Source organism: Chiroxiphia lanceolata, chromosome 23 (genome assembly GCF_009829145.1).
Source record: "Chiroxiphia lanceolata isolate bChiLan1 chromosome 23, bChiLan1.pri, whole genome shotgun sequence".
Classification (NCBI taxonomy): Eukaryota; Metazoa; Chordata; class Aves; order Passeriformes; family Pipridae; genus Chiroxiphia; species Chiroxiphia lanceolata.
The window spans coordinates 6,934,407-7,059,267 of NC_045659.1; the positions used below are offsets into that span (position 1 = coordinate 6,934,407).

Sequence of the window (124,861 nt, forward strand, 5' to 3'; positions counted from 1 at the left end):
GGGGCAAATCTATGATAGATCAATAAGCCCAGTTTTAATTAAAACAGCTGACCAGTCCACTGGTCATTTATTATAGTCTCTTTCTCACACAATTTGAAAACTGTTATATCTCTTTTACTGCAGTCCTCTGGCATATTTAATTTCCTTTTCCACTTGGCCAAATTCAGTTGAAAAATTAAGTAACAAGTTGTTTTTGAAAACTGACACATTTAATGTAAATATTTTATTGTGTAAAATAAATACATGAGTAAATAACAAGACATTCTGAGTAAGGCTTTTCCCTTGTTTGAGAAAAGGAGGGATTTTTCTTCCTTCCCAGGTAAAAATGTACAAGTTCTTTATAAATCTTTGGAAAGCAGCTTTCATTGGAGGTTGAATTTATATAGTATTTAAAGTGCTATATAAATTAATATACTTTTAATATTTACACAGTGCTTGGTGAGTATTAATTCACGTTCACAACCCTGAGTGAGACAGCCCTGATTCCAAATGTTATCCTATAACACATTCCCCGTCATACAGAGATCAGTCCTCCCAGGACTAAAAGGCCCCAGAAGAAAAAAGGTTTAAGCCACCAGATCTTGTTCATTCCTTGGTGATGCAACTAAATTCATACGACTGCAGGAGGGGAGGGAGGGAGATGGAGATACAGCAAGATACAAATGGCATTCCAGCAGCTGGGAAAAAATACCCAACGGCCTTCAGCATGGAAAGGCTTTAGAAAAGACTGTTTTCAGATGACTGCTGTCAACATGGGAGAAGGGGTTACTGCAGGTGTGCTGGCACTCTCAGTGGTTGTGGTTAATTCAGTGTACAGATCTCTTCCAGGTGAGCACTGGTACTTGTCTGTTGCCTGTGACAACAGCACCAGTTTGAATCAATGCTGCAGCATTCCCTAGAACACCCTTCCTGCTGTTAACTTTCCAAGAATCCCATTTTACACACTTGTTCCCGTTAGCACTTGCAAGACCACGACTGTGTAAACAGAAAGAGCATATTTATGACTGCAAAAATGTGCTCTGAGAGGGTAATGTTAAACTCTAGATAAAAGGAGCAAACAGAAGTCATAGAGAATTGTATTTGGTATACCATTAAAGTCTCTGGGAGCAGCAACTTTAGCAAACTGATGAGATCCTGCCAGTACCTGGGGAACGAGTTCAGAGAAGTAAGAAAGTTTTCAAATAGTCTCACCATTCTCTTAAACTCCACAAAAAAAAAATCATAAAATCAATCTAGCCTGTGAATTGTAATATTATACAGCTCCTTTAATTAAAAATCTTCACTGAAGATTTAAATGGAAGATCCTATCATTCGCATTAGCTCTGTGTGCCAGTATGTGCAAGGAAGAGCTGGCAGAGGTAGGGTTCAGTCAGTCTGGGTTTAAGGAGGTAGAATGCAAACTAAAGTTAGAAAACTACTACAGCATGTGATGGGATTTAGTAAAGAACTCCTTTTTACTTATTATTGGAGTATTGCAATCATACAATATTATTACTGCTGAACATAATTCAGCAATATAAGAAATACTAAACAGTGCTTCTAGAAAAAATACAGTATACAGCTTGCACAAATTATACACAATTAACTGCCCCAACTCTTGGAAAAAAACCTCTGCCTGTCACCAGGGCTGTGTGAGGGGCACAAAGCAGTGCAAAACTGTTATTAGCCAACTAAAACGTGATCAACATCCAGCTATGTAAGTGCCTGTGAGAAATAATATTTCTCCAAATCCAGAAATAACATCAGAAGGTTGCCAACGTGCTCTGGAATCGGACATCTATATTTGGCTGCAACATTTCTGTGTGGAAGTCCAGGGTGCCTGCAGTTTTGCAGCCCAGCCTTCCATCTGTGACTCAAAGGACAACACGCTGGGGACAAGACGTAGGAAGTTCAGCAGCAGTGAGATGGAGGCAACTGCAGGAGAAATTGGCTTTAAGATATACAGAGAGGAGGAAGATGTTCCACAGAAAGAGGGCAACAAAAAAGGCACAGAGAGCTTCCAGGCCCTGAGAGATAACACAAGGCAGACAGGAGCTTAGAAAGAGAAAGGTGATTTCTATGGGAATACAGTGAAGTTTAGGAAACTGAAAGGCTGGAAAATAAATAAGAACAGATGCATTGCAAGTGGAGTCATACTATAAAAACAGCGATAAATAATAATTGCAGGAATAATTGCAGGTGTGAGGAGAAGCAGCACAAGAATCTGTAAAAAGGAAGTGACACAGTAAATCGTGGTGGACAACAAGCCTTTCTATTTCTGCTCAAAAACATCTTCAAAAAGGCTTGGCAGGGAAGGGAGAAAATCTGCCCTTCATTGTATCTATGAACCCTTAACTCTATGGCCATTTTCCCACTGCTCTGTTCCATGCCTGAAACAGTGCCATTAATTTGGCTTCCACACAGGTGGGCTGAGATGTTTCAAGTGGGTAGACGTGAAGAGCAGTTTGTGCTGTGTTCACCTCTAGCAGCACAATCCTTGTCTACAACATGTAACGCACTGCTAAGGAAACAATCTTGGCATAAATCCCCACTCCCCTGGAACTACAAACTTCAAAATAACCCTTCAGTTAGGTTTGGAGATATTACTGCTTTGCTGAAGCACCAGCACAGGAAAAAGGTGGAATTGCATTGGGAAATGAAAAATACATTAATCCAGGATGCTTAAGGCCAGCACAACAAGAGCATGGCTGCTAAAGGAAGCTGCTGCTCCTTCAACACCCTGCACATGAATCTCAGCGTCCAGAAAATGTGCCAAAGTCTATGATTTCCTCACATTTCTAGATGGAGGGCAAAACCAGTGATCATGGTGAATTTAACTGTTTTTCTGAAGACTACCCAAGGCAAAAGCAGTGTCTGAGAGACATAAGGAATCCATTTTGGGATAGAGTTGCACATCTGTAGGATTCACTATCCAGGAAATGAAATTACCTGTGATATATAATTCAATAGAGTAATGAGCCTACACTCAGACTGAGGATCCCAAATGCAGAAATAGCAGCCTAACCTCCTTTTTAGCTAATACACAAACTGGGAATTTATGCTGCTCGTTATCTCTCTCCAGATGGATCTGAGGCTTTGGGCACTGGCAGGATCTCAAGGCAGAGCAAAGCCTGATGCTTCTTCAAGGAGCTGAACACAAACACTGACCCTGACACAGGGAACTCAAAAAACCGAGGGTCTAAAGGTCTACAAATAAAGGCACAGTGAAGACACTGAGGGCAGAGAGGAAGGAGAGGCTGCATTGCAGAAGACATGCAGTAAACTCTCAGCCTCTTGCATTGTAATATCTTCCTGCAATGGCATCCTGTCTTCTTTATTTCTTCTAGTCCACCTGTGAAGACGAAGTGACATTTAATCTCTGAAGATTGCGGGATCAGTCGTTCATCTATCAAGGCAACCAAACCACTCCCGGTTAAATAAGCTGAGCACCACAGTTGTGGTAGGAAAGCCATCTGAAAACTTAAAGAGAAAAAAAAAAATCCCACAATTAAAAAGAATCCACCACCAACTGAGCATATTTTCCACAGATATTGGCTCATTATGGTGCTGAGATTCCTTTTGTTGTCCTTGGATGTTCCTTCCCTCTCCCCTCATCTGCTTGCCTGTCTCAGTCTCATTTCAGCAGTCTGAAAGGTGGTTTATTTTATAGAGGTCTTCTATGAAAGATGAAAATTCAAATATGTTATAATTAGCTGCAGTTCCACATAAGTCAGTATTATTGCACCTTTTATATTAGATCTTAATTTGTCCCACAAAGGTGTGTGTCAAATATTACAGCAGAATGATTAATGATATCAGACATAATGGAAGGATTAAGTGTTGATGCAGAAGAGTTGCTCAAGAGGAAAAATTTTAACTTCTTTTCACTCATAATTTATTTTTGTCCTCTACTGTAAAAGAAACCTGAAATTGGAAATAAAAATGGCTTGTGTTACTGGCAAGCACAAGAAGAGATCTGATTCATGATTGAACTCTTCATTTAGTATTCATTGGTAGATTAAAAGCCAAATCATCTTAACAAATGGCACGGCAACGAAAAACATGGAATACAAAAACCTCAGGACTTCTGCTGAATAAACGTGGAATCATTTGCAGCAGCTTTGAAGATAAGTGCAATTCAACAGTAAAAAAATCTACCCCTCCCTCCACAATCAGGTCTGATTCAGTGCCTGCTCCATCAGGCATCATGGAGTAACCTGTGCTAACAAGCTCTTTCATGGCACACCAAAGTCACCTTTTATTTCTCCCCATCACTTGTTTGAGTAGTTACTCAGTTTGCAACCAACAGGGTGTGTGAGGAAGGAACTGATGACACAGGAACAGGCAAAAAGGAATTTAAAATGTCTAGCAGACACATCATGCCTGATGATGCAAATTACTGGGAACTGTAGATTTCCATCAGCTGCACGATATCTTTAAGTGTTTATTTTTCTGGTCCACTTAGAAGCAAAATAACTCCAAAAATCCCCTCCTTACTCACTTTAATCCAGTATCAGCACAGAAAGCTGCAGTTTGCATCATTCTATTTAAACAAATATTAAGACATTTCCTGTTACAATCACCCTTAGGAGCCTCACAGCTCCCAACCACCCAGTCATTCTTCTTATTTCAACACAGGAATATTTACTTTAGGTGCTGGAAATGCACACCCTGGAGACGCAGGAGTTGTGCTCCAGGAGCCACAGGGACCTGCAGCTTTGCCCTCCAGCACTGTCAACTTTGGGAAGCAACCGAGGGGCCTTGTCTAATCAGCAGCCTGGTCCTCAACGGAGAGTTGGAGGGGGAGGAAATACAAAAATAAAAATCAGTGGGATACTCAAATTTACAGTCACAGGAACTCATACCTCTAAACTCACTCTACAAGTTTTTTATTCCAATGCCCCAAACACAGACAGGGCTCTCCAGCACTATTGATTTATAAACTCATTCAAGAGAGAGGCTTCGTATTGTGCTCCAGGGTTTTTCTAACCTTTGAAACAGAGTTCTTTGGAGGGGCCACAAGAAAATGAGACTTAGCAGTGCTTTGGCAGTTTTAAACTCCTACAGCAGCAAGAAGTTGGGATAGAGGTTCTGTGGTTATAAGAAATAGAGAAATACATGTGTTTGAAGTCAGTGTCAGGTGAATAAAGGCAAAGAGCAGAACACAGCTGAAAAGAACTGGGCCATGTGAGGAGAAGATGAATCCCAGTGTCTCCAAGGGAAGGAGTAGGCTGCCTACAACTTCCACCCCAGACCTATGGCCCGAGGCAGAGCACAGCCCCCTCAGTTCTTCTCCTCAATCATATTTTCTCAGAAGGTGAGTCAGCTCCTGAGAGATCTTTAAAAAAAAAAAAAAAAAAAAAAAAATCCCCATCCTGTAACTTTCCAACAGTCTTTTCTCATGTCTTGCAAAGGGCTAAATTCAAAGTTACTCCCTTTATTTTACAACTTTATTTTACAACATTAAAGACATTTTGACCTACAATAATGAAAAACACCATTTTGCAGGATATCAGCATATTCAGCATTTTCTGAAGCAAATTACAAGGATTCCTTCAAGTCTAGGCTTTTCCTTGTCCTAGTCACTTGGTTGACTCCCCAAGGTCTCCACCAAGATGCAGCTCATTGGTTCAGTTATATAAAAGGAGCCTTAAGTAGAGCACTCTATTGAGGTTTGAGTTTTCCCTTTAAAATGCAAATGGCTGGTAGTTAATTCCCTTTTGGGATTTAAGAGCTGAATTTAAAATGGGAAATGATGATACAAAAATATACTTCAGAAAGCATTGCAGTGTGAGTAATGAAACCTTCGCCACGTGACTGCAGATTCTTGGGGTCAGCAGACATCTTCATTTATCTGCATTTTAATAGTTTCCCTCAAAACTGCTTTTGGCTAAGTTTTTCCTCAACATATTACCTGGTGCAGTCTCAGTGGACTACAAAGAAGGCAAAATTTGACTGCATTTTCTATTTTTTAAAATCTCCTAGATCAGCACATTTAAATACATCAATATTCCATTGTGTATGATAAATATCTCCCTCTTGTCTCTTCAGAAGTCTAATGAGACCTTTTCCATACTTCCTGAAAATACAGCTGGACCACAGACCCATTTGCCAGCTCCTTTTTTTGACGGGGAAGGCTCAAAAGCAATCCAAAAGAAGTGTCTGCTTAGCAAAGATGTTAAATCAATATTCTCTTCCCGACTGCCAAAGGAATGTCTTCCATCTCCCTTTCTTTTTCATAATTACGAGTTTACTTCTAAGGGGGGGAATAAGCATATATAATTATGTCCTTAGCTCAATTTATGCTTAAACACATGCATAGACACAGAGACACACCCTGCAACCTTAGAGGGACCTGTGGGATGCAAGTGCTCTAATCTGCATTTAAAATTCAGAGTGCTCCTCTCCATGCATGATCAGGCCTTAAGTAACTCAACTGGATTCCTTCTATTTGTTCTGTCTTCTGGAAAATATATCTTTACATAACCCTTCAAAAGAATCATTTCTGTGCACACGGACACTGGCACAAACACATACACCAGTTTTCATAAACCTTATCCCAGCAAAGGATGGAACTGTGCTGGCACGAGAGGAAAACTACAGTTCACAACAGGGAACTGCAAGGTTCCTGGCCTGTGTTTAGAAGGGCCTAAACCTGGGTCTGGATGAAAAACTAGAAATTATTTGTATTTGGTGCACTTCCTTTAGCACATGGGTGCAGAGCTGAAGCTGTGGCCAGAGGGTGAAATGAGAGCAGCCCTGAGCCAGGTGTCTCCCCTGGCCAATACCACGTGCTGATCCAGCATCATCTGGATCATCCAACATGAGCACAGGGTAGATCCCTTGGCAGTGTCAGTAATTAAATACCTGCACCACCTCAAAACCTAAAAAACAAGGACTTAACACAAGTCTTATTTCAAGCTTTCCCTCCACCTATACAAGAATATATCAAATAGTCAAATTTTTCCTTTTTGCCCTTCTTTGGTTTCCATGTTTTTCTGCACATTGCAAACTGTCCAAGTTCTCCAGGCTCTGTTCTCTCTTTTTTTTTTCTTGTAGGCTGACTTCAATCAAACCCTAGATCTGAAACTCCCCACACAACCAACAAAGAGCATAATTCAGAACGTTAAATTTGAGAAGTCACAATAAGAGCTGTGCAATGATACTGTGATATCACTCCCAGAGCACTGTTACTCCATTGTGAATGAAAACAGCATCTGGCATAGGGCAGGAAATCAGTTACCAAAGGAGTATCCAAGAGGTACAGCAATGAAAAATAAGATTTAAATGAGTTTATGGCTATGTAAGTTGTTCTATTTGTTGGGAAGATGTTTCTTTAAAATCAGAGAAGGAAAAATATTGCACTTGTTAAGTCTTTTTTCCACCTTTAACTCCAGTGTTTGCTAATAGCTTTTCAACAATTGCATAATTCACTATTGAGCATTTCATGGTGAGAGAAGCCAGCAGTCTGTACAGCTCAGGGCTCTTTCATTCCTCTTTATTTCCTATTTCTGTTATCAACCAACATGTCAGCTGTGAAAGAAAACCTGGTGAAAGACTGTGAAAACAGATAAACTCCCAGCAGGTGTCACAGAAATACTGGATTGGCTTTTAGTCTTAATTGTACCTTCAGTGTGGTTTCCTGTGTTGCAGTTGCTCTATACTAAACAAAAGAGTATTATTTTAACAATTTTTTTTCTACAGTTTCTGCAATCACTATAAAGAGAAAGTGAACAGGTGAAAATAAAACTAGGTAAGACATGGAAAAAGGGCAAACAGGCATTATCAGCATGTGTCCTGGAAGTTCTGCAGGAAATTAATGAGGAAAAGGAAGAGAAGAGGTGCTAGAATGTGGAATTCAGTATAAAGATGAACACAGAAGATCACAGAGTGGCTTGGGTTGGAAGAGACCTCAAAGATCATCTCGCTCCACCCCCTGCCATGGGCAGGGACACCTCCCACTAGCCCAAGTTACTCCAGGCCCCATCCACCTGGCCTTGGACACTTCCAGGGATGGGGCAGCCACAGCTTCTCTGGGCATTTATAGCCTTTTGCAGCTGAGGAGAACCATGATGATGTGAAGCTGCTCAGCCAACTTTTAGGCTATTTTTGGGTGAAACGGAACTCACCAGGGAGATGAATTCAACCTTATCAAGCTCATCTGAGGAGTGAAAAATGACCTTGTCATCTTAGGCCTGTTCCTGGCCTTTGCCTTCCTAAATACCTCAGCCTTAAGAGGTACTTTAATAAGAATAACTTTCAAGAGAATCTTACCACAGTGGTGAAAAGGTATTTCAGTGTAAAAAGTGGCTACTGAGGGGCTGGGCCTGCAGCTGGCAAATCTCTTAATCAGAATTATTCAAAATTGGCTTTAAGAAATGCCCTTGTTATTACTGTGCTCCTCTATTATTCAGGCAAATTCACCGAGCAGCAAATTTTTCAGTATTTTGAAAATCAGGGGTCAAAATCTGGGATGCTTTGATAAAACTGAAGAGCCCAGATCCAACCTAAGCTCCCACTGGAGTGTATTGGCTTTAAAGACAGTCTTCCCAAGCAAAGGGAGTGTAGAGCCCTGGGAAATACCAATTCTACTCTTATCAGCAAAACCCTTGAAACAAATCTCCAGAGGGATCCCTGCAAAAGGAAGGCAGAAAACCTGCCATGATGCAGGAGACAGGAACACTCAGCTGGAACTGCAGCAATCCCTTTATTGTGAGCTGTAACCTCATGCTCAGGCCATCAAACCCGGAATTTTTCCACTGTGTGCAGGCTGGGGTTACAGGAGTTCAAAGCAACAGTTGAACAATTCCATAATAACAGAAATGCAAAGTGGTGGCATAACTTTACCGTGTAAATCCACTGCTTTGAAGAAACCACCTTTGTTTTGGGTCAGGCTGGCCAGGTGCCTGGGCACACCTGGAATATAGAACGTTTGGGTGCACCTGGATAACATCACATGAGCTGTAAGAATGAGGATTATTTCCTGCATGAAAAAAAAAAGAAAGAAATAAAATGAGACTAGCTTGAAATAATTGGGTTAAGTTCTGTTCACTGAAAGGTTTGGGGGAAGCAGACATGGTTTTTCATCACAGCCTCCGGGATCCACAGCCTCCGGCATCCACATCCTTCCTCTGGTGCCGTTTGCCTGAAGCACAGCAGAGGGTCTGCCAGAATTCCCTGCTCTGGGCAGCTCTTTTCCCCTGAGCAGCACATTTTTCTGTTTTTCCTGTGCGTGTGGCAGCAGGAGTTTCTCATCTGGAGCCATCTCTGCACCACGGCAGAAGCTGTGGCTTCACTCAATGGCTGTGCGAGGTGACATCCTTGGGGGTTGTCAGCTGCACAGATAAGGCAGCACCAACTCCCTGGCAAATCCTGGCACTTACTCCATTTAATTCCTTCTCTTCTCCTCAAATACTTGTTTTCCAAGGCATTCAGGTATCTGTCTCCAGCGTGGGTGGAATACACTTACCTTCCAACTCAGTTAATTTTGAAAACATTCCCTCCCTTAAACTAATCATCCCCTGAAACAAACATTTCTTTTCTACCCAGACAACTCCCCCCTGGAAGGACACATCCAACTGCAAAAATATTTTGAATGCAATCCAAAATGACATCTAACTCAATCCAGCCCCAGTGCCTGCTCACCCAGGAGACCCCAGACCCTGAGGTGGTGGCAGCGGTGCAACACCACCCACCTGGCAAATGGTGGTTTTCTTCCACTTAAACTCCAAATCCCAGAATGCTGTGGAAAAATTTCACCTGTGCTTTTCTTTTTAAAAATCTAACTTTCAACATGCTATGATAAAAAATTAAGGGAAGACTTGAAAACACAGTAAATAAAGGTTTAAAATTAAGAAAAAAATAAAGAATGCAACTATAATTCTACTTTTTTTAAAGTCTTTTTTTGCACCAGTCCTATAAGCCATTAATAAATAGGGTAGCAATACAAATACTAAACTTAGGACAAACTCGAATTGTAAGTTTACAAAGAAAGCAAAGCAAAACAACTTTGACAAGAACCCAAGGCTGCAAGCAAAGCTCTCCCTGCAGCACTTGGGAGCACTGCAGGACCTGCCAGAGCCCTGGGACCACTAATAAATCCTGAGCAGCTTCACCTGGGCTCTCCAGCCACAGGCCCAGCAGTCGTATTTAAGCCCAGCTCAGGTACCTCATGCCTCATCTGAGCAATACTAGTGGAGTGCTTGATTTCAGCCTGGGGTCGATTCTAATTGGTTACAGCCCTTGACTTTGTCCTGTTGCTCTGGCATTGGAAAGTTACTGTTGGATTTTGTCTAATTTTTATCGCTAAATTGTAGACTGATGCTAGTTCTGACCTCAGCCCTGCCTCATTCTCTTGAACGTGCCTCAGAACCTGGATTTCTAAACGTCCCTGCTGCCATCTCCAGATGAGTCTTAGTCATCTCCTTTAGGTACTGAAGGATGAGACTGTGATTGGTGAATATTTCCACGAGCTTAGAGATGCAGGTTTTTGGGTAAGAGCTGAAGACATCCCAGGGGACATATTTTACACTTAAAAATTTGTAAGAGCTTCTAAAACTGCATCACCTAAAATGAAATGTTCCCTGTAAAAGCCCTGTTGTCCATGTGGAGCAGAGGAGCTGGTCAGACAGCTGAGAATGAGGAATTTTTGGACAGGAGAAGATGAAAGAAATGTGGTTTGTTTCTGACAAAACAAATGACGGGAGGATGTACCTGTCTATGAACGCATCAGGAGAGTAAACACTGGGGCAAGGATAGAGACCCTCTTTAAACTGCATGCAAATGTTGGCACAAGAACAAGCAAGTAGAATAAGCTTTGGAAAAAACCCAACCTTGTCTTCAGTGATGTTTTTAGTCTCTTGTTCAAGGCTGCAAGAATAAAAGCCTCAGATTCTCTCAAGAGAAATCCTGCTCAGGTTATTCACTGTGGTGTCTGTGATGGAGAGGAGGTGGTGGCTTGGAAACTCCTCCATCCATGAGAAGGTCAGACTTCTAATTTCTAACTCCTGGGGAAGAAGGAAGACTGAGCATCTGACAGATAAGTATTTTTATCCCTATACATACTGAAAAAGGATACAGAGTTTTCCCAGCTAGGCAACTTACTTTTGGCTGCTCTATAAAAAGGCAAGATAAACACAGTATGGGGTTGGTACGTGTACTAAATTACATCATAAAGTAGGATTTTTTTTCTTTTAAAGAAAACATGGTAGATGTTTAGACAGCAGCCACAAGTTATCACTAAACTTGTTTCTATGTTGCTTCCTTTATTTATCTACCAAATTCAGAAGCAGGAGGACTATCTCTGAAGATCCCTTCTTTCCCAACAAAGGCAGGGTAAGGCTGATTCTGTCACATAATCATCACTTTTTTTTTTTGAGAAATGCAATTGAAGGGATACGTTTCAAGTTCCTTCCCAGTGCTGGAGACAGGGAAACCTAGAAAAATCAAAAATACTTTTAAATCCTGTAAATTTTAAAGCCAGCCTATTAAATTTTAAGCCAGTTTCCTGGCTTAATTTTGTGCCTCTTTATATTTCCCATTAAATATTAGGGGGTAAATGCTACTTGGGTGGGTACAGATCAGGCAAAGAGCAAATAGTGAATGTATGGGATGAAATGCCTTAGCTAATGGTATGTTTTTCATTCAAAATAAAGTCCTTACACTGATTTTTCTCTTTTTAAAGATATCAATATAATGTAATACAGGAGTAATTTTAGTGGAGAATATCCAACCTTTATATAAGTTTCTGGCAAACTCTGAAATATCTGAGTTGCCTGAGTCATTCCAGCCTATTTAATGGAGAGGAAACCCAAACAGGCTCTGTGTTTATTTTGCAGTTAATTTCCTATTAACGGCAGTTCTACACAACCAGAGCTGGGCAGTGAATTCACTTGAACTCAAGAGGGAAATCCCCTTTCCAGCCTCAGCAGCTCCCTGTGATCCCATGTAAAACCTCAAGAATTTCCAAAAGAATTTATTCCTGGGTATAGCAGACCAAGGGCAAGCAGTTCAAATAAATCCACCCTGGATTTTGTGCCAAACCAACCATTATAGCTAATCTTGCAGAATAATTATATCTGGACAATCATATTCAACACTACAAGAGGTTTGTGGGGAAGTTACAAAATAAAATTAAAAGTTCCCATGTTGACCCTAACTTCAGTATGTCACTGTGCCACCTCAGATACCCAACTATAGCAGCATAATTTAAATATGTGGGACAAGGACTAAAGGGATTCCTTTAGAGTGGTGCTGGAAGGGTTTTAAGGCTGATGGTGGTTGAAGTCCTTTCCCAGAGAAACGTGTGCACTAAATCACCAGGAATCCCAATGAAGAGAAGCTGACCTGGATTTGAAGTTGAACTACATCTGTCCAGTGAGATTTCTGGGAAGTGCTTCAAGAAATAACAAGTCTGGCAATGCAGAGGAGAACTGGGCTGCACTGGAATTCTGAACTGGGTTGACTAGGGCCACAACCTGCTGCCTGTGGAAGGGCTGGGGCTGCACAGGAGCAGCTAGGACAAGAAGGAAAAATCTCGTTCTCATCTAGCAGAAGCTTGTGAAGAGGCAGTTTTTACATCCAAACCTGTGAAATGCTCAACTCCTGGTTGATTTTTATCTTCCCTAAACACTGAGATTTCGAGGCCCCATCATGAGCAGCAGCAGCCTCCGTAAATATTGTTAGAATGGAGTCAAAGAGATATTGGAGTGCGAGTGGCAAAGTATTTTCCCTGTAGGCATTTTGGCAGCCAGAACTCACTTTTCCCATCCCTACACCCCAACAGGGCTTTGCTAAATAGATTTTCAGTGAACTGAAAAGCTCTCTTTTCCTGAAACTTGCTGCATCTTTTACCCAGTGAAGATTAAGAGGGGTGATGAGAGTTGTTTCCTGGCTTATTTCTGTGTTGCTTTATATTTAATAATAAACATTGCGGGATGTGACTACAGAGAGCCGATAGTGAATGTGTGGGATGAGATGGTATGCTTTTCATTTAAAATAAAATCACTTAAAATGTTGATCATTAGGTGTTAAAACACTGACCCCAAACTTCCCTTAGTCAAACCTTTTCTTGCAGTTAAAGGGCTTAATTCAGCATGTTAAAAAACAAAATACTAATTTTTTAGGGGCAAAATGATCCTGAGAACCAAACTAAGATAACTTTGCTGTACTTGCATGTGTTTTACATGAGGACACTTTAATTAAATTTATTGTGGCTTGCTCTAAACTAGTGAATTCACATCATTCCCTTAATGTTTTGTATTCTCTGTGCAGGATGAAAAGTAATTCCATTTCAGTTGCATTATAATTTAGCAGGTTTTAACAGACACAGGGAGAAAGCTGAAGTTTTTCCATCTCCTAGATTGGGGTTTTAAATCACAGCCAGCTGCTGACTCGCACAAGGGGAGGGAGGTGGGTGCCACAATCCATAGCCCAGTTCTGTGTGCAGTTTAATTTGGGAATCTGGGCCTAAGTGCCTACTTGTCATGCACAGGTGGAGGCTGGGAGGTCACCAGGGCCAGCGAGGCAGTGGCTGCTTCTATAACTCAAGTGAATTTATAGCACTCGAGCATTTTTCTTTGTCATGTTTTAATCTATGCGCTCCTCAAAATGAGATTATGTCATGGAGAAAAATCCAATAACCCCGACAAAACCTGAAACAAAGGGGGATAGATGGGACAAGAAAAATATTTCTAGAGGGTTTAGGGAGTTTAGGGTTTAGAGCTTTAGGGAGTGTGGTCAAGGTGTGGGAGGCTTGTTTTTAAGGCAGAGACTTGAGAGTGGTTTTAGTGGGTGAAGGGAAAGGGTGAGGAGGTCCAAGTGAAAGAGGGCAAATTGATATTAATGAATAAATTAAATGGGGTGGGGTTGCAATGTGCTTTTCTATCCGGAATGAGGAAGAAAACAGTCAGTGGGAAACAGTGGAAAATGAGCCTAGGAGTGGCCAGAGGGGAGACACAGAACAGGCAGGATGGGAGGAGGTGCTGAAGCACCAAATGAGGTGGTGCAGGGATGGAGATGTGGATCTGCTGAGCCAGGAGATGAGGGGGAGAAGGAGAATTTGGTGGTGGGTCCCAGCACTGCTCCAGACCAGGGGTGGTTTCATGTATTTCATGAAGATTAGAAATAAATAAATAAACCTCCTGTGAGGGCTCCTCTCTCTGCCAGCAAAGAAAACAAAGCCTTTGCTGGAGCACCAGCAACAACACATGGAACGTGGGAATTAGAATGGGCATTACATCAGAGCCCAGAGACTGCAGGGGATGAATCAGAGCAGCATCTGCAGCCACTGGAAACTTGCACTGATTTGGCTCAGAGGGGAAAACAACCTGTGGGATAGCATTCAGTATGAGCCAGCAAATCTTCAAAATGTTAGGGAGGCTCTTGGAAACCCCAAATAAAAATATAACACTGAAAACACTGACTTGTTAAAAAAGTAATACATGTACCTGTTAAGACTGATGAAAAATAAAGCAGTTTTGTTTGGTCTTATGTATTACTATTAGCTCTCCTAATGTTTCAATGTGGTAAAATGAAATTGAAACTGATTTTATAGGACAGAGGAATAAATCGACTCCATAACTGCCATAATTCAAATTAAGGCAACTGCCCAGAGGCATAAAAAGGTATTGTGAAAGGGGGAAAAGCCCCCCGAAACTTCTAAATTAAGCTAATTCTGCTCACTTCAGGTTTGAGACCTGTATCTAACATTTTAAGGTCAAGTTCCTAAGCGCAGGTTAGAAAATTTGCATCTCTGGGGTGTTTTCTTTAAATTTTGATTGCTCATGGAAGGGCTGGGTCAGTACAACAGAGGATGATTTCAATATGCACCTGCAACTCTTAATTTAAAATACTAGTCCAGGCTTTAAAAAGACAGACCTAATGGAAAATTAGACTTAATTGCACCAAGATCAGACTTTCTTGCTTTTCTCCCAGGGCAGAGAATGAGCAGAACCAGTTCTGTAAAAGCAGTGACTCATTTCTAACCCAAATTTCCCCTTTCCGTGCTCCTGGGTTTGGGTCAGTTGCCCGCAGTGGGCCATTGCAGGATCTGTGGCTGCCCATGCTGCAGAGAACAGTGGTTTTGTGCACACAAAGTTCATGGAGCCATTTGGAATAAACTTAAAAGGTCCTAAACACAGAGATTGTCTTGTTTAAGAACTATCTACTCAGCTACCAGATCAAAAAGCTTCCCAAGTGTGTGAAAAAATTTAAATTATTGCGCCAGTTAGGGCCCTGTGAGGCAGAAGAAGCCCTTTTTGGGGGCATTTCCTCATCCTCGACAGATATTAATAGCTCGTGCCTCAGCTTTTAAGTGAAATTCTGGTGAAACCTGCTGGGTTTGACACTATTTTAGGTAATTGTAGTACCAGGGGCTGCCAGATGGGGCTGACGGGGTGTGGAGCATCGCGGCCTGGAGCCCAGGAGAGCTGTGGGGGGGTCACCTCATTATCCAGAGGGGAGAGGGGATGGACGTCCTGTTCTGGAAAATTTGGGAATGGGGGATGGGTTGTGGGGGAATCGCCCCTCGGCCCTCCCCGCCGCCAGGGAGCGCCCCGCGCTGCCCCGCCCCGCCAGCAGGGGGCGCTGCCCGCGGCCCCCACATCGCCTCCACAGCAGGGGGCGGAGCACCGCAATGAAAGACGAGTCCTGATTGGCGGAGATATCTCCGGCGGGGATGAGAGCGGCGCCCTGATTGGCCGTGCGCAGCCGCAGGGGGGAGCGAAAGCCCCGTCCTGTCCCCTCCCCGCGGGCCCCGGTCCTCTACTCCCCTGTACCTGTACCTGTACCCCCACCCCTCCACCCCCACCCCCAGCCCCCTGACCTGGGTACTCCGAGCCCTCCCTGGAGCAGTTTTGTGCCCCATCGTGGCGGGCGGAGACGCTTCAGCCAATCAGCGCGCGGCGCCACGGCCTGTTGCCAGGCAGATTATGCTAATGAGGCCCGGGCGGCCGCCCCCCCTCCCGCTCTGCAGCTACCATTGTGAGGTGAGGACAGGTGGGGGGGTTCGGGGCCGCCGCGGGGCCGGCGGCGGCGGCCGGGGCACGGCGCCCGCACGGGACCCCCTCAGGTAACGCGATGGGACGGTCCGGGAGGGCAGCGCGGCCCGGGGACGCCGCGGGGACTCGCCGGGGGTTTTGGACTTGTTGTTTTAGTCGCACCCAAGATGGCGCCCGGAGCTGGCGGTGCGGGACCGGGATAAACCGTTGGCTCCCGCCAGTGGGGGGGGGGGAGCACGGCGCACTCATTCCCCTTCCCCCCCCCCCCCCCGCGGGAGAGGTACAGTCCGCTCTCCCCCCCACCTCGGCCCAGCCGGGATCCCCCACCCGCCCCGGGCGCGAAGAGAAGGGGCTGCCCCCACCCCTGCTCCCCCCCTCCCTGCGTGGTACAGTCCGGACCCCGGCACCTCAGCAGCGGGGGGGGGCTGCTGCAGCCATCTTTTTGCCCCCCCGGCACTGCGGGGGTCTCATCCCTCCACCACTGCTCTGGGCCGCTCGCCCTGCGGTTAGCACGGCTCCCCTGCCCTGCGCTGCCGGCCCGTGCTCCCCGCGCTGCCCGTGCTCAGGCCAGCGGCCCGCGTCCCCCCCGGGCTCGCAGTGGTCGGGGCCGGCTGACCGCCGGGCGCCCTCCCGGGGGGCCGATGGCGGAGGCCCTCAGGCGGGGCCGGGGGGGGGCGACGGAGAGCGGGCGGTCTGGCGGGGGGGAAGGGGGGGCACGCGCGCCTGCTGATTGGCCGCTGGCCTCGCGCCCCTGCCTCCTATTGGCCTAGTTAGGGGAGGGGGCGTCGCTCCCCGTCTTCGGATTGGCTGTGTGAGGCGGCGGGGGGCCGCGGAGGGTATATAAGGGGGTGTGCAGGTGGGGGAGGCGGAGCTGGCAGTTCGCCCCCTGAGGGGCCGGGGCTTGTCTGTCGTGGGGTCCCAACTTCATGGGGTCCTGCCCCAGGGGGGTGTCAGGGGACCCTTTGGGCACCGATGTGGACCCAGCAGGGAAAGGCTCCCAGCTGGGCAGCCCTAAGGCTTGGTGTGGAGGGAAGGCAGCCCCTTCCCCACTGCCCTGAGGTGGTTCTGTCCACGAGGGTCCCGGTGTGAGCAAGAGCAGCTGCTGCAGGTGGGAGCTGTGGGTTCACTGCTCTCCTGATGCTGGTCTTGGTGCCACCGTGTTTGTCTTTGCCAAAACCCCTGTTCCTGTGGTCTGCGATGTGGTTATAGAATGTAGCTTTTTGTGCATCTTTTGCTCCCCGGGTTTTGGTTGTGGCTTGTCCTCTTCCTTCTCCTGAACCTCCATGGTTCCATTAAAAATTTGTAGGAGCTTGTTAAATGATTAAGTTGGAATGGATAAATGAGGTTCTGGTGCTGTGCCTTTCAGAATTGCTCATCCTAAAGAGAAAACTCACCTTTATAGGGTTATTTCGCTGTACAAGATCTTCCAAGCTATGTGTGGTCACCTCTTGTTTACTGTTCGTTGCAAAGCCTCAGGAGGACTCTTGCAGGGGCCCTAAATCAGAATTTAAACCTAGTTTAAGATACTGACCTCCATAGCCTTGACAAATGAAGGGTCAGTATTTGCAATGCATTTTTTGGTACCTGTGGACCAACCTGTCTGTTCTATTATGATATATTTGTGATTCTTACAGGCCCTTAAAAAATGAACAAGCACAAAAATGGGTGTGTAAAATGCCTGTCAAGATTTCTCTTTGAGTTTCAGTGGGAATAGAGACCATACTGAACTTAAGCTTTCCTCTGTATATTTTTAATAATTCAGTTATTTTTTTTCTTTTAGTTCAGTTAGAAGATGAGATGCTAATGAATCACCAACTGATTTTACAAGAGGATTCTTTGCTGCTTTTGTGGCCACAATAAAATAATTGGCAGACTCGAGCTTTCTAATGCCTTCATTTCTAGGAAAAATAATACAAGAGGGTGTATTGCTGTAGTCAGTCCTTAAATGGAAAACTTATCTCCTGAATTGAGATGGGTTTTGGCACTTTGCTACATGTGTGAAACCAGACAGCTTTATTACCTTGGCTAGAGAACGAGATATCAATGTCATTGTTATTAATATTACCTGATGGAATAATCAGCAATTTGCTTTTAGAGAGAAACCGGTCTGTGGTGTGTCTTCTTACTCCTACCCTGCACAGAAAATCTCTGGATGAGCATTGCCAGGGTAATTTTCTTTGCAGTCAGTAGCCACTCCGAGTGTGTTCCTGACCACCTGCAGCTGCTTAATAGCTGGGTAAACTGAATTCTAATGGCCTTTTAAGTGTAGCTAATTACAGGGGCTGCTTTTGTATGGTGAATTTTGTTTGGACTTAAACACGAGGTGGGGCCTATTTGTCACTTTTATTTCCTGCTAGTAAAACACACAGAAGTTATGGTGTAGCCCTGAGATGTCTCTCTGTCTCAGTCCTCACTTCTTTTAAGGTGCAGATAGTCCCATTTGTTCTCTGGGGTAATTCAGAGAAGCAGCTATTCTGCAGGAGCCAGCTTAGGTGTGGTTTTCATAGGCAGAAACAAGGTAGTTTTTTGTCTTTTGAATTTTAAGAGTGATTTAATTCAGAGGAGAGATGCAGGGGGATGGGAAAGGGAGCAGCACCATCCACTTGTAGGAAGAGGAACAGCCCCTTCCAATTGACAGTTCCTTTGGGAAGAGCTGCTGGAGTAGGAAAGGATGAGAGACTAAGTGGCAGGAGGAAGCTGGAGGGGAACAGTTTGTTTTCTTACAGTAAACCCTGAGTGTGCCTTCTTGAAGGCTGTGTAGGCAGCACTGTAGCACACATTGATACAGACACTTTTCCTTTTTTTGTCATCTTGTACTTTGAAATACACGTGTTCCCTATTTTCTTGTTTTATCAACTTCTCCCTCTGTCATTTATAAACCAAATTTAGGAAGGCAGGCTCACTGCCTCAAGCAGTGATACAATACACCATGATATCACAGAGGATGAAAGATTGGGAAAAAAAGTGACGTGGAGAACGTGGTCACGGATTCAGGAAGCTGAGGGCGGGAGAAAGGAGTCAGTTGGAGTGGATATGTAGATGTTGAGCAAATGGGAGGAGAGGTGACTAACGAAGAGCACGTGCATATGTAGAAAGTCATGAACTTGTCTCTGCCCACTCCGAGGGAGAAGATATTGTGGGAAACTTGGTTATACAAGAGTTGGGACTCAACATCCTTAGAGCGGCTCTGAGTAGGTGTCTAAGCCAAGCCCGAGTAGTCCCGAGGAATGTTAACCCGTCCCTGTGGAGCTGGGTTATCTCCTGGATTCTGTGGTAGAAATGGACTTTCACCTCACAGGTTGTGAGAATAGTTCCATCAGGTGGTCGTGCTGTCACCTCTAGTGCCTGGGCACTGTCCCTGGAGGAAAAGGACTGTGATATATTGGACACAGTAAGAAAGGACTGGCCTTGACAAGGCCTCTTCCAGCTCATTGTTGTTCTTATGATGGATATGCCATAAGGATATGGATATAGATAGATCCATTATGCACAATTGGAATAAAGACTTGAGTTGGTGTTTGGCTGAGCTCTTCTCTTTATTACATGACTAAATAAATTGAAGCCATTTTTCCTTTTGTGGAAATAAATAATCCTTGCTGTCCCAGCCCTATGTATAATTTCCATTTTTAACCTGCCAGTAAAACATAAATATTGTGGTTATATATTACCCGATTGTTACCATTCAGGCAAAATGCACCAGAGCCAGAGTTCCTTGAAACAATGTATGCGTGTGATGGATGGTGCTGCAGAGAAGGTGACGCAGTCGTGACTCAGTCCTGAGTGAGGTTCAAACCCTTCCTGCTGCACTGAAAGCCTGTTCCTGCCAAGGCAGCTCAGGAAATGCACCCACTCTGCCTTCTAGGAAAGCTGGGGTAATTAACTTAAGTGTGGGATAAAGCTTTTTGGAGACACATGTGATGTTCCTTTGGAACACAATAAATCAGTTTCATATTAAAAGCTGGAGGAAGACCCAGAGTCATAAACCCCCTTTTGTACCAATTTTGCTGCCTTTGCACAAGGCTGGGTGGTCAGTGAGCTCAGTCCTGGGAGGATTAAACTAATAGTCCCTGCTGTTATTGCTGCAGGGAATCCCAGGTGATGGCAAACCTCCCTTACGCCGGGGAGTAAATCACATTATCTGCTTTATGCACCATTATTGTAAAGTGGGTTCTCATTTGAGACACTGCAGTGGCTTTATGGCTCCCCGAGCAGGGAGGGGGACTTTGCCCCTCGCTCAGCTTTAATATTCCCCCATTCTTCTCTTTCCAGAGAAGGGACAAAAACGAGTGTTTGGCAGCTACTGGCTTGGGTTTTTCAGTAGAATGTCCTTAGTGAGATTTGCAGAGGTTGCTGCAGATGAATTCCCCAGAGATTTTGTCTCTGTATCTTCTTGTGTAGTTGCAGTGTTGAGAGAAATTGCCATTCCTAATAGCCAAGAAAATATGGTTACTGTTGATTTTTGGGGGTTTTTGGTGGTGTTTTTCTCTGAATTTCTGAGCTTTCCTTCGAAGCACTGAGTTCACTGGGTTCAACTTGTGTCCAAAACACTCAGACACTGAGCACAAAACGGCAGTGACTTTGCTGCTAGTGTTTTTCTCTTAGAGCACCATTCACTGCCACTCCCTGAGTGTTCGAGGAGTCACGGGGGCACGTGTGGGGTATCACACATGGGTGTTGTGATGGCTCAGGGGGTCTGATGCTGAGGGCAGGAAGGACATTTCTGCTGGATTGGAAATGAGACACTTTGCCTCCTAGAGCAGTGCTTTCCCATCCTCTGCAGCTGAATGCAGTACATGGGGAAGTTGCTGATTTAATAACACAGCTCCAGAGGAAACACCATCCCACAGGAACAGGAGAGAGGAGCTGGAGAGTGTCCTGGAGGACGAAAGGAGTTTTCAAGCGAGATTTCCAAAAGAGATGAAGAACTCTTCAGACAATGACACAAAGGTGCTTTCCAGGCATCAGGAGCTGCAGAGAAGCTTTGCTATTAATGAGATGTTCTGGATTGGATGTAAAAAGCAAAAACTAAGAGAAAAATTGGAGGTCTGTGACACCAGCAGGTCCCAGAGGGTGTTGAAAAAAGGAAGGTAAATGTGAATGGTGTAGAGACCAACCTGTTTTGTCTTGAAGGGGTGGTTGATTTACTTGCACAGCTCAGAATGAGCTAATCTTCCACTGGAGGAGATATTTCAAAGTCATGGGAGCTGAGCTGGCTCTTGGTTCACATTGTATTTGATTCACACCAGTGACACACAGGACTGTCACTGCCTCGCCACTCTGACGTACTGGAGTGATACTGGGAGATATTTATACCTGCTACCATTTCAGCTTGTGCCATCACCCAGCGTTGACTGGGAGAGGCATGCCTGCTGTTTTGGGGAGGTAGATGCTGTCTTTGCAGTTGTTGTAAATGGTTTACCATCTCACATTGGCATTGCTTTCGCTCATGTGCATGATGCTTATGAGGTTGGATGAAAACATTGGGGTGCTGATAGATTTGTTGAAGATTATTGGGTGATGTGCCTCATAATATGACTAATCTTTCAAATTCTATCATCTCCAAGTTATTGAAATACTTGTTACAACAAAAAATGATGGACTATTAAATAATATTTGAGCCAGGCCTCTTAAATTTTATAGTGTCATTACCAGTGGATCAGAACTGAGGAGAGACAATATAGTTGTGACATACATAACACATAAATTTAACATTAGTTTAGGCAAGCTGTTTAGGTTATTGTTTGACTAATCTCTACATGGATTATCATTACAAAATGTAGCCTAATTTCTCCATATTGCGAAAAAGCTGAGTATATCCTATCACAGCTCCTTTTATCTTTAATTATCTTTTTTTCTTGTAGGATTTCTGCAATTCAGTTTCAAATTGCTGTACAAATTCATATGGTAATCCTTTGGACATAGCAGAGCTTCACACTGAGGTGCTCGTCCCAGTGTTTGTTTAGCTTGTCTGAAAATGTCTCATGTGTGTGAGATATGGTGAGAAAAATCAATAATTGCAAAGGATAATCCGTGGGCAAACAGTGCAGAGAGTGCTCCCTGCATGCCAACGGTTTGGCAATGCTTATGCCCAAAGTTCCATGTTTATTTCTGCTGAAAAACCACCAAAACTGAGAGGAACTCACAGGGAAGTGGTTAAAGTCTCAAGGTGCTGTGGTTGTCGGTGTCAGAGCTGTAATGGGTATTGAAAGGAGGTTTTAGAGGAAGAAATTAGATCCTGCAGGATTAACAGGAGGAGTTAGTTACTCCTATGGAGGAGTAGTGAGCAAAGTTAGTTTGGTCTTTGTCATCAGTGTTAGAAAACTCCCTCAGGTGTTGGTGTTTCCAGGCAGTTCTGTGGCAGTGACTTGGGGCCACATCATGTTTTCCAGCTCCTGCCCTTGGGCTTGTTTCACAGCTAAATATCAACACTTGCTCCTGCCTCCTGTGCTCTTTGTTGCCAGTCCTTGGGACCTCTCTGGGACACAGCCTGTGTCCTGCACTCCTCTCTCAACACATCTGTGTTTCCAGGGAAATGTGCTTCTCAGTGTATCTTGGTGATTATAGAAATGCTGATAGAATTCATGGAGATCCAAGCTTTGGTAGGAATGCACACCAGAGGCAGATCTAGGATGTATTTGGAAGTACAGAAGTTGAAAGTATCAGCAAATCCTGCAGCTCCTGATATTGTCCCTTATTGGTGCACAATTGGCTGAGCTGTTTATTATTTTCATTTCTGTGAAGAACAGCAATTACAGGACCGTTTATAGAAACTGCACCACCAAGCCCCTGAAGTTGGCTCAGCCTTGCTTTTTTTCCCCCCAAGATTTGACATGAGTGCTAACTTCAGAACCACGAAATGACTGTCTTCTGCTTTCCTTTGCAACTCTTTGGTACTATTTTTTTCCGGAGATGAATCTTAATGCCCCGTTTTGTCTATTAAAGGCCCTGCCTAAACTCTTTGGTCTCCTTTGCACTAAAGTTGTAAGGTATTTGTGCCAAAATGAGTCTGCAGGAGTGAGTCAGCATCTTCCCTCAGCCCTTCAGTGTCTGCTGGTGGGGAAGGTCAGCCAAAAATTCCGCTACTTGTTGCACCATGTGGAATTAGCTAGAACTGTGCCTCTCCCTTAATTCAATCACTGGTTAATTTAATTATATTCTTTTTAACAGGTTAATTCTATTTTTTTTTAAAATCAAGCCACCCAAAATTGAAACTTAGTGTTTATTTTTCGAAGCAATTAGGTAATTGATTAAACTACTGGCTATTGTTAGTGCAATTATCTGGACTGGCTCTTGATTAATACTGACAGTTAAGGGAAAGAGCTGTTCGGGATAAACCAACCAAAGAATATCAACAGGATGGGTGTTAAATTTAACATAAAAATTTCTCAGAGTGTGTTAGTGACATAAATGCTGTCACGTGTCACACAGTGGTGATCAAATGAGCGCTGGAGGTAGGATTAGGTATGAGAAAATCCCTGATTTAATCCTTAATAGCATAAAAGGTGCTGTGTAGGGATGGATGATATTTATTTATAGATCAGAGCTTGTGTGTTCTGGGACATATAAAGACATGATATTTATCTAATAATATTTATCTGAAAGACATGATATTTATCTAATAATATTTATCTGTGAATGATCCTGGCTTTCACACTTGCAGAGCAAGGCTGGTGTTTATCACTCCTAATTGTTTGCTGCAGTTAATTTGCTGGTACTAATGAGATCCTGAGCTCAAGCGTTGCACTCAGGTACATGGATTTGTTTTTAATTTTTCTCCTCAGTGCTTTTTGGGGATGTTTTGTATTGAGCAATGTTGATGGAGATAAGATTTCTGTCCCTTTATTCCCATTTTTTCCCCTCTACCACGCAGTTCAGTGGCGTTACTGTGAGACTTCCCTCTCCTGTTGATTTCTCCCTGGCCAGGACTGGTGGGAACAGTCAGTGCTCGGGTCTGCATAGCTCAGTCCTTGCTGGCAAAATTAGCAGGAGGCAGAAAGTGCCTGCTGCTTTTTCTACCCCTCCTTATCTATTTTTCAGTTTGTCAATGACAAGCCAAATGCTAACATTTATAGGGATAAATTATGACTAAAATAATTTGCATTTAAAATGCAAATGAATGAAAGCATCAGCAAGGAGCCTTCTGCTTCCCTCTTGGAGCACAGGCTGATGCTGGCATTGGATCAGTCCAGAGAGGCACTGGGTATAAAATAAACTTCACTGGAGGAGCTGAGAAATTAAATGGGCTCAGCCTCATGCTAATTCCTGTGATTTAATATGACATTAGAGGGGAAGGATTGGGAGGGTGCTGAACCACTGACTAAACCAATCACCAGGGCTGTAAATTACCCTGCTGGGATCCCAACGGCAGATTGAGAGGCCCCAATAAAACTGTGAGAGGTGAATAAAATCAAGCTTGGAAGCAGTTTGTCAGGATCTTGGGGCTCATGTGAATTAGAGCTTGAGTTTCATTGTTCTTTTTTAGAAGTTGGCTGTTGTAACACTGCCTTGTACTACCCAGGACTGTGGTTTTGTCCAAGGTGAAAGCTGCCTGTTCATGGAAAGCCCTTTTGTGCTCCCCCAAAACCTCTTTCAGGCAAACTGGTCATGCATCTCTGAATGTAGTGTTTTCCTGTTGGAAGCCTAGGGTCCGTTTTTTGCATTATTTATTGATTTCTAGGCCTATAGGTGCCAGAAGGACAATGTGGAGAATGTGTTGTGGTCTGCCTGTGGCCAAGGAAAGATGTGCAGGAAGAATTCAGTGTAATGTTTCAGTGCTGCTGTAGCAATGGTTAACTTGTTTCCTCAATGGGACATGGAAAGTGTTGTGCAGCATGACTTGACCATGGTAAATGAAATAACATTTCTCTTCCTTTATTCCCCTAACTAAGGCGTTTGGGTCTAAAAGGAAGTGTTTGTAAAGCCAGGCCTGCTTTACTCTGTGTGGTACAGAAGTGTGGTAGCCGATGATAGTAATTACCTCACACTGGTTTTAACATTTCTGCCCTCTGCGTTTTTACAGCCATGTTGCTGAAGATCACCTTATCTTCTGGAAGCAGAAATACAGTGAACAGATGAATCCCTCCAGCCAGACATTCCTCCAGTAGATCCCTCTCCTCATGGAACACCCCAGCAGGGAGGAGATGGACTTGAAAGAGGAAGGTTCCCAGGTGTGGGCTGAGTCTGCAGCACAGGAACAGAGCACTGCTCAGGTGATTAGTGCTTTTCAGAGCTCATTCTGCTCAGGATGGATTGGGATTGATGTGCATGTTTAGTTCCCATCCAACCCTGGCTTAGAGTCTGGAAGCTCAGCTTTTATTTGAGGAGAAATACAAACATGTTTGTGGTGATTTCGGATTAAAGCTTCAGAAACTGAGCTGTGCAAACCACAGCAGTGAAGACACAAAGCTCTAAAACCAAGCTGAATAAAACCAGCCAGTGGCTCTAGAAGTTTCGATGTCCAAATATATATATATAACCATGTGGGAAAGTAAAAGGGTGCTCAGAGTAATGAACATTAACAAAATCTTTGGTCTGTGGCAGCCTGTTTGATGGCATCAGTCGAATCAGTTGGAACTGTGGGTGGACCTTGGGGAAAGTAATGAATAATTTTTTCCTGTCAGACATCTGGGTACTGAGGAAGGGAGAAATGTTAATTGTAGGCGACTAATGCAGTCAGATTCCGATGTGTGCAGCTCGTCCCTCTGACTCTGAGACAACGCAGCTGGGAATTTCTAAAAGGCTGTAAATTGATTTATTCTTTTAAGTATGTAATGAAGAGGGTGCTGCCTGGCATTTGACACACAAGCTGAGAAATTCTGCCTCTCCTGGTAATTTCCAGCTTTGAAATTAGGCAGTTTTCAATGCTCCTGTTCCGTTCTCTCTGCAAGGGGATAACTATGCTGCTGTTTGCACACAGCAGTTTTAAGGCTTAATTAGTATTTGCAGAGTGCTCTCCAAATGTGAAACTGTAGTGTTTGTTTGAGGATTTATTGTACAGAATCAGCACTGAGCAGCCACGGGGGAGTACCAGGTGTCTCCTGCAGCATAAGCTGAAAGCTGAAACAAAATAAACAAAACATGTAACTGTGGCATCATTTTATGTGAAAGTGTTTGATGTGAATATGAATACAGATACTCAAACTAGGTTTCCTGCTAACTGTCCTATTTTCCTATACACTGGAAAAGGTTTTCAGCATATAAAGGATGTCAAAAGCTAAATATGTTCCTATTTCCACTGGAATTCAGTATTCTGACTTGTCTAATGTAGGCCACTAATCATCATTTATGATCATAATGTTCTGTCAAAATCAACTTGTTTGGATTTAAACTGCTGCCCTAGACATAACTTGTTCCAGTAGTCCTTGGAATCGTTGCTTAATGCTTTCAGTTACGTTTGTCTGTTTAAATAGCTGAATTTTCTCCTGATACTGCATGTACATACTAGAGAGAAGCAATCTCACATGCCCTACTGCTGCCTCTGAGAGGTGCAGTACTATTAACTTGAAGTAATATCAGAGTTAATAAGTTCTGTTAGCCCTTCATAAGATAAAAGAAATTATCTGCAACTACAGAACTAGCTGAATGAAGTCATTATCATAAATCCAGAAAGGAACATGAGCATAAAGGGAAACAACGTACCAATAAATTCCATACATACACCAGTTCAAATATGAACTTCTTCTCTTAAGCTTCTCTTTTCTTCTCTTCTTCTTAGTGCAAGAACTGAGTATGGGTGGGTGCCGTTTATACCAGTTGAGTTACAATGCAGAGTAAAACCAGGAACTGATGGGAGTTGGTGTCCAGGTTTCCATATTGCCACCATAATTCAATGAGATTTTAAATGTGTGTTACACAGTGACAATTTCAAACTGAGGTTCTCCCTGCTTCCCAAGGGAGCCTGTGTTGTCCCCCAGGCCTGCTGTGGTGTCACTCCAGAACGTGTTTTCCCCCCAGGTGCACTTTGTCCCCGAGGGGGGGGCGGTGGCGCAGATCGTGTACAGCGACGAGCAGGAGCGGGGCCCATCCCAGCAGGTGGTTTACACGGCCGATGGCACCTCCTACACCTCGGTGGACACTTCGGAGCACACCCTCGTTTACATCCACCCCGTGGAGGCTACGCAGGCACGTGTGGTTCCCAGCCCAGCCCGGGTTTGGCACCTAGAAAACAAACCAGTCTTGTTTGGGATGAAAGCCAGTCACCAGCCAAGTGGTACGACTGGAAAATAGCAGTTTTTCCTGCCCACTGCTGAGCAGGGACTTCGTGCTGTTCATTTGTCTGATGTGCAAATGTGCTCATCAAAGGATGTGAAGGCTATGAATTGTGAAATGCTGGTTATTTCACTGAAGGTGGACGAGATTATAATTAACTCAAAGGTGTTTTCCAAAACATGGATAATCTTTCCAGAAATTCTGCCTCTGTTGTATTCAGTAAAAAGCTAAAAGCCATCTATGTGCCTTCTGGAAGAGTCCTTGTTTTGTGTAACACTTTTGTCCTAATTGATAGTTACAATAACACTTGTGTCTCTTTGCAGAGGATCTCAGTGTATTCAACCTAATTTTGTAGTCTCTCTGCAAAGTTGTTGATTTTATAGACCTTTTATATTCTTTTGCTTTTGCATAATCATATCAAATAGCTTTTATTCCCTGACAGCACGTTTGGATGGGGTTAATGTGCTGTGCATCTGTGGCTCTGTGTGGACAGATTCAAAAGGACCAGGCTGGCTTTGTGGAGGGTGTTTTATAATGTTTTTGCTGACAGGACAGATTAGCAGAGCTGCAAAGTGCACATATCTGACACCCCCAGCCACGCTGGCAGGACCTCATGGCACGGTCTGTCCTGTGCAGCCCTCAGCTGTTACATAAAAACAGCTCTTACGTGGTGGGATGTCCTGAGAGGCTATTTTGGGAGGATATCTCCCAGGAAGTTACTGACAACTAACTCCAAAACTCTGAATACTATCATTTTGTCAAAAGATACTGTCATGCAACTGAGATTAAATTATCACAGTGCCAAAGAAAATTGTATTATGCCTTATTTTGTTGAGCCAGGCTGCTCCAAGCTCAGGTTTTGGCAAAGTAGGCCAGGCTGACCTCAGTCAGTTCTTAGTTTTCATCTGAGTCTTGCTTTTCCAGGCTCCCATCAGGGCTGTTCTTGCAGAATATTGGAGTTGGCGTATCTTCTATGAAATTAAACAGCGTGTTGCCCTTACTAAATTTACATGTGGGATGTGCCTGATAGCTCCTCAAAAGAAAGTGTGCAGAAGTCTTGTGAATTTGCAGGAAGAAAAAGCTCACAGTTATCTTCTATCCTGCCCTTAAGTAGTTTTGGTAGAGCTTTTGAATTGAATTAGAATCCTGTAGATTCTATCAAATCAACAATTGACAAATTATTTCTGTAATTAAAAAAGATAAACCAGGTGAAACACTTTAGTTATACAGATGAAAAGTGCCACATAATTATGATATTAAATTTTTATGGAGTACTACCCAATTTTAATTTCTATCTGTGTAGATCCACTTAGGTAAGTTGAAGTAAAGTTCTGTGATAAGTCATGGTAGAAGTTGGCAGAGGCTTAAATGTGGGTCATTTCTTGGTGGCAGGGTAATTTTTGTGTGACTTGGGAGTAAACAACACCAGGGCTGGTTTGATAAGCCTTTTTCACTTTGTCTAGACTCTGTTTACAGATCCATCCCAAGTGGCTTATGTCCAACAGGATGCCACCACCCAGCAGGTAAGGAAGAGACACTGCTTATCTTGGACCTGAAACTGTAAGGGGAGAATTAGGGAAGGTAAAGGGACATTGTTGTGGTGCTAGAGGGTAACGACTGTCCTTGCAATTGTCCAAAACCAGTCTTCAGTTATGTCCTGTCATCCTGATCAAGGGCAAAAAGCCACTATTGCTATGGTCAGCTTGTGCATGAATGATAATGAAAGTTAAGACTGACTTTGAGTTTATTGACTTCAATTCATGCTCAACAAAAATTCTAATTTACTGCCCTAGATATAATGAAAAATCTTTCAACAGTGTCCCTTTAAATGAGTCAGCAGCAGATGTGGCTGACTTTATCTCAACGTGCCATTCTGAAAAGGCTGGGTTTGCAGTTGTCCTCATACAGATTCTGATCCAAATGCCTTTTAAGTCCACAAAAGGCTCTTGAGGGATAGAAAAATTGGATCAAATGCTACTTTTACTAGAAGCTTCACAGGAAATGAAGTGTAAAACCTGAGGAAGTTCAGTGAGTGGCTCCCTTACCTTACCAGGGTGTGCTGGGCTTGCCAGTGTGAGGTAGACTGGGAATAGAATAAAATGGAGCCTGTGCTTATAAAGTTTTGATGATTTTCACTTTTTTGTAGTGCCTCATGGATGCAAAGGTTTTATTGTTAACTCTTACTTATCTTTGGGGACTGTATTGTGGTAACCAGGTATAGACAGCTACTTTCAGGTCTCTCTAGTTGAAATTCTCTGCTGTCATGGACTTTAAATCATTACTGCTTTAATGGCATGTGTGAATGGACGTGTTGGATCTGAATCATCACTCAAGTCATCATTAAAATGGGTGTTTACTGACAGTCCTGGGGCAGAGGGAAGGGTTGAATGTGTGCTGAAAACAAATTTTATTGCTCAAAGACTTTATAAACTGTTGAGGCACAGACAGGAAACAATGACTGACACAGTAAAGGTGTTACCTGTCTTCTGGTTCTCTGGAATATTTTGCTACATCAATTTCCCTGCATTAAGAGGCCAAAAATTCCTATTTAATTGTCTTAAAGCTTATTTAACACACATGATTAATTAAAAGTAGAGATTACTTGTGTGCAGTGCAGATGAGACTAACAGGAGATGTGCTGTTACCATCCCAGGTACAAGGGCGGGAGCACTTGCGTGTGTCCTCAGCCTCTCTTCCCTTCCAGCACTTTCTGACATCAGTCCTGGCAGATATATTAATTTTTTGGTGGCTAGTTAATCCCTTATTATGGCAACTCCTGCCTCTGCAGGTGTTTTTACATCAGCATGTCACGTGGGACGTCCCTGAACTGACAACAAATGATAACAATGAAAGCTCCCCTTGTCTTTTAAAAGAAACTTTATCTTAAAAAGAAATTGAAAAGTTGTTAAAAATAATGCCTATACTCTGTGCAGTGCCTGACATGGAAATGGAAGTAAGGGTATGTTTGAAGTGTGATTAGGAGTAGGCAATGCTAATAGTAGGTACAAGCTCGTGTGACCCTCTGCTCGCTGGCAGACTGGAGCTGTGCCATGGAATAATAATGCCTTTCCTGCTGCCACTTGGCATCAGAAATGAAAATACTAGACAGCTTAGTTCAGCTGTCATCCTGGTGTCCTCTTTACCATCGCACTGCTCCCTGAAGTCTTTTTGCTGTAGTTTTTAAGCAGTTTCATAAATTACTCTTAATACCTCTTAAAGCAATTAGATTTGGAGTTTTAAGATTGTCTCCTTGTGTTATGGATTTTCTTGTCTGCTCCTTCACTGCTGGCACAATTCACTGCACTCAGTTTTATCTGATATTTATTAAGCACTCTGCAGAGAGGCAGGGGCTTGGATTTTAGCATAAAAGCTACTTAACAGTCAGAGGCACAAACTAGAAACCACATGATGTCAACTGTAGAGAAGGATGAAACATCATGTGGGATTCCTGTGCAAATTCCTGTACAGATAAGCAGAAAACAAAAGATAGGAAAGGTGATTCCTGGGATCTTATTTCTGCTTAATTTTATTGCGGAATGTGTGAGAACAGTGTGGTAATAGGCATTAATTTGGTTGTTACTGCACCAAAAAAGTATGTAAACAGAAATGTATTGTGTGACCAAATAATGTAGAGGAAAATAATGGTTGGAATCCTCTAGTTTGAGAGTTTGATCTTCCGGTGAGGTCAATACACTGTCTTGGATTCATTTTTAATGGATCCTGGATCATAAAATCACAGAATAGTTTGGATTGGAAGGGACCTTAAAGCTCATCTAATTCCAACACCCTGCCATGAGCAGGGTTTGCTTGAGAAAAAGAAAGATAGGCAAAAAAGAGGAGATGTCTCTTTTCCCTCCTTTACCTTTTCCCTTAAAAAAAAAAAAAAAAGTAAATTTGTGCATAGAAGAGAAAAAGACCCCAAATCACTGGTTTTACCAGGAGCTAAAGAACTCCTCACATCTTTTAGTGCCGTTTGAACCCAGGCTGGGTAGGACCTTGATTTAAAAATGGGTGATAGGTAATTCAGAAGTTGCAAAGTCTAGACTGAGGTTTGAAGCCTTTCCCTTTGTCCCTGGAGCTGCAGGTTCTTTCCAAGCCCATCACCCCTCTCTAAAACCCTTGAGATCATTGCAGTGCTGTAGTTTCCAGTGAGTCCAGGGCTCGAGGGAGCTGTGCATGGTGGGCAGGGCCCATGTGGAAGTGCCTGATGGAACTGTGCAGTGCTAAAATGAGTGCCTGTGATTTTAGGTAACGGTGCTCTTGCCTGCTGCTGCTCAGAGCATGAACCCCACCAACCTGTCCGTGCTCGGCAGCGTTGCCGACCCCCCCCAGCCAGTGGCTCTGGAGCAGGGGCCACAAGCAGATAGAGTAAGTGCCAGGCACCCTTTCCTTTTCCATGTCCTGATTCCATTGCTCCATCATCTCAGGGGATGGCACGTGGCTGAGTGTGAGAAACTGTAGCACAGATTTGTACTGTCTTCCATAGTCTCACCATGAAATGTGTGGGGTTTTTTTAGGAGAGACCATGTGTTTAATATACAGAGAAACTTGTTGTACAGATGGTTCTGTCTTGAGCAGCCACCTTAAAATTCTCCTCTCAGCATTGGAAAGTGAAGATAACAGAAGGTGTAACGCTGACTGTCACAGCAACATCCACTTGCCAGTGGTCTCCTTGCCAGTGTTTTCAGGCAGCTTTACTGGGGGTAGGATTTTTTGTTCTCCACCTGAGAAACCTGTGTGGATGATGAAATATGCACTGCACTTAAAATACTTAATTGTTTTTTAGGGAAATAAAGGGATAAACTTGAAAATTAGTGGAAGAATGCAATGGTCTCAACTGTCCTTCATGGCCCATATCTAGGCCCCGTGTTACCTCATCCCTTATTATCTCTGCCTGTATGCTTTGGGGATTGGTTTTAAAAGATCATCTACCAAAGTGCAGGATTTTCTCACTTGTACAAAAGAAGTTAAAATACAGCTTTAGGCTCTAGATAATTTCCACAGAGCCTGGACTTTGTTTCAACAGTTCTGTGAGGGTGCAGAGCTTCCCTGATTTCAGTTTCTTCTCCTGGGAAGTGAGATCTTGGCAGGGTGGAGGCAGGGAGTGACACAGAGGTGTCCTGGGTGAGGCCTCAGCAACAGCAACACAAAACATCCCTCAGCAGTTGTTTATCAGCAGCTTCACTTCCCCTTGTCCTTCTCTCCATTACCAAAGGAAGCAGGAAGGGTAGACTAGCAAGGACCTTCATTGCTCATCTTATAAGTGTAGTTTTCTTCCTGAATCAGTTTTAATGGTTTGTGAATTCTTTCCCCAGGCATCGTTACCGGTGCATAACCAGGTGTTCCTCCCATGGAGGCAGTGGATGGTTCTGACCCTTTAGCACCTCTGCAGAATCAAATGGAAAGGATAGAAACAAAAGAGGAGGATGATGAGGATGAAGATGAGGATGAAGATGGGGAAGACTCTGACATGGATGAATGGGATCCGGATCCACCTCGACCCTTTGATCCCAATGATTTGTGTAAGCATTTGAAGTAGTATTTCGTGTATTGCCTGCCCTCCCCTTTTTTCTTTCTCCTCCATCAATAAATGGAGTTGAGAACAATTCCAATTTTAGCAGTAATGAGTAAACACCTTTATGCCCAGAAATGTGGACTCACATTGGGCTGCTGTATTGACAAGACAAGATTCTGTCTCGGGTAAAGTCTCTGAACTGCTTTGTTCTTCATTTTGCAGGAGGCTGCCCTCTCTAATGTTGTAAAATCTAGACAGACTGTTGGCATAATGTTCCCACAGCTGAGCCAAAGATGTTTAGAGAGAGATAAGGCTGTCTGTGATCTGCATCTGAGTGTGTGCCTGACAGTGTCCTCTCTGCCTTTGTGTGCAGGGTGTGAGGAGTGCAATAATGCACACCCCTCAGTGTGCCCCAAACACGGCCCTCTGCACCCCATCCCCAACCGGCCCGTGCTGACCCGGGCGAGGGCCAGCCTGCCCCTGGTGCTCTACATTGACAGGTTTTTGGGAGGAGTGTTCTCCAAACGGCGCATCCCGAAGCGAACACAGTTTGGGCCTGTGGAAGGGCCCCTGGTCAGACAAACCGAGCTCAAAGATTGCTACATCCATTTGAAGGTAAGGGGAGGGGGTGAGAGAAGAAGGGATCAGTTTGTGCCTGAGCTTTGATTTTCATGAGTTTGTCACTTTATCTTGATCAATAGACATGTTCTTTTGTTACCTCCATCAGACATGGTCATTTGTTACCTTAGTGTAACTCAGAAACACTCAAATTGCTTTGGCTCCAAATCTGCTCCCTTATTCAGGGAGACGCACTGATCCTAGAGAATGTTCTGGCTCTGTAGTGTTACGATATATAGGGTGCATAACATGGAAGGCTGTGAGTCACTCTCACATGAGCTGAAACAGCATCTGAACATAAAAACAGCAGACCCATCTGAGAATATTTTGCAGCCATTCTTTTGTCATGCTGTAACTTCAGTTCAAAATACTTTTCGTCCCTTTCCTTTCTCTCCCCCATAAGATGGAGGGGAAAGGAGAGATTTTTCTCCCCTTTCTTATACCAAGTCCCTGATGTAGGGTAAAATGGATTTGACTGACTGTTATCTATTCATTTACTGGTTTCATTATAGAAATTGGTCCTTTATTTACTGGTGTTCAGGCCCACAGTTTAGGAGTACTCTGATGGGCAGTGACTATAGGCAGATTCAGCAACCAAGAGAAGTTCAGCTAAAGAAGTACTGCTTCCAGCTTGAGGCAATGTTATGAGTCAAGAAATGAAAGGAGAAGTGGGTCTGCCAGTAAGAAACATCTGACTGATGTTTCTGTATCCTACTAAAGCTACAGCTCATTTATAGCCACAGGGACATACTGTGCCTGACCCTTTTAATGAATGATTCTTGTCCTTGAAACTCTTGGAAGGGTCCATCATGTCTCCCTGCTTAAATCTCTGCCCATTTTAAGTACTTCTCTGCCTGTTTCAGGATCCCTGTTAGTAAAGAGAAAAAATGAGCTATGCCTTCATTGCCCCCCTAATGTAACAGTTGCATGGGCACAGTTGTTAGTAACTCAAATTCTTTTGAACCAGGCAGTTAATTACAGTCACATGTAATTGGATTTTGCTACAGGTTTCTCTTGATAAGGGTGACAGAAAAGACAGAGACTTGCAAGAGGACCTGTGGTTTGAACTTTCCAGTGAGGCTCTGTGTAACTGGATGATGTTTGTGCGTCCAGCCCAGAACCACCTGGAGCAGAACCTGGTGGCTTATCAGTATGGCCACCACATCTACTACACCACCATCAAAAACGTGGAGCCCAAGCAGGAACTCAAGGTATGACATTGCTCCTGTCTCTAGGTTCTTGTTTTCTACTGATTAAATAATCTCGTAAGAGTTGCTGCCTAATAACTGCATGTCCAAGTGCCAGAAAATATTGCTCTAAATAGTTTTAGGGCTTTTTTTTCTCTGATGGTCTGAGTCAAATGCCACTAAAGTCAGTAACCAACTTAGGAATTTTAATAAGCTTTGACTCAGATAGAAAATCAGGAAATTCAATAAAACTATGTAAATTATTTGTCTCTCACTGTCATGCTTTACACTGCATATATTTTGCTGCTGCAGTCTAATTTTTATTGCAGCAATCTTACTCTTTTTAGTTCTGAATGCCCCTTCCAGTTAGTCCTGTGTGCCCTTGACTTGTTTTTTGATGCCTTAAGTGAATATGGTCTCTCCCTTTACCTGACTTTCCTGGAACTTTTGAAACTTTGCATGTGGAAAATTATAAAGAATATTGTGACTTCCCTGTGAGTTAGGTTTTGTTCCCTCTCAAAACGTATTCATTACTTGGAGCTCAAAGCTGCAAGGCTGACTGAGATGGCCTTCAGTTTCAACATCTATTGGAGCACTGGGGGAAACTAAAAATTTTTGATATCAGGAAATTGTTTATTGTTCTTCAAATCTCTTCTAGCGCGTAGCTGTCAACAGTTTATCTGGAAGAACAGTTGTTTTAAGCACACCCACTGAACCAGGGCTAAAGACTGTTTATACACTCTAAAAGTAGGAGTCTCTGAAGCCGAATCACTAGAAATCTTATTAATCCATTGTAAGTGTATCCAAGCATCGTTTTCTCATCAGTTTTTAAAGCAATTTGAAATCAGACTCTAAATCTGTACGGACCTGCCTGTAGAAGCATAATTTTTCTTACTCTATGTGTTAGCAGTATCTTTTGGGGTAAAATTGATTTGCTAATTGAAAGCCAATTGCCTGAGCTCAGTAATGGGGTTTCCTCTCCAAGTGGATGTAGAGGATTCATATGAATTTTGTCCAGAGATTGGACTGTGAGGATCAGTGAGTTAAAGCTGGGAAGTTCTGTATTACATGTCAGGTGAGTATTCCAGGAGCTCCAGGCTTTCCTTTTTGCCCAACCAGTGAGATTCCTACAGAGTAACACACACCTTGAAATGCCACCCACCACTACTGTGGAAATGCCTGTGGCCCAGTGCAAGTTAAAACCTGCCTGGATTTTTCATGCTGAAAATCTGTTCATGCCTTCTCCAAGAAATTCTCTTCTAAAACTGTCCTTTTTTAATCAAACAGATGAAATGATGCAAGGATGCAAGAATTCTCAGCTAGATGTGAGCATCTGCTTTCAGGCTTTAATAAACTTTGTCTTCCTGCCTCCTGTGGTTCTAAGGCTTCCTAAAAGCCCTCCTATAACAAAAGTGGGTCCATCGTGCTGCCGCCTGGCAGACCTTTGTTTTGCGAAGCAGGACTGTATTGCTGTAATCCTTTGGAAGCTGAGAAACATTTTAAATGAGTCTCTGTGGATGGTGCTGCCTACTGTCTATGTAAAGAGAGCAAGAAAGAAATGTGAAATCCCCCCAGTTAAAAGTTTTTCCATTCCTCTTGGTACCACAACTAACAGGACTCTGCTGTTACACAGTTGGGTTTGAAGAAATTAATCTTATTTCCTTTAGAGCTACTGGTAGTCTTGTGCTAGATTAACATTCATATTGGGAGGCTAGACCTTAAAATTAAATGGAAATGCTTTCTGAGCAAAGCTCTTCTATTCCTCAGCGGGACCATATTGATCTCACCAGGCTTTACTATTGAGTATGAAAGGAGCAGTAAGTGAGTGGTTGAGGCAGGTGAAGTAAATGTGTTGTTTAAAACCCATTTTCAAATGAATTCTCTTTAGTTCTGGCTTTAAGTGCTCTGTTACCTTTATTCCTGCTGCAGGTGTGGTATGCTGCCTCTTATGCTGAGTTTGTGAACCAGAAGATCCATGACATAACTGAGGAGGAAAGGAAGGGTAACTTGGGCTCTTCTGTTCTCTGCGTGATGGTCATTGGGTGTTGCACTTCTTATTCTAGGGTATATGGCCTGTATAGTGCTCCCAGATTTCTGCTAGGTTGGGAAAAGTTAAACCAGATCTAGATTGGGTTATTGGAACTTACTTCCACTAACTCTTTTCATGCTAATATTACACTAATTTAACCTTTTGCCTCAGTTTCTGGAAAGCATTAGGTTGCTGCTGGGAGAGGTGTGTTTCTGTACTCAAGGTCTAATGTTGTGTCTGTGTCATAAATTGATGTGCAGCTGCTTTAGACTGATCTCCCCTAATTTGTGCCAGAGACACCATCCTGTGCTCTTCCATACAGGGTGAATTTCAGAATCACCCTGAATTTTAAGCATTTGATAGTTCATATGAATTGTCCAAGGACATTTTTGTCTCTCTGTGATGGGCTGTGGTCATGGCACACTGCAGAGGGGATAAAAGCAAAGCCAAATGGAGCAGTGCTGGGTATTCTGCAGCCTGTCCAACCTTCAGGGGAGAGATATGGCCCACAGAGGCTTGGGGAAAAAGATGAGGTGTCTAATTGGTGAGGCTGAAATGCTGTTACTGACATTTCAAATTGAACACAGTTCTCAGGGAGCAGGAGAAGAACTGGCCCTGTTACGAGTGCAATCGGCGTTTCATGAGCTCGGAGCAGCTCCAGCAGCACCTCAACTCCCATGACGAGAAGCTAGACTTCTTCAGCAGGTACTGACAGTTTTGGCTTTGTTGCATATCACTGTGGTACTTCCCCAAACTTGCAGAAAAGGGGCTTTGCCCTACAGATCTTAGGGACCAACTCAAGAGAGAACAGCTCGGCACCAGAAGGAAAGAAGGTGGCACCAGAATCTGCCTGGTTAAGAGAATTTGTGAAAGAAATAGCTTGAAGGAAATAAATACTCTATTGAAACCAGTGGGATTTTTTTTTCTTATTTGGCTTTTGGGATTTTTTTTGCCAATGACTTAAAAATTGTAATATTTCAATACTACAATATTGAAATACTGATATTTCACAGATGAATGGAGATACAGGGCTTTGAGGACAAGGCTTCTAGTGCCTTGGCTCCTTGTTGGGCTGGTTAGACAATTGATCCTATTAAAAACTGAATCTATAAACATCCATCACAGAGCATTGGTGCCTTTTTTTCCCTGAAATACAGTGAGTGGCTCTCGCTTTGTTTTGCTTTTTCGTCACAAAATTGTTCCCTTCTAATTAGGACCTGACATCAATGGCTAAGTGCTTTTTGGGGAGGGATGTTGTGGCTCTAGGTTTTAGATTGATTTCCTTGTGCACTTGTTCCATGTTGCTGAAAATGCTTCCAACACACTGTATGCTGGGGTGTTGGAAGTGGGAGAGTTGCCGTGGCAGAGAACTTGCTAGAAGCCAGTCGTCCTCTCAGTCCCGTGATTACTGAAATAAATTTAGTGTCTTCTGGACTTTGGTTTCTCATAAAGCACAGAATAAATAGATATCAGCCAGAAAATATTGTTTCTGCTGCCAGAATTTCTTCAGGTTTTATTATTTACTGGAGGCCATTGTTGCAGAGACGAGTGGGTGAACAGTGATGCTGAGAAAGAATGCATAAAATCAGTAGAGAATCCAAATCCATCTCTTTTTTGTCTCTAACCTGTGGCACTGTGTGTTCTGCAGAGCCAGAGGCCGAGGTCGTGGGCGAGGGAAGAGGAGGTTTGGACCAGGCAGACGCCCCGGGCGCCCTCCCAAATTCATGCGCATGGAAGTAACCAGTGAAAATGGGGAAAAGTGTGAAGAAGGGACACAGGTATATTTTTGGAGATGGAGAGGAGGAAAAAATATCCTGTGGGATGTAAACTCTTGACTAAAAAAAGAATTTGGGGCATTAGTGCAAACTGAGGGTGTGCTTTGGACTTAAACCTGAGTAATTCTTGTTTTCTAACTGCGATTCTCTGCAGGAGAGCAAACCACTTCCCTTCCACTGTAAAATCACTTGCATTTCTACAGCAAGTTTCATCCCAGAACACTTAGCAGTGAGGTGGGTTATTGCAGCACTTTAGCAGCATCACAGAAGTAATTTAGACAGTAAAACTGTAATGGGAATTTAGGTTCCTATTTGTCCTTTCTGGAATGTGAGATCAGCCTGCTCTTATAACTGCTGCTGGTGGAATTAAATCAGTTTGAGCTATGGTTCTCTGTGATGTTTTAATATTAACAGAAGGGCCTCCTGTAGGCAGGCTTATTGCAAAATGTTCTTTTGCTTGTGGCTGTTGGTTATATTCTGTAGGGACCCAATACGATGCATTCAAGTAAAATGCTAAATTCTCTGATGCTGCCCATGCTTAGGTTACCACTAAGTCCTTTTCTGAGTGGTGTCAAAAGAGATCAGTGCTCTGTTTTATGATTTAGCTGAAAGCTGATATCTGGAGTGGTAATTTTCCTCTGGCATCTCACTGGGTCATGGCTCTGTGCTGACTCAGAGGGAGGAACGTGTTCTCTGCCTATGGATTCCTGCTGCAGTGCCCTAAATGCTGCATTAAGTGCAGGCTGACCCTCTCCCCAGGCTGACGTGACACCCACCAGCCCTCTTTAGACAAATACACATACTGCTGCTCCCAAACCCTTCACTCTGGGGAGACAGGGCTTGCTGGGCACAATCCCATGTTAATGGGTGTGAGTGGCCTCTGGACTGGAGGTGGCTCATGTCCTACCAGCTTGGAGCGTGGCCAGGCCTGGAGTGTCTGTGCAGTGGAGCAGGGCCACAGTGGTGTCCTAAGCCTTTGGAGGTCTGCCCACTTCCCTAAAGACCAGGCACAAGTTCTGCCTGAGAACTTGAGAGTCAGGATGTGAGCACAGTCTAATGTCAGTCAGGGTGGAAACTTGGCACCTAAACCTGGGCTGGACACTTGGCTGGTGTATTGTTCTACCAAGTGTCTCTCTGGTGAGCAGTCCTGGTTTGTAAGGGCCTCACTCCTCCTGGCACCCTGGTTTTCTTCTCCCACACCCACTTTTGTGCTTTGACAGCACCAGCCTTGAGCTGACATAATTCTGGTGCTCTGCTTCCTAGCTTGTGCTTTTAAGTTTCCTTAGTTGCATTAAGTGGTGTCAAGTAAGGATCTATGTGTGATTTTTTTTCATGTAATACAGGAGAATTCCATGCCAGAGAAGTTACTGGAACTTACAGGAAAAGAATGTAGATTTTTGGCATGTGCTTCCCACTCACAACACCCTCCCTTTTTATGGTAATTCAAAAAAGGAGGAAAACAGCTTTGTGTGATAAGTGTTAGTGATGTGTGCAGCTGGGTGGACAAGAGTGTGCAGAGCTGGAAACTGGATAGAAAAACACAGTGCACAGTTGTAATCACCTCGTTTGTCACTCTCTAGCACTCCAGAGAGTTTGTCAGAAAGAAGACACTACTAACGACACACAATAATGCTTGAACAGTTTCAACAAGACAGGAATCCTCTCCTTTCCCTGGTCTGCACTAGTCACTTTGGTTGTAAGATTTCTCCCAGGTCAGCCTACATCATCTTTGGTTAAAGCAGAAATAGCCCTGAGTGCAGAAGATTGGATAATGTTGATTTTCTGTGGCTGGTCAGCGGAGTCACCCACCTGCAGCGTTCCTTCCCTGGCTCTGAGCAATGTTGCTGTAGATGAAGGTGATGTGGGAAAGCATCAGTGGACATGGCAGGAGAACTGTAGGAGTTGGGGTATACATGTTTTGTTCATAGCTTGTGATGAAAAATGTAGAAATCCTGTTGTCTGCTGAGTGTTGTCAAAGCGTTTCTCAGTGGGTGGGGGGAATAATCACCAGTTGTATGATTTGCGGTTTCAGGACTTGCTGCATTTTTCCAGCAAGGGGCAGTTTGATGAGGCCGGACAAGCCGCCCTGAACGGGCTGGAGCAGCAGGAGCAGACTCCGGTGCCGCCGGAGCCGCAGCCGGCCCTGGAGCAGCAGGAACCCTCCGCGCTCCAGGTGCAGCCGCAGCACGAGGGCAGCGCGGGGCCCACGCAGAGCACCATGACAGCAGATGACATGAGGAGAGCCAAGCGCATCAGGGTAAGCACTGAGGGATGGCAGAGCACAGCCCCCCCCCCCTCCATCCGCTGTAAGCCAGGGAATGCCAGACCCACCTGCCAGGAGCAGCTGCTCTGCCTCTCACTGTCGTATCCACCTCCAAATCTAAAGCATCTCATTCCTAGCAGGTTTCTTAGCACTGAGGATGGCAAGTCTCACGTTAAGAACCAATATCTCAAGTGTTAGTGAGAACTGGTCAGCAGTTGGAGCTGATTGAATTGCAGCACAGTAATTCTCTCAGGGAATGCAGTCCATCCGAGCTGGCGAGCAGGGGAGCTGCAAACAGCCGGTGGAATTGTGGTGCTGTGGCACAGACTAATGACTTGCTCACAGCACCATCTGTGTCTCTCAGAACGCTACTGCAAAGTTGTCAAAGAGGAACCACAACTACAGTTTAGATCCACTTAAATGGTGATATTTAGTGATTAAAATTCTTTTTTGGGGTAGAAAAACGTGCTTTTGAGATCAAAACCTGCGCTAAGAGCTTTGTGTACCAACACCAAACGCTTTGAGCCTGAGCTCTGTGTCAGCTGGGTGAGCTGTTTTTTTCTCTACTATGTGTGGGAGGGAAATGATTCGAGCAAATAATCCTTGAAGTTGTGTAACTGGGAGATGGGTTTATTTAGCTTAAAATCTTTTCCTTTTTCTTCCATGTATAAAATTTGGATTAAAGAAAGGAACAGCTGCAATGGGGGTAAGTTCATTTTTAGGGGATGAGAAAGGATTAGGAAAGAGTTCAGTTGTTCTGTGTAGGAAGATGTTGAGACAAATTTTGCTTGCAGTTTATAGCAATACACGTGCAAGGCCAGTGGTGGTGTTACCCCAAAAACGCACATCTTGAAGGAAGGATTTGGCTTGAGCACATTAAGACTGAACATTTTTAACCATCTAAAATGCTTGCAGTCTCCGAATGACAAGGTTCTACCAGTAATTTCATTTTCATAGATTAAAATCTTAAGAGATTTTTACTGAATGTATTGAAGGGAAGATAACAGAGTACAAAGAGAGATGCTGAGTTTTTGTCAGTAAAGAGCATGGGGAATGGACTGCTTACAGTGTGCTACAGCTTCCTCAGTAAGAAGAGAAAGTCTTGGCCATTTCCCTGAACTTTGAAACCCAAGATACGAACTTCAAATCTTCTGAAACAGTGAATATGGGAAGAAAGGTACAAAAATTCTGAAGTTACTTGTCTTGTGACTTAGCTTGGAAATTCATCACAGATGACAGCTAAGAGGGTGCAGTGGTGGTTTAGTGACACGTTTGTCCCTCAAATCTTCCTAACTTCCCATGCATCTGGCGGCTCGTGTTCAGCAGAGTTCTGGAGGTGTTTCAAGCCAGAAGCACTGGCAGAATGGCAAACGGATGGTTGCACAGACCCTTCCTTATTGCATCAGACTGTGAGCAATGAGCACTCAGTTAAGGCTAAACCAGCAAGTATTATTTTCTAAGCACTGAAAAATCACCCTCTGAACGCTCACTCAGCTCAGCTATTCACAGCACCTGCTTATACTAATGTGTACTTAATAACATAAACAAGCAAACATTTGGATTTTAGATGTGTAGTATACATTATTCACTTCCAAAGAAAAGGTAGAAAGTCCTGACTGCTATAATCCAGAGACTTGTGTAGCTCTACTTCTTTATTACTCATATAGGATTTAATTATCAAAAACAGTCATTCTTTGGGAATTGCTTCAGCTTTTCTAAGGTTTAAGGCAGAGGGTTTTCATTCTAGCTGGAAGCAGTTATCTGTGGTGCCCCAGGATTCAAGTCCTGATAGGATCAGTTAATTTTTCAGCCTCTGCTTTATAGCCTGTGGAGTTTCCTTGGAGATCAGACCTTAACTATGGCAGTTGTGTCCCCAGCATTGCAAAGAGATACACCCACCCTTCGAGATACTCTTGTAACACATTAGAGGAACATTGTGGTGCACAGCCAAAATGAATGTTTGTTTTTAATTCAGTTGTGGGCAGTATCTAAAGTGTCTGTGTGCTGATGCCAGAACCTGGCAGGGATAGAGATATGATTTAGAAAGCACAATCACTTCCTTCGTGCTGAAAGAAATGCAACCAGTTGTGTAACAGGGAGTACAGCCAGTAAGATGAGGTTAGAAAAAGTCCTTTCTCCTTAACTTTTTCACTCTTCTAATCCCTGCCCTGTTGTCATCCTGCCCTAATTATTCCCTTCTGCTGAAAGTATTTCGTTCTCACAGTGGCTCTGCCGTGCACTGCATCATTGTTAATCCGCCCCAGAGAACAGGAAAGGTCACAAAACACCTTCAAGATTATCTGTGGGTTTTATCTTTGCCCTTTAACTCCCCTTGGGCAGTTACTAACTACAGAGTAAACCTCCAAGGTCTGTTTAGTGTTTCCTGAGGCAAAAACCTCAAAGGAGTAAACTCCAGTTAGAAGAGCTGGCCCTTCTGCTGATCTGCAGAAGTCAAGGCTTCTGTTTTCAAGTCCATTGCATAACATAAGTATTTTTCTCTCCCTCAATGCTGCCTGTTCAGCTGGAGCTGCAGGTAGGTTTGGGTTTTTGCTTCATTGGGTTTTTGCTGTATCTAATCCAATGGGACATACCAACATCGCCTTCCATTGTTGTTTTGTCCAGCTCCTGTTTAGTGTTTCCTGATTGAACCCACACTGTAAATTGTCACATTTGTTCTTGAAGCAACCACTGTCCAGAACTAAGTGTTACCTGAAAAACTATTTTGCAGAACTCTAGTTCTTTTCATGCCAATTAATTATAAATTTAAGGTGGATATTATAGGAGTAAACTGCTTGGGTGAAGAGCTGTAATATCCATCTTAAAGTTTGGGAGGATTTGTTTGCACAATTGTTTGTGCTGGATTAATATTATGAGTTAATGAGACAACACTTAGTTCTCTTTTTCTGTTTTTATAGTTGATAGCTTATCTAGCCAAAGAGCAGTAAAACGATTCACCCTTCTGTGGCCCTTGGATAGCAGTGGGACTGTGTTGAGTTATCCTGCTGTCTTCCCACTCAGCTCCCGGGTAAGGTACCAGTGATCAAATAGCAAATTAATAGTGCAGTTCAGGACTTGAAGTGCATTTCTTCAACTATATGTGTTTTATTAGCATATCCCTGTGGTTCAGGGGAACTTATGTACTCGTGACTCCATACAGCATATTAGTTTTTACACAGCACATGTCTGTGTTTCCAGTTTCTGGGGTGACTTACAGCAGATCTCTGTATTTCCCATTGTCTCACTTGTAAAATGGAGAATGGAGATGATGACAGTTCATTTGGAGCTCCTGTATGAAACTCATAGGTTTTTGAGTAATTCTCCCGTTCCTTTCCTGGAATGGAAGTCTAGGTTCGCCTCTGCAGTTCAGATGGTGAAAAGGACCTTTCAGGCTCACAAATTTAATCCTTAACACAGCATTTGACAGTATTCCCAAGCTGTTCCCTCATTGCAGCAGAAGAGCTCCTAACTTCACTTATTCAATGTCAGCTGTTGGCAGGCACTTAAGGGACACAGCAAATGTCAGCTGTGTCAGCTGTCACATTCCCGCAAGGAAAGGAGAGAGGAAACCAGGGGAATCTTTTTTCAGAAGTCTCGAATGTAGCTCAGGGAAAAGTGGGTCATATGGAACATGTGTGAGCAGGGGTATCAGCAATGTCTAGTGCTATTTAGAATCATGGAATGGTTTGGGTTGAAAGAGACCTTAAAGCTCATCTTGTTCCATCCCCTGCCATGGGCAGGGACACCTTCCACTAGAGCAGGTTGCTCCAAGCCCCGTCCAACCTGGCCGTGGGCACTTCCAGGGATGGGGCAGCCAGCCACAGCTTCTCTGGGCAACCTGTGCCAGGGCCTCACCATCCTCCTAGCCAAGAATTCCTTCCTAATATCCCATCTTACCATGCCCTCCAGGTTATTTCTCTAGCTTCTGTGTGTAACATGTGAAAAGAGAAGACATCAATAAATCACCATTTATGGATCTTAATTTGGAGAAGAGAAGATAATGCTTAGACTTAATGCTTAGAGCATTGCACTGTACTTTGAGTGCTGTGTGCTGTGAGATTTTATACATGCAGAGGTAGCACCTAATTCCAGCTTTCCAATTATCCAACATGAAATTTTAATCCAGTATTGAAATGCAGATGCAGGACACACTTCCCTCTTTCTACAGGCAACATGTACAGCAGCATCTCTTCCTCCAGCAGACACTGCTGGATCAGGACTGGGATGGCTCTATAATATTTATCTGAAAGGGAGAAGGGGAAGAGAGAATAATCAGGAAATGTCACAGAAAAGGTAGAGTGAAGGAAAACACACCAAAACAAAATAGAGGCCGAGAAGAGATGTTGTGCACAGTAGGAGTGGAGAACTGCTCACAAGTTGTTACCTGCTGCTCCTAAACCTGCCATTCTGCCCCTGCTGTCATGTTTTGAAACGCTATTCTTCTTTTTCATAACAGCAGAAAGGCTTACAGTAGCACCTCTTGAATGTATGCTCCAGCAGAAGTTTTCCAGGCAATGCTAAACCCCAGCTGCACGTCTCTGTGGTGATCTTTGGTGAGAAGGTGATGTAAAGGGCTGTGGAATTTCATAAGCCCTGCTCCTGAGGGAAACAGGGCGCTGGCTCACCGTCCCTTTTTATGGTGGCTGAACTTGTGACCTGATCCCCCAAAACCAGTGGGAATTGCAGCTTTTCTCAGGCCCAGGTCTGTACTGCAGAGAGGACTTGTCTTTAGCATGGCATTTTTCTGGAAAATAAGCTAAATAGAAGAAATCAGGGATGGAGAGGAAACTCTGCACTGTGTTCTGCTAACTCAAGGTGTAACTGCAGGTATGTCCCCTGACTCCTGCCTGCACAGCCTCCCCTGCTGTGAAATGGAGACAGAATATGATGCAACATCATAGGTTGTTCACTGCTCATCTGGTATAGGTTTGCTGCTCATCTGGTATATCTAATCCTGAGAATATCTGGATGTGGAATCTATCCTTAAAGAAGCTAAAGGTATCTGGGATGTTTCTTTCAGAATGCAGCTCTGCAGCACCTGTTCATCCGAAAATCCTTCCGGCCCTTCAAATGCCTGCAGTGTGGGAAGGCCTTCCGGGAGAAGGACAAGCTGGATCAGCACCTGCGCTTCCACGGCCGGGAGGGGAACTGCCCCCTGACCTGTGACATCTGCAACAAGGGCTTCATCAACAGTGGTGCCCTCGAGAGCCACATGAAGTTCCACATGGACCAGAAAACCTACTCCTGCATCTTCTGCCCCGAGTCCTTTGACCGCCTGGATCTGCTCAAAGACCATGTGGCCATCCATGTCAACGACGGCTATTTCACCTGCCCCACCTGTAAGAAACGCTTCCCAGATTTCATCCAGGTGAGGTGCCCTGCTGATTTGAAGCACTGCCTTCTGGGTCTCTCTCAAGGCTATGGATTTTCAGCCCTCTCCCTGTGAAATGCTGCACAGGAGTTCCTTTGCACATGATGAAGGGATCCACATCTGTCAGAAACTGAAAAGGAAGAGTGGCCAAGCACTTGTAGATGTTGTCTTATGCTGCTGAAGTGCTCTGTCCACTCAGTCATCAGATGTGGTGCTTCAGTCTGGCATTTGAAAACACTGTACTGCAGGAGGCTGGGTCCCTTAGTCCCCAGAAATGCCCAAAGCAGAGGCCCTGGTTACCACAGCTCCACGGCATAAAAAGGGATTGTCTTTTGCCGTACTCAGCTTGTACTTGAACATACCTTATCCTTTGTCATTAGAACTCTGAACAAAAAAAAAAACAGTGTTTTTTTGTCTTTAATCCCTTGCCTGGTTTTTGTCAGGATAATTCATTTAAACAGCTTGCAGAAATGCCAGAACAGATCAGGATACTCTGCTTCCTGACTTCCCCCCTGGGCTTCAGCTGGGCACTTTCTTCTCCTTCCCTGCACACTGCTTAGGACTGCACTGGAGCAGTGAGTAATGCAGCTACTCTGTGCAGTGAGCAGAGCACTTGGGGAAGGTCATTAATAGAATTTAAAGATTCTATTTCCATGTCCAATAAGAAAAAAACTGAGATGTACCATTAATATATTCATTATTCTTCCTAGGAACAAAGCAGTGTTACTGAGCAGCCTGACTGAACTGAAATGTAGAAAGCCAGTTTGTATTAGTAATAGGAACTGATAGACTGTCCACTAGGCTAAAGAGGAAAGGATGGGGAAAAGTGATTGACTAATACAACTCCATCCTGGCAGAAGCCCTTTATCTTCTGTAAATGTTGCACAAGGAAAAATGTTGATGATTCAGAAATGCTGTACTGCAACCTAATTCCCCATAAACTTTCCCATGCAAATGATCAAGTCAGAAGAAGGACCCATGGCTTTTTTCCAGCTATTCAGCTCTATTTTTGAAATTTAACAATGATTTTTTTTCTCTTCTTGCTATAGGAATAATTATGTCTAGTCACTGCTGTCTATTTAAGTACTTCTATGTGGAACACATAAAGACACCAAGTTGTTCCATGTATGATCAGTATTAGAATATGGTAGAGATTTAATTAGAGATCCGTTTCTTGAGTAATGCTTGCATTTCAAATGTCAAACCTCATTAGTTCCTTTATTTGGGGGGGAACCCCACTAGATGTTTCAAGAGGTCAAGGATAGTCCCAGAGTATGGAGAAGTAATTGCCATTCAGGAATGGTGTGCAAATGCTTTTCTGATTAAGGCTCTTTTTTTTTTTTTGCCAATTGTAATTGCACGCTCATTCTCTCTGATTGAAAGGAATTAGTCCCTGCATTTAGATTTCTTACAAATGTAGGGAAGATAATGAACCTCAGATGAATGTGTTCACTCGAGGGTGATTCAGTACAACATCGTGGACCTTTGCTGCCCATTAAGTGCAACTGTGCAATAGCTGATGCCTTCAAGAATCAATCTTGAAGAAATCAAATCATCCATCCATAAAGATGTTATGGCTTTATAGAAACTATTGTTGAGATATCTGTTCTGATCAAATACTTTTTAAACCAAAACAGATTAGACAACTTCAAAACCTTTTTCCTTTCTTTCTTTTCAATAGGGTTTCCTAGACTGTTTTACCACTCACTTCTCTCTTGCATAAGCTCCATTTTTGTATGATCTGCCATTCCAGGTCAAGAAGCACGTGCGCAGTTTCCACTCTGAGAAGATTTACCAGTGCACAGAGTGTGACAAGGCTTTCTGCCGCCCCGACAAGCTGCGGCTCCACATGCTGCGGCACTCGGACCGCAAGGACTTCCTGTGCTCCACCTGTGGCAAGCAGTTCAAGGTGAGGTGGCTCTTGGCTGGACCATTCCTGATACAACAAACACCATTTCTTGCCCTCCTTCAAGTAGATAAGTTCATGTTCTCAAAGGTGGAAGCAAATAATATGTGTAAACATGGTAGTCTTGCCTGCAAGTTGCCTGTACTGCTTGGTGTTGTATGTGAGCTACAACATCCATTCCTAAGGGGCAAGGCCACCCCAGCATCTTATTTCAAACAGATCTTATTTCTAATAATTTAACAGCAAAGGGACTTTCTATCTACTCATTAAGAACTAGATCATGATTCAGCTCCACTAGCAGGTGCTTGGGTTGTATTGTTTATATCAGTTCAGTAAAGAAACTGCTTGCTGATGCCAGTGAATTAATCTTATTCCTGACAGAGGTGCCTGTGTCCATGGCATCCATCCTGTCAGCATGTCATCCAGATGCCTTTCCAAATCCCACCAGAACAGATGGAGTGGACTGTGAGCCAGGTAAACTGTGGTGGCAGCAGCCTGCTCCTTGTCACTGAGCTTGTAATGGGACACTGAGGGACTGGACACTTTTGGGTGAAGAAACACATTTTTCTGAGAGGAAAAGCTGGAGCGAGATCCCTGAAAACTCACATTCATGACAGGTCGTAAGGCAGTCACTGGGGTGGTGCTGACATTTTTCTCCCCGATTGCTCTTTCCCAGAGGAAGGACAAGCTGCGAGAGCACATGCAGAGGATGCATAACCCAGAGAGGGAGGCCAAGAAGGCCGATCGGATCAGCCGCTCGAAAACCTTCAAGCCCCGGATCGCGTCCACCGACTACGAGAGCTTCATGTTCAAGTGCCGCCTCTGCATGATGGGCTTCCGCCGCAGGGGCATGTTGGTGAGTGCCTGGCTGCTCCTACAGCCTCCTGCTCTATCCTGATCAATAGTTAAAGAGGGAAGATGGAATTCCAGTGGTTGGAATGCAATGATCATAGAAGGCTTTGGGCTGGAAGAGACCTTAAAGCTCATCTTACTCCAATCCCCTGCCATGGGCAGGGACACCTTCCACTAGACCAATTTGATCAGAGCTCTGTCCAGCCTGGTCTTATCCAGCCAGGATGCTGTGAAACAGGGCAAATTTTATAGCTGAGTTGAGGTGATACATCTTTTATTAAACCTGTGTGTCTTGTCTCCTCAGCAAATGTGTCTTTGCACATTTCACTGCCTGCCTTGTATGTCTGGTTGTCACTCCCATATTTCAACACTAAGTAATGCTGACTGACGTGTAATGTATTTTAACAGAACATGAGATGAAAATATTGCCTAATTCAGCCTTACAGCTTCGGTTTTCTTAATCTCTTTCTGTGTTTTGTTTCTCCCCCTTCTTGAGGGCCTCTCCTGGCCATGCCCTGTCACTGCCTCTGGGTGAAGGCTGTACTGCAGCAAGAGATCTTGTTTGCAGAGGTTTCATGGGGGCTGTGATCTGGGCAGAGGCCCTTTACACTGCCTCACTCTCAGCTGCAAGACAGTTCTGGCGAGCTATTTTACCCCTTCCCATCTTAGTTTGATTAGAGAAACTGTAAATGAGATCTAGCAAGACCATGTTTACCTTCAGCAGCCAACTGTGAGTGCACAATACCCCTTGCAGCAGCAAATGCTTCTGGTGCTGCTGACTTGCATCATTCACTTCTGGTTTGGCTGTTATCCATGTCTAGGAGAAGCAGCAATTGTTTGGTTTTCAGCTGTAATATGTTCTTGTTCTCTGTGTTTCTTTTTCCTAAGGTGAATCATTTATCCAAGAGACATCCAGACATGAAAATAGAAGAGGTGCCAGAGCTCACGTTGCCCATCATCAAACCCAACAGAGATTACTTCTGTCAATACTGTGATAAGGTGTGTGGGAAGTCACCCCTCAGAGGACAGCTCAGTCCCAGACCTGTATGCAGCCAATCCGTCTCTGTATAGAAATCTCTGGCAGGGTTTGTAGCCTTTTCTGAGGTGGTTGCCAGCAACATTCTGCTGTACTGTCCAAAAAAAATGAAGACAAAATGCGCTTAGGCCAAGGCAGTGGAATGCTAATTGAAAACTGGAGTTATCCTTTTCTGCTGTCTTTGGCACTGGAAAACAAATACTGTTATCCAGCAAACAGTCACTGACTCTTAGTCCTGTGTCAGCCCAGGATGAAGTATCCTGTCTGTCTATAGTTCCTGAATGCTAAGTTCTTTTGGTTTCTGTATCACTCCTAAAAGTCTCTAGCTCCTTTTGCTGTAAGCTGCTCATTTAGTCATATGCCAGTAATTCCAGTGTTCAGTGGAGCCTGAAGCTGTTTCTGCAGTGCCTTTGCGTTCCCGCTCTTATTCCCTGGCGTTTGCTTTTTGTGCATGGGGGCATTTATTTACCAGGCAGTGTATTTTATATGTCCTTATCCTCAGTATATTCTTCTGTGATGCTTCCTTTCTTTTCTTTGAAGGGAGAAAAAATAGTTTTAAATAATATTACAGAATATTCATTTGTTGCGGTGCCTAAAAAGAATTAAAAAATATGTCGATCACTGAACTAAAACAGTTTGATGCTTTGTGTGTGAGGAGAGTGGAGGCATCGATCCTCATAACAAATGAACATTGGGCAAATTACAGCTTTGGTGATCAGTGGCTTCTCTTACATTTGACCTTCAAGTACCAGGCAAAAAGGGTTTTCCTCTTGCCTCCTTGTCCTGCTCTGAGTCCGGTTGCGGCATACAGTATGTTCTCAAAAGGCTTCTGTGTGCTACACAAGAAGTTAGTTGTTTTTACAGACTGATTAAGCACTGGAAGGGTTATATATGTTCATGCATTATGTTGTAATTTTGGGGGGATTTAACTAAACATAGAGAATCACAGAATATGCTGAGCTGGGGGAGATCCATCAGGATCATCAAGTCCAATTTCTGGCCCAGTGCAGGACACCTCGGCAATCCCACCATGTGCCTGAGAGTGTTGTCCAAACACTTCTTGAACTCAGACAGGCTTGGGGCTGTGACCACTGCCCTGCGCAGACACACGCAGACCTTCCAGATCAAGATAACTGGTAGCTGTTTTCTGTGCAGAAATCAGCAGTGCACCATTTTAATTCCAAATCTTTCCCCTGCAGGTGTACAAGAGTGCCAGCAAACGCAAAGCACACATCCTGAAGAACCATCCTGGTGCTGAGCTGCCTCCAAGCATCCGGAAGCTGCGTCCTGCAGGCCCGGGAGAGCCGGATCCCATGCTGAGCACCCACACTCAGCTCACAGGCACCATTGCCACCCCTCCCGTGTGCTGCCCTCACTGCTCCAAGCAGTACAGCAGTAAGGTACGAGGCGTTTTGGCCCCAAAAGGCACAGCCTGTCCCTGGTGATGCTCTTTCACCACAGCCCGTCACCTATCACTCTTAGTCTGAGTCAGAGCGCTGGTGTCATGGCGTGTGCTGACAATGCAGGCACAGCCTGCTTGTTTTAGGGCTAAAAGGTTCCCTGAATAGAGGGCACAAGCTTGAAAGAAGGAATGGAAAAGTTACCAGAGCGTGATCACAAATGGAAAGGCTTGGAAACTGCTCACTGACAGTTACAAGGGAGAGGAGTGGGGAAACAAAACACAGAAAAGATGACCTTCGGAAAAAGTCCCCCAAATACTTGGCTGTGTTGGGGTAAAAAGCTACTGGATGTGCTGTTTGGGGCAATATTTCAGTGTCAGGTAGCTCTAATCAGCAGCGGCTTTCTGATCCTTGTTTCTTGACCAGAGCATCCCATAGTGTGAATCTTGATGGTGCCTCACTGAGGGAAACCTAAAAGCTGCAGTTGGCCGGACTGGTGGATTTCACGGAATCCCAAAATATGCTGAGTTGGAAGGGCCCCACAAGGACCATCCAGTCCAACCCTCAGCCCTGCACAGGCCCATCCCTAAGATTCACCCCCTGTGCCCCAGAGGATCATCCAAACCCTCTTGGAGCTCTGGCAGCCTTGGTGCTGTGCCCACTGCCCTGGAGAGCCTGTTCAGTGCCCAACCAGCCTCATTTCCCATGGCCCCAAGCAGTGTTCCTGCCCATCCTTCTAACACTGTTTGTTTCTGTAGACAAAGATGGTACAACACATCCGTAAGAAGCACCCAGAGCTCGCTCAGCTCCCGAACACGATCCACGCCCCGCTGGCCACGGCCGTCATCAGCTCCACCCCCGCTGTCCTGGCCACCGACAGCACCACCGGCGAGACCGTAGTGGTAAGGGCTGCAGGCCAGGGGAGGGGAACAGACACAGCAGAGGCCCTCTGGTATTAGTGATCTTACTTTATTTGGCAGACATCATTTTAAAGGCTGCGTTAGGACATGATTTGAGATCACGTCTGGTTTTGAGTCTGGTTTAGTTTTGCTCTGCCAGAACTGTGTATTTCTTTCTGGAGCTCTTAAGGATTTGCCTTTTTTCCCCAACTCCATTCCCTTCTTTCATTCAGACCTACTGATTCCACATAATACATTCACATATGCCTAATGAACTCAGAAACACACATCTCATGGATTTTCACTGGGACTACTCCCCTGAGGTACTTGCAGTTCTTGGGATCAAGAGAACATGTTTAACAGTGACTGGGAACTGGATCCAGCTGTGTTCAGGGAGTCAAGATCTCTGTAGGCCTTTGGACAGTGCAGCACTGACTGATATGAATCTCCAGTGGCTGATCTCTGTTAACACATCAGCTGCCACAGAAGTGAAAGCTGAGACTAGAAAATCTGACATGTATCCCTCAGGGGTGCTGAGATGCTGCATAGTTGTAGAAATCCTATTGATCACAGTTTAAAACTGTTGGAAGACTAAGTGGATAAAAGACTGTTTTGCTTGAAAAATGAGAGGTTCAATCAGGATGCTGTTGGCTTCATACACCTCACTAATTAGATATTAAATGGTTTTACCTACTTCAGAAATACAGTTGTCAAGAAAAGTATCAGTCTGGAGGAGGAAGGATGGAATATGACCATGAAGCACTTTTTGACTTGGAAATGAAGTCAGCTCCTTACAAATGCAGGACTTTTGTTGTCTAATAGAAAAATAATGATATTTATTATGGTATGTTAAGTTAGCCCTTAATGGTCCTCTAGTGGATGATCCCTGGTGATTACTTATGACCCCAACCTCCGCACACATTGAGCTCTTGTAAATAAATGACCAGGCCCAAGGTAAGTGTAAGTTCAGTGTGAGGAACTTTTGCCTTGCAAAAGTGCATCAATATGCAAAGATGGTTTGTATCTCTCTCCTTCTCCCTGCTCAGACAACAGATTTACTGACCCAGGCCATGACAGAGATATCCCAGACCCTCACCACGGACTACCGGACTCCCCAAGGGGATTACCAGCGCATCCAGTACATCCCTGTGTCCCAGTCCACAACTGGCTTGCAGCAGCCTCAGCACATACAGCTGCAGGTTGTTCAAGTGGCCCAGGTGAGTAACCTGCTGGGAGTCTTGCTGTGCTTTTGCCCCCTTCCACACCAAGCCTGTGCATTCTTGGGGCTGTAGCGCTCAGAAGTTTGTTAAGAAGTGGTTACAAAAGGTGGTGCAGACCACTTCTTACAGATAAATCAATTGATAATGCATAGGGTTCCCTTCATAAGCATTGTGTACTGGGCGTAAATAGTCCTGCCAGCCTTGGTCAGCTTGCTGGAGACACACCAACATTAAGTCTTGACTTAATTCTCCCCATCTGGGCACCCTCGCTCGAGTCTGCTCCAGGAACGTTTTCCACCAACTGGAAAAGTGGGTCAGTGGGTGACCTGTTTTCTGCAGTTCAAGACTAATTTGTACTTCCTTGTTCTCGGTGAACCGGAGCCAAAATTTGGGAGTACAGAGAGTGCTCGCTTGTTCCCTTCATATCATTTATTAGAATATTCATTCCCTGATGCTCAACAGCCTCCTAAAAATAAAACCAGAGTGTAACTAGAGTAACTGAGCAAGATAGGCAGCTGTAAGGAATCACTGTAGCCTTCAAGTCTGTTATCGACTGGGTAAAGCTGAAACTACCATTTGTTTGGATTTGAATCTGAAATTCTGTGTTCTCTCTGGCCCCTCGTTACAAATCAGGTTATGAATTGGGTTAATAAAGGCCTAAACAATGGCCCCAGTTAATAGTGACTGTGGCTGTTGTAACCATACAAGAGCATGAGTACCGATTCCTGCAGTATTATTAATATTATCAAGACCTGAGACTTGAAATTAAGTTACTGCAATTGGTATCATTAGCAGGTGTTGTTCAAAAAATCCATTAAAAGCCTCTGGCCCCTTGCCTTGACGCAGCTATGCCAAACTACAGAATTGGATATGCAGATCTTAAGTATGTGAACATTTTATGGAAAGATGCAAATCCTGGTTTTCAGACCAGTCACTGCCACAAGCAGCTTGTATGAGCTCAGACAAGTCCTTGTCATTGAGATCACTGAGATAAAACCATCTCTGTGCCATTACATCTGTTAAGTGTACTTTACCTCCTAGGAGTGCAAAGAAACTCAACAGGCTTGAGCAGGAGTGCTCCACTATGGCTCCTACCTCATTATTCCACACCTTGTGTCCCAGAAGAGATTTACATTGCTGCTTCTGTAAAGAATTTGAAATATGCACCTCTGCTTATTTTTTTTCCCCAGGCTACCTCACCTCACCAGTCCCAGCACTCCACAGTGGACGTTGGGCAGCTCCATGACCCCCAGACATACACCCAGCATGCCATCCAGGTGCAGCACATCCAGGTCACAGAGCCATCGCCAGCAGCTCAGTCATCACCACAGGTATTTCCCTCTTCTCTTGCAGGAGTCTTTTCCCTGCCAATCTGTTCCGCTGACATATTGCATGTGCTGAGGCAGGAGACAGTCTTCTCTATGTCACTTAAAGGACCACACATGAAATGACTCTCACATGAACATCTCTGAGATCATCAAGTAGTTCCCAGGTGTCTCAGGATGTATGGGGGTGTTGTGTTGTGGTTTTGTTTGGGGTGTTTGTTGTGTGGGTTTTTCGGTGGTTTTTTTTTTTTTCCCCTAAGTTAGAGATAAATAGTTGGGAACTGACAAATTTGCAGCTTAAATAGAGTTTGTTGGTTAAAATATGTAAATGGAAACTGGCATTCCTCAAATATTTGAAGTGCAGCTCTTCGTTCTCTTGGGTAGAATTTAGCCTCTAATCTCCGTTCTCTGCCACAGACTCACTTGGGCAAACAACATCTCTGTTTTTCCTGGTCTGTGCTTACTGGCCATAAAGTGAAGCAAGTTAGAGGAGAGGGAGGAGAGTTTTGCATTTCTTGTGCTTGATGTGCCCTGTGTTTTCCCTTTGTAAGAAGGATGTATCTGGAAGAGTACAGAGCTATGCAATCCTAACCCACACCAAGAACACTTACACCTTTTTTTTCTTTAGGTTGGAGGTCAGCCTTTGAGTCCCTCCTCGCAACAACCCCAGCAGGAACTCAACCCTTCACAGATGCAGACTGTGACACCGACACCAAACCAAGGCCTGCAGCAGCAGCAGGGCTCCTCAGTCCAGCACACGTATCTCCCCAGCACTTGGAACTCCTTTCGGAGCTACTGTGAGTGTCACAGTACTCTCACTACTTGCCTGGCCAGTGTGTGTGACTAATATGTGCCCCAGGTCTCCAGCTACCAAACAGGATTGTGTTTTCAGAGCTCATTAAGCTTTGTGGTTAATATTCATAGAGATCAGGAAGATAAAGTTTCGGACAAATGCAGATGGTTGTTGCAGCTCTTCTGCCGTAGGTCCATCCTGATTCCATATGTGGTTTGGGCAGGCATACTGGGCTCCTTTATTCCAAAGGACTTGCACTCAGCAAGAATCCATATGCTGGACAGCAGCTAGTTCAGATTTGGACGAGTGCTTGAAAGAACTGTACAGAATAGGAGGGTGACAGGAGACGATTTCTCATGTCCATGCAGCTCTGGATGGTAATTCTGTGATGATTTTGGTCAGAACAGGGTGTGTTGTCTCCACAGGAGTTGCCCAATCTGCAGTTGGTGTTACCTGGCATAATTCTGTTGAGGCCTGTGGAGTTCGACAGGGCTTTACAGCACCTGAATTTCTGTTCAACACCCACTGTTTCAGACTTTAAATCTTGCTGATGTAAGACATGATCTTTCAAAGTTGTCTTTGATTCAAAGTCTTGATTCTCCAATTTCTATGTTTTAGCATCAGAGATTCAGATGATGACCATTCCCCAAGGGCAGTACGTGATCACAGAGACCGCTGTGGGTACCCCAGTCACCACTGTCAACACGGGGCAAGTGAAAGCAGTTACTCAGGTAAAGAAAACAATCATGGCCATTTTTTCATCCAGAATAATATATCAGACGTAAAGTCTTCAGCTTGAAGGTTAAAGCAATGCCAAATTGATGACTGGGGCACAGGGTAAAGCATAATGTGGTACCTAAAGAGGTCCAGATTGCACAGTACAGTCTGTGTGTAGCCATTTACAGAGCCCACACTGTCTGGCCCTTGTGTGTATGACTCCTTCCAGCTTAAAGTGTTCTTTTAATCACATTTGCAGGACAAAGTATTATTTAGTAGTACTGCTTAGTCTTAAAAATATTTATGATTAAGCTGTATGTATTAAACCAAATTTCAGAGCAGCTCCTGGGAACATTTTGATAGCTTGTTGTTATCTGTAAGGTTACAAAATAAGAGGAGTTCCTGCTGTCTTATCTTGTAAGCAATCCAACACAAGGAGGCAGGCAGGCCATTGCACTGTGTTGGTATTGGACACTGGGAGTGCAACTTCTGCTAGAATACATGGAATATAGAAAAAACCTTGCAGAATACTTGTATTCAAAATTGTTTCTTTAATCTGAAGTGATGGGTTTTGTGTAATGAGTTTAACAATTCATAAATTATCCAAATGCCAAGTCCAACGTCCTTCAAATCAAAGGACAAGCGTTATGTTGCTCTCAAATACAGTTAAATGAAAGAGTTTCATTTCCAAGTTCCTTGTTCATCCCAAAATACCTTCCAGCAGACTATTAGAACAGAGAAGTCACAGAAGATACAATGATCAGTAATCATTTCCGTTCCCCCTGCAGACTCACTATGTAATCTCAGAGGGTCAGCCCGACCTGGACAAACAAACGTCCTCGCTGCCCAGCGAGGTACAGGTGGGTGTTTCCCAGCCCCCGGAGCCCCTGGAGTCCCAGCCGAGCAGCCAACAGCAAACCACCCAGTACATCATCACCACCACCACCAACGGCAGCGGGGGCAGCGAGGTGCACATCACCAAACCCAGGACTTTCTCAGCAGAACACGAGTGAAGCAGCCCCACAGTGTTATCTACTTGTCTTGTCACCTCCCTGACAGCCCAGATGTGGGGGTACCCTGGGGCTCCGAATGTTTTGATCTCTGTTCACTTACCTTCAACTAAAATCTTGGAGCTCTTGTTAATGCTTTAAGAGGGTTTAAGTCCCCAGTGACCATGAAGTATGCTCCAAGTCCTTCTGGGATGCTTTTATGCAGCTTTTAACAAAAAGGACAAGAGAAGTGAAACCTCTCCTTGCCCTGGATTTTATTTTTGGCGTGTCTGCTGACCCTTACTTTTCCTTTTTGGAAGTGTCTCCAGCGAACAACTTTTTATTTCAATTGTATGGGAAAAGCTTGCCTAGCTGAAGGCATCCTGGCAGATTGTTGTATGTATATTTTTAACGGGAGCCTTTAAACAGGAGGACATCATGTAAATTGCCAGAGTATGGCAAAACTGCTTCCTGTGGCTTTGTTTCAGCAGCCAAGGTGAAAGGGAATGTCCCAGCTCAACATGAGCAGACTGCCTGGAGAAAGGAGCAGCAGCAGCCAAGTGGTGGCTCCTTGTATCCCTGTGTGGGGATGGGATCAAGCAGTGAAGACGTGCCGAAGCAGTCCATTAAATTATCCTTTTTCCAGCCCTCCAGAACTGTTTACATGCTGTTTGCCCTGCCCTGTGTTACCCAGCAGTTCCACAAAGAAGGAAAAGGGGAGTCTTGTTGTTGGACAAAGTGACTGAAATCATAGTAGCACCCGATGGTACTATGGAGCCACTGTTGACTCTCTTCCCTGCACTGTTTGGAGGGAAGGTTGCTTTTTTGCCTGTAAACAAAAAAAAAAAAGGCTCAGCTTAACCTGCACTTTTGACCTAAGATAGTTGTGCCAGGAGAAAATGAGGGTACAGGAGCACTGCTCTGAAGGGACTGGGTCCTTATCTCTGTGGCCCCCTCAAAGTGAACATGTTTCTCCCCTTCAAGACTGGATGGAGAGTTGGTTACTCTGATGTTTTTCCAAATAACCTTGTTAACAATGCACTGTAATTCCTTTGGACAGTTCCATAAAAAGACCAGCCCTGGACTCAGGAAACACACCAGAAACATGCTTGTGGACCACTATTTATGGGACACAGAAAGCCATCTGTGAGGGTTGCCTGCTTTGGTGGACCTGGTCCGTGTACAGAATTCATGTTGCATTTAGGGACCAGGAGAAAGGGAAAGAGAAGGTTTATCTTTAAGGCAGTATAATATTTTTTTCCTTACATAATTCTCCTTCACGGGTCTTGTTGGTTGGTTGGTTGATGCTTCTGGTAGTTGCAGGAATATGTCTAGAACTCCATTGACTCCTGATGGGATACACCATGTATGTCTGAACCTCCATTCTCTGCTGGAAAACTCATCCCAGAATGTCTGTGCATAACAGGATACATTTATTTATAAAACAATAACAAAGAAGGATGTTGTGTCTTAGAGGCCCTTAAGACAGAAGAACTTAGAGAGGTTTTTTTTGATTTGTTTTCTCTTGTGCTGCACTGAGTGTGAATGTTCATGAGTATGGACTCATGTTCATGAGTATTCCCATGGATTTATGTGAGGATTACCCATGAGTAAGCACTACAGATTGTGATATCAGGTTTTATGGAGTTAAAGTTCTTAGACACAGGAGAACTTCACACTCAGGCTGGACAAGAGGAGGTCTGGTTCCTTGTGGGCAAAGCCTTGTAGCGGGTATTGCTTTGGTAATTAACAGATCTGTTAATATGGCGTGGAAAGAGAGATGAGAGAAATCAGATGGAAAATCCTGGCCAGCTCAGAACTGTTCTGAGGTAGCTTTAAAGAGACTTGCCAAAATGGGGATTAATTTATTCCTGGAATTTCACTTCTCTTGCTGTACCACCATCTTGGGGCATCAGTTAGCTGGGTAAATTTAAGTAGGACCAGACCTGCCATTTAGTGCAGTGATGAGTGACTTTAAATTTCATCGATTTGGGAGCCCATCGACTGTGGTAGCGTGGCCAAGTGACCACAATGCCTACTAATTAATTTGAATTTGTATTGCTGAGGACTTTGGAATTACAATGTCAGGCATTGTGATGATGTTGGTGTGGGAGAAGAGGGAGATCTTGTCTTGGCTTTCTTCATGCTGCTGCTTATTTAATAAAGAGCCAAAAATAGTATTAGTAGGAAAATAGCAGACTTGGAAATATCCAGGGCAATACTGCCCTACAGCAGCAATTTTAAAGTCTTAAATGTTTGACAATAGATGAACATCAGACTTGTTCCCATTAACAGTGTTGCACATGTGGGGTTTAAAACTATTTTGCTCTATTCACCTTTGTTGGAACGGTTTATGAACAAGGACAGTTGTACCAGTTATTTAAAACGGAAAACTACAACAGAAAACCATTTTAAAACTCAAATCTTTTAAGTTTTTGAACTCAAATCTTCCTCATCAAAGTTTTTACTCTGCCCCTCAGCAGCATAGTCAGGCCATCAGCCTGACATAACTGAAGTGATTCCAAGTGTCCCAAGTTAAACTAATGCCCTGTTATGGAAGAAGCATCCCTGGAAATGGAAGTACCATGAATTTTCCTTCCAAAGTAAGGAACTACATTGATTGCACAGTTGGCAAAAAGCAAGCAAGAAAAAAAAAGACAATGATTGCATGGATTTTTTTTTTCCCATTTCTGCAGTGCAGAAGGTATAGGATGTATTATTATTATTATTATTATTACTATTATTATTATTATTATTATATTTTTAAACCAGAGCAACCCAAAGATCTCTCCAGTCATGTCCCACAGGAGCGTAACTCCAGAGTCCTCTTGGTTGCCTGCAAGGTCTGTGTTTTGCTCGGGGATTCAGGCTCCTCAGGGTCTAATGCTGTCCCCTGGAGGTGTTTTTAGGTCAGATCCTGTATTTTCGGGAGGAAAAAGAAAACAACCCCAACCCACGCACCCTGACCGTGCACCTCTCGGACTGCTCGGGCCCCATCTCTTATTTAAGTGTGTATGTTTATTGTACATTTGGTGACTGTTGTTGTGTTCAGAGTCTCGTGCAACCTGGCAGGTGTAAAAAACAACCCCCCCTGAAATTAATAAATCTTTTTCTCTTTTTTTTTTAAACACTTGTGATAATTGATCTTTTTGGGGCGGGGGTTGGAGGGGGTGAGATATGTTCAGTGGGGGGTGAGTGAAAGTGGGGTGTAGATAAAGATATGGAAGTTATAGGGAAAAATACATTTGCTTCCTGATGTCCCACAACACGGTCCAAGGGGGGCTAAAGGGAGGTGGAGACCCCATGGCTTTGCCTCTGAAACCCTTTTAGAGGATGGAACGTGGTAGTATTTTCCAGCTGATCAACCCCACAGCAGCTGAAAACTAAGGACTACAGGAAGATGTCCTCTTGAATCAGCAACTGTGGTGAAATCCCCATCCTTGGACTGACACACGTCCCCATCCCAAGGTTATCACAGGTACTATCCTGAGATATCTGCCCTCAAAGTATGACCACGCCTCACTGAGTAAAATGTATGACCTCCACCTAAATGTAAAGAAAAGTTAAGATTGGGGAGAAGTTATGGAAGACTCCATTGTAACTTCTGGGACCATTCATTCTGGGGTGAATGTGTCTCTCCCTCATGAGTACCCCTTGGGTAAAAACTGCATGAATGATTATCTTGAGCTCCCTTTCTGTGGGGATTAGAGCTTGTCTCTGTATTGCTTTGAACATGTTTTTGCAGTCAGACACTATCGCTGGCAGTCCTCGAACCTCAACCCATCAAAATGTTATTAATATTCTGTAAACTGTTAACTGAGTCCTTCAAGGGCATTGTCAGTGGGTGAAGGTGTGGAGACCCCGGACAGGTCTCTCTGTTTGCTGCATTAAAATTTAAAATACAATTAATATTAGCACAGCATATCAATGACTAATCCACTTAATAGGATTGCAATCAAGCCATAGAAACCTACAACTGATATGCAGCTTCAGAATTCCACAAATAGTTTGTTTTTTTTTTTCCTGAGAGACTTAGAGAACCATTTTCTTTCAGAAGATCCTCTGAGCGTTGGAGATGAATTCCAACCTAAACTTCCAAGGGGAATCACAAATCACAGCAATCACTGTGGAATCAGTGGAACCCTCCGATCTGGTGAAGTCGGTGGAGGGTCCCCATGAGGGGATGGAACAGCGGGCACGATCGCCTCGGCCTTCCCGGGGCGCGTACAGCCTAATTAAGCACTCAGGGTTCGAGGAAATCTCCCGTTTGCAGCGACGCGGGTCCCGCCTGTCGCGACGGGCCCTGCAGCGACCAGCTCTGAGCCGCGGCCGCTGCCGCCATGACGGCCTGAGGGGCGGCCCCGCGCAGGCGCGCTGACACGGGGCGGTCGCGCAGGCGCGGGCAGCGCCCGCCGCCTTCCGCCTTCGGCCGGGCCGCGTGAGGGTATGAAATAGACCGATTTTTCTCTCTTTTCCCACCTCCCACCAGGGTTTAAGCCTTTTTTATATTGTCCTGTTCTTATTCCGCGTGTTTCATGCGTTTTTTCCCAGCCCAGAGCTGCCCGGCTGTTGCAAACCGTGCCTCTTGGCCCTGTCACAGCTGCACGTTCAGCCTGAGGCAAACCCCACCTCACACCTGACCTTCGGTTCTGCGCCTTAAAACCGCTCTCGGGGTTTAAATGCAGATTTTCATGGTGTTTTGCACTACTGAAAGCAGTTCCTACAGGTGGGAAGCGAATGGGTCACCTGTGCTTCCCAGTCTGCCTGTCTGGAAAAGCCTGAGGGCTTTTGCAGGGAAAAAAAACCCCTGTGACGGCTCTGTTGGCGTGACCTGTGTTGTAATTGAAGAGGAAATTTTATATAAAATTATATATATATAATATATGCGTTGTAATTGAAGATTACATTTTAATGCAAGTATATGTATTAAAAATATCTTGTTATATATGTATATATGTTGCAGCCCAGTGTCACAGCTTGCACTTCAACAACCACCCATCAAAGGTGGCTTCTCAGCCATTGCTCACCCGGGAGTGGGTCTGTCTGGGTTTGGCATTTTTGGTTGTTCAGGGCTTTATTCTCCTTGTGCAGGAGCAGGAGGGGGTGAAGGATGGACTCCCTGGACCACATGCTCACGGACCCCCTGGAGCTGGAGGGCAATGGCAGTAGGATCATGGAGGACTGTATGCTGGGCACCACCAGGGTCAGTCTGCCTGAGGACCTGCTGGAGGACGTGAGTAGTGCTGAGACAATTTAACTTTTCATAATCTGGATTAAAAACATGTTTAACTCCCTCTCTGGGGGTTACAGAGCAAACTGAAAAGAGGGGAGATGTTTCTGACTGCCTGGGAAAGGTGTCAAAAAGGGCTTTGATTAATCTCAGGAAAACATCTTTGAATCAATTCTGTTATATTCTTATTTTGAAGTTGCTTTTAAGAAAGCTGTTACAAGCGTTGAATGACTTTTCTGGTTGTTAGTATCAATTTCCTCACCTTTCCTCTTCGTGCTGTGTTGTTACTGCATTTGATGAGACACTGTCTCATAACTGGTGCTAATTCACCACAGAAAGCCTCAAGGACTAGATGATTTTCAAGGACCTGGATGCATTTGCTTCACTGTTGTTTCTTGCTTCCTTTAGCCTGAGATCTTCTTTGACGTTGTCAGCTTGTCCACGTGGCAGGAGGTCCTGACAGATGCGCAGCAAGAGCACCTTAAAAAATTCCTGCCTCACTTCCCTGAGAACAACCGGGAACATCAGAACAAACTTATCTTGGCACTGTTTGGGGGGGAGAACTTTCGGTTTGGGAACCCGCTGCACATCGCCCAGAAACTCTTCCGGGGTCAGTGAGCTTCTGGGTGAGTTTGGGGGAAGTTCTGAGCCAGCAGTGACACCTCAAGTGTGTGTTGTCTCTGTCGCAGATGGACACTTCAACCCCGAGGTGGTGAAGTACCGGCAACTGTGCTACAAGTCGCAGTACAAGCGTTACCTGCGGGCGCAGCAGCAGTATTTCTACAGGCTGCTCAAGCAGATCCTCACCTCCCGCAATGTGAGTCTACTCTGCCACTGACAGTTTGGCTTTATAAAACATGCCGTGGTGCCTTCACAGCTCTTTGAGGTCTCTCCTTTAATGAATTTAATGAGTAATGTTTCTGGGTTTTCCAGTGGTCCAGACAGAACACCAGACCCATTATGTTTGCAGATTTTGGGTTTTGTAACTCATAGCTCTCAGTTGTGTGTAGTGTCTTTTTTTGCATGTCCACCTTGCCCCCACTTCCTGCATTTACCCCTTTATGACTTACTGTCTTCTTAACAAGTCACTTTGCCTTTGTTTTCAACCATTTCTGTCACTCTGAAACAAGTACAGTTGCTAAATGCATAGTTACAAAATATGTAGATACAAAACTCTAATCCTAATGCCTGTAAATCCCTGAGGAAGTCTTCCTCTATGGATACTTCTGTGAGCTAATTGCTGCCAACTGAAATCAGTTTGTTGTAAATACTCGCTCACTTATCTTTTATTGCATTTAAGACATTGAAGCATATGGGATGTATGGATGAAGGTGAAAGCCTGTCTTATAAAATGCCCTGTAGTGTTATGGGAAATAGAATCAGAGAATCCACCTTCCACTAGACCTTGTTGCTCCTGGCCTTGAACACTGCCAGGAATGGGCAGCTACAGCTTTTCTGGGCAACAATACAGAATACGTTATTTCCTCTGTAGCCATAAGGGGTAAAATGTTTTCTTTAAATGAGGCAATATTCCATGTCTGTGTTACATTTTTGGCAAGGAAACTACATCTCACACCAATGTTTAAGTTCTTCTCAAATGACAGGTACTATTGTGTGTGCAGATGAAGGGGCAGAAACTTTGCCTTGCTTTTTTGATGGTTTAAAATCTTGGGTTTAAAATCCTGTATGTGGCAGATACTGATCCTTCCTAAGGGTTCCCTTATACAGGACTGAGGTGCTGACAGCACCAGCTCCGCATGGGAACCTTGCTGGAAGTACCTGAGCTGAGCTTACCTGTCCTGGCTTTAAGAACCATAGCTGACACAGCTAATGTCACATGAATCTCTTCTTCCAGCACTTGCTGGAATTAGCCAGGAAAGGAGGCCCTGACATGACCCTGAGGAGAAGGCACTTCCCACCGACGTATGACGCGGAAGAACGAGACAGACGGACACATCAGCGCTACCTGAAAATCCTGAGGGAAGTGAAAGAGGAGTGTGGAGACACTGCCTTGTCTTCTGATGAAGAAGGTAATGCCCTGGGCTGAACTAAAGTCTCGAGGTGTGAATGGAGAAAGACACACTTTTGATGTGGGGACAATGTCTCTGATAGAGCGATGAAATCTGGACTCTAGTTTTACTGGCTGTGATCTAATGAACATGAGGTAATAGAATTACATAGACTGGTTCTAAGTCTTCCAGAAGCAAATTTATTTTTCTCTTTTAGAACTAATCTCTTGGCCTCCAAGTTCTCCAGCACGTTGTTCAAGTCCACCAGTTCCCCTGAGAGTGATCCCCACATTGTCAACCTTGGACATGAAAACAGCAGGTGAGAACCAAACTAGGGGCCAATACAGATTTAGAGGGGAGAATTACTTTGAGACTTTGCAAGAAATCATCTTGAAAATGTATTGTTCGATGAAAACTTGTAATTCTTCACTTCTGCAGTCAACACAACAGTTGGTTCTTCTCTCAGTTTTATAGCAGTAGTGTTTTAACACAAGGGTCACAGTTTGTGTAATACTACCGATTGCTCTATTGTATTCTGGCTTTAATGGTTGAAGCGTTAGCGTAGTCCAGTTCAAAACATTTAGGAATCCCAGTCTACAAACCCTTCAGGCTGGTTCTGGCTTCTTTTCACTTCCGTGGCTGCATCGGCAATGAAATCTGATGACCCAAGGAAGCACTGAAACAAAGGAGTGAATGAAATGCAAATAAGGAGAAATTAGTTATTGAAATTTGGTGATTGCTGGACGTGAGAATGGATAGAAAATGTCATTCTAAGAAGTCTGGAAAGTAACAGTGGGGGAGTACTGCGCAAATAATATCTGAAATCTCTTTCATTGCAGACAAGATAGAACTTGGGGAAAGTGATTTGAAGATGATGTTGAAGAAGCACCATGAGAAACGAAAACGTCAGCCTGTAAGATGTCAAAGTCTGGGACTGCATGTTATCTTTTAGTCTTTTATCTGTTAGTCATAAAGTTCAATATGATTGCTATTTTTTGTGTGCAGCCATCCTCCAGCTCTTTACCATAACCTGAGTTTAATTGCCAGTGCATAGATGCAGGTCCTACTTATGCTTATCTGGTTAAAATTTTGTAATTTTAATTACATGTTTTGGAGAGAAAAAATTTTTGATTTCAGAGTTAGAAGACTTCCCAGCTTTTGTTGCAGTAAATAACTTTATAAGCCGATCCCGGTTAGGTTTGGGGCATTCCCATACTTAGGTACTTCTGCACCCTTGTTACTATCTTAACACCGTGTCCTTTCCCAGTTTAGTTTGTGCCCCATTTGTGTCCCATTGTAGGATCACCCTGATCTGGTCACGACAGACCTGACTCTGGAGGACATCATGACTCGAGTGAATGCTGGCAGGAAAGGCTCCTTAGCAGGTCAGTGGATCCTTTGCCTTTTTAATTTTATATACATTGGTTTAAAAAATAGAGGTTTTCTTTTGTAGGGGAAAATAAAGATTCATGGCAATGACTGGGAAGGTGGAATGAGTTATGTATGAATGAGTGCACGCAACGTACATTTCTGGATTTATGTTTATATAGATAGTTAATGACTCTCATTGAAATATTGTAAGAAGCTTTCTAATTGTTCTTTTTACCTTTTCTTATATCTAAAGCCTTGTACGACCTCGCGACTCTCAAGAAAAAGGTGAAGGAAAAGGAGGATAAGAAGAAAAAGAAGGTGAAGGTTATTAAATCTGAGGTGGAAGACTTGGCTGACCCTTTTGGCAATGCAGATGGAATCCCACCGATGCCTCAGGATCTTTCCCCCATCCCTCTGTCATCTGTCAAAGAGGAGTAAGTGCTGCAGAGGGCCCTGAACACCTTGCACAGGTGGAGGGAGCAGCAGATGTTACAGCTCAGATTTTTGTGGGACTGTTGCAGGCTGTGTTTTTGTGCAGCTTGGGATGTGTGAAATGTGTGGTGTTCATCTTTGGATATGAAGGTGAATGTTTACTCAGAGAATTTAGTCTGCTTGTGTTCTCTTTCATTTGAAGACCTCTTGAAGACATGAAACCATGCCTTGAAATAAATGAAATATCATCCAGCTTCTTTTTCCTTCTTTTGGAGATACTGTTTCTGGAAGGACCTGCTACTCTCTCGGTGGTAAGGAACTCCCCAGTTATCTAAGAATCTTTGCAGGAAGGAACACTGAAGGATAGAGGGGTTTATAGCTATGTAATAGTGATTTTTCTCCAGAGTTGTCTTGCTGTAAATTATATTAATATGTAGATTACATATTAAAGAAATTAAACCCTATGGGAGTGCTACCACATTCTGTTTTTAACACGTTTCATGAATTTAATCAGTTGAATCCGTAAGTCGTTCCATACCCATTCTGTAGATCGTGCTTAGATATACTCTGTATATTAAGGGCAGAGATGGGGAAGTGTTTGTTTAAAATACCACGTTACAGTTACTTGAAAAGGTTGGGTCATTTTTTTATGTACATAAACATCTTTCTGTCTCCTGAATGTGTTTAGCTGCTTTGTTTTCTGTGGAAACAGTCACAGTTTAAAGCGTGAGGTCATTAATGAAATATTTCCTTTTCCTGTTCAGCTTGAAGATAAAGTTCTCGACTGGCAATCTTCTCATGCCAGTGCACTAAATAACTGGTTCTCATTTGCCCCTAACTGGTCTGAACTGGTTTTACCTGCCTTGCAGTACTTGGCAGGTGACAGCAGAGGTAAGAATAGCTGTTAAAAATACTAATGATGCTTGTTCTTCTGTTCCAATCAGTGCTGGTTTATATTATAGCTCAGATAAACTTTTAATTCATCACCACAATGAATCATTGTATTTCTGATAAGCTTTATAACTTGCATGTCCTGATTGTGGTTGGCTTGTTTTGCGTGTGGATAGTAGATAAGCCCCAGCTTGATTCCCAAGCATGTGAAAATGTGTGTGAAATTGCCCTCTAGATAGACAGTTTCTCCTGTTCAGATCATGGCTTCAGGCAGGGTGTTTGAAGCTGGAAGGGATTAGTTTCTTCCTCCACGGCGTGAAGTCATTGTGTTTGTTTTTGGAGATGATAAAAAACTAGATAATGCTCTGAGCAATCCACTGCAACATGGAGTTGGCCCAACTTGGACCAGCCGAGTTTCAGGCCTTCCTTTCAAACTAAATTATTCTGTGGTTTTGATTTGCTTAGTGGGAAGTTTTAAAGGCAGGGACAGAGTAGATTGCAGTGGCCTTGCAGCATGTTTTCCATAATGCTGGTGAATGCTGTTTGCTTCCCATGAGCCCAGGAATAGTCACTCACAGTGTAACAGCCTGAATAGACATTCACAGCATGAACAGGCTCTCAGCTGACAGCCTGTTGATGGAAGGCTTATTATTCTGTTCTGATCTTTCCTTGTGCTTGCCCTCATACTCTGAAATGCTCACCTTCCCTTTGGGCAAGGATAAATTTAGAGATGCACTTACATAATCACTTCAAATGCTCTGTCATTGTGAGCCCAACTCGACCGTTTGCATTACCGCAGCAGGATGTTGGGCTTGGACCATTGGCTGATGTCTCTGATATGCACGTTTTTCATTGTAGATGCTCCTTTTGTTGAATTCAAGGAAAAAACTCAGCAGTGGAAATTGGTTGGTGAGTACCTGGTGCTCTGCTATGGTTTCTGCTATAGCAAAGGTTTGTTATTTTCTCCAGGACTTTACTTTTCAGAGTGCTGAAGCCTGCAGAGAAGCACAAGCAGAGCTGTTAATTCCATGGTTAGGCCTTTTCTTTTCTTTTCTTTTAGCTGAGCTAAAATATGTTTTGGTTTCGAGGTTTTCATAAGACGTCAGTATCAGCAGCAGACAGATCATAAATGAGCGAAGGCACTGGGCTGTATTTCTTCATGTTGCTGACTTAAATATGTTTGTCACCTTTCAAATTGGTCTGAACACCTTCATATTTTCCCTCCTGTAGAGCGTACCTTCTGACTATTCAGAGTAATTATTCATTATTACAATTACAAATTAATTAAGCTTCTCTGTGGAGCAAACTGATACTATTCCAATTCTTAAAAGTGGGCACCAAAGAGCAAACTGACAGTCAAGGTGCCCAGGCTCATACTGACTGAATTACAGATGTCTTATGTTTGTGTCCATTCCTTTAGCTACTAGGCAGAGCTTTTCATTCTTAACTATAGTGATTCTAGTGGTCATATTTGGAGGCCTAAACTGGCAGAGATTTGGAGTCAGGAATATATTCCTCTGGTTCCTCCCCTAATTTAGGTGGAGGTTTTGTAGGCACGTGTTTCTGCTCAGGGACTCAGTGACTGGGATTACTTTGGAGAGTGGGAACCAGGTGTCTGTGTCTCAAACAGCATCTTGCCTGCTGTGCCAGGAGTTGAAGCTTCATCCTTTGTACTAACGCAGGAGAATCACTGGGGTTTAGTACTTTCCTAAGCCTGGATGTGTTCAAGTGTTGCAACTGGAGCATCTGTGAAGTGGGGAAGATAGATACCTTGTGACTGGTCGTGCATTGAGGGGGGGAAGGAGCAGGAGATGACTGGGAGGTACAAGCAATTGGCTTTGCAACAAATAAGACTTCTATTTCTAATTTTTCCTGATTAGGTACATACCAAGATCATGAGAAGGAATTGGCAGCACTCTTTCACCTCTGGTTGGAGACCAAAGACCAGACTTTCTTCAAAGTGAGTCAGACAAAAATCACCTCCTAGCAGCACAAAACCTGACTGAGTTCTCTCCAACACTGACATTTCTCTCTTTCTCTGTAGGAAAATGAAGACAGCTCTGATGCCATGCCACTGCCCAGAGTGTAAGTGTATAACACTCCTTGAAAGCTTTTGCAGTGCTGCTGAAGCTGGGAGGTTTGGTCCTTGCACCTCTGGATCTTAAAATAAAACAATTTTACATCATGGATCAGGAGGAAACTTGATAGTTTGATTTTATAAATGCAATAACTGGATTTCATAAAGTCAACTGATTTTCTCCAGCTTTGTATAGACTATCAAACAAAGGTGTAATCTACCTTAGGTCCTGATAATGGGATTATTTACAGTCCTTGCTTGCCTTCAGGTGCGTATTTTAAGATCTCTGCAGGGCTTACTTTATGTTACCATAAATGCTTCCAGAATTTGTTCAGAGGAATTTGGAGAAGGATGAGGTGACTAAGCCTTTGGGATGTCTTTAGGGCTGTTGTGGGCTTGTTGTGCTCAGAGCTGATGATGCCCTTTGTTTCAGAAGGACTGACTATGTAGTCCGGCCTAGCACTGGAGAGGAGAAACGGGTGTTTCAGGAGCAGGTAAGAAGTGAATCTTCTTCATTTTAAAAGCACATGTTGGAACAGTTGTCCACTAAAACAGGAGAATTTGTGTGGGATGGCAGTTTTATACTCTACACAGACTTGTTAATATGAAGAATTAGTATTTTTCTTCTACCTTGAAGTTGGTATCTTGACCTTACATAAAACTTGCTGACAATGTAGCTGCTTCAAAACCAGTATTTCCAGTGGGTATTGGGCAAAATTAGTTGAAATTGGTGGTGTCAGTTGGTAGTGCCAATATTTCTGTCTTTTTTTCCATCCCCCAGCATAGGAGGATGACTTGTTTCTCTTTTTTTTGGGCATGTATGAGTACAAGCAGAAAATGTGTCAATAAGTACACCCATACATTGAGTTATCTTGTTTGCAGTAGATGCAAGTGGGAATTACAGGATAAACACATGATAGGGGTTCTTTAAATTTTGCTGGAGTAGAGGAGAAGGGGGAAGGGGGGCAGAAGGCATATCTCTTGTATCTCTGGCACCTCTAATCTGAGCAGCTGCTTGACAATAAACCTACTGTATTGCACCTGCACACCTTGGTTAGGGGGTGCTTAGTATTTTGTTTGAAGTAGTTTGTGCTTTTCTTGATCCAAAACAAGTTTATACAGCAGTATTTGAGCCTTAAATTTATAAAAGCTTTCTCTAGAGAATGGTAACAAGTATATAAGGCTGTTGTGTATGTTGCCTGCTAAACTGAGTGCTCTTGTCCCCCACCCAGGAGCGTTACCGTTACAGCCAACCCCACAAAGCCTTCACCTTCCGCATGCATGGCTTTGAGTCAGTTGTTGGTCCTGTGAAGGGGGTGTTTGACAAGGAAACCTCCTTAAACAAAGCTCGAGAACATTCTCTCCTGCGCTCAGACAGACCAGCATATGTCACCATCCTGTCCCTTGGTAAGGTGATGGCCAAAAATTTACTTTAAATAAGAAAAATATCCCCCCGACCCTCTGAACAATGACTTAAGGAATCTAAATTGGTGTTGAGTGCTGTTACTCAAGTTTATCACTCCTAGCACAAAGCTGGCACAGTTGATGTATTTTAAAATAGTCCTTTATAACCTCTCGTATTTCTGAGGGATTTTAGGAACTAGATTTTAGTGAGTAAGTAGGCACTGTGAGAGCAGGGGGAATAGAGCAATCCCAAAATGCACCTGCTGGAGGACCTGAATACAGCTGCCTACTTACAGCTGGAAGTTTAAGCTCTGGCTTTGTGTTCCAGTTCGTGATGCTGCTGCTCGCCTTCCTAATGGAGAAGGAACTCGTGCTGAAATCTGTGAGCTGCTCAAAGATTCCCAGTTCCTAGCTCCAGATGTCACCAGTGCTCAGGTAAGTTGGATGTCATGTCTGGCCTCGGATTCTCCAAAAAATACACTGCACAGACCCAGGCAGCATTCAGGGTCTAAGTCCCAATAATTTTATGCTGCTCTGATTAGCAGAAGAGAACTGTGTACCACTCTGAGCTGCTGCAAATCTCCACCAAACTCTGGATGATGAAAAAGAGCTAGAAAAGCCACAGAATTAACACTCTGTCACAGAGCTGCTCACATTTTAGATTCAGTCCATTTTCCAAGCTTTTAGCTTTGGTGGAAGCTCCATTTAATGCAAGATGACAAACAGCATCCTGTGCTGCAACATCTGCCATCTGCTCTCAGCTCGTCCTAACACTGCTCACAGCTTACACAGGTTTTCTGCCAAATAGGATGGCTTTTTTATTCATGAATTTTGGCCAGCCCAGCCAGAGACATCTTGTAATGTGTGAATTCTGAACTTCCAGGTTAACACTGTTGTCAGTGGTGCTTTGGATCGACTGCATTATGAGAAAGATCCCTGTGTGAAATACGACATTGGGCGCAAGTTGTGGATCTACCTGCACCGGGACAGGAGTGAGGAAGAGTTTGGTAAGCCTTGGGGATCCCATAAGAATTGAAAATGTTTATAACCAGTCTTGTAGAGCAGTGTGTCACTTTGAAGTGTCTGTTTGAAAAACAATATCCCATGTACAAGGTGTATGTTCATTCACAACTTCTTATGTCTTGTTGTCAGCCTTTTTGACTAATTTTACTTGGTATTTTTCTTTGCATTATTACAAGGCTGTGTAATTCCTTGTCTGAAGATGAGTTTACAGGTCTGAATTAGCCTCCTCCTTAAATCAGTTTGCTTGTGTTCAGGAGCTCTTACCATTAATTTGTCCTTGCAGAACGGATCCATCATGCTCAAGCTGCTGCAGCAAAGGCCAAGAAAGCTCTTCAGAAGCCAAAACCTCCAGCTAAAATGGTAGATTTCTTTGCTCAGGTTTGCACAGCTGCTTTGGGGACTGGGGAAGGAGATTGGGCTCAAATTAATCCGTAAATTCTGCATCCATAGTGGGTGATGAAAATTCCCACATTTGAGTTAGCAATTCATGACGTATATGAATGTCTGACACCAGTTCACAAAATCAAGAGGGAAAGAGGGAACTTCTCCTCCACTCAGCTTCCACTGCTATCCTTGTTAACTCAGCAGAAAGGGCAATGGAATTCATTTTGCTCCTATCGTAGGGGTGGTCTTTCAGATCTAGTTTTGAGGTTAATCTGCAGCAGAGTGTATGGAACACACACTCTCCCTTGCTGTGCTGGAGCTGCCAGGGTCTGGATATCTTTTTGTTGTTACTGATACCAAATCTCTCTAAAGTCCTTTCTGCTGGCACATTAACCAAGGTGGAAATCTGAATGTTTGTCACAGCTGAGGTGCACTTTTCCCTGAGAACAGGAGCAGCCAAACACCCCAAGTGATCCATGACTGCAGGTGGGGAAGGCAGTCGGCCATGTTTGATTTCCTCATTCACAGCCATACAGAACTCATGTTAAAGTGCTGAGCCCACTCCAGGGTGCAGCAGTACCAGTTTTTGAGACGCTGGCCGTGGTTCCTTTGCAGAAGTCGAGCAGCAAGGAGGGTGCTGTGAAAGCCCTTCCCAGCAGCACAGCAGAGCCCAGCCAGCTGAGCCTCAGTGACTCCAGCATGCCACCAACTCCCGTGACCCCTGTGACACCAACTGCACCAGCATTGCCACCAACACCCATTTCACCCCCTCCAGTGTCTGCAGTCAGCAAGAGTGTATCCAGTGCTGGGGCAGAGCCAGCAAAACCCAGCCAGAGGTACTGCTTCTGTCTCCTACATCACTTGGGAATGTTGGTGGTTGTTTTTCAGTAAATTTCAAAATTGTGTAATTCAGTTATGAGGGAGCAGGGGGGGGCTCAGCCTGGAGAAAAGGAGGCTCAGGGGGGACCTTCTCGCTCTCTGCAACCCCCTGACAGGAGGGAGGAGCCGGGGGGGGTCAGGCTCTGCTCCCAGGGAACAAGGGACAGGATGAGAGAGAACGGCCTCAAGCTGTGCCAGGGGAGGTTCAAGTTGGACATCAGGAGGAATTTCTTCACTGAAAGGGTAGTCAGGCACTGAAGGGGGCTGCCCAGGGAGGTGGTGGAGTCCCCGTCCCTGGAGGTGTCCAAGGAATGACTGGACGTGGCACTCAGTGCTCTGGGCTGGGGGACAAGGTGGGGATCAGGCAAAGGTTGGACTTGATGATCTCAGAGGTCTTTTCCAAACTAAATGATTCTGTGAATTTCCTACATTTCTTTGCTGACCTCGTGCCTCTCTCTTGTCCACAGTGTCCTTCTGGTATCGTCCCCCACCATGCCACAGCTGGGCACGTTGCTCTCCACAGCTCAGAGCTCTCAGGCACAGCCGGGGCCGGCACCGCCCGCCCCGCGTGGGGTGGGTCATGGAGGCTCCTCGGGGCTGCCACAGGTGCGGGTGGTCACTGCCCAGTCCAGCCTCCCAGCGGTGTCCCAGCAGGCCCCAGTGGTGACTCAGCAGCAGCAGCAGCAGCCCACGTCAGTGCCTCAAATCCGCGTTCCAGCTACGGCCACGCAAACCAAAGTGCTCCCTCAGGTGAGTTGGAAGTTGTGGAGGAGCTCTGACATCTAATCTGACTTCTTCTGATGTTCTGATGTGGTGCACGGGGATTCTGTGCCCACTAGGAGCATGCAGTAACTGCAGAGCAAGAGCACAGAAACAGTTTTACATAAATAATATTGTTCAGTGCTCTGTTTTTCACCCCTCTGCCTGTTTATCTGACATCATTAAATTGTGCACTACACAGAAAGTCCATAGAACTTAGAATCACAGAATCGTTAAGACTGGAAAAGACCTCCAAGATCACCAAGTCCAACCATCAACGCAGCACCACCTCCATGTTCACCACTAAACCATGTCTTCAAGTGCCACATCCCCATGTTTTTTTGAACACTTCCAGTGGTGGTGACTTCACCACTGCCCTGGGCAGCCCATTCCCAATGCTTTACAATCCTTTCTGTGAAAAAATTTTTCCTAATATCCAACCTAAACCTCCCCAGTGCAACTTGAGGCCAATTCCTCTTGTCCTGTCACTTGTTACTTGGGAGAAGAGCACAACCCCCACCTCACTACAACCTGCTTTCAGATAGTTGTAGAAAGTAGTAAGGTCTCCCTGAATTTGCAAGCTGAGGCACAATACAAAAAAGAATTACTAGACTGTTCACAGTGTGTTATTCTGTTCATAGTCTTCCTCCTTGTCTTCTGTAGGCTGTGATGACTCTGCCAGTAAAAGCTCAGAGCAGCCCTGTGCAGGTGCAGAGAGCAGGAGGCTCTGTGGCAGGACAGGCAGGTCTCACTGTGACAGGGCTGCCTGCAGCCCCCAGTCCTGCTGTAAAGCCAGTGACCAGTTCCCCGGGCAGTTCTGCTGCCAGCACCTCCTCCACCACTGTCATCCAGAATGTGGCTGGCCAGAACATCATCAAGCAGGTGAGAGGGAGGGAGAGACAAGGAATTGGGCTCCACAACCCCGTTGTTGCCTGTTTGTTGGGACAGATGTGTTATGCAGGTGTGAGCACGGGTGTGAGCTGGAGTGGTGTGTGAGTTATGGACTGTGCAGATTTAGGCATTGCTGGTTGGTTGTGTTTGAGCCCTGTTTCCATGTACAGGTGAAAGATGTGTTTGTGGAGGTTCTTTAGTGATCTCTCATTCGTCTTGCTTGGAAAAGAAACCAGCACCACGGTATTTCCTATTTTATGTGAGTTTGGGAATGCCATCTGATACACAACCAGAACTGTTTTCAGTATTGTACTGCGTGCCAGCGTCACTCCACCCTGATTCTGATGTGAGCAAACATCTTCCTGTTGGGAAGTTCTGCTTTGAGTGTGCCTTGGGCTGTGTCCTGGTTTGACAGAGCCGTTTCTCTGCTCTCTCCCAGGTGGCTATTACAGGACAACTTGGCATGAAGGCCCAGGCTGGCGGTGGCATCCCGCTCACAGCGACCAACTTCCGCATCCAGGGGAAGGACGTGCTGCGCCTGCCCCCGTCCTCCATCACCACGGATGCCAAGGGGCAGACGGTGCTGCGCATCACCCCGGACATGATGGCCACCCTGGCCAAGTCCCAGGTCACTACTGTCAAACTCACCCAGGACCTCTTCACAGCCGCAGCGGGGAGCACTGCTGGTGGGAAAGGCATCTCTGCCACTTTGCACATGACATCCAACCCTGTGCAGACTGCTGACTCTCCAGTCAAGACCAGCACGGCCACTCCTGCCTCCTCCAGCCCAGCTGGGAGCACGGTGGTTAAAGTGACTCCCGACCTAAAGACTGCAGAGCCAGCAAGCTCTGCTTTCCGCCTGATGCCTGCCCTGGGCATGGCTGTGGCAGAGCAGAAGGGCAAAGCCATAACCACAGTGGCATCCACGGAGGCCAAGCCGGCTGCCACGATAAGGATCGTGCAGGGGCTGGGGGTGATGCCCCCCAAGGCTGGGCAGACCATCACTGTAGCTACTCACGCCAAGCCCTCATCCTCAGCAGTAAGCGTTGCTGGCACAGCCCACACCTCAGCTGTGTCCTTGCCCACTGTGAGTGCCACCGTGTCCAAGGCAGTGGCAGTGGCCTCGGGAGCTGCAGGGACCCCCATCACCCTTGGCACAGGAGCCACGGCCGTGCGGCAGGTCCCTGTCAGCACCGCTGTGGTGTCCACGTCCCAGGCAGTGAGTAATGCTGGGCTTTCACTGGGGGTGGGAGGCAAAGGGGAGCACCAAAATGTACTGATGATGTATGGCCAAAAACTTCTCTTTACATCCACAAAGGCTCAAATTAAGTATGGTAGAGTCATAGAATGGTTTGGGTTGGCAGGGACCTTAAATCTTGTCTCGTTCCTGCCATGGGCAGGGACACCTTCCACTAGACCAGGTTACTCCAAGCCCTGTCCACCCTGTCCTTAAACATTCCCAGGGATGGGGCAGCCACAACTTGTGTTCTGGATGTAGGTCTGCAACTCATTTCATGGTCTTGGAGTTGTAGCTAAATGCCCCAGAAAAGTCAGATACAGCTTCTCTTATCCCCTCTTGCAAGTGAATGAAATAAACTTTTTGTATCTAAAGTTCTGCCTCATGCAGCTCAGTGTCTTGCCTCACACCTTGGGAATAATTTCCCTTGGAATGGTGTCATAGAATACTCAGAACTAGAAGTGCTTGTATTGACTTTTTTACCGATGTCCTCCTTTAATGCCCAAAGCTGAAGGCACCATAAACTGGATCATGGTAGTTACATAAGCTAAATGACACTGTGATAGTTTACTAAGGATAAAAATCGTGGATACTGTAGTGCAAAGATGATGTGGGTTTTCAGGGCTCGGGCAGCTGTGAAGTGAATGAAATAGAGGTGAATTTTAATGAGCCTGAAATGGAGCACAGATTTCATCAGCAAAGCTGCTGTTGGTTTGCACTCCCAGGGCTCCCACAAAGCAGCTGAGTGGTAATTGTGTGTTGTCAGGCAGTTTCTCTGCCGAACTCCCTGTGGCTCCTCATGTGTCTTCAACTTCCCCAGGGTAAACTGCCAGCCCGGATAACAGTGCCTCTGTCGGTGATCAGCCAGCCAGTGAAAGGCAAGAGCGTGGTGACTGCCCCCATCATCAAGGGCAACCTCGGAGCCAAGTGAGTGCTTTGCATCCCATAGTTCTGCTTTAGAGGTAGGCTGGGGAAGGTCTGTGTTCAGTAGGTTCCTGGGGAGCGAGCAAGCAGAGGGTGGAATAGAATTGCTGTCTGTAATAGGTCCATTAGCTGCAAGAAACTGAGCATGGTGTCTGTAATGAGATTATAGTCTTTATTTAGGTACCCTGAGATGTAGGTTCTAGCAAGTACACCAAAGAAAAACATTCTTTGCTTTGAAACCAGCTGTTAGATTAGTTCTGTGGGTTTGAGCAAGAATTAACCCAGGGACACACTGGAAAACGTATATAATCTGAAACCATCTCTCCATTCAGGAGGCATGGGAAGTGTTAACTGCCTCGGTGAAAATTCCTCTGGCATTCAGATGTCGAAGTCTTCTTGTTTATTCTTCCATGAATTCTGATAGTGTCTCCCTTAGTTAATATTTCAAGGCAGAACAGTGAGTGCTTAGCTGTTTTCTGCATTGAGAAGGGTTCAGGTCGGATCAGACTAACCCAGTGATGCGTTCAGTCCAGAGTCAGAGGTGTAATTCGTGTGATAAATTGTTTCTCTATCAATGATAAATATTGGCATAAATTTGTCACTTCTGTATTTGCCGCTTTTGTGGGGGGAAAAACCCCCACTACTTAAAATCATTAGTAAATGAAGCAAGAACTGTGATCTCCTAGCAACTGCAGAACAGTTTGTGAGCCTGCTGTGCTGTTTACTAACCTTTCAACAATTATTTTTCCTTAGCATCAGTGGGTTAGGTAGAAATATCATCCTGACTACGATGCCAGCAGGGACTAAACTGATCGCTGGGAACAAGCCCGTGAGTTTTCTGACTGCACAGCAACTACAGCAGCTGCAGCAGCAAGGCCAGGCCACACAGGTAAGGGCATCTAGAATGATCATTTTGTTTGCTTTGTTATGACTTAACATCTCCATGAGGGCTTTACACTTGATACATGGGGTTCCAGCGGAAGAACAGGCACACAGCTTGGCACATGAAGTCCATCATTACCTATTCGTTTCCTCCATCCAAATAAAGGTTTTAAATGTTTTCAAAGCATTGACAGTATTGTAAAACCAAAACTCCTGTCAGGATTTTTCTCTACACTCAACACTTTTCATAGTGCTTTGTGCTTTGGCTTCTGTGGGTCACTGTTTCTTGAAGAAAACACATCACTGCTGTCCAAATCCATCCTTCTGTCTGGAAAAGTAGTGTTCAGTAATTCCAAAGAATTAATCTGCATTGAGAGCTGCTAGTAACAAGTCTGTAGATCCAGTGGATCCAAGTCCTTCTGAAAACTTGTAAAAGCAGTTGACCTGTAGATTTTTATTCAAACTAGTTTTTAAGTCTTCCCCTCTAATCTGGAAATCTCTTGCCACCATCCCTTGCGGACAGTGGATGGAATGATCTTGTGACAGATTCTGTTCCTGAGGTGTTTTAGTGCTTGGTCTTATTCATATAATGGAGTTTTTGTTGGCAGCAGAAGCAGATCATTTACCAGAGCATGATGCACGTGCCGCCATTGTGTCACTATGTTGTTCTTGACACGAGTTGAGTTTTTGCTTTCTATTTCAAACAGGTGCGAATTCAAACAGTTCCAGCCTCCCATCTCCAGCAGGGAACAGTCTCTGGCTCTACTAAAGCAGTTTCCACTGTAGTTGTGACAACAGCTCCATCTCCAAAGCAGACCCAGGATCAGCTGTGAACACTGGTCTGAACATGGATCGCTTTCTGAGAACCTCCCCGAGCCTGTTGTCCTCCTCCATCCATCCAACCACAGTCATGGATAGGGATTGGACTGGGCTCTCTGTCCCGTGCTTGTCTGGGCTCAGCACTGGGATGTCTGGGTAGAAATTCCACAGAAAAAGATGCTGTACCTGCAATTCAGTCCAGATGTGTAAAGCCAGATTCTGTGGCATGAAGAAATGTCTTCCTGATCTTTGTTCCCATCCAAAGGGCTTTTGGCCAATACCGTTTCTGTGCATTTGGGTTGTAGACAAATCAGTTGCCTCTGGTCTTCCTTAAGCAGGGAAACTCACTTGGGAGGGGTGATTCAGTGGCTTCTCAAAGCCATGGAGAAGATGCCTCCTTTTGCTGGAGTCTGGCTGTCTCTGCTGTTATCAAGTGACTTACGGTGGCTTGGACATCAGAGTTTGTAACATTACCTGGACGTAGATCCCTGACATGTTCAGTGTCCTATTTATAGACCTTTAAATCCCTCTCCCCTCTCTCTGACCTCAGACTCCTGAACAGCTCCCACATCCACATCAGGTTTCTGTCCAAGGCAGGATGAGAGTCAAGATGGTTTTTGCTGTAACAAAGTGAGTGACCATGGTGGGGAGAGGGACAGGAGGAGGAGACTGTTGTGTGAACAAGTCTGCCAGCAAATGGGAATGTAGCAGAAAGGAATGTTCACCAGAAAGATCCTCTTTTCCTCACCAAATAAACCCAGTGGAAGCAAACTGCAGTTTATTTTAAAAGTTTGGAATATGTTTTCAAATGCACCTAAACTGTTGTCTTTTGGATTCTGAAGAAATACTTTAACCGGTGACCCCCACCTTTAGTTTTGTTTTTACCTTTCCAATTTTATCTTTGTAAATTTGTTTGAATTTTGCACATACCAGAGATGATTTTGTGACTGTTCTGACATGACCTTGAAGATGTGTTGGACCAGGAGAAGAATAAAAATGTAGAAAGCCTTACAGATCTCTGCCATCTCCTTTCAGTTCTGTGCAGCATGTTTTGTGTACAGTCATTGTCCAGCTTGCCATTGGCTAAAAGATTGTCCGTCTTCTTGGTAAGATGGTTCTTTATAACCTGGTTTCTCTTCTAGTTTTCTTTTTGAAGATGTGGTTTGCTCCACAAGAAGTGTCTGGGTGTAAATATTGGGTAAGCAGGACACATGAGGTCAGCATGTGAAAGCAAGCACTGGAATTATGGTTTATATGCTTCAGGGACAGAATCTGGAATGGTAAAGATTTTCTGAGCAGCTGTCCCGCTTTGTCAGGTTTTGTACCTGTTTTGTACGTTCAAGGAGCCACCAGAAAGTGGTTTGGGAGGGAGGTGGGGATGTTCTTAAGTCCTTCTAGTTGGGAAGTTAGAGACAAGCAACTTCCTAGTATTGCTTATGTGAAAAAGCCTCTAAATTCAAAATCAAGATAATCCTGCTACATTCTGTTCATATTAACCTACAATCAAGTGCTGAAAAATGGTCACAGGGTGAAGCCCCTTCAATTTCTGTCAATCCTCCTGTATTTCTCATGGGACACAGGAGGCTTTGGCAGAATTAAGTTTAACAAAACAAGAAACCTGCATCTAATCCCAGGAGTTTAGTGTGTCTCAGGTGGTTGCTGCTGCTTTGAAGAGTCTTGCTGTTGATCATCACCAGCCTGCTTTTGCTAAACTGGTTGCCAACAAGAACATTTATCGCTGCTTCTCTTAGGTCCCTTCTCTTCGCTTTTGAAGTCTGATTTTTGGGGAAAGAGCATCAGGCTCTGATGCTTCTGATTTTGAATGGCCAGATGCTGGGTTAGGTAGGATGTGTTTGCTCCCAACTTTCAAGAGCAAAGTACACAGCCTGTCATGGTTCAGCTGCCACCCGTCTGCTGAGCTGAAAAACAACCTGGTTGAAAAATAACCCTTCAACTACTGCAAGTCAAGAGCCCTTGTTTTTAATACATAACTTTTAACTCTTACACAGGAGGCTGAAGGGCAGAGAGGGCCTCCAGTTTTTTGGGCAGGGACTGACTAAGGGGATATTTAAGCTGAACTGTGTTCCAGGTAGTGTTTGCTCCTCTGTCCTCTTGCTCTGGAGCCTGAAAGCCATCCTGGAGGAAATGCTGCAAGGGCAGCAGGAAGGGGAAGAGGGCCTGGAGAAAGTATTGCACTGCCATTACCCATTTTCCATCTATCTTGCCTGAAACTAAAGGGCTTATCAGCCTGATGCATCTTTGCCATTACCTTTTTTAACTGAAAAAAGAAGTACAGCCTGTTTTTGCCATAGTGAGATGTTCCAGTTATCCAAGAGTCTTATTTCCTAAAACGTGAGGATTAGATGTTTATTTCTACCAAGAGGATGTTGTGTAAGCCCTGCTTAACAAGCGCTGAGCACGCTACACAAACAGCTACAGGCCACTTAAAACCTTTCAAACCCTTATTCTGACAACTGCTCTGTTTTATTTAAACCATGGTGAAAACCTGTATTTATGAACCTCAGTAGGACACCCTCATAACCCAGTCAACGCACCTAGAAGTTACCTCAAGTGTTCCTTCAAATGAATGGTTAATTGGACATCAACCTGCATGTTTTAGCAGATGATTTTTGTTTTCCAAATTCCTTGGAAAACACCGGCATAGCTTTCAGTAAACACAAAACCTCGTTACTTGTTTTTCACGTGGTTTAATGCTGATTTATCTCAGTCTGAGGTTTACTTGAGTCCTAGTTATGTGGGTGGATCAGATGTGTGTAGATCCAGAGGAGGGAGGCTGGAATCATCTTTCTTAACTGGTGCTTTGAACTTCTCAACAGATAAATCTGCATTTCTCACCCTACACTGCATTTGCAGCTGCTGATCCCTCCAGAAGTCAATTCATTCCAGCTCCCTCCTGTTCCTGCAGGTGGATCACTCTCTGGGTATAACCACTTTGTCTTGTGGACTATAGAATGAATTCTGCATGAGTAGTTCAAATTGTGGTAATTAATTAGGGATGACACAGCATCTGTCAAGTGACCCCTTCAATGTGGATTAGGTCACTTGAACCTGATTAATCTTGTACATGGCATCCTGCACTGAGGCCTGAAAACTGCTACATAGAGGTAAGTATTTTAAGAACCAATTTGTTTCCTTATGTCTAGAGGTATTCACCAAACCAACCTGGTGAGCCTTTGCATCCATATCTTCTAATGTTATTTTTTTCTCACTGTCCTCCAGTTTGCAACACCTGGAGCAAAATAACTCACTTGCCAGGACCAAAATCCTTATTTATCATATATGAAAATAATTGAAAGAAAACATTCTAATTCCCAAAAGCCCTGCTGTTTGTGTTACTTAGAGTCAAAATCTGTAAATTAGAAAATGGGATGGACCTGCACCATGTATTTCAAGAGGGAAAAGAAAACAAAAGCCTTAAATTCTGCTCTAATTAAAGGGGCAAAGGGTGTCACCTCCAAGATGTAACTTGACAGAAAGCGCTACCACCTCGTTGAAAGATTTCTTAACAGTTTTTGTTTGATTGTTTGTTTGTTTTTATCAAAGCTGCTGTGTCCATGAAACACAGTAAATTACCAGTTCTGAAGGGAAGTGAAAAAGAAAGGAAACTTCCAATTGGCATAGGCCAATGGAGAAGGAAATAAAGTAAAATTTGACTGGACATCTCAATATGTTGGTGTTTAACTGCCTTTTGAGACGTTATTAGTGAGCAAAAACTGTCAGTAGTTAAAAAGTAAACAAAAAATTGTTAAGAAAAACTGGATTCTCATAGGGTACTTTTCCCATTAAAGTAAAAGTTGTTTTATCTGTGCCTTGCATTAATTTTGACAGCAAATGAGAACACTTTCCAGAAGCAGAAGTGTGCTGGTCCTTCAGAGCTCCAGGATCAGGAGGTTCCACAAGGACACTTAAAGAAGGAGCAGAACGTGGCAATAAAATCCAGGCAGAGCATCACTAAGTGGCTGTACTGACCCAGAGCAAGGTGGTCAAAGCCTGGAAAGCAGAACGTCACTTTGTTCTACCTGTGTGCTGATACTTCTTGAAGTCTTAACACGGACCTGCAAAGGTCCTGGCAGTGTTTGAAACCTGGTGAATGGCTTTAACGAGTTTGTGTGTCATTCTGAATTAATTTTTACAACAACGGAAGATTTTTCATTTTGTGCTCAGGAAAGCAGTGGCTGCTTGGTATTTACACAACATACATAGAAAAATGTGCTGCTATACATAGCATATCATATATATCATATACATATCATATGCTTGATTACTCAAAAAAAAAATGGTATTTGCACTGAGGACTTTTAAAGTGCTTAAGCGAGTTGCTTTTAAGTCAGGCTGTGGTGAGAATTGTTCCTGTGTGCTCAGTTATACAGGGAAATTATGGGTCTGAGACAGTCACAAGCCCTCGAGTCACTGAAGCTTTATGAATTAGTGTCTTCCCTTTGCACTGCTTTGTTTGTGTCAGGAAATATGTTCTGTTTCGTGGCTGGGGTGGCTTGAGTAGCTCAATGACAAGCAATAACCTCATAAATTGTTGTATTGAGGTTTGCTTCTGTCAGTGTTACTGTACTGAGTGACTTCCAACTTGAGTTGGCCCCTGAAATGGCTCAGAAAGGGTTTTAAAGCTGGTGCTGGTGAAAAACAGAGAGTTATCTTGGTAAAATGAAGTTATCTTCTCTGTCAGTTTTAGCATTGCAATGTCATGTGCTGCCTCTGTCGGAAACTGGTACTTTACCAAAAATCAAAAACTTGACTGTATTGTTGTTCCAACCTGTGCTGGGACAGCTGGGAGTGGGAAGGCGTTAATGTGCAAAGCTCAGGATTTCTCCAAAAGTCCAAAGTGTTTAGTTGGCACAAAATTAGCACTTTCTTCCTTTGAAGGGCAACTCAAAAGCTTTGCCCGTGTTTTTAGGCATCTGTGAGCAGGAGACCCCCGGTCAGAGGGAGGAGTCCTTTGTAATTAGAATGTGAGTTAGTGCTGGTTGATAGGATTTATTCCCTTTTCATTTTTCAACTTGTGTTGTGGAGGTGAGTCAAAGTGATGTGGGCAGCGTGAAAGGTTCTGTTCAGAGCGAGCAAACCCAGGAACTCCTTCCAATGGGAATAAAGTTTTCACTGACTATGTCCACCTACCTGGATTTTAACACTTTTGTTGAGAATTACAGAGTTTGTATTAGGGCTGGATTTAACCTCTGTTTACGTTCTTCCTGCTTTTCTGTGCTCTTCAAGGGTAGTACTCTCTTCCCTCAGGAGTTGGGACGGGCTGCAAGGTGAGGCAGATTTGCCCACATCCCCCTGCCATCTGGGGGAAGGAATCCGAGGGCTCTCCTTCAGCCCATGGACAACCCTTGCCCCACAAGTACTTGGGGGTCAGCAACAAGTGTCTGACATTTGGAGAATTCATCAGAGTTTACCAATTTTTCATGCAGTGAGGAAGATGTAGTTGGGATGTTAGGAAAAGTCACAGAAAGTAAAGACCCCTTAATGATTGTCTTGAGAGGAGCGGAGTTTCCAGACAATTATACCCCGTGATGCTGCTTTTGGGGTGGACGATGACCTAGAACAGGTCTGCAAGCCTGACCCAGCCAAGCAGGGTCCTTGTTCCAGCTTGACATTTCCTCCATGGAGTTCTGGCGCCATCCAGGGGAGCACGGCTTGCTCCTCACCTCTGACATTCTCCTGCTTTAGGTGGGTGCATTAACAGCATGTGCAGTGTCACTGTAACCCCCCAGCATCACTGTCCCCTGCTACCGGGGCAGCTGGAACGTCAGGCAGTTCGTTGTCTGAAAGACAGCAAGAGCTGGACCACAAAACAGCAAACCCCCCCATATTGTACCACATCCCTGGCCCTCTGCACCAACAAAGCGAGGGAAATAAGAGGAATAATAAATGGCAATAGGAATAATAAGGGAAATAAGAAAGAAAATAGATGAAAAGTCAAAGCTGCATGCTTTTTCTTTGGTGGTAACACCAACGCTAAGTCCGAACTTGTGCTTTGTGTGGAGCACAAGGAGGCAATGCAGGTGAGCCGGGTCAGCTCTACTTGTTTTTAATAAACCAAAGAGAAATGGGCAATTCCAGCACACCGTCTGCATCTCTCTGCCCAGCTAAACCAGTTGAGACATTCGCAGCTCGTTAGCAGAGAGGACCTTACCTGACTTAGAGTTTTGGGCGTGCCCGAGTGTGCAGCCGGGTTTCACAACAGTGCCAGAAACCAGGCAGTCAGGCCTGGCCACTCTGCCAGGCAAACACTGCTGCTGCTGATTCAGAGCTCACAAAAGGGGTCCTCTGCTTTCACGAGCCTTTGAAGAAAGAGACCTAGCTCTCTCTATAGGCCCGGGACCAAGTTTACATCCTCGAGCGTTTCCTGGGGCTTTGGATTCCCTCTGGAGTCCTGTGACTGTCAGTGGCTGACACCAGGAGCAAGGGCATGGGAAATGATCCCCCTGGATTTGGAAAGCGAGTCTCGGAGCTGTTTGGGGTGTGTTGGAGGGCTGAGGGCGTTGGTTGCACAGTCACATCCTTCACCTCCTCTCATGCCCGTGTCATCCCCGGGATGGAGCAGATAACTACTGCCCTTGGCTCTGCCCAGCTTTCATGATCTCAGGAAGGCAAAGCTACTTCTGATCCATGTTTTGTGAGCAGGACTCACTCCTGAGCTCTTGAGAAGCATTCGAGATCAAAGGAGAAGTTCCCGTCCAAATGACACCGTAATCCCTGAACAACTTTCGGAAGGGAAGCACCACCCCTGCTCTGCCCCAAAGCAGCGTGTGGCCAATTGAGGGCAACTCATTGCACTTTTACAGCTCCCATTCTCCACAGCCAGTAATTATTCCCCTTGCATTGCAGAGGGAGAGGCTGAATCAGCCCAAGAGGACTGGCCTGGAGCCCCGGAGCAGGAATTGCTGCCGCTGTGCCCATCAGCAGAGCCCAGCGCTCCCCTGTGCTCTCGGGGGCTGCCGGTTCAGCGGGAAACCACAGCGCTGCTGGGTGGCGTTCTCCCCTCCTCCCACTGAATCAGCCTTTTATTTACTCTTTGGAATGCAAAGTAACAGGACACCCTGTGTGTATTATCTCTCTCCCAATCTTTTGTAATGCCGTGGAAGTTGCCGGACCGGATTGAGCGTTTGAGATGGGGTGGTTTCGGGGTTGTCTGGCAGGAATCTGGGTGGGAGGGCACTGCCAGTGAAATTTGAATTTGGAAGTCACACTGAGAGCAGGACCCTTGAGCCACACTGCGGGAGGAAAAGCTTTAGGCACTGACTGAACCTGGTGTGGATGGATGGTGCTCCTTTGCTAGAATTCCTGGGAACTGCCTCCACCAGAAGCCTTTTCCCCTGCAGGCAGCCGGCCTTCATTTCCTATGTAAGCAGCTACGCTCTTCCCTTCTTTCACGTGGATGGTATTCCCAGGGCTAGGAGCTGATGCAGAAGGATCCTGCCTGTCCAGCGAGAGTGTGCTGCTCCTGCAGCTGATCCCTGTCTCCCCTGGGATTCTCCTGGGGTTCGAGCTCAGTGCGATTTAGCTCTTGCAACTCGCACGCGGTTCTGACCAAGCCGGACTTGGTTCTCAGATTTCAGGGCTCTCCTTCCTCCCAAAGGCGTGTTAAACCCCGGCTGTGCTCTTAGGATGCTGTTGTGGCCAAATTGAGACAACGTGAGGAGGGGGAGGCGACGGCTTTTCTTGGATAAACTGGTCCCAGTGGGAAAAAGCAGAGACTTTGTCGCTGACTGCTGCCATCGCATGTGGGTAAGTGCCTCGAACTTTATGCTTTGTTACATTTTCAAAGTGCCTTGGCTGGGCTCAGCATCCTTCAGTACCACTGGAGGGACACAGGGAAATCTCGTCACAAAAGCACGTGGCAGATAGGCTGGGAATCGTTGTTTTGTGTTGTAGGGCTGTACAGTGCCCAGAAGGAGGGGACCCGCTGCTCACACGGTGACTCTGCAACTGCTACAGCACAGCCTGAAGGAAATCTCTGTAAATCACAGAAGGAAATGCCTTTGCTTCTGCAGCAGAGAAACGGGAATCCTGGCATTATTTAGGACTCTAAACTAGCAGCCTCCCAGCTACATAATATTTATATTTAGCACGTGTATTGTTTGTTGTCTTTCCCCACGGCGATTTCGTCCCCTTGTTCAAAGAGCCAGTTGGGCTCGTGAATTAGTTTGTAAAATGTCAGTGGTGTGAACGACAGAACACGCTGAGTTTTCGCAGCTCTGTGGAAAGTCAGGAGTTGTGGATCTTTGCAGGAGACACCAGAGTGAATCTGCCTCTTGACCTCATCAGCCACATCCCGGAGCACGGGTGGAGATCAGTCCGTACATTGAACAGGAGAAATGTGTAGAATCCAAGAGCAGTGGCTCAGCCGGGACCAGCTGCTTTGTACCCAGGGGTGTATTAAGTCCGGCAGGTAGGGAGTGGCTGTAAAAACAGTGCTGGGCAGGGCTGGGCACCAGCGGGAGGGCTGAATACTCTGACATCACCAGGCTGACTAACACAGCACCTTTTTGAAGGGGAATACCTTAAATCTAGGGATATTTCCTGCTGTGCGATGGGTGGGATTCTGGCAGCTGCTGAGGGGGCAGGGAAGGCGGTGGAGGATGTATTTCTACAAGAGCCCAGAAGTTACGTTGTGTTTTTAACAACACCGGGACCACAGAACTCACACCGTCTCACACCCCCAAAAAAGCACGTGCAAAAGGGCTGCAAAACTTATGCTCTGCAGGAGACATTTTAAAACAAAAGCGACCCAGCAAGTGACTGAATCCCTGCGGGGTGTGATCAGTGGGCAGCTCCTGTTACACCAGAACGAGAGTTCTGGGAAATTTAAGCGTTCAAATGTGGAAAAAAACCAGTTTCAGGGCTGTATGCAGTTGGTGTAAAGAGGTTTGGGTCGGTAGTGGGATGGCCAGTTTAATCTTGGATGGGCATATCACATGTTAGTTTGGATTGTCATATATAAGATAGAAAAGGGAAGAACTTCTCCATGAAAGTTTGATCCAGATAATTTAATCTTGACTTGCTCTTGAGGGCGAGAAACCTAAATATTGGAGCGTGTGTGGGGAAATCATCTTTCCAAGAAGGGGAAAACGATGGAGTAAGCCAGTGCAGTTTCAGTGTTAGAAACCCTCTTTCAAACCTGCATTAGATCATTCCCAGAACCCCGGTCTTTGCTGCTGGTCCCTCCTTCTCCTCTCCGTTTTATATTAACCCACACAGTGCCGGGGGCTGTTGCTGATGTTTGAGCACCCCCTGGGTGCCACCTTTGGGCACACGTGCAGTTTCTGCAGCACTGCTCTGTCCTTCACTTGGCATCTGGTCTGCATTTGCCGAGAGAAGGCTCCTTCCTACAGTGCTGCAGCCTGGTTGAGGGCAGGTTTCAGGCTGGCATAAAGGGAGCATTTTGCTTTGGTAGGCTCTGAGTGCACCGATATTTTTGGGAACAGCAGAGTAAAATCCCCTTTGCAGGGGGGTTTCCTAGTGCGACAGTGCTGTCACCCCAGAAGGGATGAGACCATGAGTACACAAAGCTTTTCCCAAGGAGCTGTGAATTCCTGGATGCCAGCCAGTCCTCTCGCTTCTGGTGATGAAAGATTTCTTTAGTTTCATTTCCTAAAGCAAAGCACGTGGCTGAAGGGGCCCTTGGATGACGCAGAGCTCGCGCGGGACTTTTGGGCACAGCTTTTCGGGCACCTGCGGACACTTGCCCCTGTGCAGGAGGAGAGGCGGGAGCTGCAGCGGGACACGGAGCCTCGGAGGGCCCACGGGGCGTTTCCACACCTGGCAGGACAGGGAAGGAGGAGCCGGGCACGGTGCCCAGGCCGGAACCAGCGCGCCATGGCGGCCTGAGCCTCGCGGAGCCGCCCTGGCCATGGAGCACGGCCCGGCAGCCGCCGGGGCCGGCATGAGGTACAGCGCCCAGCCGCAGGTGAGGGCACGGCGGGGGCTCCACGCAGCCTCCAGCCTTTCCCGAGCTGCCGCGGCTCCGCTCGCTCCGGCCCCTTGGAGCGTCACCGGTCAGGGCTGACCGGGGCGGCTCCGCATCCCTCGGGAAGGGGGGGATTCCAGCTCGCAGGAGAAGCTGTTTGGGGGACGGTGCCGAGCTCAGCGGGGCAGGAAAAGGAAAACCAGCTTTGGGAAAGTGGAAATCTCCACCCATCTGTGGTGGTGTTGGATCTCCTCGGTGTCGGCGCTGCTGTGGCTCCCAAGGTTTTGATTTCGCCTTAAACTGGGCTCTGGGGTTGGGACTAAAAGGAAACTCGGCGCAGGCGAACTGTTTGCAGAGCGTGGGGGCCGGGTTGTTTAGCAACAGATCCAACTGAACCTGTACAAGCATTGGAAGGGCTCATTTTAACGGAGGGCTGTGGGGCTTTGCTAATTAACCTCTGCTTTATCAGTGTGTTTGGAGACCGGAGCGAGTTTAAACCACAGTCTTGGCTTTTTTATGTAGGTCTTCCTGGCTGAGGGCTGGGCAGGGCCTGGTGGGTTTGGGTTGCACCTCCAGAGCCTGTTCTGTGCCACAGAGCTGTTTCAAAACAGGTTTTAGGTTAAAGCAGGACAGCAGCACTTCCCAGCTCACCTGCAGGCTTTGGGTGTCTCCAAGGCCTGGTTTAGTGGTTGTTATGTGGCAGCAACAAAGGAGCTGCCATTCTAGCACGGATCAGAAAATTGGCCTACAGCAAGAGACGTTTCCCTTGCCTCCAGCTCCGCTGTCCAATGTGTGCCAGGGCCGTGGGCACTGCCAGGAGTGGGAAGGAGATGCTCTCGCTGATACGGTTCAGCTGGAGCTCCTTGTTCCCAGCTGGGTCGGGGTGACACTGTTGTGTGACATGATCTTCCCTGCCTGCCTTGTTCTCCTGGCAGGGGGTAGGTTTGTGCTCTGGTGTGTCTTTGCGCAGGGCTGAGGGCTCGAACAAGTCCCTTCCCTGGTTCTGGATCACTTCTCCCCCTGCATCAGTGCAAGAGGGACTGATCTGATCCAGGAGGACTTCCCTGAAGATGGTATCTGCCCTCCTGGCAGGAAACAGCCTGAGGAATTTGTCCCTCGTGGACTGGCTGTTGTCGGACTTGGCCCCCTATAAACATGACAGTGGAGGAAATGTGTTTTTGCCATGTCTGTCTCCTACATCAGAGAAGGAGCTGTGGCAGTTCTTGGGCTGAGGAGAAGCTGCTCGTCTTCCTTGGGAAGGTGCAGAGTGTCTCTCTGGGGTAGTGGCTGGTGGATGAGCTGCTGCTCAGGCCAGTTTGGCTGCTGTTGGTGCCAAAGGCAAACAGGGATAAGGAAGACATGATGAGAAAAGGGCTGAGGCCAATTGAGAGTTCACCAGACCTTTGCTCAGCAAACAAAAGTTCACTTTGTAAAACCCTTGAGGGAGCAGTGAGAGTGTCTTGAGGGCCTGGCTGTGGGGAAGGTATTGGAGCAAAGTTCTCCCCTTGCCCAGGGTAGAATGTGCCTTTTCCATCCAAAGGCCATGGAATAGACAGGCAAATAACAGCCTGTGTTATCTGGGCCATGGGCTGGGGTGGAGAGAGAGCAGCCTACAGGGATGGGTTTGCCAGGCAGAGGCTTTGCCCTGTCAGAGGTGCTGGTGTTTTCCTTGCTCTTGGATCCAAACGTTGAAAACTCAAGGGCCAGATCCACCTCAGAACTGTAGGGGCTGGTGAAGAGTGTGAGTGAAATGTCAAGAGGAGCGTTTGATCCACATCTGGGGTGCAGCTGCTTTAGGTCAGCTGCTGGAGGCAGTTTTGTTTTCCAGACAGTGCTGTCTGTACCAGGAAAGACATATGAGTGATTTAAATAAGCTGTTTGCATCTGTGGCATGTTTCTTTCAGCTCTTGGGACATCAGTATGTTGTAAGGAGGAATTTCATGGCTCATAGCTACATGGATCAGGGCTGTAATATAGCTTTATTCCCCACTTCTTCCCAAGAATTGTTAAGACTTAAGTGTAAAGTTCTTTGCTACCACAGACACACAAAAGTGTGGTGGCTTTTTCTGAGCTGCTGAGATGCAGGACACAGCTGCAGTGATAAGCCTGGAGCGGGGCTCAAGCCAAGCCTATGCTGTCTCTGCAGACATTAACTTGAGTTTCTTCTGTAATAAACCCAAAGGAATTTGGTTTCTCGTATGACTCAGGGTGGTCACAAGACAATCGAATGCTGTAGAGGGTTTAGCTCAAAATTGGTGCGTGAAGTAGGTGTGTGTGACATATCTTTCACTGTTGGCACCTACCCTCTCTGCTGGGACATACACAGTCTGGAGGACTCTGGCCTTGAGTTCTTGCCCCATATTCCCTGTTTATTCATCATTTTATAGCTCCATCGCCCTTAATACAGAACTGGAGACGAAAAATAACACATTGGCAAAGTTTCTTCAGTGCATTACTGCCCGTGGTGGGGCAGCACTGCACGAATACGCCTTGGGGAAGCTTCGCTCTCATATGCTGCTTTCACGTTATTTCTTTATCAAGAGTAAGAGGAGGAGTGAAGAGGTGATTCTTATCAGATCTTTTCTGCAGCAAGAATTGGTTCAGGAGTTGATTCAAGAGTGGTGTAGCTGTACTTGAGCTCCTTGGGTGAAGTGAGTTGCTGCTGTAAACACCGTGTGTCAGCAGCTTTTGGATTTGTTTCACTATTTCTTGTGGGAAATAGGCTGTTTCCCCTCATGCTTTGGCTTTCAGTGTGATCCAGGAAAACTCAGGTTTTGAAAATCTAACTTTCTTGGCTCTTTTTGCCACACAAGCCCACCCTGTTGATCTCAAAGCTGGGACATCCCAAGCTCTGAGCCCATGTCCTGAGCTGCTTGATCAGCCGACAGGTTTCATTACTCTCGTTTCTCATGTGGTATTTGTTTTAGTTTTTATTGAACACCACCTGAGGCGGGTGTGGCTGGAAAGGGGGAGGTGGGAATTGCCTCTTGGACACATAGACTAGGATCTGCAGGGTGTAATTACCCTCAAGAGCCTAACAGAGTCTCGTGACTCTGCTTCATCTCAGACCTCCCCAGGCCACCTCCAACGTGGCATTTTATGGGTTTCTTTTCTTGGCCGTGTATATTGGTGTCAGACAATGGGTTTTTTTGCTGTGAGACTTGCTTTGATTGCACACCTGCTCCTACCTTCTGTGATCTGTGCAGCTTTGGCCCTGTGGCAGACCAGCTGAGTCTGGAGTTGGGAAAGGTCAAGGGAAGTTATCTGGTGGTGATAAGGGACAGATGAAACTAATGGCCAGGAGCCCAGTCCTTCTGTGAGTCGGGGTCCTGTGAACAGATGCAGACACTGAGGGAGAGATGGAGCAGCTGCTTTGGACGAGAGGGGAGCAGTGAGGATTTGGGTGCCCGGGACACATCACATCGTCTTGCTGGAACTGCCAAACAAGCCAGAAACTAGCCTCTGTGGGGGATGCTCATCCCAGATAGACCACTGCTTTGTATACGTCCCAGGAATCTTCTTACTCCGTGGCATGTCACAGCGTTTCCACGATCCCCCTTTTGCAGGAGGATCTCTCTGCTTTCTGGAAAGATCTCCAGAACTGACTGTGTGGCCGTTCCCACCATCCCTGTGTGCCTTCTGAATTTCCTGCTGACAGAATTAGTCACCTCTGCATCTGGTTTGTCCAGTCTGGCAGAGCACAGTTAAAAATATATTGTGTGGCTTACGGAGGAGGAGTGGGAGGTCTGCTTTTCACAGGAATGAGCTGGGACTCTGCATGGAGGAATTGTGTGCAGGAGCCCTCTGAGAGCTCTATAAATCTGTGAGTGCTCCTTTTCCAACTTTCCTGATGAAGTCAGTACTCCAGGGGAAACCGAGGCATGGAAGAACTGGGGCAGTGTCTACCTGACCCTTTCACTGGATTGGCATGTGGCTTTCCTGCCACTGTGACCAAAACCCTCCAACCCTGCCGTGGCAGTGCCAGTGAGGGCTGAGCGAGGAGGAGCAGGAGGAAGTAACTGCTCCGGTGACTAAGACAGAGAGAATATCAAGGGAGGTTTTCTGTTAATAATGTTTATTGGAGCAGTTTCCTCGAGAAGGGCGAGAGAGTCAGACCTTGAATCACTTCGGGCTAGAGACGGTTTCTGGAGGAACCATGGACAAGGTGAGAGCAGGACATGTTCAGCTCCTCTTGGTCTAGAGCTGCTGCATTGGGCTGTTCCAAAGACGTGAGGGAAATGTGCAGCAGCCATTAACTAAAGGAGATTAACATTGTAGTCATTATTTTCTTGGTTTAACTGTGATCTTTGAGCCGGCCTTGCCTGTGATTCTGTCTGGTCTCCACCCAGCTCAGAGGATGGTGACCAGGAATTTTTCCCCAAAGCAGGAGTGGTGGCAGTGAAGGGAATGTGGAGCACAGGGGATGAGCAAGGCAGAGGCTGAGCCACTCGCTTTGGCCTCAGACAAGTCTGGTCCTAAGGTCAAACGGGTGTTTTTCGTGCTGAGTGTGGGCAGGGAGGATTCAGCCTCTTACTCAGAGGTTGGGACACGGGGCCTCGTCTGAGACCTTCCCGCAGGGCCTGATTCAGCATTCCAGTAGTGTTTGGGGGATGCTTCAGATCCTCCGGGTAGTGGGGAGAGAGTTTGCAGGAATGGCTCTTGCTTACCCAGGCTATGGGTGAGAGCTCCTCAAAGCAGCTTCACACAAGTGTCAGCGTTGGCCAGGGAACATAATGGCCTCCATAAGGTTTGAGATGGGCAAGGACGAGAGCTGGAGTACGAAACAGAGGGCAGGGAGAGAGGGAAACCTCTTTGGATCCGGTCTCATATCTACCTCCAATCACTGGGTAATTTCTGGCAGGTGACAGTGTCAGTGGCTGCTTGTGCACCTTGTACAGGAGGAGAGACAAAAATAAGCTCCCCAGGAGTCCCCACACTCCCGTCATTTCTCTTGTGCTGTGGGTGTTGCTGCTGTCTCAGCTTTGGAGCAAGGGCAAACTGACAAAGGTGTACTGTAAACTCACAGGTTTCATCCTTATTTTTTCCAAGAAAAGCAGAGGAATTGTCTAAAGAAAGATCAGATGGTGAGTTTTCCTGCCTAATTCCTTGGTCACACCTCAGCCACTGGAGTACTGCGTGTGTTTTGTGTGTGTTTGTTCATGCTGGAGGCAGAGGGAACCTCTGTTTGCCTTCTAATTTAATCCCACTGATGAGTTTCTCCCTTTAAGAGTTTTTTCATTGCAAAGACACAACCTTAGCTCAAAGAAGATGTTAAAATGCATCAGCCCCAGTGTTGTGCAGCCTGGCCTTGTACAGCAGCAGCTCCTGCTTGCCACTGAGCCCTGTTTTTTTCTGGCAGTTTGTTGAAACTCAAGTTTGGGAATTCTACGGAGAGTCCCCTCAGCAGAAGGGTTTTCTATTGGAAAATAGGGTTTTCTTTGTGGTACTTCCTCACTGCTGTGTGAACAGATACATCATTTAAGCCCCTGAGGTGGTTTTCTTGCCACAGGCTCCTGCAGATGTTAATAGGGAATTAAATACTTTGCTTTCTGCTACCAACAGCAATGTCTTGGAAGTCCTGGGAAGGCTCAGCACTGGGAGCAGCCCCACGGTGGGGAGAGGGGAGGTGCTTGCAAGATTTGTGGTCAATTTCTTCTCTTTACCTGGTTGGAGGGGGGTTATTGCATGATTGGAGACCTGAGGGGAGCCAGATGGCTGTTTGGAAGACAATATGTCAAACTTCAGGTAGTCTTGACTTTGACTGAAGAGTTTCTTTATTTAGGATGTCTGTATGTATTTAAGCTTTATTTTGCATCTTGACCATTTTAAAGTTTCCTTGGGTTATGTTGTCAAGCTTTTCCTATGTGATCACAGAGGCCAAACAGCATTCAGAGTATTCCCAATGGGATTGTCCTCTGTGGCCCTGCTAGGTCTGTTTATTCTGGGGATGGAAACAGTTCTTTCAGTCCAGTTTTAGGCAGTAAATCCCACAAATGAATGAAGGTTCCTTCCCTGTGTTGCCAAATGATAAACTCAGAGGATTTTGAGAGCAGGTGATGTGAAAACTGGTTTGTTGCTCTGGTCGTGGTGGCCTTCTGGTGTTTGCAGAGGATTAAACTTGTAGTCCTTAACAAAAACTCAGGGTAAGGTGCCTGTAACTTCAATTTCTGTTGAGAAGGGCCTCCGGCAAATACTACAGGGAGGAGGGGCTGTGGTGGGTTGTGGGAGGTGGGAGGAGAGGACAGGAGTTGGGTGAAGAAAAGGCCAAAAGGAATGGGAGAATGGTGCAAGTGGGAGCTGGGCTTTCCTGCCAGGTGAGGCTTGGGAAAGATAAGATGGTGAGGCACATAAGGGAAGTGCAGTGAGGTTGCTTGAGTTTGCGTGAGAATGCAGAAGGCTTTGTCAACAGCATCCCCTTTGCTGGTTGTTTTTCCTAGAATCACAGGCTGGTTTGGGTTGGAAGGGATGTTAAAACTCACCTTGTTCCACCTCCCCGCTGCTGCCAAGGGCAGGGACACCTTCCACTAGACGAGGTTACTCCATCCTGGCCTTGGACACTTCTAGGGATGGGGCAGCCACAGCTTCTCTGAGCAGCCTGTGGCAGGGCCTCACCACCCTCACAGGGAAGGATTCCTTCCCAATATCCCATCCAACCCCATCCTCTGCCAGTGTAAAGCCACTGCCCCGTGTCCTATGAAGCCATATCCCCCTTGTCCCTATTTTTTCTGACTGTTAAGGGCTTGTGACATTTGCACCAAATGAACACGAGCCATTAGAGTAGGTTTGTGTCAGCTCTGGGCTGGGAGAGGACAGGCAGTGTCTGACCCAGGGTCATGTCTGTGGGGCAGCCTTACCCCTTCCGGGACACAGGGGTGTGTGTGATTGCCATGGATTTGGGTGAGTCAGCACTTTGTGTCCCTGCTGTCATCAGAGCCCAGGGAGCTGCTGGATGCCTGGTAAGGGGAAAATGGGAGGGTGGTGAGCAGAAAGGTGAGGGATCCCTATGGTTTGGGCTGTTTGCAGCAGGTACGGAGCCCTTCCTACCTGAGAGAGGCACAGAATGAAAGTAGAAGATGTGGTCAGCTCTGCCCACGAGGGTTTGCCAGCTCTGGGAGGACAGGAGGTGCCAGAGTGGGTGTGGATCCAGGCCCCTGACATCAGCCTGTGCCAAGGGTGCTGTATGGCATCCTCTGAAAACATCTGGATCTGCAGCTCTTCTGGCTCCCCCTGGGCTGGAGATGCAGGTACATGAGCAGGGCAAGGATGGAGGGAGGGAACCAAAGGCTGGAGAAAGTGAAACCCCAGGGAACCGAGGGTTTCACAGCTGATGCCACACAGGCCTTCCTCTTCTTCACCCAGCCCAGTGTGGGGTAGGTGGAAGCAAGAGCTCTGTGATGTGGGTGTCATTCCTCCTCTTTTTGGGATCTGCTCTTCCACATCTTGTCCTGAGAGTCTGGCTGCCTGTGGTCTGTGGGGATGTCTTGTGTGTTCAGCTTAGTTTTTTTGGTTTGTTCCTTTTCATGGGTGTTTCTGCTGGATGGGAGATTCCAAGCAGAAACACAGGAGGGCTGTTGGCCCGGGAGACGTCACAGAGCACTGTGAAACGTTCAGGAGGAAGTGGCTTGATTTCTTCTTTTAGAGAAATGCTATTTATAGTGTGCTGTGCCCCACAAGCTGCAGTGACACACCTTCCACCAGCAAAGGGGTGAATTTTTCTCTGCCGTTTCATCTGCTGGCAGGCACATCTCAGAGGTTGTGGGCTTGTGACCTGCCATGGTCACGGGAGGGTGTGTGGACGTGCCCCTTGAGCTCGTGACCTTGTGTTAGGTCCAGAAAGGAATTAGGTGTGTGCAGAAAAGCAAAGGAGAAGCCTTCAGGGTGCTGTGGGGTGGCTGTGGAGCTGTGACACCGAGGTTTGTCTGTGCCCTCAGTGCTGGGGAGTTGCCGCGTTCCCTGTCCACAAACCTGCTCCAGGCTGCTCTGTGGTTCCAAACTAGGCTTTGGGAACAGCCGTCTCACCGTCCTGCCTTCTTTCCTCTCCCAGGACATGAACCACCTGGACGAAGGGGTGGAGTTCCTCCCTGCCATGAACTCCAAGAAGGTGGAGAAGCGTGGCCCGAAGCGACGCGTGGTCGTCACCGTCCTGGTCGTGGTTTTCCTGCTCGTCTCCCTCACCACTGGCCTCCTGATTTGGCACTTCAAATGTGAGTGTGACATCAGGAGGGTGGTGGCATCGAGGGTGATACCCTGGTGTTGTTACCAGCTTTTTTACCTGGTGTTGCTCACATGTGCCCTTCCTAGCTCTGGGAAGGCTCCAGGAGGTGGGAGGACACCACTTCTACCCCCCTGCCCCGATTGCAGTCACTGGGGACCTGCTGTGCCATAATCCCAGCCCTCACTGCCCTTCCTGACCCTGAACTCTTCCCTTCCAGACAGGAACGCGCCCGTCCGGAAGGTTTTCAATGGCCACTTGCGGGTTCTGAACTGGGAATTCCTGGATGCCTATGAGGACTCCAGCTCTCCAGAGTTCAGCATGTTGGCCCAGAAGGTGAAAAGCACGGTAAGAGGCTTCTTGCATCCCTCCTCCTGCAAGCAGGAGTTTTCCTCTTTCCCTGTGTCCATGGGGATATTTCGTGTAAGGTTCCTTGGAGCTTCCTGGCTCCTCTCAGCTTTCCTCGCTCCCTCTGACACACTAGTTGGGAGCAGGGACATGCCTTGGAGCTGGGTCTTGGCATCCCAGCTCCAGCCTGGTGCCACAGGAGCTGCCAGGGCACATCCCAGGGTCAGTGATGAATCAGGACTGGGAGCTGAGGCAGGAGGGTGTCTGCCCTGCCTGCTGAAGCCGTGGCTGGTCTTGCCTCTCCCCTCAGAGACCGGGATTTGTGTTTTCCCCGGGAAGAGCGGGGAGAGCTGAGTCAGAGGAGGCTGTGTTATGCTGGGTCTGGGCTCTTCTGGGACTCTCAACTTTCCTTCTTCCTCTCTTTGGCTCTGCAGGTTCCTGCAGCCAGGGATGCCGGGTATGTGCCCTGATTTTCCACAGTGGGCTTGAAGCTCTGTCTGTCTGTAGCCTTTCCTCCTTCCTCACTTCTAGACGTGCTGAACCCTCCCTTCAACCCTTTCAGGTGGAGGAGATATACAGGAATCATGCAGATATTGGCCCTTACCACAAAGAGACAGTGATCACTGCCTTCAGGTGAGTGTTCAGTGCTGCCTGAGCCAGGTCTAAGAGTGGAGGAGGGCAATGCTGGGATATCACGCAGACATTTACCGTCATTCCCGGGGTGCTGTGGGTGGAGGCACCCCAGTAGTCACCGTGAGTGACACAGGAAAGGATGGGCAGTGAAAAGCGACCCGAAAGTGTGTTGTTTTCCGGCAGATGTCCTGGGAAAATCAAGGTGTGGTGAAGTGAACTGCAGTGGGTGGTACCTGGCAGCTTTGAGAGGGACTCCCTGGGGTGGCAGCGGCCTTTACTGGGCATGGTTTGCTTAACTTACCCTTGAGACTCTCCCTTCCCCATGGCTAAAATCCAAAAATGTCTCATCGAGTAGCCTGGCCCCTTCTTCTAGTGGTACTTGAGCCTTCCCATGTCTGTCCTTGCCCTCAACCCAACAACTGCCCTTTCCACAGCGAAGGCAGCGTCATTGCCTACTACTGGTCCGAATTCCTTGTCCCCAAGTACCGGGAGCAGAGCCTGGACAGGGCGATGGCCGACAAGCAGAGCCTGGTGCAGAGGTGGAACCCCCGCCTGCGAAACCCCCTGCTGAAGGTGGAGTCGGTCATCGCTTTCCGTGAGTGTTGGCTCCGCCGTCCCTGGGCCTCCACGTGGGACTGGGGGGATGTGTCACTGGAGAGGGAAGGTGCTGGCCACAGCCCTCCTCTGGGGGCCTTCAGACAACCCTCAGGGTGGGTGTAAGGGCCTGGATTTCACAGCATGGCTTAATGGGATGTACAGACTGGGGAAGGCTGCACAGACCTGCTCTGTGTTCTCCTCTGAACTGAGTGCAGAGGGACAGGGATGAATCCTCCATCTGCTGAGGAAAAGCTCAGTCCCTCAGCTCCCCAGAGCCTGGGCAGGAGCAGCCTGCCCTGGCCAGCCTGCAGGGAGAGACCCCACAAGCAAGGCCAGATCAGTGCAGGTCCTGGGGACGACCTTAGCTTTGTGCCCAGGGATTTTCCATAGCCCGAAGGATGATACCAGCTCTCTTTTCTCCTGCAGCTGTGGACCCCAGCATAGCTCACTCGGCCCGAGACAGTAAGTACAGTTCTTCAATCTCAGTGCCCTCCTTAGGGTGGTGATTTCCCTTGCAGGATGGGGAAGGGTCTGGAGAGGGGTGCTCTGCATGCAAGGCAGACCCCAGTGTGCTCCTTGGAGCTGGTGTGGGGTCAGACAGAGTGTGGCACAACCGTTATCCAGCAAGCGTGTTCCCTGCAGAGGGATCTGCTCAGGGACAGCCTGCAGGCAGAGGAGGAATTAGTCTCTGCATCCCAGGGAAAGGCAGGGCAGAAGCTCCTCGTTTCCCTTGTTTCCTGGCTCCAGCCGGAGCCACTGTTCTCATTCACAATCCAAAACGCAGCACTGTAACAGCTACTGAGAAGAAATGACCTGTACCCTGGCTGGAACCAGGATACCTTGCTAACTGTTCCCTGCTCTCCGAGCAGACAGCTGCATGTTCTCCCTCCACGCCAAGGAAGGGCAGGTCACCAGTTTCACCACGCCGGGCTTCCCCAACAGCCCGTACCCCAACAATGCCCTCTGCTACTGGGCACTGAGGGCAGATGCCAGCTCCAGGATCAGCCTCACCTTCAAGACCCTGGAGTTGGAGCCCTGCAGAGATGACAGTGACTACATCAAGGTCTACGACTCCCTGAGCCCCGTGGAGCCCCACACTTTGGTCAGGTCAGTGTCCCCGGGATGTTCCTGTACAGCACTGAGCACTGAGATTCCTGCTGGGACCCGAGCTCCTGTCCCTGCTCGGAGCTGACCTGTGCAGCTGTGCCTCATGGATTCTGTCCTTTGCTTCCTAGGCTTTGTGGGAATTACGCCCCGTCCTACAACCTGACCTTCCTGTCCTCCCAGAACGTCATGCTCATCACGTTGGTTACCAACAAGGAGGGGCGATTCCCTGGCTTTAAGGCTGAGTTCTTCCAGCTCCCAAAGATGAAAGGTGAGCAGAGCCCTTGGCCTGTTTCCCCCACCTCTCCCTGCCAGGGGCAGCTGAATAGGGAGGTGGGTGTGGCTGCGGTGAGTTTGTCAGGGATGTTTCCAGGGCTGGAGCAACTGGAAACAGGTCACATCTTGGCCTTGCCCACAGTTCTCTTGGCTGCTGTAATGATGTCCCTGAGGAGGCCAAAATAGGTGTTACGTTGGGTTAGACATGCAGATTGATGTGTGCAGGAAGCACCTAATTGATCTCTTGGGTTCTCTCAAGCCTTGGAGCAGAGCTGGTCTCTCCAGAGGGTGACTTAACCTTGTTAGACACTGTTGCCTCTGCCTCCTTTCCTGCCTCGGGTGACAGCCAGCTGAGGCTTGGGCAAACCACATCTCTGAATCTCTAACCTGTTTTCCTCTTGTGTTTATCTTCAGCCTGTGGTGGGACCCTGAAGGGAGAGAGCGGCACCTTCACGACTCCCTATTACCCGGCACACTACCCCCCAGACACAGACTGCGTGTGGAACATTGAGGTGAGGTGGACCCTCTCTGTCCCTTCATTAGGCTGTCCAGTGACTCTGGTCATGCAGGCGCAGTCCAAGGGAGCTCGCAGCAGCTGCTGCCCAGAGGCTCTGAGTCTGGCGTGGCTGAGGGAGGTGTTCAGAGCTGGGGGCAAAGGCTGAAGAGGCAGTGAGAGGCCTGAACCCCACGTGACACTTATAGTAGTCCCCGAAAAACTGTAGCTTCACACAAAAAGCATGAGAGTGGGAGCTTTGGGGCAGTCCAGTCACTGGCTGGTGACCAGAGGTCTGGCTTTCACCCCCTCTGTGTGCCTGTTCCATCAGAGATCCTGGGACTGGGGTGGCTCATAGTGACTTTTATGAAGGTGTTTCTTTTCCTTCTGGAAAACTGACTTCTTCCTATTTTCAGTTATCTTCTATCCTCTTCCCATGAAGCTTATTCCCTTTTCCTTGCTCCAGAAAACAGCATCCCCACTGACTCTGCTTGCTTTTGCAGGTTCCCTCTATAAAGAATGTGAAGGTGCGTTTCAACATGTTCTTTGTGCTGGAGCCCGGGATCCCCGTCAGCTCCTGCACCAAGGACTATGTGCAGATCAACAGCACAAGGTGGGTTGTTGGGTGCTCTCTGACCCATGGAGGGGCTTTGTTTAGTAACACAGAACTTTGTGCTTTCCTTAAACCTGCTGTGGGAAGTGTGCTAGTGCTCTTTAGGATGGGATGAGGCAGGAGGGTGCTGGGATTTACCCTGTGGTGAGAGGGGAACCCCAAGCTTGGGGATGAGACCCAGCTGCAGCTGAATCCCCCCAGATTCTGTCATGGCACATGGCTCATGTGAGGGAAGGCAGAAACTTCTGGGGTGGGTTTGCTTGAATGAGCAAATCTCTGTTCTCAGGACAGTTCCATTGTGTTCTGTGATGCATTTCCTGATGTATTGGCCATGTGCTGTTACACAGCGTGATGGAACCTGCGATGGGCCAGACAACTTGGTACTGCACAGGGCCATGATTAGTCTTGTTTTGCAATGTTTTGGGCAAGGAAGCTGACCCTGCCTCCGAGAGAGGGTTCTAAGTAGCAGCACTTGCCTCTACAGTCCTGAGTTCCTGCAGTGCTGCTTGTGTGCATGGTCACACCTGCCCGTGGTGGGGTGGGATCCTGCACAAGTCCAGCATATCTGAGATCAGACACATCACTGAGGCAGGCAGGGATGTGGAAAAACTTGTTCACAGTCGTTCTTAAGGTCACAAACTGGTGTTTGCAACTGGCTCAAACCTACTGTGAGTGGCAGCAGAATTTGGACCCTGAGGCCCGGCAGTTCGTGCTGGGATCAGACCTGCTCCCTGCTCTCCTGCCCCCTCAGCTCTGTGCCGATGGGACGTCAGGGATGGAAGGAAGTTTGCTACAGCACTTGACTCCCCTTTGCCCTGTAGGTACTGTGGGGAGCGCTCCCAGTTTGTAGTGGCCAGCAGCACCAACAAAATCCAGGTCCGGTTCCACTCAGACCAGTCCTACACGGACACGGGCTTCTCTGCAGAGTACCTGTCCTACGACTCCAGCGACCGTGAGTTGGAACCCTGGGGCTGGGGGAGAAACTGATTTCCCTGAGATCCAGAGCTGCTCCTCCTCCGTGCTTCCCTATAGCCTTTTCCAGGGACATAGCAACTTGTCTTATTTTACTGCAAACCTCATTGTGTCCCTGCTATGTTCTGCTGGAGGCAGGCACAGGGAGCACTGTGTGCTTTGGGGAGGTGATGTAGAGGGGATAACTGGAGGGCTCACGTGCGATTTTGCTCCCTTCCCCCTCCCAGCCTGCCCTGGCAAGTTCACCTGCAACACGGGTCGCTGCATCGACCGGAGCATGCGCTGTGACGGGTGGCTGGACTGTGTGGATGGCAGCGACGAGAGATCCTGCAGTAAGTCCATCCTTGGTTTCCCTTTGGCATGGCATGGCATGGGAAGGGTCATGATGCCCTGGGGTGGCTGTTCTGGGGGTATTTGTTCTGGGCAGTGTGCCTCGGTGCTGCCTGGAACCAGCGCTGCCGCTGTTCTCCAGACTGCTGTGAGAGGCACTCAATGTGGGATCTGTTTGGGATCCTTTCCCAGCCTAGGAGCTGTGAATTCCTGCTAATCCGGCCCTCTCCCAGTGGCATCTCTCTCCATTTCCAGTCCCACTCAGCTGGGAATGTGTTTTTCTGTGTAATCCTCCTGGTTGTGGGTTTGGCTGAGCTGGGTGTTGTGAAGGGACACCTTTTGTTACCCAACCGGGCAGGCTTTGCAGAGCACATCTGGAAAACCTGTGGGATACATGGAGTTGTGTCTTTGTGCAACAAGTTTTCCTCCTGAATTAGCAGAGCTGTCCTGTAGTTAGTGTTACTGTCCAGGGTCTGCGGTTCATTAGAGAGGATGGAATCCCCTAGATTGGGATCTGGTTCCCAGGGGAGTGGTAGTTTTCTGAGGAAGAGTGGCCCATGATCAGGTTTTCTCAGGTGCTTTCTTGCTGCTTGTAGCAAGTGCTTTGCTTCAGTTGTTGCCTGAGGCTGTCCTGCAGTGATGTCAGCTTCAGCCTCTGCTGCCTGAGACAGGACAGTTCCAAATGGTTTGGTTCTCCAGAAAAATGGAAATACTGTGCTGTAGCCCGAGTGCGTCGTGTATCTATGTACATGCGCATGGTCTCGAGCTGTTTGGTGGGTTCCCAAGTGTTTGCACACCCACTGGGAGAACTGCCATGGTGGATGGGTCGCTGGTGACTCCACAGGTGCCTTTGCAGGTCTCTTCCCTGATTTCTAGCATTGGAAGGGACTGCCCAGGGAGGTGATGGAGTCCCCTTTCCTGGAGGTGTTTAAGACATGACTGAACATGGCACTCAGTGCTCTGGTCTGGGTGACAAGGTGGGGATCGCTCACAGGCTGGACTCGAAGGTCTTGAAGGTCTTTTCCAGCCCTAATGATTCTGTGATTCTCACTGCCCTTTTTCAGGCTGTACTGAGCAGCAGTTCAGGTGCCAGAATGGTTGGTGCAAGCCCAAGTTCTGGGTTTGTGACAACGTGAACGACTGTGGTGACAACAGTGACGAGCTGCAGTGCAGTGAGTGACTCGCTGAGGGCTGGCTTAAAGGGGACTGGAGTGTGGAGGCTTGTGGGATGGAGGGAGGCAAGTGCTGTGCTGGAAATGAGTGGGCAAGAAACCCAAAATAACAGCCAGGCACAGGGCATGGCAAGGACTCATCTGATGCAACCTCCTTGAGCCCCGAGCGAGAGCTTGGAGGAAAGAAGGATGTGCAGAGGTGTAGGAAACGTGGGTTTTGGGGAAAGAAAGGACTGAGTAACTGGGTGGTGGTGTGCAGTTTGAAGAAGAGATTGGAGACACAGGATGCTGGAGCTGCAGAGGCTGTACTTGGGGAAGGCAGCGGGCACAGCTGTGTGTCGAGGCGCTGCGGGATTCCTGCCCTGCCCTCAGGAGCTGCTGCTCTCTGTCCCCAGGCTGTGCAGCCGACAGCTTCAAGTGTGACAACGGGAAGTGTGTCCCCAACGCACGGAAGTGTGACGGGAAGGATGACTGTGGGGACGGGAGCGACGAGGGCAGCTGCAGCACAGGTGAGGGTAGACTGTGGGGGCACCTCCCTCGGATGCAGCCTCTGATGGATTTCTTGGTGGTTGGGCATCCTGGCGTGTGTTTTCTCATGGGGTTGGTGTGTCCTGGAGATGGGGGGAAGAGGTGATGGGCTCCTGGGCGATGTGACCTCCCCAGAATTGGGTCTGACCCCTGTCTCTCTGTCCTGCCTGCAGCAGGTCAGACAACAGTGCCCTGCAAGGAGTACACGTACAAGTGCCGCAGCGGGCACTGCATCAGCAAACAGAACCCTGAGTGCGACGGGGAGCAGGACTGCGAGGACAACTCTGATGAGGACAGCTGCAGTGAGTGCCCTGGGAATGGGGGGAACACTGGCTTCTAGGCCGGGCCTCTTAGAGAAACACCCCAGTGTGGCAGAGAGAGCCTCTGGGTATTTCTGTGCGGTGGCTTGATCTGGAAGTACCAGGATGTGTTCTATATCAGCCTGGGGAGTGTCTGCATTGTTCAAGATGGGGAATACAGGAATATCTGCACATTTATGTATTTAGGAAGTAAATATTATAGCTAATGTAGCATCAGCCCTCCCTGACATGAGTAACGGGGCACTTGTGCTGTCAGATATCCCCAAGGAACAGAGGGGAGGTATGGAATCGGAACAGGAGTAACCAAGCACCCCTTTCCTTCCCCACCCCAGACTGCGGGACCCGCTCCTACGTCAGGAAGTCGCGGATTGTCGGTGGGCAGAACTCGGACGTGGGAGAGTGGCCGTGGCAGGTCAGCCTGCACGTCAAGGGCCAGGGCCACATCTGTGGGGCTTCACTGGTCTCGGAGAGCTGGCTCGTGTCAGCGGCTCACTGCTTCCTGCCCCTGCAGGGCATCAGGTACAGGAGAGCCGGGTCCGTCCCCTTTCAGGCATTTCAATAGGAAACCACCAATTTTGAGAGCCATTTCTTGAGGAAACTGTTTAAGGCAGCGAGCTGTGAGATGGGGCCTCACCCTGTGTCTCGTGCCCTGTGCAGGTACTCAGACCCCAGCCTGTGGACAGCCTACCTGGGCCTGACCGACCAAGGCGACCTCAGCGGCCCCAACGTGCAGACACGGAAGATCAAGCGCATTATCTCCCACCCCTTCTTCAACGACTACACCTACGACTACGACATTGCCGTGCTGGAGCTGCAGAGCCCCGTCACCTTCTCGGCCGTCGTCCAGCCCATCTGCCTGCCCGATGCCACCCACAACTTCCCTGTGGGCAAGGACCTGTGGGTGACTGGCTGGGGAGCGACCGCGGAAGGAGGTGAGCGCTGGTGTGGGAATTTGGGGCTGCACTTAACGTATTTTGTATAGTTTTCCCAGAGAAACTGTGGCTGCCCAGTCCCTGGAAGTGTCCAAGGCCAGGTTGGACAGGGCTTGGAGCAACCTGGGCTGGTGGAAGGTGTCCCTGCCCATGGCAGGGGGTGGAACAAGATGAGCTTTAATCCCTTCCAGACCATTCTGTGATTCTATGATTTTTGTGTTTCTTGAGGGTAAAAAAGTGGGAGCTGCTTCAAAATATGTATTTTACTTACCCTCACAGGCACTGGAGCCTCCATCCTGCAGAAGGCAGAGATCAGGCTCATCAACCAGACTGTGTGTAACCAGCTCCTGACGGACCAGCTGACGCCACGTATGATGTGTGTGGGGATCCTGACTGGGGGTGTGGACGCCTGCCAGGTAGGGCAGCACTTGGAGTTAGTGCTCTTTGCTGTTTATTCGTTAGGGAGGCAGGCCATTTGCACTTATATTTACACTTTTAACCTACAACAAATGTATGTGAATCCTCCTAGATTCAGACAACGGACAGATTGGAATGGGTGCAAGCAGCAACTTGTGTCGACGCATGACTTAGTCTCAAAAAGTGCAAGACTTACACTCAAAAACATCTGACCAAGTAGGAGATACAACCCCATCCAGCTTCTGGCTGTTCGTTATTCTTAGTTAGCAGGACAGACTGCTTGATTTTATAGCTGTGTTCTGGCCCTGTAACTCTTATTGCCAGACTTAAATATTTGTTTCAGGGAACGACCAAAAAATTGTGCTGAGTTAGAATTGGTTTTGAGATGTGGAGTTTTACTGACTGATTATTTTTTGCTCAGTTTTGACTTAACACTTTGCATTAGGACGCTGTAGGGGGTTGGTGCTCATGCTCCTGTGTGTTTGTGTGCAGGGAGACTCCGGGGGCCCCCTGGTCAGTGTGGAGCCCAGCAGTCGGATGTTCCTGGCCGGAGTGGTGAGCTGGGGGGATGGCTGTGCCCAGAGGAACAAACCTGGAGTGTACAGCCGGCTCACCAGCCTGCGAGACTGGATCCAGCAGCACACAGGCCTCTAGGGATGGATGGATTCCTGCCTGGACACCTCTTGGACAGTGCTGGCTGGAGACACTTGGCACTGCCAGCTATGCACAGCCTCTACTGTGAACTTCAACCCTCCCTCTACCTCGCTGTGAGCGCTTGGGACTCCCTGTGCACCAGAGCTGATGGTTTGGTTCAGTCTTTAGTGTTCCCAACTTAGAAATTCATGTTTGGAGAAGTTTTTCCCCTGGTGGGTAAGCTAGTGCAGCTCCCATGAACAACCTGAATGAGCCATCATTCAAGATTACGTATAATAATAAACTTAAGAAATAAAAAAAAAAATTAAATTTTAAAAAAAGAAAAAAAGAGACAAACACTTTTGTTTAGAGGCAAACTTATTGGACAGGTTCAAAAACATGCTTTCAGAATATATTCTAAGTCCTGCATTTGTTTTCAAATGGCCATCCACACTGTGGTGGTCAGTTGTGGGGGGTGGAGAAGGGAGGTCTTACCATCGTTTTAGGAGGGTCCCCTTCTTGTCCCATGCTGTGGTCTTCTCCTTCTGTCCTCTGTCCAACTCAGCTTCTGGCCTGGCTGAGTCCAGGGCTGGAGGCCAGAAAGAGAGAACCCATCACTCACCCTGAGGGAAGCCATGGGAAGAGCTGCTTGCACAGACGGAGACCCCAGGGCCATTGGCATCACCACACTGTGCCTTAACTCCACTCTGGGCTGAGCTGATACAGCTTCTGCTGAGCTCCAGGTGCCTGAAGTCATGGTGGAGAGCACAAAGGCTGCACTGAATCTGTCCTGGAGTGCTCCCTGCAAGGACAACATGGGTCAGCTGTGCCCACACCAGCCTTACACTCATCCTACTTTTGTAAAGAAAAATGTGACTTGTGAATGTGCTGATTTCCTTCCTCTCTCCTGTGCAGCCTGTTCCTTGCTCCAGCAGAGCCCACTCCAGCTGAGTTGAGTTAGTACCTTCCTCACCTGTAAATACATTGTTTTGTAAAACTCTCTGAAGTGAGATGCTCCAATAAACTGGGATATTTTCTAGTACTGTGCCTGTGTGGTTCTTCCTGAGCTTATGTGCAAATGTTCCTGAGTCAGAAACCAGCAGCACAGAACCCCAGTGCTCAGAGGAAGTGGAGCTGCTCCACATAAAACACTTGAATACTGCGTCCCTGTGCACAGCAGCTCCACTGTGGTGAAGAAACAGAGTCTAGGGAGAAATCCTCACAAAAACCAGCTGTAAGGGCTCACAGGAGAATGGTCTGTGCCCCAGCCCTCTCTGCAGAGAAACAGAGGTAAGGAACATTTTTATATCTATGCTTACATGATGCTGCAGCAACATAAAAGAAGCATTTACTGTGGTCACTGTTGCCCAGGGAGCAGCCGTTTGCAGCACTGAGCTGTCACAGCCAATAAGGCACAATTGGTTTAATTCCAGTGTCCTAGTTTCTAGGTAGCTCTGCCAGACAAGCCCCACAAAAAGCTTCCCTAAATTTGAGGTATTATGGATGATGATCCCCAGAAGTGGCCTGGGATAACAGGGTGCCATAGGAGTAAAGAGCCCCTGGTACCTGCACCCGGGGGAACTGCAGTGGGATGTTCCATCGCCTGCTGAGGACAAGATGCGGTGTCTACTCACTCTCTGTTGTGCCCACACATGGTCTGGGGATCCTGCCACGTCCAGAAGGATTGCTGAGCCAAGCAAGGGTGCAGGAGATGCTTTTCCAGACAGAAGTGTGAATCCTGTGCAACCGAATCTGGAAGAGAAGTGTGTTCAGACGGGTTTGCTTTACCAAGAGCAGTGTCACTCACCACAGATCCTCTTTCCTCCCCAACAGCCTCATTCCAGGCTGGCACTGAGCACATGGGGGCTCTGAGGAAGCCAGGGGGGGCTCTGAGGGGCTGGCTCAGCCCTGCGGCCTTTCCTTGCCCTGTGTGTGCTGGAGTGCACAGACCAGCAAAGCTCCTCGGATCTCATATCACCTGCCCTGAATTACTGGGGTCGGGGGGAGATTTCCTAAATGCCTTTTTGGCTCAGGCATCAAATTCATCCTTGGTTTTGCCAGTGTATTTCCTTTAAGCCCCAAACACGCACAAAACTGGGATTCAATTCCCTGGGAAGAGCGCACTGGCTTCTCCAAGCAACCTCTCAGTGAACTTGGGGTGAAGAGCTCCTTCCTCCCACTGCTGTGGGCTCACAATTTCAACACAACTCGAGGGGACAATTTCAAGCCTTGTGTAAGATCACTCGATGCAGAAGCAGAGACAAAATACCCACTGTGTTTGTTCTTGTCATCATAATATTTCTACTGTGCAGAGGAAGGGCCTGTTGTCCCACATCATCCTCAGTCCTGCACCTGCAAGGAAAGGGCTCAGGCTTCCACAGCATTTCCCTCTGGCCAAGTACAAAGGTATAATCTGGCTATCCCTCCCTTCACAGCTCTTTGTGCTCATGGAAAAGGGCAACAAGGATGGACATGGATAAAAATATTCTTACAACCAAAGCACAAATAAAGCAGCAAGGGCCATGCCTGACTCTTCTGTGTTTGATTTCAGAGCAGCAGCTGCCCCTCACTCACCCCACATTTCTCCCTCCATCCTCAGGCTCCATGGTACAGGAATGGCTGCACCTGTACAGCATCACACTGGAAAGGAAGAGGTAACCGTGAAACCTCACTGCTTCCTTCTGGGAGGCACCTTAGAGACAGAGATACCTGCAGGCTCTGGGGGAGAGGCTGACCTGACTGCTCCCCTGCACAGATCCTGCTGCTCCCCAGCCTCATAGAACAGACAATTTCCCCTCACTCATTCCAGAAAAGAGAGAAACATCCCACCAACTGGCCACCAAAGGTACATCTTGCCCCCAGGCCATCAGTACAGCAGGACTATGTGAAAGCTCAGTTCCTGCTCCAACAAGAACCAGTCCTTCATAAGGATTACAAATAAATAAATAAATAATGCAAGAAATACAGAGATCCCCAGGTCCCTGAGCTCCAACCCCACTAGATGTCCCTCTCGGCCCAGGGAAGGGCTCCTGAAGCAGCATCACCAGGAAGGAGGTCCAGGGAAGCGGGAAGGAACAGGCTGCAAGTTCCAGATCCCTCTCCCGAAGTCCAGAGAGGAGGGAGCCCGGAGGAGAAAGAAAGAATGAGCGGGCAGGAAAGGGAAACAAGTGTAGGCAGGATGGAGAACTGAGCCAGGCAGCTCAGAGCAGCTGGCCTTGCCTGCAAGGTGCCCAAGTGAGGACTTTGGGAGGAACAGCAGTTCTGAATCAGTTTGGAAAGTCCCATCCCTCAGTTAAAGGTCCAAGAGTTCACTGGAAGTCACCAGCTCGAGTTTCGTTCTTGCAAGCAGCAGCTCGCAGGCTCTTCCCCCTCTCTCTCAGCACTCAGAGGCGTCAGAGAAAACTCTTTCACTTGTTTCATGTTAAAAGAGCCCTCTTGTCAGACCCCAGAAACTGCATTTCAGGTTGATGCAGCACACTTCTGACATCACAGGATTTCAGGAACACAAACACAACCAGTCCCAGTTTGTGCTCAGAGCTGGTAGGGCAAAACACCACTGAACTGGGGATACGAACTCAAGAGTCACATCACATGGTGGCAATGACCAGGAGTTTGTGTAATCCAGCAGCGGCTCAGGCTTGTCCCCAGGTACACAAAATACAAGGAGCTGGCATTTGTGTCTCACTGCACTGGTCATCTTAGAAACTGTGAGAAAAGTAAAGAGATCAGGGAGCCCAACACACACACTGGGGGCAATCTCTCACTCTGGGAAGCCAACACAGTCAACAGGGTCAGGAAACAGGGAGCAGAGAGGGTTTTGTGCTGCTGGGAGTTATTGGGATACCAGGGGTGGCGGGGGGGGGAGGAAAATGTGCATCCTCTGGAAGTGAACCCAGGCAAGGCTGCCCAGAAGTCAGCTCCCCAGTGGGACTTACAGGAGACAAGCCCCCAGGAAGGCGTGCCAGATCTCCAGGAGGAATTTACAGCTGATGAACCAAAGGAAGAAATCCCACATATTGCTTGGAGAACCTTTCACACCCCCTGGCTGCTCCCATGGAATGGCAGCAAAAGGATCAGGCTGGGACTCTGCTTCTGCACCCTGAGCCCCACAGACCATCCTGCTCCACATCCCTTCTCTTTTGGATACCACAGGCTACTCCAGGCACCTTTACACCCACAGCAGTTTCGGATGCTTAAAAAGTCCTTTTGGCATCAAGGATTGTCTCCTCTTCTGCCAGTCCCCACTTCTCTGCCCCCTGCCCTTCTTGGTTGGCCCCAGGCATCGATGCTCCCTGTGAGTCCCTGGCTCCTGCACTCACTCTTGGCCCTTCCACCAGCAGATCTCCTTTGTGCTCACAAAACCAGCCCCCACTACCATCCTGAATCACATCTTTCCTCACATTCATTACACCAGGTGTAGTTCACTCCTGCAGCTGAGCATGGCAAGGTTTAGACCTCACTTCGCTATCCAACACATGCACAGCCAAGCCAGTGGGGCTGGAGAGCCTGAATGTTGCCTGAGAAGTGCTAAAGAGGGGAGGAAAAATCCTCTACAGTCATTTTGGGGCTTGTCTTATCTGGGAGACAAGAGCCTTTCACACAGACACCTGTGTCTGTTGACCAGTTTAACACCAGTTCCCGCCAGTAACAGCCTGTCCCGCACTACTCATGAGCTCTGAAGAAATCAAGTACATAAAAACCCCATCTGTACAGTATCCAACATCTCTCACAAACCAGCAGGCTCAGGTTCTCTCTTCCTTCCTCCAAACCATTTTAGGCCTTGCAAGTGAGAAAGCAGCAAGTTATCTTTGCCCTTAAATCAGCACGGGTATTTCTGCTCTCCAGCCCCATCTGTGCCAGCGAGGAGAATCACTTCACATGCCACTGTCTGCTGCTGATTTGTTTCCCACACGTATTCCCCAACTTGCTACTGGGGAGATGAGCAGGGGAGAAAAAGAAAGAGTTAAAACCAGCACAGCAGCCAGGCCTGTAAGTGGATTGTCTCCATCATATCCTTCAACAGCAATGATCTCAATCCACCAGGTAGATTCTGCCTCTCAGTTACTCCAACTCTTGTCAGGGCTGAAGGCTCACTAAATGCTGAATGCCTCAGCCCTGCTTGGTTTCTCTGCTCAGTGACTCCAGTCTAGATTGTGCTGCTAAACTGCGGCTCCACAGCCTGTGAGGGCAGGTCACCCCAGACCCTGGAGTCACTGGGTGAACCAGCTCCCATGTCCTGAGTGCTGCAGCATCAACCGGAGAGCCAGAGGGAAACACCTTTTCTCCCCTCCAGCCCTCGGGGGCCATCAAGTGACACTATTTACAGACGTGGCAGCTGCCAGAGTTCCTGGAAAGCGCCTGATCCAACACATGCCAGCAACTGTGTGGTGCAGTTGAGAGACATCTCAGGAGAAATCCAGGGCTGAGAGAGCCAAGTGGGGGCTGAGGGGTGCTGGATGGAGACTCTGTCCAGGTTTGGGAGCACAGACTTTGACAGAAAGGCTGTAGTAGAAGTGCTCCAGGGGAGCAAGTTTCCAGCAGCTTCCACTTGACACAGAGCAGACAAACAAACCACTTGCCTGCTAAAGCAGAGCTTACACCTAATCCAGCACTTTCCCAGGGCTCACAGTGGGGGACAAAAGGGACAGCAGCTTCTATAAATCAGCAGCACTGTCACCCCCAGGGAACATGAGATGCTTGGACTGAGCCAGCTCTTCCCATCACCTCACTTCTCTCCTGCTCTCAGATGGTTCAGCTGTGCCGGGAGAGTAGCTCTGGCTTTCTCCTGAGAGATGGGAGTCCCTCACTGCACACCAGTGACCCCAAGATCAGGAATGTTCAGGAAATGCCCATTTTTAAACAGACAAAGCTGGTCTCAGCTCCATGTACAACCTGACGGGGGGGTTCTTCCACACAAATAGCAAAGGAGTTTCCCCTGACCTTCCTCACCTCTTCAAAAGAAAACACCAACTGCTGAAGAGAAGCCCAGGGAAGACACTCTGGGACATGATGGTGAACTGCAGGTGAGCTGTTTTCCTTACCAGGTGTAGTGGGTTGACCCTGGCCAGCTACCAAGTACCCACTAAAGCCGCTCTCTCACCCTCCCTCTGCAATTGGGCAGAGGAGAGAGAAAAAAAACCAGCTAAGAACTCCTAAGTAGAGGTAAGAGCTGGGAGAGGTCACTTACTGATCACCTTCACGGGCAAAACAGACTCAAAGTGAGGATAGTACTTATATTTACTACTAACAGGATAAAAGCCAAAGAGTGAGAAATAAAACAGTCTTGAAAACAGCTTCCCCCACCCCTCCTTCCTTCCATGTTCTCCCTCCTCCCCCCCAGCGTGCAGGGGGACAGGAATGGGGGTCACGGTCAGTTGTTGTTTCTTCTGCTGCTCCGGGAGAGGAGTTGGAGTCCTTCCCTGCTCCCGTGGGCAGACAGTCCTCGATGAACCTCTCAGTGTGAGTCCATCCCTCGGGCAGCAGCTCTTCCCACCCTGCTGTCCCGTGGGTCACTCCTCCGTGGGGTCACTCCTTCAGGAATGAGCTGTACTGACATGGGTCCCCACAGGGGCCACGAATCCTGCCCGGGAAAACCCTGCTCCGGGGCCTGGGCTTCCCTCTCCACGGGCTGCAGATCCCTGCCAGGACCCTGCTCCATCCTGGGCCTCCCATGGGTCACAGCCTCCTTCCTGCATCCCCCCTGCTCCAGTGTGGGCTCCTCCAGGGGCTGCAGGGGCACAGCTCCCCCCCCGCCCCTGCTCTGCCCCACGGGTTGCAGGAACCTGGAGCACCTCCTGCCCCTCCTTCTGCACTGCCCTTGGGGTCTGCAGTGCTGTTCCCATGTTCTCATTCTGCTCTTCCCTGGCTGGAATTCTTTCTGTGCAACACTCTTCTGTTCCTAAATGTGTTATCCCAGAGGTGTTACTGTCGCTCTTGACTGGCTTGGCCTTGGCCAGAGGCAGGATTCCATCCTGGAGCCGGCTGGCATTGGCTCCACGGGACAGGGAAGCTTCTGGCAGCTTCTAACAGAAGCCACCCCTGTAGCCCCCCCGCTAACCAAAACCCAGCCACAGAAACCCCACTACACCAGGAGTATTTTAGTGCTGCTAAGACTGCAGAGCTGGCAAATTGGGACCCTCCTCTGGAATTCTCTTTCCGGCACATGCCAATGATGCAAGGTCTCACCTCATAGAGACCTCCAGTGATCCTCATGGCAGCCCAGACTTTGTGCAAGCACAGCTGGGTGCACACACAGCACACAGAGAAGGGAAGAAAAAGCAGGAGAAAAAGACTGTGTGACGTGAAGGGTGGACAGGCAGCACCTTCCAGCAGGAATACCCAAGGCAGAAACAGCCTCCTGGTCTAGAGCTCACTCTAGAGCTCAGGTAAGGTCTTTCACATCTCCTGCACTTGCAGCTTCTTCAGGAATACAGAGAGCTTCCAAAGGGGAACGGCAGGGAGGGTTGCCTTGGAGACTGCAGTAAACACCGTGCTGTCAGATGACTGGTCTCACACCACAGCAGGCACTTGCCAGAAGGGTGATCTCCAGCCCCGTGTGCTGCATTATCAGACATTCCTGGAGGGAAGAGCGAAGCTGTACAGGGGTGGGTGAATCAAGGTGCAGAGCTTGGTTCTGTATCTACCCTTAGTCATGCTCTTTGCCCCCCCCAGCACAGCCAGTGCTGTCAGAGCACAAAAACCCCTTCTCCCCAAGGAAGCAGCAGTCCCTCCCTTGGCACACGGAGGTTGGCAGGACTGGTGTGTGGCACCGGCCTGTGAGGAAGTATAACTACCCCCCCTCCATCTCCCTGCAGAGGTGCAAGTGCAGCATCATCCCCTGTTCCTACTCAATCCTTGTTCCCTACCCTTGTTTGAAGAGCCCACCGCTCATTTCAGATAACCACAAACCAGCTTCCCAAGCAATCTAAACCAAAGACAGAGCTTCCCATCCCATGATGTATCATCCTACCACAGACCTCTTAACCACCTACCGGCTTCCCATCCTGCCCTAAATATTTCTGGAATTCTCAGTGGTGGACATTGGATTTGCTTCTAGTTTTGTCCCTTGTATGGCCATGCTTTAGAATTTATTTCTCCCTTTTGTGCGGGCTCCCGTTTGAGAGTGAATCCAGGGTCTGGTCCCACTCATCATTCATGGAAAAGGGCTTATCCCATCATGCCTGATCTGTTTCACAGACGATATTTTAAGAATTACTTCAGCATACAGTCAAGCTACTGGTTGCACAGCATTGACCGCACAGGCAGCATAACAGAAAGCAATGCATGGGAAAATCCTCAGCTTGTTAAGAAAAAAAGTCAAGCTTCTTGACTAAGCACTAGGCACAGGCAAAGCCTAGAATAAAACCAGCAATTGCCACGTGTGCAGTTGGCCACGTAGTTCAATATTCAGGGGTAATCTTTCCAGTTTCTGCCAGTTGCAGGTACATTTATATCTATAGACTAAAACCTTCCACTAACCTGTAACTCCTAGAAGGACCTCACTACCTACACTGTCTGTGCTTTTCAGCGCTTGTCAGCCTTCAAGTGACACCATGACAGCTTTGTTTCAGTCGTTTTCATTTAGGACCTGCATCAAAGGGACCCAGAAAGAGTTACTGGTACTCAAGTACTTAATTTGATCGGCATAACTCACTGTAACTTTTTGCTGACCACTCTTTCACTCAAGGCTGAAATCAAGAGGGGAACAGATCAGGTGGAGGCTTAGGAAAGCATCTCTCATGGTGAGCAATCTGCCAGGCTCCTGAGGGAAACAGTGAAAACCCTGGCTTGAGTCATTGAAAACTGGAGCCAGTATAGGAAAATCTAGTGGAGAGAACAAGCCTTCCTCCACAGGGGGAAAATGGAGAATTGGAAAGATCTGAGGTCATCCCATCTCCAGTTTTTGCTGTTCCAGAAGTTTGCAGAGGCGATGGTTTCACACAGCACAGGTAAGGCAGATAATATACAGTTGCTACCAAACCTGCCAGGAGTGAGGGTCAACCCCACCAACACACTTCACACAACAGCATTTGGGCTGCTGGGGCTGCACTCAGGTGAGGAGCAGCTTCTGAGGAGAGGAGAAATGTGAGCATCTGCACAAACCCCACAGCCTGTGCAATAGCCAGGACAGCAGCAGGCACCTTGGTGGCCTTTAACCTTGGCTGGTTAAATCTCCAAGCTCAAACACTTCAGACATGAAGTTATTTGACAAGGAATTCACACTTCACATAGTGTAAGTGTGAGGTTTATATGTTTTCAGGCAAGTTCTTACGGTTATTCATTAAGTCTGAAACCTCAGGAAAACTGAATAGTCAAGAAACAGCCCCAGTACCTCCGCACTGCTGGTTTGGATGTTGTTTGAGAGCCACGTGCTTGAGAAACAGCCTTACCTGAGCTGGGGTGAGGAAGAAAAGCCAGGAAAAGCTCATTCCTTGATTAATATCTGCCTCTGGTGCTTTCCTTAGGAGACAACTGCTGCTGGTGCCTGTAAGACTCTGGACCAGACAGATCATTAGTTTCCTGGCAAATCCCAGCATGCACAAGATAACTGGAACACACCGTTCGTCCATCGAGACCCGCCCTGGCTGCTGTCTCCAACACAGAGAAAAACCAACCCTCTGAGCCTGCCTGGATCTCTGGAAGGCAGCAACTGCCCGTGCAAGGACATCTGCCCTTGACAGAGACTTGAAAGGTGAGCCGAGAGGTCTGTTACTGTTGTCATTGCAGCAGAGAGCCAGCCTGGCTGTTTAAAAGAAGGTATTTGCACCATGAGAATTCTGATTGCAAGATGATTTTCAGCCTCAGTAAATAAACAGACTTAGGCTGTTTGAACAGGTCAAATACAACAGCCCTGGGCAAGCACAAGGAGGAAGAGAGGAGTAGTCTGAGCTGGGAACAGGTGGAGGACATCAAGTGAAACTTAAAACACTTCCCATCAGAAATTAAGTTTTTTCCTTCTCAAACATAACACCTCACCCCAATCCCTCAAACACAGCTCTCACTCACCCTTCTACCCACATCTCCGTGCCAGAAATCCAAGACTTTACTGTGACTTTTACACCACTCAATCCAACGTACTGCACACAAGTTCACTCCAATTACACCCCACTGTTAAAACAACAGTACACAGTAAAATTATAGTTATGACTTCTGCTATGTTAAGATTTTGAGTATTTTTGTGATCTTTTGTTGGGGTTTTTTTGTTTGTTTTTTTTTGCTTTTTAATGGGATTGATAGGACTGGAAAGCCTGCAGCCTGGTTTAGTCACCAAATTAAATCTCCTTTGAAACCAGAGTCATTTGGATCCACTTCAGTTTTTCTGTTACCAGAGGTGTTTTAGAGGGGCTGCATCTTCCAGAGCACAACTACAGTGAAGGAGCAGAGGTGTTGGTTCATTTTAGATTCATTCCTTCATCCAAACCGCAATCACCTGCTGTACCAAAACCAGGAGAAATTAAGGGTTAAAGCACCAACTATGAAAAAGCAGCTACAAGTTGCAATAAAGGAAAGAACCAACTGACAGATCCTGAAACACCTCTGGACCGTGGAATATGGACAATGCATGGGCTGGATATTCCCTAGCAGTCATGGGATGAGAGGAAAAGGAAAATTTCAGCTGCCTACAAGGACTGCTCCCAGGAGGAAGGTTGGATGAACTCTTCTTCCAGGGAAGGGACAGAGTGTTCTCCCTGCAACCAGCTTATCACCCCAGTACAGCAGGAATATAGAACAGCCCTGCCACGGCCAAGAGCATGGAGGAGATGACTCATTCCCTCCCCATGTGCTTGTTCCTGTAGATCAACCACTGGGAACACTGATCCCATGCTTCGGCCATGCCTGTTGGGCTGCTGGGCTCATTGCCCTGAAAAGATGACAAGCAAGGAAAGGTAAATTTATATCCAAGAGTGGCAAGGTTTGCAGCCCCACACAGCACCTAGGATGTGTCCAGCAAGACTCCCACTCCAAGGAAAGCTGGGGACAGAGCAGTGTGACCTGACAGCACCTAGGCTAGGGCAGCAATGAGAGCTCAGCAAGCTGGAAAAGCTTGTCCGACCATACCTTACACCAAAACATGAGTTAGATACAGTAGGGGAGAAGTCTATACAGGATCCAAATAGAGCAAGAGGCAGTTTCCATGCCAGCCTGCTGCTGCCTTGGTGGAATATCCTCAGGTGATCCTTCAGCCCTTCCATTTCCTTCTCCAAGGTAGAACAATGCTCCAGAATCACCTTTGTAATGAGAAGCACACAAGACAGGCTGATACAGCAGATGACCTCATACAGACACACAGAAGGCTTCACCCCAGCAAGAATGTTCCATAGGGATGATGTTCCTCACCTGGGGTCACAGCACAGAGCTGGCAGGAGCTCCCAGGAGCCTGAAGAGTCATCCCTCTCCAGTTTTCTGCATTTCACCCAAAGCCAAACACAGTTCACACTGGGAAGGGCTGCCAGGGCTGCCCATCCTTCCCTCGCCCAGAATGGGTTCAGAGATAGGTGAAAGGAAAGCTGAGCACATGTCCTGGTCCAGAGGGAGTTCATGTTTGGATTTGGAACTGGATTGCCACAAACCTCAGGGAAGATGCAGCCTGCACCATGTTTGTACACGTGCTGTGCCTGTGCTGAGCCAACTCCAAGTCCTGAGGCTGCATTATCCCAGTGCCAAGGCAGCACTCAAGCTCCCACCTCTTAGCTGAGTTCAGAACCACGTGAGTAATGAGAAAACACACAAGACATGACTGCTATAGCAGGTGACCTCATACAACCATGGAGAAGACTTCACCCCAGCAAGAATGTTCCACAGAGATGGTGTTCCTCACCTGAGGACACAGCAGGGTCAGTTCACAGATGGTTCACGCTCAAATGTCCCTGAACATAGACAAAATGACATGTATTTACCTGCAAAACCCCTTTTAGATGCACTCAGAAAGAAACAGGCTGGGTTCAGAGCAGAGTTGGGCTCTCCAGGGACATCATCCCAGTCTCCCAGAGGTTAGTTCCACAATATCCTGGAGTGTCCAGAGCACAATGAGCTATGATACCTCAAGTCATAGGACACAAGAAAGACAAACTCAGGTTGGCCAAGACTTCATCTCACATCTCACCCATGAGGATAGTCAGGGTGTCCGACACCAGGCACTGGTTGGGGCCACAACAAGCACCCAGAGACACCTCTAACTGATTTACTATCTCTTCTTTCTCAAACTTAAGAGAGGTTTAGGATGCTTCCCAACCCTTACCACCAGATCATTCCTGCTCGCAGGCAGAGGTGTTGCTGAGAATCGCTGCTGCTGGGAAGGTTTGTTCAGCAAACACTCTTTGAATAGGATCCATCTCAAGAGGTTTCTATTTCCTGAATGGAAACGAAACTCCTTTATATAGGCTGGATTGGAGAGTCAATGGCCAAACTGTTCCCTTCAGACCTTATTTTCTTTGGACCCTGAGCACCCCCACACGAGATATCTGGCACAGAGCTTACAGGACACAGTTTGCTTTGGCACGGACTGGTTTTGGAGCTCACAGTGTTTAAATAGGATTCTGTGGAATTGAACAGTCTCACTCTTTCTGTAATGCTTCAAATTAAGGTTTCCACATATGCCTTTATAGAGATTCACTAGGACACTTATTGCATGTTAAATAAACATCACTCAGTGAAATAGAACACCCTCACTGAGGATTAACAAATACACAATTCAGTCAGGCTGCTGCAGCTGTTAACCTCAAATACACTTCAATGTCATAATCAGTCATTTATTAAGATAATAATTGCCCTATTAATGCTAATTAAATGACTAATGCCTTCAGAGTCCTGTGACTCTGCTCACCAATAACCCCTAAACCACACGCAGCACTGATGCACTGATTCCCTCCATTTCCAGAGGGGTCCGGGACAGTTCACAGGACACGAGTTGCTCACTGTCCACTGCTCCAAATAAGCTCCCAGGCAGATGTTAGAGAAGTGTGATGTGGTTTGGGGAAGAGTAAAGTGAGTGGGGCAAAAAAATGGATGCCTTCCTGAAAAATGATGGGCAGCTGTAGTTAATGCAGAGGAAGAGAGACCTTGGCTTGTTTCTCGCCAGGTAAGTAGGGCAGAGCAGGAACCATTGCTGGCTCTATAGCTGAGGAGTGGCCAAAGGAGGAAGGGATCCCTGTCCTAGCCACAACACCTCCTTACAAGCACATGTCATGCCAAAAACACCTCAGCAGGACTCTTGCTGGGAGGGCTGGGGAAGCCAAACACTCTGCTGGGAGGCACTGAATCCATCCACGAGGCAGGAGGATGGTGGATCACGGCCTGCACGACCTCACAAGCTGAGCTGTTTCCCCAGGAGCATCTCCAGCAATGCAAATTCGAGCTCTGGGCCTTGCAGCCCAGACACAGCTGCCCAGACACAGCTCTCCAGCCTCCAAATCCAGCCCCTCATGCAGCAGTTGGGACCAGACTCAGCTGTCCAGGCTGACCTTCCATCCTGAGATGGACCAGATGTTCCAGCATGGGCTACAAGGGGCTCAGCAGCAGCCTGAGGCCAGAGCTGTGTTGTAACACTTGGCTGTCCACACACAGAGATTCCCCTGCCCCTCATTACAGATTTTTGGTGAAGATTATTGCTATAAAAGCTGAAATAAAGAACATCAAAGTGGATTCCTTGTACCCTCATCACTTTAATTGGAGGGATATCTCCTAAATGGTAAATATAATTGACCTCATCTCAAAGAGGCCAGGAGGAGCAAGTTGTGCCTCTCCATGTAGTAGTCACCTTCCCTGGAGCTCAGGGATTCAGCCCTGTTAGCACAGGCAGGCTCCCAGTTGTTAGACTATGAAACAACCCATTGCCAAGCCCTATAATGGACCTGCACATTTAGATATTGATTAATTGTTAAAGTATCTCTGAAATGTACTATGCTAAAAGGGAAATGACCTCATGTTTCCTTTGAGACTCTTCACCTTCCTGCTGCTCCAAGAATTTCTACAGCATCCCTGCCATCCCCTTGCTGCACAACTTCAATGAGCCATTTTTCAGAGCTCAGTTCACTCTCTAGGGCAATGCCAACCAAACCCAGCTCAAAAAACCCCCGAAGAGACAATTTGTTAACCTGGTCCCTTCTCACTCAATCATCCTCTTCTGGCATTGAAGAAAAAAAAGATATTAAGAGGGGGCTAAAAAGTCAGATTCAAGACAGAAGGTTTGTGGAGTTTCCATAGTTCAGGTCACTTCATAACTAGACACACTATGGTTTGATAATAGAAGACAAGACAGAGAGAAGATAGAGCTTGGCTGATCCCTTAGAGAGTTCCACAGGAGGCACTGTTGTACTGAGCCCACGGATGGTACTATGAACGGAGACCCTCGCTCAGAGACCCCATACCTCTGCCCAGCTTGCCCAGGGGCTGCACCGCTAAATAAACCCATAGATGACTTTATTTCAGTCACTTCTTCCTTATTCTGAAGGTTCAGTAAGAAGAGTACCAAAGGCTCTCCAGATACCCAGGCACATAAAAGTTACACCAGTGTGACAAAGCAGCACATCTGAAATTCAAGGTGCTGGATCACACTTGGATTCAAGGTGTGTCTCAACCGAAGAGAAACACTGAATCCTGCTCCAAGCCCGAGGCTCTAGGGAAGACATTTGGCAAGACCAGGAAGGGAGGCAGGTAACCATGACAACCACTCATTTCTTAGTAGCAGACAACAAAAATGACTCCTGAAGACACAGGTCCCACAACCACCACCTGTTTCCACCTGTCCTGGGAGGGCTCTGCATTATTTATGCCATGCACAGAATTATACCTGGGAACAGAACTCCAACTCACCCTTAATTCAGAGATCCCCAATATTGTAACCTCTGCTCAGCACATGCAGAGGAACCTGCCCAATTTCATGCCCCTGGGTCAAAATTTGGGTCACAATCTTCCTTATTTCCCAGCTGACATAGGGTGCCAGGCAGCCACCTTCGAGCACTTGGTTTCCAAAACCTGAGAAAAACAAATGGAGAGACTATATGAAAATTAACACGGGTGCTAAGAAAGAGCCAAAGCTTAAGGAAACCCACCATTTCATGACAGAGCTTCATCTGTCTGGAACAGCAGTAACTACTCTAAATGTGCAACTTTAAGTCTCATTGTTATTCACTGTACACGTCAGGTGAGCAGCTTGCACCTCCACTGGGCACCTACATCACTGGTTTTATGAGCTGTGCACACACATAAAGTTCAGAATAAAATTAAAACTCTTCAGACTTCAATGCTGCAGGCAAAAGGCACTGAACTAAGAGCCCCCTCATCCTCCCAGCCCTGGCATCTGAAACAGCTCACACTGCTAAGTTCTCACTCCTGCCCCTCACTTTCCTGCTGCTTCTCCCCAGCACTTCAAGCACCTCCTGGTCGTGTTGTCCTCTCAATGTGCTTATCCAGATACAAACAGAGCTGCTTCCAGAAAAGCTCCAGTTCATCAGGACACACATTTTTTTTGTTGGTTTCTGACCCTGCTTTAGGGGAGAAAAAAGTTTCCAGATCCTTGGCCACCCAAGGAAGGGCTCAAACAGCTGGATGAGGTGGAAATGGAAATTAAGGAGAGAGGGGAAGCCCTGCATTACTTTTACAAGTTTCTTAGAGCTTGGCCTCAACTCATTTTTTTTTCTGGATGATCTTTGCTGTCTCAAAAAGAGGACTTTTTCAAAAACACACATAACCTTGCCTCCTCTATCAGCTGCATCCCCAACTCTCCATTACCCAGAGAGTGATTAAGAAGAAATAAAGACACTGCACAGCTTCACCCCCTTACCCCAATTCCAACAGCATTTGTACCTGAGCATTATGCTGTACTACTCACATCCCACCTTGTTTTTGCTGCGTGTTGGATCCTGAAAGCAGCACAGTTGTGTCTCCTGGATCTGATAAGATGGGTTTTAAGCCAGGCTCTCCAACATCAATCTCCTGCAAAACCATATTCTCATTTAGAGCTCCTCACCTTCTCCTTAAAGCTTCCAGCTCTGCAGGAAGGGCTGAAGAATCTCCCCAAGCAGAAGGCAAGGCAGGGCAAGGCAAGGCAACTCTCCTCCCCCAGGAGCATCATTTTAGCCCAGCCGGGTACTCCTGTTTAGCCTAATTGTCAGATTATGTCAAGATGCACCTTGACCCCAACCCAAGCCTGGCCTTCAGTGAATCCCCCTGGTCCCCACTACAGACAAACCCACCCCATCAACACCCACCCAATGGAGCTCCCCGAGGCTTCCTCCAACCAAATAAACCACCCCATGGAGTGGTTCCCAGTTAGCCAGCCAAACTGGAAGTTACAAAACCAGCCTGAGAACCACTATTTTCCTAGATAAGGATTATTTTTCCTAGCTAAGGATTTATCACCCTTGAGCACCTGCTTTTCTGGCCTGTGTCCATGGCAAGACGCTTCGTGCAATCCCAGCGAGGAGCTCTGTGCCATCAAGAGGGCCAGGAGTGTTTCAGATGTCAGAGTCTCCAGCTGCTGTGTTGATTTTGAGGGAACAAATGTGCCCAGGGAAGCAGAGAGGTTGACATAACCCTGTCACTGCTCAGTGCTACACAAAGCATTGAGGTTCAAGGAGAGAGCACAGTGAGCATACAGAAACCTTATTTGGAAATGTACTGACTTAAATGCACAAAAGAAGAATGGAAACAAAATGCACAGAATTTCAAAGCTGGCATCAGATGAGCTTTTAATTAAACAATATTAAAGGCCCCCTTTTCAGGAAAAAAAGGAAGGGCTTAAAGCTGTCATTTTCTTGATTAGATTTTGTAATCTATTATTAAATATATCTATCTATATAGATATAAATATTTCTATTATATAAAGGGGTTCTTCTCATCAGATTAAAGTTGCTGGGGGATGAGTTTTGAGTTGGAGAACACAGCTACCACGCTGTCTTTGGTAAGAACAGCAGAAAGGAGAGGAAGAAGATGCCTCTGGCTGGGATATCATCTGGATGGCGCAGTTCAACTGCTTTCTTTCACACTAAGTACAGAACACTCAAAAAACAGTGACTGGGGAGAGCTCAGGGCAGTGTTTGGGACAGAAGAGTCAAAGATAAGCAACTGGTTTGCTTTAACCACAGCACTGGGGTCTTGTAGAGGCTTCTATCTGGAGAGCAGATGCACATGTGTGGGTTGGGAATGAGGAGGGAGAAGATATGGCAGGGACAGGAAAGGGGAAAGGCAATTTTGGTGCATTTTGAGCCAGTGGCTGCAAGTTTCTCTTCCTTGACTTCCAAAATGCTTCTTGCCCAGGTGCTTTGCAACAGAGAGGAAGGTGCTACATGAACACAGGGTCTTAATATTGCCAGGGAGCCCTTCAGTTGTTAAACAAATGTAGAAAATAAAATTTTAATGAATCCTACAAGGAAAAAAAAAAAAAACAAAATCAGAAAAAAACCCACTGCTCGACTAAATAATGAATTCCCTAATTACCACAAGAGGCTCCCCACGTCTGACAGTATCTCTTGGAGCAGATGTGTTCAAATAATATTTCCTCAGTCTCCAGCCTGCGTGGGCCGATTCCAGCCCAGCCACTGATGTTAAAAAGTGCCTAATGAGCATCGACATTTAAGAGCCTGCCTTGGCTTTTGGTGGCTGCATTTTTCCCATCCTCCGGGCCAAGTCATAAATGTTTTGCTGGTATTGTTCACATCAGAAAGTGCTTGGTTTAAATAAAACCCAAACCACTAAAATCTGGATCCGTGAGAGAAATTGCTAGAAAGGAAGGACTGGAGTCGTTGAAGATTTTCTGTAGAAAATGTGCAAAGGAGCAGTCTGAGCTTTTTCTAGCAGTAACAGCAAGCTCTGCCTGCCTTTCCCAGAAGCTCCTGCAGATGTTATTTAGGTATGAAGGTTTATACACACTCACATACATCCCAAGCAGGTTTCTGTCATGAATTTCCTCTATGGTCAGCTGTACTCAGCCTGCTCGTGGTGCTTCTTGGAGTGGTATCTTCACTGAACAACTGGCAAGGTGGCAGCTGCAGAAATGCAGAAGATAAAATTATGCCAAGTTCTTCTCCATCATCCTTCTCTTGCAGCTTGGGAAGGGACTGTCCAAAGAGCTCGGAGGTTTTGTAGCATACCAAGAACAAATGTTCTGAATTGCCATCCTTTCCCTCCCCTCTATCACTGGTATTCCGTAGCTGCTCTACAAATGTTTAAGTGGAGATCATTATAACAGCTTGTAAAAAATGACTTCACAGTCTCTCTTTTCCATTTCCTGCTCTCTTTATCCATTTCCATGTTCAAAGCGAGCCCTCCCTCTTTCTCTCCCTCTCTCCCCCTCTCCCTCTCCCTCTCCTCCCCTCCTCATTTACACTCAGAAAACAACTGTTTTAATTAGCAATGATTACCATACACAGAAAAAGCCATCCTGGAATGGGAGGATTTGGGGAAAATTCCCCTTGAGCTGTGGTAACCCCTGACCTGTGATCAGAGCGATGCTGTGCATGTCCCTCGCAGGGCTCTGTGAGGACAGAGGTGGGAGAGCTGCTTGGAAGAGCTGGAAATTAAGAAATGCTACTTGAAACCTGCCAGTTAATCCTTCCAAAGGTGGGGGGGGTCCCTGCGGCACTACACTGACAGCAGGTACCTTCCCTGCTTGTTCCGAGCTTGGTTACAGAATCCAAGCTCTTCTCCTCCTCAGGACCCCCTTCTCTACCCCCTCTCTCCATCCTCATTTCTGAACAAGCTCCAAGGTTGATTTCCTGTGTGTTTGAATAGGACCAGCTTGACACAGCCTGCCTTGGGATGAAATCACCAACTTGGCTTGCCTTCTGTCTGAAAAACAAATCCTTCTGCAGGGCTTTCATCTAGAAAAAGGACAAGGATTCTGAAATGCAGGCAGGCCCCTGCCAAGTTCCTGTGAACTGCTGCCTGAGTAAAGCTATGTTTGCTGTGGACTTAGCTTAGTTTTAATAAAGGTATCCTAGCTGAGATTTTACTCTAAAAATCATCAATGAACCTCCTCCTGTTCACTGCCTCAGTGGCTCAAAATAAGGAAGTAGCAGCATGGAAAAGTGAGATATGGAGTTCTT

General features: G+C 46.5%; 3 protein-coding genes and 1 long non-coding RNA gene across 16 annotated transcripts; 3 read left to right on the forward strand and 1 right to left on the reverse strand.

Annotated features, from left to right (window-relative positions):
- Nucleotides 1-6,635: 6,635 nt before the first annotated feature.
- On the reverse strand, nucleotides 6,636-16,582 carry LOC116797662. Of its 3 annotated transcripts, none has more exons than XR_004360700.1 (3): nucleotides 16,385-16,582; nucleotides 15,348-15,460; nucleotides 6,636-8,962 (listed from the first exon to the last, which is right to left on the reverse strand). It is a non-coding gene; the product is annotated as an uncharacterized LOC116797662 (long non-coding RNA). The 3 variants fall into 3 exon arrangements; XR_004360699.1 differs by lacking the exons at nucleotides 15,348-15,460; nucleotides 16,385-16,582 and adding exons at nucleotides 9,675-9,775; nucleotides 15,957-16,221; XR_004360698.1 differs by lacking the exon at nucleotides 16,385-16,582 and adding an exon at nucleotides 15,803-16,221.
- On the forward strand, nucleotides 16,032-60,205 carry PRDM10 (PR/SET domain 10). Its single transcript, XM_032709395.1, is given in 26 exon segments — nucleotides 16,032-16,048; nucleotides 17,758-23,725; nucleotides 24,997-25,186; nucleotides 26,931-27,098; nucleotides 28,649-28,708; nucleotides 31,434-31,553; nucleotides 32,501-32,525; nucleotides 32,528-32,707; nucleotides 33,074-33,315; nucleotides 34,326-34,529; nucleotides 36,435-36,507; nucleotides 37,122-37,239; nucleotides 38,183-38,312; nucleotides 40,342-40,566; nucleotides 43,094-43,105; nucleotides 45,590-45,937; nucleotides 47,694-47,849; nucleotides 48,523-48,702; nucleotides 49,587-49,697; nucleotides 50,934-51,134; nucleotides 51,893-52,036; nucleotides 53,080-53,250; nucleotides 54,444-54,584; nucleotides 55,207-55,375; nucleotides 55,990-56,102; nucleotides 56,877-60,205. Coding segments are annotated over 24 exon segments (3,609 nt in total). The 5' UTR covers nucleotides 16,032-16,048; nucleotides 17,758-23,725; nucleotides 24,997-25,093; the 3' UTR covers nucleotides 57,102-60,205.
- On the forward strand, nucleotides 56,928-79,304 carry NFRKB (nuclear factor related to kappaB binding protein). 5 transcript variants are annotated; one of them, XM_032709391.1, is made up of 26 exons: nucleotides 56,928-56,948; nucleotides 62,169-62,310; nucleotides 62,716-62,917; nucleotides 62,997-63,124; nucleotides 64,163-64,337; nucleotides 64,534-64,635; nucleotides 65,156-65,229; nucleotides 65,617-65,701; nucleotides 65,941-66,121; nucleotides 66,322-66,430; nucleotides 66,884-67,010; nucleotides 67,869-67,919; nucleotides 68,891-68,970; nucleotides 69,055-69,095; nucleotides 69,521-69,581; nucleotides 70,320-70,494; nucleotides 70,820-70,926; nucleotides 71,375-71,498; nucleotides 71,798-71,892; nucleotides 72,514-72,734; nucleotides 73,245-73,527; nucleotides 74,200-74,418; nucleotides 74,867-75,646; nucleotides 76,485-76,591; nucleotides 77,342-77,477; nucleotides 78,178-79,304. In XM_032709391.1, the coding sequence occupies exons 2-26, from the start codon at nucleotides 62,188-62,190 to the stop codon at nucleotides 78,301-78,303; spliced, it is 3,912 nt and encodes a 1,303-aa protein (XP_032565282.1). In that variant the 5' UTR covers nucleotides 56,928-56,948; nucleotides 62,169-62,187; the 3' UTR covers nucleotides 78,304-79,304. The 5 variants fall into 5 exon arrangements, with proteins under 5 accessions (XP_032565282.1, XP_032565285.1, XP_032565280.1 ...); XM_032709394.1 differs by lacking the exon at nucleotides 56,928-56,948 and adding an exon at nucleotides 61,454-61,521 and having other exon boundaries at nucleotides 69,524-69,581; nucleotides 71,798-71,874; XM_032709389.1 differs by lacking the exon at nucleotides 56,928-56,948 and adding an exon at nucleotides 61,471-61,521.
- A 6,221-nt stretch (nucleotides 79,305-85,525) lies between these two features.
- Nucleotides 85,526-106,857, forward strand: ST14 (suppression of tumorigenicity 14). 7 transcript variants are annotated; one of them, XM_032709699.1, is made up of 20 exons: nucleotides 85,526-85,672; nucleotides 85,908-86,056; nucleotides 96,283-96,442; nucleotides 96,671-96,798; nucleotides 97,361-97,431; nucleotides 97,866-98,026; nucleotides 98,455-98,490; nucleotides 98,898-99,135; nucleotides 99,264-99,403; nucleotides 99,823-99,920; nucleotides 100,405-100,514; nucleotides 101,336-101,466; nucleotides 101,714-101,818; nucleotides 102,881-102,988; nucleotides 103,384-103,497; nucleotides 103,690-103,818; nucleotides 104,169-104,355; nucleotides 104,494-104,768; nucleotides 105,048-105,184; nucleotides 105,678-106,857. In XM_032709699.1, the coding sequence occupies exons 2-20, from the start codon at nucleotides 86,051-86,053 to the stop codon at nucleotides 105,837-105,839; spliced, it is 2,496 nt and encodes an 831-aa protein (XP_032565590.1). In that variant the 5' UTR covers nucleotides 85,526-85,672; nucleotides 85,908-86,050; the 3' UTR covers nucleotides 105,840-106,857. The 7 variants fall into 7 exon arrangements, with proteins under 7 accessions (XP_032565590.1, XP_032565589.1, XP_032565587.1 ...); XM_032709698.1 differs by having other exon boundaries at nucleotides 85,526-86,056; XM_032709696.1 differs by lacking the exons at nucleotides 85,526-85,672; nucleotides 85,908-86,056 and adding an exon at nucleotides 87,936-88,238.
- Nucleotides 106,858-124,861: the final 18,004 nt, after the last annotated feature.

What these genes read in the sequence shown, in the direction of transcription:
- NFRKB (XM_032709391.1), top strand. Translation starts at nt 62,188, where the DNA reads ATGGACTCCCTGGACCACATGCTCACGGACCCCCTGGAGCTGGAGGGC. An exon ending in GCCATGCCACTGCCCAGAGT is followed by an intron (nt 69,096 to 69,520) that starts GTAAGTGTATAA and finishes CCTTTGTTTCAG; the next exon opens with AAGGACTGACTATGTAGTCC. An exon ending in AAGGGCAACCTCGGAGCCAA is followed by an intron (nt 76,592 to 77,341) that starts GTGAGTGCTTTG and finishes ATTTTTCCTTAG; the next exon opens with CATCAGTGGGTTAGGTAGAA.
- ST14 (XM_032709696.1), top strand. Translation starts at nt 87,957, where the DNA reads ATGACGCAGAGCTCGCGCGGGACTTTTGGGCACAGCTTTTCGGGCACC. An exon ending in AGCTCACTCGGCCCGAGACA is followed by an intron (nt 98,491 to 98,897) that starts GTAAGTACAGTT and finishes CTCTCCGAGCAG; the next exon opens with ACAGCTGCATGTTCTCCCTC. An exon ending in CTCTGATGAGGACAGCTGCA is followed by an intron (nt 103,819 to 104,168) that starts GTGAGTGCCCTG and finishes TCCCCACCCCAG; the next exon opens with ACTGCGGGACCCGCTCCTAC.